Source organism: Scleropages formosus, chromosome 23 (assembly GCF_900964775.1).
Source record: "Scleropages formosus chromosome 23, fSclFor1.1, whole genome shotgun sequence".
Lineage (NCBI taxonomy): Eukaryota > Metazoa > Chordata > Actinopteri > Osteoglossiformes > Osteoglossidae > Scleropages > Scleropages formosus.
The window spans coordinates 1-139563 of NC_041828.1; the positions used below are offsets into that span (position 1 = coordinate 1).

At 48.2% G+C, this 139563-nt stretch overlaps 11 protein-coding genes, 1 long non-coding RNA gene and 1 pseudogene across 23 annotated transcripts; 6 read left to right on the top strand and 7 right to left on the bottom strand.

Annotated features, from left to right (window-relative positions):
* Window positions 1-13016: 13016 nt before the first annotated feature.
* Window positions 13017-14622, bottom strand: LOC108932010 (lens fiber membrane intrinsic protein-like). The gene is made up of 4 exons (XM_018748152.1): window positions 14448-14622; window positions 14040-14189; window positions 13595-13729; window positions 13017-13078 (listed from the first exon to the last, which is right to left on the bottom strand). Exons 1-4 carry the CDS (start codon window positions 14620-14622, stop codon window positions 13017-13019), a joined length of 522 nt encoding a protein of 173 aa, XP_018603668.1.
* Window positions 14623-18423: 3801 nt separating this feature from the next.
* LOC108932009 (free fatty acid receptor 3) lies at window positions 18424-19356 on the bottom strand. Its single transcript, XM_018748151.1, has one exon. It carries the CDS (start codon window positions 19354-19356, stop codon window positions 18424-18426), a length of 933 nt encoding a protein of 310 aa, XP_018603667.1.
* A 1054-nt stretch (window positions 19357-20410) lies between these two features.
* On the bottom strand, window positions 20411-35341 carry tekt2 (tektin 2 (testicular)). The gene is made up of 10 exons (XM_018748153.1): window positions 35033-35341; window positions 29367-29584; window positions 27829-27954; window positions 26597-26802; window positions 24541-24684; window positions 24270-24384; window positions 23979-24086; window positions 23191-23334; window positions 22634-22713; window positions 20411-21345 (listed from the first exon to the last, which is right to left on the bottom strand). Exons 2-10 carry the CDS (start codon window positions 29520-29522, stop codon window positions 21132-21134), a joined length of 1293 nt encoding a protein of 430 aa, XP_018603669.1. The 5' UTR covers window positions 29523-29584; window positions 35033-35341; the 3' UTR covers window positions 20411-21131.
* A 963-nt stretch (window positions 35342-36304) lies between these two features.
* On the top strand, window positions 36305-44964 carry LOC108932011 (sodium/hydrogen exchanger 1-like; annotated as a pseudogene).
* Window positions 44965-45213: 249 nt separating this feature from the next.
* Window positions 45214-53759, top strand: LOC108932006 (thyroid hormone receptor-associated protein 3-like). Of its 8 annotated transcripts, none has more exons than XM_018748144.2 (12): window positions 45214-45306; window positions 46985-47051; window positions 47132-47271; window positions 47715-48437; window positions 49081-49620; window positions 49709-49881; window positions 50125-50233; window positions 50342-50435; window positions 52038-52207; window positions 52376-52526; window positions 52778-52924; window positions 53013-53758. In XM_018748144.2, exons 2-12 carry the CDS (start codon window positions 47028-47030, stop codon window positions 53226-53228), a joined length of 2487 nt encoding a protein of 828 aa, XP_018603660.2. In that variant the 5' UTR covers window positions 45214-45306; window positions 46985-47027; the 3' UTR covers window positions 53229-53758. The 8 variants fall into 8 exon arrangements, with proteins under 8 accessions (XP_018603660.2, XP_018603659.2, XP_018603664.2 ...); XM_018748143.2 differs by having other exon boundaries at window positions 45214-45302; XM_029248535.1 differs by lacking the exon at window positions 45214-45306 and adding exons at window positions 45313-45487; window positions 45620-45644 and having other exon boundaries at window positions 46985-47271; window positions 53013-53759.
* Window positions 53760-55120: 1361 nt separating this feature from the next.
* LOC108932008 (1-phosphatidylinositol phosphodiesterase-like) lies at window positions 55121-57730 on the bottom strand. The gene is made up of 3 exons (XM_018748150.2): window positions 57563-57730; window positions 56830-56883; window positions 55121-56144 (listed from the first exon to the last, which is right to left on the bottom strand). The coding sequence occupies exons 2-3, from the start codon at window positions 56862-56864 to the stop codon at window positions 55121-55123; spliced, it is 1059 nt and encodes a 352-aa protein (XP_018603666.2). The 5' UTR covers window positions 56865-56883; window positions 57563-57730.
* Window positions 57731-69474: 11744 nt separating this feature from the next.
* LOC114909406 (1-phosphatidylinositol phosphodiesterase-like) lies at window positions 69475-71935 on the bottom strand. Its single transcript, XM_029248474.1, has 3 exons — window positions 71827-71935; window positions 71094-71147; window positions 69475-70408 (listed from the first exon to the last, which is right to left on the bottom strand). The coding sequence occupies exons 2-3, from the start codon at window positions 71126-71128 to the stop codon at window positions 69475-69477; spliced, it is 969 nt and encodes a 322-aa protein (XP_029104307.1). The 5' UTR covers window positions 71129-71147; window positions 71827-71935.
* Window positions 71936-94408: 22473 nt separating this feature from the next.
* Window positions 94409-96209, bottom strand: LOC114909420 (uncharacterized). Its single transcript, XR_003797291.1, has 3 exons — window positions 96076-96209; window positions 95343-95396; window positions 94409-94657 (listed from the first exon to the last, which is right to left on the bottom strand). It is a non-coding gene; the product is annotated as an uncharacterized LOC114909420 (long non-coding RNA).
* A 4267-nt stretch (window positions 96210-100476) lies between these two features.
* On the top strand, window positions 100477-105814 carry oscp1a (organic solute carrier partner 1a). Its single transcript, XM_018747800.1, has 11 exons — window positions 100477-100588; window positions 101224-101253; window positions 101431-101585; window positions 102855-103022; window positions 103321-103401; window positions 103513-103616; window positions 103768-103911; window positions 104047-104113; window positions 104251-104390; window positions 104477-104525; window positions 105692-105814. The coding sequence occupies exons 1-11, from the start codon at window positions 100477-100479 to the stop codon at window positions 105812-105814; spliced, it is 1173 nt and encodes a 390-aa protein (XP_018603316.1).
* A 3656-nt stretch (window positions 105815-109470) lies between these two features.
* On the top strand, window positions 109471-111385 carry lsm10 (LSM10, U7 small nuclear RNA associated). The gene is made up of 2 exons (XM_018747844.2): window positions 109471-110085; window positions 110321-111385. Exon 2 carries the CDS (start codon window positions 110326-110328, stop codon window positions 110692-110694), a length of 369 nt encoding a protein of 122 aa, XP_018603360.1. The 5' UTR covers window positions 109471-110085; window positions 110321-110325; the 3' UTR covers window positions 110695-111385.
* A 3731-nt stretch (window positions 111386-115116) lies between these two features.
* Window positions 115117-117217, top strand: smim13 (small integral membrane protein 13). 2 transcript variants are annotated; one of them, XM_018747846.2, is made up of 3 exons: window positions 115117-115212; window positions 115316-115502; window positions 116543-117217. In XM_018747846.2, exons 2-3 carry the CDS (start codon window positions 115427-115429, stop codon window positions 116725-116727), a joined length of 261 nt encoding a protein of 86 aa, XP_018603362.1. In that variant the 5' UTR covers window positions 115117-115212; window positions 115316-115426; the 3' UTR covers window positions 116728-117217. The 2 variants fall into 2 exon arrangements, with proteins under 2 accessions (XP_018603362.1, XP_018603361.1); XM_018747845.2 differs by having other exon boundaries at window positions 115127-115502.
* Window positions 117218-117447: 230 nt separating this feature from the next.
* nedd9 (neural precursor cell expressed, developmentally down-regulated 9) lies at window positions 117448-127001 on the bottom strand. Of its 4 annotated transcripts, none has more exons than XM_029248522.1 (7): window positions 126770-127001; window positions 122325-122663; window positions 121989-122087; window positions 121800-121904; window positions 120195-121151; window positions 119092-119181; window positions 117448-118366 (listed from the first exon to the last, which is right to left on the bottom strand). In XM_029248522.1, exons 1-7 carry the CDS (start codon window positions 126779-126781, stop codon window positions 117854-117856), a joined length of 2115 nt encoding a protein of 704 aa, XP_029104355.1. In that variant the 5' UTR covers window positions 126782-127001; the 3' UTR covers window positions 117448-117853. The 4 variants fall into 4 exon arrangements, with proteins under 4 accessions (XP_029104355.1, XP_018603290.2, XP_029104354.1 ...); XM_018747774.2 differs by lacking the exon at window positions 126770-127001 and adding an exon at window positions 123089-123236; XM_029248521.1 differs by lacking the exon at window positions 126770-127001 and having other exon boundaries at window positions 122325-123237.
* A 5785-nt stretch (window positions 127002-132786) lies between these two features.
* On the top strand, window positions 132787-135685 carry tmem170b (transmembrane protein 170B). The gene is made up of 3 exons (XM_018747849.2): window positions 132787-133163; window positions 133476-133646; window positions 134472-135685. Exons 1-3 carry the CDS (start codon window positions 133079-133081, stop codon window positions 134600-134602), a joined length of 387 nt encoding a protein of 128 aa, XP_018603365.1. The 5' UTR covers window positions 132787-133078; the 3' UTR covers window positions 134603-135685.
* The last annotated feature ends 3878 nt before the right edge of the window (window positions 135686-139563 follow it).

Genomic DNA, 139563 nt, shown 5'->3' on the forward strand with positions numbered 1-139563 from the left:
GCCCCGACCCTATCTCCAGCCCTAACCCTAGCTCCCAGCTGAACTCTGGCTGCTGTGCAAGCCACAGCGCCGGCCCCGCAAAAAGCTGAAACCCTTAGCCGGGCTCCAGCACTTGCCCTAGCCCGAACCCTAACCCTAGCTCCGGCCAAAACCCTACCTCCAGCCATAGGCCAGGCTCGGGCAAAACCCTATCTCCAGCACTAACCCTAGGTCCCAGCTGAACTCTGGCTGCTGTGCAAGCCACAGCGCCGGCCCCGCAAAAAGCCGAAACACTTAGCCGGGCTCCAGCACTTGCCCTAGCCCGAACCCTAACCCTAGCTCCGGCCAAAACCCTACCTCCAGCCATAGGCCAGGCTCAGGACCCGACCCTATCTCCAGCCCTAACCCTAGGTCCCAGCTGAACTCTGGCTGCTGTGCAAGCCACAGCGCCGGCCCCGCAAAAAGCCGAAACCCTTAGCCGGGCTCCAGCACTTTCCCTAGCCCGAACCCTAACCCTAGCTCCGGCCAAAACCCTACCTCCAGCCATAGGCCAGGCTCGGGCCCCGACCCTATCTCCAGCCCTAACCCTAGGTCCCAGCTGAACTCTGGCTGCTGTGCAAGCCACAGCGCCGGCCCCGCAAAAAGCTGAAACCCTTAGCCGGGCTCCAGCACTTGCCCTAGCCCGAACCCTAACCCTAGCTCCGGCCAAAACCCTACCTCCAGCCATAGGCCAGGCTCCGGCCCCGACCCTATCTCCAGCCCTAACCCTAGCTCCCAGCTGAACTCTGGCTGCTGTGCAAGCCACAGCGCCGGCCCCGCAAAAAGCCGAAACCCTTAGCCGGGCTCCAGCACTTTCCCTAGCCCGATCCCTAACCCTAGCTCCGGCCAAAACCGTACCTCCAGCCATAGGCCAGGCTCGGGCAAAAACCCTATCTCCAGCCCTAACCCTAGGTCCCAGCTGAACTCTGGCTGCTGTGCAAGCCACAGCGCCGGCCCCGCAAAAAACTGAAACCCTTAGCCGGGCTCCAGCACTTGCCCTAGCCCGAACCGTAACCCTAGCTCCGGCCAAAACCCTACCTCCAGCCATAGGCCAGGCTCCGGCCCCGACCCTATCTCCAGCCCTAACCCTAGCTCCCAGCTGAACTCTGGCTGCTGTGCAAGCCACAGCGCCGGCCCCGCAAAAAGCTGAAACCCTTAGCCGGGCTCCAGCACTTGCCCTAGCCCGAACCCTAACCCTAGCTCCGGCCAAAACCCTACCTCCAGCCATAGGCCAGGCTCGGGCCCCGACCCTATCTCCAGCCCTAACCCTAGGTCCCATCTGAACTCTGGCTGCTGTGCAAGCCACAGCGCCGGCCCCGCAAAAAGGCGAAACCCTTAGCCGGGCTCCAGCACTTGCCCTAGCCCGAACCCTAACCCTAGCTCCGGCCAAAACCCTACCTCCAGCCATAGGCCAGGCTCGGGCCCCGACCCTATCTCCAGCCCTAACCCTAGGTCCCAGCTGAACTCTGGCTGCTGTGCAAGCCACAGCGCCGGCCCCGCAAAAAACTGAAACCCTTAGCCGGGCTCCAGCACTTGCCCTAGCCCGAACCCTAACCCTAGCTCCGGCCAAAACCCTACCTCCAGCCATAGGCCAGGCTCCGGCCCCGACCCTATCTCCAGCCCTAACCCTAGCTCCCAGCTGAACTCTGGCTGCTGTGCAAGCCACAGCGCCGGCCCCGCAAAAAGCCGAAACCCTTAGCTGGGCTCCAGCACTTGCCCTAGCCCGAACCCTAACCCTAGCTCCGGCCAAAACCCTACCTCCAGCCATAGGCCAGGCTCCGGCCCCGACCCTATCTCCAGCCCTAACCCTAGCTCCCAGCTGAACTCTGGCTGCTGTGCAAGCCACAGCGCCGGCCCCGCAAAAAGCTGAAACCCTTAGCCGGGCTCCAGCACTTGCCCTAGCCCGAACCCTAACCCTAGCTCCGGCCAAAACCCTACCTCCAGCCATAGGCCAGGCTCGGGCCCCGACCCTATCTCCAGCCCTAACCCTAGGTCCCAGCTGAACTCTGGCTGCTGTGCAAGCCACAGCGCTGGCCCCGCAAAAAGCTGAAACCCTTAGCCGGGCTCCAGCACTTGCCCTAGCCCGAACCCTAACCCTAGCTCCGGCCAAAACCCTACCTCCAGCCATAGGCGAGGCTCTGGCTCCGACCCGATCTCCAGCCCTAACCCTAGCCCCCAGCTGAACTCTGGCTGCTGTGCAAGCCACAGCGCCGGCCCCGCAAAAAGCTGAAACCCTTAGCCGGGCTCCAGCACTTGCCCTAGCCCGAACCCTAACCCTAGCTCCGGCCAAAACCCTACCTCCAGCCATAGGCCAGGCTCGGGCCCCGACCCAATCTCCAGCCCTAACCCTAGGTCCCAGCTGAACTCTGGCTGCTGTGCAAGCCACAGCGCCGGCCCCGCAATAAGCTGAAACCCTTAGCCGGGCTCCAGCACTTGCCCTAGCCCGAACCCTAACCCTAGCTCCGGCCAAAACCCTACCTCCAGCCATAGGCCAGGCTCAGGCCCCGGCCCTATCTCCAGCCCTAACCCTAGCTCCCAGCTGAACTCTGGCTGCTGTGCAAGCCACAGCGCTGGCCCCGCAAAAAGCCGAAACCCTTAGCTGGGCTCCAGCACTTGCCCTAGCCCGAACCCTAACCCTAGCTCCGGCCAAAACCCTACCTCCAGCCATAGGCCAGGCTCCGGCCCCGACCCTATCTCCAGCCCTAACCCTAGCTCCCAGCTGAACTCTGGCTGCTGTGCAAGCCACAGCGCCGGCCCCGCAAAAAGCTGAAACCCTTAGCCGGGCTCCAGCACTTGCCCTAGCCCGAACCCTAACCCTAGCTCCGGCCAAAACCCTACCTCCAGCCATAGGCCAGGCTCGGGCCCCGACCCTATCTCCAGCCCTAACCCTAGGTCCCAGCTGAACTCTGGCTGCTGTGCAAGCCACAGCGCCGGCCCCGCAAAAAGCCGAAACCCTTAGCCGGGCTCCAGCACTTTCCCTAGCCCGAACCCTAACCCTAGCTCCGGCCAAAACCCTACCTCCAGCCATAGGCCAGGCTCGGGCAAAAACCCTATCTCCAGCCCTAACCCTAGGTCCCAGCTGAACTCTGGCTGCTGTGCAAGCCACAGCGCCGGCCCCGCAATAAGCTGAAACCCTTAGCCGGGCTCCAGCACTTGCCCTAGCCCGAACCCTAACCCTAGCTCCGGCCAAAACCCTACCTCCAGCCATAGGCCAGGCTCCGGCCCCGACCCTATCTCCAGCCCTAACCCTAGCTCCCAGCTGAACTCTGGCTGCTGTGCAAGCCACAGCGCCGGCCCCGCAATAAGCCGAAACCCTTAGCCGGGCTCCAGCACTTTCCCTAGCCCGAACCCTAACCCTAGCTCCGGCCAAAACCCTACCTCCAGCCATAGGCCAGGCTCTGGCTCCGACCCGATCTCCAGCCCTAACCCTAGGTCCCAGCTGAACTCTGGCTGCTGTGCAAGCCACAGCGCCGGCCCCGCAAAAAACTGAAACCCTTAGCCGGGCTCCAGCACTTGCCCTAGCCCGAACCCTAACCCTAGCTCCGGCCAAAACCCTACCTCCAGCCATAGGCCAGGCTCGGGCCCCGACCCAATCTCCAGCCCTAACCCTAGGTCCCATCTGAACTCTGGCTGCTGTGCAAGCCACAGCGCCGGCCCCGCAAAAAGCCGAAACCCTTAGCTGGGCTCCAGCACTTGCCCTAGCCCGAACCCTAACCCTAGCTCCGGCCAAAACCCTACCTCCAGCCATAGGCCAGGCTCGGGCCCCGACCCTATCTCCAGCCCTAACCCTAGGTCCCAGCTGAACTCTGGCTGCTGTGCAAGCCACAGCGCCGGCCCCGCAAAAAGCTGAAACCCTTAGCCGGGCTCCAGCACTTGCCCTAGCCCGAACCCTAACCCTAGCTCCGGCCAAAACCCTACCTCCAGCCATAGGCCAGGCTCAGGCCCGGACCCTATCTCCAGCCCTAACCCTAGCTCCCAGCTGAACTCTGGCTGCTGTGCAAGCCACAGCGCCGGCCCCGCAAAAAGCCGAAACCCTTAGCTGGGCTCCAGCACTTGCCCTAGCCCAAACCCTAACCCTAGCTCCGGCCAAAACCCTACCTCCAGCAATAGGCCAGGCTCCGGCCCCGACCCTATCTCCAGCCCTAACCCTAGCTCCCAGCTGAACTCTGGCTGCTGTGCAAGCCACAGCGCCGGCCCCGCAAAAAGCCGAAACCCTTAGCCGGGCTCCAGCACTTGCCCTAGCCCGAACCCTAACCCTAGCTCCGGCCAAAACCCTACCTCCAGCCATAGGCCAGGCTCGGGCAAAAACCCTATCTCCAGCCCTAACCCTAGGTCCCAGCTGAACTCTGGCTGCTGTGCAAGCCACAGCGCCGGCCCCGCAAAAAGCCGAAACCCTTAGCCGGGCTCCAGCACTTGCCCTAGCCCGAACCCTAACCCTAGCTCCGGCCAAAACCCTACCTCCAGCCATAGGCCAGGCTCAGGACCCGACCCTATCTCCAGCCCTAACCCTAGGTCCCAGCTGAACTCTGGCTGCTGTGCAAGCCACAGCGCCGGCCCCGCAAAAAGCTGAAACCCTTAGCCGGGCTCCAGCACTTGCCCTAGCCCGAACCCTAACCCTAGCTCTGGCCAAAACCCTACCTCCAGCCATAGGCCAGGCTCCGGCCCCGACCCTATCTCCAGCCCTAACCCGAGCTCCCAGCTGAACTCTGGCTGCTGTGCAAGCCACAGCGCCGACCCCGCAAAAAGCTGAAACCCTTAGCCGGGCTCCAGCACTTGCCCTAGCCCGAACCCTAACCCTAGCTCCGGCCAAAACCCTACCTCCAGCCATAGGCCAGGCTCGGGCAAAAACCCTATCTCCAGCCCTAACCCTAGGTCCCAGCTGAACTCTGGCTGCTGTGCAAGCCACAGCGCCGGCCCCGCAAAAAACTGAAACCCTTAGCCGGGCTCCAGCACTTGCCCTAGCCCGAACCCTAACCCTAGCTCCGGCCAAAACCCTACCTCCAGCCATAGGCCAGGCTCCGGCCCCGACCCTATCTCCAGCCCTAACCCTAGCTCCCAGCTGAACTCTGGCTGCTGTGCAAGCCACAGTGCCGGCCCCGCAAAAAGCTGAAACCCTTAGCCGGGCTCCAGCACTTGCCCTAGCCCGAACCCTAACCCTAGCTCCGGCCAAAACCCTACCTCCAGCCATAGGCCAGGCTCGGGCCCCGACCCTATCTCCAGCCCTAACCCGAGCTCCCAGCTGAACTCTGGCTGCTGTGCAAGCCACAGCGCCGGCCCCGCAAAAAGCTGAAACCCTTAGCCGGGCTCCAGCACTTGCCCTAGCCCGAACCCTAACCCTAGCTCCGGCCAAAACCCTACCTCCAGCCATAGGCCAGGCTCGGGCAAAAACCCTATCTCCAGCCCTAACCCTAGGTCCCATCTGAACTCTAGCTGCTGTGCAAGCCACAGCGCCGGCCCCGCAATAAGCTGAAACCCTTAGCCGGGCTCCAGCACTTGCCCTAGCCCGAACCCTAACCCTAGCTCCGGCCAAAACCCTACCTCCAGCCATAGGCCAGGCTCCGGCCCCGACCCTATATCCAGCCCTAACCCTAGGTCCCAGCTGAACTCTGGCTGCTGTGCAAGCCACAGCGCCGGCCCCGCAAAAAACTGAAACCCTTAGCCGGGCTCCAGCACTTGCCCTAGCCCGAACCCTAACCCTAGCTCCAGCCATAGGCCAGGCTCTGGCCCCGACCCAATCTCCAGCCCTAACCCTAGGTCCCAGCTGAACTCTGGCTGCTGTGCAAGCCACAGCGCCGGCCCCGCAAAAAGCCGAAACCCTTAGCCGGGCTCCAGCACTTTCCCTAGCCCGAACCCTAACCCTAGCTCCGGCCAAAACCCTACCTCCAGCCATAGGCCAGGCTCGGGCAAAAACCCTATCTCCAGCCCTAACCCTAGGTCCCAGCTGAACTCTGGCTGCTGTGCAAGCCACAGCGCCGGCCCCGCAATAAGCTGAAACCCTTAGCCGGGCTCCAGCACTTGCCCTAGCCCGAACCCTAACCCTAGCTCCGGCCAAAACCCTACCTCCAGCCATAGGCCAGGCTCCGGCCCCGACCCTATCTCCAGCCCTAACCCTAGCTCCCAGCTGAACTCTGGCTGCTGTGCAAGCCACAGCGCCGGCCCCGCAATAAGCCGAAACCCTTAGCCGGGCTCCAGCACTTTCCCTAGCCCGAACCCTAACCCTAGCTCCGGCCAAAACCCTACCTCCAGCCATAGGCCAGGCTCTGGCTCCGACCCGATCTCCAGCCCTAACCCTAGGTCCCAGCTGAACTCTGGCTGCTGTGCAAGCCACAGCGCCGGCCCCGCAAAAAGCTGAAACCCTTAGCCGGGCTCCAGCACTTGCCCTAGCCCGAACCCTAACCCTAGCTCCGGCCAAAACCCTACCTCCAGCCATAGGCCAGGCTCGGGCCCCGACCCAATCTCCAGCCCTAACCCTAGGTCCCATCTGAACTCTGGCTGCTGTGCAAGCCACAGCGCCGGCCCCGCAAAAAGCCGAAACCCTTAGCTGGGCTCCAGCACTTGCCCTAGCCCGAACCCTAACCCTAGCTCCGGCCAAAACCCTACCTCCAGCCATAGGCCAGGCTCGGGCCCCGACCCTATCTCCAGCCCTAACCCTAGGTCCCAGCTGAACTCTGGCTGCTGTGCAAGCCACAGCGCCGGCCCCGCAAAAAGCTGAAACCCTTAGCCGGGCTCCAGCACTTGCCCTAGCCCGAACCCTAACCCTAGCTCCGGCCAAAACCCTACCTCCAGCCATAGGCCAGGCTCAGGCCCGGACCCTATCTCCAGCCCTAACCCTAGCTCCCAGCTGAACTCTGGCTGCTGTGCAAGCCACAGCGCCGGCCCCGCAAAAAGCCGAAACCCTTAGCCGGGCTCCAGCACTTGCCCTAGCCCGAACCCTAACCCTAGCTCCGGCCAAAACCCTACCTCCAGCCATAGGCCAGGCTCCGGCCCCGACCCTATCTCCAGCCCTAACCCTAGCTCCCAGCTGAACTCTGGCTGCTGTGCAAGCCACAGCGCCGGCCCCGCAAAAAGCCGAAACCCTTAGCCGGGCTCCAGCACTTGCCCTAGCCCGAACCCTAACCCTAGCTCCGGCCAAAACCCTACCTCCAGCCATAGGCCAGGCTCGGGCAAAAACCCTATCTCCAGCCCTAACCCTAGGTCCCAGCTGAACTCTGGCTGCTGTGCAAGCCACAGCGCCGGCCCCGCAAAAAGCCGAAACCCTTAGCCGGGCTCCAGCACTTGCCCTAGCCCGAACCCTAACCCTAGCTCCGGCCAAAACCCTACCTCCAGCCATAGGCCAGGCTCAGGACCCGACCCTATCTCCAGCCCTAACCCTAGGTCCCAGCTGAACTCTGGCTGCTGTGCAAGCCACAGCGCCGGCCCCGCAAAAAGCTGAAACCCTTAGCCGGGCTCCAGCACTTGCCCTAGCCCGAACCCTAACCCTAGCTCTGGCCAAAACCCTACCTCCAGCCATAGGCCAGGCTCCGGCCCCGACCCTATCTCCAGCCCTAACCCGAGCTCCCAGCTGAACTCTGGCTGCTGTGCAAGCCACAGCGCCGACCCCGCAAAAAGCTGAAACCCTTAGCCGGGCTCCAGCACTTTCCCTAGCCCGAACCCTAACCCTAGCTCCGGCCAAAACCCTACCTCCAGCCATAGGCCAGGCTCGGGCAAAAACCCTATCTCCAGCCCTAACCCTAGGTCCCAGCTGAACTCTGGCTGCTGTGCAAGCCACAGCGCCGGCCCCGCAAAAAACTGAAACCCTTAGCCGGGCTCCAGCACTTGCCCTAGCCCGAACCCTAACCCTAGCTCCGGCCAAAACCCTACCTCCAGCCATAGGCCAGGCTCCGGCCCCGACCCTATCTCCAGCCCTAACCCTAGCTCCCAGCTGAACTCTGGCTGCTGTGCAAGCCACAGCGCCGGCCCCGCAAAAAGCTGAAACCCTTAGCCGGGCTCCAGCACTTGCCCTAGCCCGAACCCTAACCCTAGCTCCGGCCAAAACCCTACCTCCAGCCATAGGCCAGGCTCGGGCCCCGACCCTATCTCCAGCCCTAACCCGAGCTCCCAGCTGAACTCTGGCTGCTGTGCAAGCCACAGCGCCGGCCCCGCAAAAAGCTGAAACCCTTAGCCGGGCTCCAGCACTTGCCCTAGCCCGAACCCTAACCCTAGCTCCGGCCAAAACCCTACCTCCAGCCATAGGCCAGGCTCCGGCCCCGACCCTATCTCCAGCCCTAACCCTAGGTCCCATCTGAACTCTAGCTGCTGTGCAAGCCACAGCGCCGGCCCCGCAATAAGCTGAAACCCTTAGCCGGGCTCCAGCACTTGCCCTAGCCCGAACCCTAACCCTAGCTCCGGCCAAAACCCTACCTCCAGCCATAGGCCAGGCTCCGGCCCCGACCCTATATCCAGCCCTAACCCTAGGTCCCAGCTGAACTCTGGCTGCTGTGCAAGCCACAGCGCCGGCCCCGCAAAAACCTGAAACCCTTAGCCGGGCTCCAGCACTTGCCCTAGCCCGAACCCTAACCCTAGCTCCAGCCAAAACCCTACCTCCAGCCATAGGCCAGGCTCGGGCCCCGACCCAATCTCCAGCCCTAACCCTAGGTCCCATCTGAACTCTGGCTGCTGTGCAAGCCACAGCGCCGGCCCCGCAAAAAGCCGAAACCCTTAGCTGGGCTCCAGCACTTGCCCTAGCCCGAACCCTAACCCTAGCTCCGGCCAAAACCCTACCTCCAGCCATAGGCCAGGCTCAGGACCCGACCCTATCTCCAGCCCTAACCCTAGGTCCCAGCTGAACTCTGGCTGCTGTGCAAGCCACAGCGCCGGCCCCGCAAAAAGCTGAAACCCTTAGCCGGGCTCCAGCACTTGCCCTAGCCCGAACCCTAACCCTAGCTCCAGCCAAAACCCTACCTCCAGCCATAGGCCAGGCTCAGGACCCGACCCTATCTCCAGCCCTAACCCTAGGTCCCAGCTGAACTCTGGCTGCTGTGCAAGCCACAGCGCCGGCCCCGCAAAAAGCTGAAACCCTTAGCCGGGCTCCAGCACTTGCCCTAGCCCGAACCCTAACCCTAGCTCCGGCCAAAACCCTACCTCCAGCCATAGGCCAGGCTCGGGCCCCGACCCTATCTCCAGCCCTAACCCTAGCTCCCAGCTGAACTCTGGCTGCTGTGCAAGCCACAGCGCCGGCCCCGCAAAAAGCTGAAACCCTTAGCCGGGCTCCAGCACTTGCCCTAGCCCGAACCCTAACCCTAGCTCCGGCCAAAACCCTACCTCCAGCCATAGGCCAGGCTCAGGCCCCGACCCTATCTCCAGCCCTAACCCTAGGTCCCAGCTGAACTCTGGCTGCTGTGCAAGCCACAGCGCCGGCCCCGCAAAAAGCTGAAACCCTTAGCCGGGCTCCAGCACTTGCCCTAGCCCGAACCCTAACCCTAGCTCCGGCCAAAACCCTACCTCCAGCCATAGGCCAGGCTCGGGCCCCGACCCTATCTCCAGCCCTGACCCTAGCTCCCAGCTGAACTCTGGCTGCTGTGCAAGCCACAGCGCCGGCCCCGCAAAAAGCTGAAACCCTTAGCCGGGCTCCAGCACTTGCCCTAGCCCGAACCCTAACCCTAGCTCCGGCCAAAACCCTACCTCCAGCCATAGGCCAGGCTCCGGCCCCGACCCTATCTCCAGCCCTAACCCGAGCTCCCAGCTGAACTCTGGCTGCTGTGCAAGCCACAGCGCCGGCCCCGCAAAAAGCTGAAACCCTTAGCCGGGCTCCAGCACTTGCCCTAGCCCGAACCCTAACCCTAGCTCCGGCCAAAACCCTACCTCCAGCCATAGGCCAGGCTCAGGCCCCGACCCTATCTCCAGCCCTAACCCTAGGTCCCAGCTGAACTCTGGCTGCTGTGCAAGCCACAGCGCCGGCCCCGCAAAAAGCTGAAACCCTTAGCCGGGCTCCAGCATTTGCCCTAGCCCGAACCCTATGCCTTGCTCCGGCCGTAACCCTACCTCCAGCCCTACCCCCGGCTCCGGCCTTGACCCTATCTCCAGCCCTAACCCGAGCTCCCAGCTGAACTCTGGCTGCTGCGCAAGCCACAGCGCCGGCCCCCGCAAATTGCCAAAACCCTTAGCCGGGCTCCAGCACTTGCCCTAGCCCGAACCCTAACCCTAGCTCCAGCCTTATCTCTACCTCCAGCCCTAGCCCAGGCTGGAGCATTTACCCCATCTCCTGTCCTTAACCCTAGCTCTCACCTGAACTCTTGCTGCTGCACAAATCTCAGCATCAGCACCACTGAACGCTGAAACCCTTAGCCTAGCTCCAGCCCTTACCCTAACCCTTGCCCTAACTCTATCCCTAAACCTTCACCCTAAACCCTAACCCTACTCTAACCCTACCCTCACCCTAAACCCTAACCCTCACCTTAACCCCAACCCCTAACCTTAAGCCCTAACCCTAACCCCTAACCCTAACCCTTCCCTTAACTCCAACACTATCCCCTCAACCCTAACCCTATGTGTCGTTTCTGGAAAACCAGTGGACCCTCAGCTCTTCGGTGAGCCTTTGTTTGTCATTGTTTTTCCTCACAATGTTCTTCTTTAAGGGGGGTGCGTTGGCGCAGTGGGTTGGACCGCAGTCCTGCTCTCCGGTGGGTCTGGGGTTCGAGTCCCGCTTGGGGTACCTTGTGACGGACTGGCGTCCCATCCTGGGTGTGTCCCCTTCCCCCTCTGGCCTTACGCCCTGTGTTGCCGGGTAGGCTCCGGTTCCCCGTGACCCCGTACGGGACAAGCGGTTCTGAAAATGTGTGTGTGTGTGTGTGTGTGTTCTTCTTTAGGACAGCTTTCTCAGCAAAGGAGATGTAGTATATTACACTGTCAGTATACTCATCCATACTGCTATACCAGCCTTACATGGTCTTCCAGTTTGGCCTCTACATTGCTTAATATTCACTATGATCTTTAGATGCTGGATATGTTTAAGTACCCATGATGAATATGGTTGATAATTTCAACAGGTGCGCATGCCTTTAGTTATCGAGCACCTGCACTTCGGAGTAATCTGCTAAGTAGTGTCAGGAATTTCCCTACAATCTCTGTCTTTAAACAGGGTCAAAACCTAACTCTGCCTGTTGAAAAGTTATTCTTGATCTATTTATTCAGCAGTCTTATTTGCCAGTTACCAGTGTAATACATCTGTATTTTTTATATGTTGGTAGTTGCTACACCCTTTTTCTTTTCTGTTTCATACCAGTACCCTGCAGTAGCACGGAAGCCACCACTCATGCAGAATGCTTGATGTGCTTTACTGCCAGAAGCCAACAACTGTGGAACAGAGCTGGTGGAACCACCAACTGCATATCGTGTATTTTCCTTAGAGTATAGCTGTGCTTTCGCATACATACTGGTCTTTGTGAAATTAAACATATCCACATAGATGTCTTGTCACCACAGCAGAAGGATCAGGAGGGGTAGGCAGCCGCAGGTACCTGGACTCCCAGAGGTTTATTTTTCTACCTTCCTTTGTAGATTGTGAGGTTTTTTGTTGTTGTCTTCTCCTCCATGGCCAGCTGGCTTATTCTATTGTTTATTACATTTGTTAGAACTATAATCTTGTAAGGGGGTGCGGTGGCGCAGTGGCGCAGTGGGTTGGACCACGGTCCTGCTCGCCGGTGGGTCTGGGGTTCGAGTCCCGCTTGGGGTGCCTTGCGACGGACTGGCGTCCCGTCCTGGGTGTGTCCCTTCCCCCTCCGGCCTTACGCCCTGTGTTACCAGGTAGGCTCCGGTTCCCTGCAACCCTGTATTGGACAGGCGGTTCTGAAAATGTGTGTGTGTGTGTGTGTGTGTGTGTGTGTATATAATCTTGTATCATTTACACCAACCTTGTTCAGCACTCTGTGTCACTCTCATGAGGACAGTGCTTTATAAAAATGAGTTGAAATGAATTTTTTTGTCCTGTTTCTTATTGTTTTCTGATTTTAAAGGATACATACATATATACATACATATATACACACACACACACACACACCTTCTGAACCGCTTGTCCCATACAGGGTCGCGGGGAACCGGAGCCTACCTGGCAACATAGGGCGTAAGGCCGGAGGGGGAGGGGACACACCCAGGACAGGACGCTAGTCCATCGCAAGGCACCCCAAGCAGGACTCGAATGCCAGGTCCACCGGAGAGCAGGACCCGGTCCAACCCACTGCACCACCGCACATTTTAAAGGATGTATTAAGTTCTAAATCAAAAACAAAAGTTCTGTAATATTAGTAGTAAAATAAAGATTTGTGGAAACTAAATATTTTGGTCAATCATGACAATTTTCCTTTCAATAATTACTTATAAGACTGTTCTGTTGTCTTTCGCAATTTTTTTCAGCTCATTTTAGCTATTCTGTACTGCACACTTACACCGCACAATAACCCACCGGTATACAGAAAATAACTATACAAACAAAGGTCCCCATCATGAATAAATCCTCTGCGTTTCGTGCAGGTTTCCTCCAACAGTCCAACAACATGTTGCAGGTGAGCTGGTGACTCTGAATGGCCTGTAATGTGTGTGTGTGTTTGTGCACGTGTGTGTATGTGTTTTAATTGCCCTGCTGTTTAAATGTCTGCATGAATGTATGGAGTTTAGTGTTGTGCGTATAACACTCCGAGTCACCTTGGATAACAAGTTACATCAAGCAATGCTGTTGAAACACTGTACAAGAATCTTTATTGAGTTGGATGAATGTCAATATAACTGCATACATCAACTATGTATAAATCTAAAAAGATGCATAGTTTTCATATCAGTTGTCCTGCATGCAATATGATCCATAAGAAACCTCCATATGGGACCAAGATGAAGCCATTCCACTACTTGAAGAAAGTCTCTATCTTTGTCACTGCCCAGTGGTTATTGTGTGGTTTTTGAAAAATGGTTTTCTCCTTTTTTGTCTGGAGCAAAGCCTTGTTCTGTTCTTCAGTTCTTTTATCATGCTAGCGAGGTCCAGCCACTCTTCGGCACTCATGCATTCTGTAGGCACACATGTAGAATATACCTGCAAATGACAGTTTTGCCCATGTCATCTTTCCTTGTGTCACAACCCAAGACAACCGTACCTCAGATGAACACCAGAGGATTTTCACCCGAGTTCTAGAGACATCTCCTGAACACCTTAGTGCAGTTGTATAACCAGGAGTAAGTATTAAAGGAAGCTACTTCAAAATGGTCACTGAGGAAATTTGTTTGCTTGCATGTGCAAAGTAAGATTTTGGGCTCTGCTCTTAACCTACAAAACTGTTCCTATCTTTCTTGTATTTGTCTGAAGATTGCACCTGTTTGTCACTGTAATTTAAATTGTGCCCTTGGATTCACATTTAATTCACCTGTCTGGCACGGTATACCTTGTAACCACAATTTTTTTTGTACAGCCAATTGAGACTAACTGCTAAGGTACAACAAGATTTCAGCACATGCATTGTCCCACATATATTTGCCTCATATATAATGTTTAATGGTTATGAAAAAGTGCATCTCAAAAATAAACTTCTGGTACATAATCTGAGAAATTTACCTGCAAAAAATGTCATGAGTAGAGCCACCCAGCCAAGGATATAGGACCAGGAAAAGCGCCAGTCACCAAAACGCTTCCCCAGAAAGTTGACTGTGACTCCAGTGTAGATAGCCATGGCCAGGAGTACAAACAGAGCTAAGGAGGCAGTATATTAGACCACATGAAAGACAATTCTTTATAACTCATAATAAAACAGACAGGATAGTTCTTCAGTTGAACAGAATAAATATTAATCTGATTTGTTACAGAAAATTCAGCACAAATATCACAAAAAAATATTTTCATGTTATTTTACATGTTTTTTCAAATGAATTTTCATGTTAAGCCACTGTATATTATAGCAACACAGTATTTTCATAATATCATTGTAAATTATACCATAATTAAGGATTACATAGTTGACAGCTTTTAGCCTGTTGTCTGTATGCGTGTTTCTGGAACTCACTGGAAACAAAGAACATGATCCCAGCAGCAAAGGATCGGTTGAACCTCTCAAATGCAGAGAAGTGGGCAAAGGACAAGATTCCAGCAATTATACCAGCAAAGCAAGACATAGCAGACAGGATCATGAAGGCACGCGTGGCATTCCAGTAGGCTGGAAAGGAACACAGAGGCACATTCAACCCATCTTTTTTTTCTTTACTTCTCCATAACAATGTCATTTTGAAACCTCTGCGGGATCAGCTGTTGATAAATCATCTGCTTCAAATAACTTTTATCAGCTCACATTCGGTAAGCACGTATATGCCAATAAACAAAAGTTAATATTTTCTCAAGAAACTACCATAAACCTTGTTACACACTTTCATCCATTACATTTTTGAAGGTGTCTGCAGAGTGGCCCATCACTCACCAATGCTGTCGGTCTGCATGTAGCATTTGCCAGACATGCAGTACCTCCACAGGCCCTGATGGGCAAAGCTGCCAGAGAGGCGGTACTGCATCCAGTAGTCAGTGGCAATGGACACCACCAGCAGGATGTTCCCCACAATGGCGCAGAACAGGCCTCCTCCCATGAAGCTGTACATCCTGAGCAAGATTGTGGCAGCTAGAGGATGCTACACCCTGCACAGCATGGAGCCTTATTAGCATAACTCATATTTTTTGCAATTTGTTCAGTATTACGAGTTCATTGAGGAACTGCTACATGGCGTGAAACTGATTTGTGTCTCGTTAATTTTTTCAAAAGCAAAATAATGTTAAATATTTTAAAACTGCAAGTGCATCACTGTCATACCAGACTGAAATGTACAGGAAAGTCAATCTCATTATTACTGCAAAGGTGCACCAAGTATCCTTACCTTCTTGCTGAAACAATAACTGCATCCTCAATGTCACAATTTTGAACAATGCCAAACACACACCTGAACTGAAAGTAACAGCATTAAGAAGCAAAAGTGTGAGCTCCACTTTAAAAGAAGAGTTGCCTGTATTTCAATGTATCCTGCCACAGAAAAATAGTTTGTTGTTTTCCAATGTTACATCTTAGAGTGAACTTGTTTTGTTTAACTGTGAACATATCAAATTTCAAATTTTACATTCTACCCTTACAAAACATGTTTGATTCTTCCTGACTATCTAAAAATGTATTGCTCCATTGTACTGTCCAAATTTAACCATTATTTTACTAAGACTGAGTGTACTCTCCCAACTTGTCTCTAACTTGTTGCATAATTTGGGCTTCTAGCGCTCAAGCTTGTTATTTATCCATTTTTGACACTGAGGTGAGTACACCTTTTAATTATTCTGACACAGTATTTAACCTGATGGAACATTGTGACAAATATGTATCTTGTATAAAACACTTCAATAAGAGACATTTTCTTATATTTAGAATATTTATATTTAAAATCAAGGTCCAGTTCACTGACATCTTACTCTGAATTTTTACAACAAATTTATTGAGAGCATAGTCACTTGTTAGAAACAGAATTTTATTCTTTCTGTTTCACACCCAGTTTAGTTTTTTCACATCATGCGCAATAGCATTCAGACTTCTGATACTTTAAAAAAATTTTGGATATATTGCGTCTTCGGTTTTAGTACAATCATTACACATTGGTATTCCCCAGATTGCTAACTTGTTATGTTTTCTATGTCTTATTCCCCCGTAATTAACACTAATTTAATCCATGATATCCAGATGTAGCACACTGCTCCCTACCTCAGGTCTCTAGAGAGAAGCTGTGAATTGTCCACCTGTCAGAGAGTCTGTAGAAGGGAGATGGTGTGGGCCGGGAAAGAGAGAAACCTCAAAGAGGACCTCCTGGGGCACAATTCCAAAAAGTTATCCACTCTGCTTTTCTGTCGATGGAGGCAAAATCCTTTACAACAATTTGAACAAATACACTTGAACTTGCCAGTGTGTAGGCCATGTGACCGTCCCACTGAGCATGCCGAGCTCATGGGCTGTGGGTGGGGGTGGTGCAGTGACCAGAGGGGGCAGATGCTGCTTTTTTGTGTTGAGTTCTGGAAGCGTGGTTGTGCAGAGGCTTGCAGTACCACTGGGCTCAATGCAACCTGCTGAAGCTTACACTTTCTTGTTCCCACACAATGAAGAGGAGCTCACAGATGACAGTGACCACAGTGAAAAGAAAACCTGAAAATATTTAGAGGGCTAAACCTGATATCTGTGTAAAGAATGTGTGCTTCAATAACATAAAAGAAAGACAAAGTTACCACATCTTTTCCATTTAAAACATCACCACATCTTTCAGAACAATTCAGTTTATTTGTGACATGTTCATACCCATCTATAGTACTACTATTTGGCTGGTAGTTTAATTTGTATTTAAAGAGCACATCATTTGTAGATTTAGGTCAACGGTTTATATTTGCAAGCTATTGCATCCTGCCATTTTTTAATGAAAGCTGAAGCTACGGTACATCTGAGATTTACAAGAGTCGAGATCCGAAGGTCCATGGGTTCGATGCGAAGGTCATAGTCCGAAGAACTGTGGTCGTGGTTCAAAGAGCGAGGGTCGAGATCTGAAAGGTCATGGATTCAATGCGAAGAATCGTGGTTGTGGGTCGAAGAGCAAGGGTCAAGATCCAAGGGTCAAACAAGAAGCAAGGAGCCGAGCAAAATAAAGTACGAGGGAAAGGCAAAGGTCTCTAAATGAGATTCCACAATCACTGTGGGTATGTCTCCTTCTTTTAAAGGGTGCTTTTATTAGGTGCAGGTGTTTATTATGCCTCGGATTACCTGATTACGATTTTGTGATAAAAATGGCGCCAAAAGCAAATTCCCCAATCATAAACAAACACCGAGGGGGTGCGGTGGCGCAGTGGGTTGGACCACAGTCCTGTTCTCCGGTGGGTCTGGGGTTCGAGTCCCGCTTGGGGTGCCTTGCGATGGACTGGCGTCCCGTCCTGGGTGTGTCCCCTCCCCCTCCGGCCTTACGCCCTGTGTTGCCGGGTAGGCTCCGGTTCCCCGCGACCCCGTATGGGACATGCGGTTCTGAAAATGTGTGTGTGTGTGTGTAAACAAACACCAAACAAATGTCGAACCACTTCTTGCAATACCCAAGAATTACATTAAAACCCATTTAACACCTTTGGTTTAACATGCTGCACCTGAAGTCATAAACCACATCACACTTGCTCACTGTGAATCATTTCTTAACGAAAAAAGCCATATCAAAGCACCCTCTATGGTTTGAACATATCCTCCTCAAATGTTTTACATCTGCTGTGAATTACTGTCATGTTTAACAGCACTTGAACTGGACCTTATGCTGTATTTCTACTCATCGGTCCTCAGGAGGCATGTGGCGTACAGGGAGGAAAAATGCACCAAACAGCCAAATGATATGTGACATGTACTTAAAAGCAGAAACAAACAAAATACAAGATATGTTTCACATCTTTCTCAAAATATCAGGAGATAAAAATAAATAAATAATGTGAAACCAGTTGCATATCCATTACTGGGAGCAGAGTGCAGTTGTCCCAATGGAGACTGAGCCCTCTTCTATACCAGGCACCTGAGAACAGCAGAGCTTCGCAGCTGGACTATTTCCACAATCCCGGCTTCCAACAGAACACACCTCTAGAGATTTCCAGGGTAAACAAGAATACCCAACATGCATTGCTGTTGGACATGTGGAAGCTCCTGGAAAATTTCTTTGTGGTGAAGTCTACCTGCTTAATTTACCGTGTAGCATCCTTACCTTCATTGACACCTATGCCAGAAGATCCCATCTCAACTCCCATGTCTCTTACTTTGGACTTCTTTTTATACCCAGTTGGACCATTTCTTTATGTCCTAAATTTGACTGATGAATAAGCTTGGCTTTTGTAATGGACATATGGTCTTTTTTGGCATAAATACCTGTCTTAGTCAGGCACCCTGAAACACTTAGTGACTTCCTATTGATGGCAATGTTCTGAAACGCTTTTGCCGAAACGTGATTGAATAACTATTCCAGCTAATTGGCTGCAGAGGTTATTTTCTTTCACAGAGATTAAATAAACAATATCCTGAACCTTTTAGGATGATGACATGAAGTTGGGTTGGTCCTGACAAACAGAAGTGGCCTCCAGTATAGCATATTGGTACATATAAAGCTGAGATGTAACACAGCAAAAGCTTAAATATGTTTACATTGTTTTCCTCCCATAAAATGAAGCTCATTTTCACACGGTGATAAAATCTGAACAGTAAGAGCAGCATTGACTGTTAAATCTGTGACAGAAGAGCTCAGAAATAAAGTTAAAACAGTCATTTGTGGTGTGATTTCTTTCGTTGAGATGTTGAAATGGTTCCATGTGGCTTTTTAAAGGAAATTGGGATTTAGGCTTGACGGGGATTTCTGTCTCTGCCTCCATCAATGTCTCAGTGTCAAGGTCTGGGTGGGTATCTGCTGGAAGCGACCCTCTCGGGGCCCACAGCTCCTGCAAAGCCTTTTCACCAGACGGGATGTTGAAGAGAGCAACAACATAACTACGGGCTCCAAGAAAACGTTGCAGGAGCTGGAGAGTATCGCTTCCCTTCTCCAGTGCACATTCGTCTTCTGAATAAATCCCACTATATGGGACAAGTTGTAGGGGGCATAGCATACAACAAAGACAGACAATGTTGACAGGGCCACAGCCAGCACACGCTTCTTACCACCAGCAGACAGACAGGAACGGCGTACCAGCACCAGGTAACGCAGGGTGCAGGCTGCAGTTATCACCAGGGGCAGCAGAAAGAGCAAGAGCGCCATCTCGAGTCGCAAGGGCAACAGCACATCCAGCTGCTCCTTCGTGAAGTTGTCATAACAGGCTGAGCTGTTACTGCCAGGGTGGGTGGAAATGAAATACACGTCCCCCTCCGCAACCAATGCCAGGCCCAAGTGCAACAGCACCAAGCCCCACAGCCCTATGCTGACATAGCAGGACAGCTGAGCCCGGCGGTATAGTTTGTAGCTGATGGGGAAGGCGATGCTGAGGTAGCGACCCACAGCTACAGCCGTCAGCAGGAGGCAGCTGCCGTAGAGGGAGGCAAAGAGGAAGAAGTTGTAGATGGGGCAGAGTGCTGCTGGCAAGGCCCAGTTCTGCAGGACAATCTCAGCAGCTTTAACTGGCAGCCAGGTGACCAGCGCCAGGTTGGCTGCACACAAGTTTAGAGCATATACCACATTGGGTGTGGCACCCCGCTTACATGCCTTACGTATGTACACAGCAAGCACCAGGAGGTTGGATGGCAAGCCCAGTACGAAGGTGAAAGAGTAGACAGCCAGAAAGACACATGTGCGAAGGGCCACCGTTCCATCCATTGCCCCTTCCTGCCACTTAGCACATCGTGTTCATGGCAGCTGCAAGTTGGCTGTCCTCAGTTCCCCACCAAGTAAACTGCAGTTCCTCAAACACTCTCTTCAGGCTGATATACCTCTCACAGAAGATCCAAGTAGTGGTTCATCGCTGCTGTCTCTCCAGCCGCCTGTCAGGGTTCTACGCATCTGTCTCCGGCCGAGTCCCACCTGAGACAGGTCGTCTCACTGTCGCTGTGCAGCCAGACTGAGGCATGGGGAAGGAATGCAGCGCTTGGAGTGGGGGACTTTGTGACGAGCATTCACTCAGGCAGAAATAACCATGGCAGATGGTATTTGGGAGACACCTGAAAGCCTTAATTGCAGCCACATGGAGAGCAAGTGGACTGCAGTACCTGCATCCTTTAGTGTAATGATTCAGAGTAATTGTGCTCTTTACACAAATAATGTAAATAAAAAACATGCATCTTGAGGAAACAATGTCTACTGTATCCTTCCATGCATGTGAAAATTCATCTGAGGGTCAGGCTATAAAGCTATAAAGGCTCCTATTATGGTTTTCTGAGTGAGGCTAGACTAGCTGTGACCAGGTGGGTGGGGATAGACTTGGTGTGACAACAGCTTTTCCAGTATCTACATAGCAGGGTGCTAACATGACTTCCGTTGCCTTTGTACAACGAATATGTCCTGCTTAAATGTGTTCTTTTGCTTTTTTGTTACTCTTTCCTGCAGGAAACTGTCTTCCTACAAATAGACAACTGAGATGGGTTATTGCTGGAGTTACAGTCTGTTTTATTTATTTAGCATATGGCATTAATTGGCAAAATATAACCTTCCAAATATTTTTAGGCTCATAGATGATTCCAAGCTAAAAAACCCTTGGTGACTTTGTCAGTGCTGAAAGGAACCTTGATCCCTGACCCTAGTGACACTGACATAGGTGTGAGAGAATGAAAATAAAAATTTTCCAGTTAACGATTGCTTTGTGCATGTGACAAATCAAAATAATTATACGTTTCTGAGACATAAGTAACAGCAAACACACTTTTATTAAGCCTTTCCAAGATGCCCCCTTCATAAAGGTGAAAATATTGTACAATTTAGTGTCAATTACTACTACTGGTCAGACACATCGAAAGGCATAAAGGCCATCAGCAGAAAAGATAATCTATTAGCAATAAAACCATCGCAAACATGTTTACTGAGCCTTATTTCCTTCTACATCCAAATGAACATTTGCATTTTCATCACAATGTTTTTATGCTCCTAACAAATCCAGTGTGAGTAATTTTAGCAAAGTACATAACAAAATGTAACAGTGGCAATTAAGGGCTTTTCTTTCTACACAATTATTGTGCTCTTTCCACACTGCTCTAGGGCTACTACAAGTGTTTCAATAGTTTTATTATGGAAACCGTGACTTTTTACAATTTCATTACCACTAAATAAATTCAGCAAATTAAGCAGAGTAAATTTCAGCAAATTTTTGTCACTTCATGTTCATCGGTGTTCCTTTCACTGCTATGAAGTGAAAAGGCCCCTGAATGTCAAGATGTGAAAATAGTTAAGATCATTCGTCTGTGCTTTTGGTTCATGTGGATATATGCACCTCGTAACAATGCATATAATGAACTAATAGAAGGTACAGGTGGCTCTGGAGTTTGTACTACCAGGCACCTATATCTGTTATTGCTTCTGTCTCAGTCAGTATTTGGGGTCATTGAAATGAAATCCCATCATAAGAAGATTGCCTATAGTGCTAAAATAAGCAACAAGTTTTATTACAGAGACTGGGGAAAGGGTGCAGAGTGAAGGCCATAGTTCTTTTTGAACTTGACCAGTGGGACAGTGTCAGAGCCTTGTGCAGTTTGGGTCTGCTTCTGTAGGTGCTGTCGAGTTTCTAGGGTTCGCTGCTCGAGGGAGAGTGTGTCTAGCTTACGGGACAAATCTTCGCCCATACAGGTCTGCTGTTGCTGGAGCAGCTGCAGGGAGTGTCTGTGTGATAGTAAATCAAAACATGGTTATCACAAGTTTAAATAAGACACCAGAGTATCTGGAAAAAATTTGGATGATATCATACATCATGTCCGTGAGTATCAAGAGTCTGGAACACCGTCTCGTCACCTTAGCTACACAAGCGGAACTAGTATTATGTTTGAAACTCTGCTTACTGTAAATCCAAAGTCACTTTTACCACTAAGTCACAATACATAAAAGCTCATCTACTTCTGCTCGCTTGGTGGTTCCGTGCACGAAAGGTAAAGTGCGGAGGTTCTCGATTCTGACTCTGTTGTTGTGGAACAACCTTCCCCTCTCACTCAGAACTGCGGAAACTCTGTCTGCATTCAAGAAGGATCTAAAAACTCACCTTTTCTGGACCTGTTTCGCCCAAGATCTCTCCAGCTCATGTACGGTGTAAATGTTCATGCACCATAACTTCATGAGCATCACCAGATAAAGCCTTTATTCAGCCACTACTCCGGCATTGTTTTTGCTTGCTTGTGTATCTTATATTATTTAAAAAAAAAAAAAATTGGTAGGAGGGTATCAGGATTTGTCTATCCTGTGTTTTATGCACCTACTTGAACGATGAACCTCGGTGCAGCAAGTGCTAGGCAACAAACTAGGTTTACTTGAGTCACATGTCTGCAGCTATGTCTCTTTCTCTTATGTAATGCATAAATGGTACTTTTAGTGAGATGTACGTCGCTTTGGACAAAAGTGTCTGCTAAATGAATAAATGTAAATGTAAATGGAAATGTTTTGGAGAGGCTGGGTTGTAAGTGGTCATCAGACATCCAAGCAGAGAAGTCTGATAGGCAGACAGCAATGTGTGAGGAAATGTTTGTTGCTCTGGGTGGAAAGGAGAGGAAACGCTGGGTATCATCAGCATAGCAGTGGTAGTCAAATCCATGAGAGGTGATGACAGGGCAGAGGGAGGAGGTTTAGATTGAGAAGAGTAGGGTGCCCAGTACTGAGCCCTGTGGGACACCAGCTGAGAGAGGCTGAAGAGATGAACAGGAGACCCACCAGACCACTTTGTAGGATCTGTCTGACTCAAACCATTTCACTGCTGTTCCTGTGATGCCAAGCTGACCAACAGTAGAATTTGGTGCTGACAGCATCGAGACTGATATCCGTCAAGGAAATGAAGAATCGTAAATGCAAATTATGTGCAAACAAGTAACATGGAGGGACCCGGATATTAAGGCGTGCTGTTAGAATGTTATCACTGTATGACAGAACTGCATGACTGTAGTGGTTTTACTGTGTCAACACTTACTGGGCTTGGGAGACTTTTTTCTTCAAAGACATAATGGTGGCCTCAAGCTGTTTGCACTCACTCATCAGTCCATGCTGCACCTATTGAACCATAGATACAAAATAAAGAGAAAAATCAAGATAAAAAGCCAGCTAAATGCAAATACACTGGTATATAAGCATCAGTGGGGAAGAAACCAGTCTCAAAATCAGGAACTTGAATGAGTATTTAGTCAACGTGAACCTAAAGATGAACCTCTCTGAATCAAACCTTGTTTTCCTTCAGTCCTCTTTCCTGTTGAACTCCTTACTGTCACTGCAACCATCTCCCCGAGACCCTCACTCATGCAAATATACTGAAATATACCTGCAAGTGGGTCAGTTAGGACAGCACAGTACTTAACATGTGATTAATAATAAACTACACTTTTGAGAAGAATTTTTCAGCACACTTTTGGCAAATATTTTTCACCCTTAATAGACCTTAAGAATCTTTATATACCAAGATATTTAGCTATAATACCACTAACCACTTCAACACTAACATAACTAGCATCACCAGCAACAATGAACTAGCACCTGATCCTGGCAGAGATCCACCCCAGGTCGTGTGGCTCTGTTCTCCAGGCGAGTGTGGACCAGCTTCAGAGGGGCTTCTTTTGCTTGAAGATCCTCCTCCAGTCTGCAGATGTCCAGCTCCAGCTCAGCAACCTCCTCCCTGGTCTGACAAACAGGGCAGATTTGCAGTCACTTTGGATCTCCATGTCTCCAGTCTGTCTGGAAATAAAGTCCTTTCAGGGCAGGTTTTTTAATTTAGCAAATTTAGGCAATTGTTGAGGGGCATAAAAATTTGAGACTGCTATACTGCAATCTTACAAAACAATAATTGACAACCTTCCTCAGTGAAAATAAAATCTTATTAAATTGGAGATGTGCTGTCTTATATACTATGCAAACACTGTATGATGCATCGCTGCCATATGTTTCTGAAACATTCTAATTTTGTAGATATAATTTTCTATTAAAAAAAGTGATGGATTAGTGCATATAGTATAATGTTCACATACATGTTATCTTAAAAAAAAATACATTAAAAAGCTTATCCTTCTGCATAACCTGTGTGCAGCTATATCTAAAATAAATATGTACATATGTGTACCTTTAGAGATAGAAGGTAAAGGGTTGCTAGACTTGAGTCTTGCCTAGGGATGCCAAAAACCATATTGTCGGCCCTGGGTCTGCTGTAGTTTACTCAGAACATAAGGGTGATTGTAGAAAGGGTGAAGTACACAAGCCAGAGTGGGGATGCAGTATAATAGACGGAGACAAGTAGGTGGATCTAGAAATGGATGGGGTGGTGCACTAACTGTCTTCTGCTGCCAGTGCAGTTCACTGCAGGCCTGATCCACCTTGTGGTACCGTTTGCGGAGGGCAAAGTTGGTGGCAGCATGCTGAGCCTGCAGCTCACTCTGGACCTGGAGAACGAGGCGAAGTGAGACACACAAGTCTTACACACAGAGGAGTAAGCAAACACACACACTCTCACAAATCTCCTAAGCAAAATGTAAAGCAGTTGCAAAACACAGAGTTCAAGCGTGACTGAGTCTGTGACACGTCTCTTGTACCTGGGCCACAGTCAGTGTGAGGTGACCCTTTACCTTGGCCAAGGTGAGGGTCACATCCTCCCTCAGCTGCTGTGAAGTCTGCGTCTCCTCTTGAGCCCGGCTTATATTATAGCGGCTGAACTGTTCCCACTCCTGGGGAGAAGTGGACCTGCAGCACATGTTTCTTTTTGCAATGAAAGCATTTTCAGAAGAGCCCAAATACTGGCAAACACAGTGGCATTGAACTGGTTGTTTGGAGCTGGAGATCAGTCTTGCCAATCTCAATATTTACTGTGAAATTACAAAAAATTATGTGTGACTTTACCCCAAGGGCACACACAGTGGACTCAGCTTCAGCGAGATGCCAGGTGATGTCACGGTGAGTGATTGACAACGCATGTCTACATCCAGTGCCTCCATTTTGTTCTGTAGATCGTAGGTGAGCTGCTGCCGAGCTTCCTGTAAAAGGCTTCCAGGATCAATGAGAAAAATGAGTCAAAAATGTATAATGTTATTTCAGTTTAATTCACTTAAATTGAGCGCTCTTCTCACAAAGTGACACAGAGCGCTGAAGAAAGGCACCTAGATAATGACCAACAGTGAAGAAAGTGTAATGTAGATAGCTCAGCAGCTTTAAGCAATAAAATGTGCCAACAATATGGAGCTTCCATAACACAAGTGCAAAGAAAAATTAATGCTGTCTAAACACAAATACATTGCATTTTCACAGCCATGTGCAGAAGCTGATGCTTACATTATTTGTTTTGTGTTAATCAAAACGGCTTACAGGGATTTACCCATTTGCATAGCAAGATAATTTTACTACAGTCCATCCATGGAGCAACAAATAAAACAGGGATCCTTTACCTCCCAGCTCACCACTTCTCCTGTCCAGAAGTCTCAATCAAACCAGTCAACTATCCCATTTCACCCATTTCATTGGCTAAGAACCAAGGAGTCATAATCAACTCAGGTTTAAAGCTATAACTCAGTCCTACAGATACATCCTGCATAACATCCATAAGCTCCCCCGATCTCACAATAAACTTTACGCAACTTCTGGTCCAGGCTATGATATCATCTCATCTGGACTATTTTAGCTCTCATGTCGGCCTCCCCCATCAAATCTCTCCAGTTGATACAGAATGCTGCTGCACGATGTTGTGTTTGACGTACGTATTGGGTTCCTGTGGCCACCCACATAAAGTTTAGGACTCTTGTTATGATTTACAAGATCCTCAATGGATCTGCTCCCTAATATCTGCAAGACCTGATTGCTCGCTACGACGCCAGCAGACTGCCCAACCTTTGCCTCCTTGGTGGTCCCATACATGAGAAGTCCAAAGTCAAAAGCACAAAGGCTTTTGGCTCTGGCTCAAATGTGGTGGAATGACCTCCCCTTCTCAGAACTGCTGAATCTCTGCATTTAAGGAAGGATCTCAAAACATATGCCTTTCAGACTCACTTCTCCAGTGATTTCTTATGTCCTCTATAAACATGTACTGTTACTAGTACTGTTACCTTCAAAAAAGCCATGCATATAGACCTACCAGAGCTTGCAATATATGAGCCAATCAAAGCAAGCCTAGAATGTCACACTCAGTACCTCCCTTTGTGTCAAAGTTTGAAAAGTAGGCTCTTGTTTACATGTTTTTTTTGGTGCTCATTATCCATTGTCTTTTTTCTGTTTTTTCTTTGACTTGCATAGTTGTTCCACGAACATACAACTGTAGCACGCAGGGGCGGGCTAAGGGCCAGCCAGAGGGGGGGGGCGGAGCCACAGCACCAGATTCTAATCAGGTCCTCTATTTCTTCCCTCAGGCGGACCAGTGAAAGGGAGCCTGGACCCCGGAGACAAAGCCGGAGGCCCAGGAAGCACAAGCGAGAGCACGCAGCCCCCGATCCCACCCCAGTTCAAAAAACGGCCAAAACAAAACAGCTTTCTCAAGAAACATGCCATTCTATTGTTGTTTTGCAAAATGGATGTGATTGCATTGTCATCAGATTGCTAAAAAACTCAAGTTTTCATCCAAAGATGTCCATTACTCTCTCTTGAGTTGTACACCTGGTCCTTCTCCTTCTTTTTCTCTCCTGGTCAGATCCAGTTTGCACTCTTCTCTTAAGACGCTAGTTTCAATTCTTTCAAAAATGTGAAAATTTGTGTGATTCCAAACTTTTGAACGCTAGTGCACGTAGGTATATTTTTCAACGCATGTGTACAGGTCACAGGGACTGGAGGTGATCACGACTGCGTTGGGTGTTTTCAGTTCTATGAGCACTGCGACATTACAGCTCAGGTACTGCTGTGTAAAGCTGCATGTAAAGTTTTACATACGGATTCTGGGTTTGCTCAAACCCTCCACCCAGACAAGTGCTCTCACAAGAGCTGCTGGAAGGCCTTGTCCACGTGCTGCTGTAGCTCTCGCTTGGCTCTTTCGCTTGCCTCCACCTCCTTCTTGAGCTCAGCTTCCACAGGGTCGCAGACGAGCTCACCACCACGCCGGCCCTCCCGTAAGGACAGGCACTCCACACTGACCTCCAGGGGCGGCAGCAAGGCAGCCAGGACATGCTCAGCCTCTTCCTTCACCTTAGGGTTAAATATATATATGTATATATATATATTCCAAATTTGAAACTCAAAAGTATATGTACTCAGGTAGCCCTATACTTTTGATGAGTTCAACTTGAGACAACCCATCACATCTAACGACTGCTCCATGTGCTATATTGGAACATCAGGTAGCACCCATATCTGTTATTGTCAGGCGTTCATGCAGTGTTTAGATGTTTGGATGTCTATTTAGTTTTCTTAGTACATGAGATTTGTTTACAAAACATCTCATTTGTGATTCCTTTTAAGTTACTTTTAATTAAAAATGGCTAATAAACAAAAGGTTTACTTTTTGTCACTGCATAATTCTGTGTGTGTATATCAGAATCAGTATAAGAACGAGCTTTATTGCCAAGCATGTTCATACATACAAGGAATTTGTCTTGGTGACAGAAACTTCCACAGCACAGACAGAATGACAGTGACAAGACACAGATGAGAAGATAGAATATGTGAATAAAGGATAAAAAAAAATAGAAAAAATATAAAGTACACAATATACAAAAATAGTCACTAGACATTATATGCATGTACAGGTATGTTCTATACAAATGCAAGGGAATGTGAGTAAGAGATATGATGTGATAAATAGATATAATTAAAAATATAAATAGCGTTATGTATTGCACTGGTTTACTCTCTAGGGGGGATTTAGCTGTTCATGAGGTAGATGGCCTGAGGAAAGAAACTTTTCTTGTGCCTGGCTGTCCTGGTGCTCAGTGCTCTGTAGCGCCGGCCAGATGCCAATGGTTCGAAGAGGAAGTGGCCTGGATGTGAGGGGTTTAGAATGATTTTGCTAGCCCTTTTACTGACTCTGGACGAGTACAGTTCTTGGAGAGCTGGGGGGGTCTGTTATTTCATAGCTCTGCTATCTCCACCATTGTTCTCAAATGTAGAAAACAGTACAAATAAAGAAAAACCTTTCTCTGGGTAGCTGTGTTCAAACTTTTGACTGGTACAGGGCTCATACAGTATATCCAATGTACGTAACGGTATTGGTACCTTTCTGAGTGCATCAATCTCTTTGTTCACTTCCTGAACACACGACTGTAACCTGTCTTTCCAGCGAGACACTTCTTGGATCCTGTCACTCAAATGCTGGAAGCTGTTGCTCTGGTCCAACTCCATCTGTAAATGATTCCGCTTGTCATCACAACTACTGTATGTCACACCACTGATACTCTTCTGCTGCATTACTGATATTAGTGTACAGTATTATTGTGCAGTGGAGGGCGTGGTGGCGCAGTGGGTTGGACTGGGTCCTGCTCTCTGGTGGGTCCGGGGTTTGAGTCCCGCTTGGGGTGCCTTGCGGCGGACTGGCGTCCCATCCTGGGTGTGTCCCCTCCCCCTCTGGCCTTACGCCCTGAGTTGCTGGGTAGGCTCCGGTTCCCCGCGACCCCATATGGGACAAGCGGTTCAGAAATTTGTGTGTTTGTGTGTGTGTGTGTGTGTGTGTGTGTGTGTGTGTGTGTGTGTGTGTGTGTGTATTATTGTGCAGTACGGTGTACAATACTGATGTACAGGACTACAATACTGTACAGTATTAGTGGTGCTCAGCAGGTGCTGATGAAAGTATGGTACTTCACACACACATGTTGTAGCTGGTACTGTAGGGGCTAGTGCTGCTGCTGCCTTTGGAACAAAAGGTTGTAGGTTCAAATCCTTCTGCCAGCTGTAATACCCTTGCACAAGATACTTATCCTGAAATAGTTCCAGTAGAATTCCCACATGGGCAAATCATTGTATGTTACTTTGGAGTAAAGTACACACACACACCATCTGAAGCCACTTGTCCCATATGGGGTCATGGGGAACCGGAGCCTAACCCGGCAACATAGGGCGAAGGGCCAGAGGGGGAGGGGACACACCCAGGACAGGATGCCAGTCCATCGCAAGGTACCTCAAGCAGGACTCGAACCCCAGACCCACTGGAGAGCAGGACCCGGTCCAATCCACCACACCCCTGGAGTAAAGTACCCGTTCAATATTTATTGTAATGGCACTGAGCGGGGCTGATGTGGGCTAATGAAAATAGCTGACGTTACTGTCTGTTCCTGTACATAGTCCTGTGTTCCTTGCCGACTGGCTGTGATGTTGCTGATGCTTAGCTTGCCATGAGGGAATTCTGGGGGGTTCAAGGGGTGACCTCTCTAACTATTGTGTGGAGTGGGGTTAGGGTTAGAGTGACCTGGGGGAACTCGCCAGTGTTCAGGTGCTGCCTTCTACTGTCTATGACATCTTTGTCAAGACTGCTATGGAAAAGACATGTATGCTGTCAATAAAAAGCATTTTATTGTTGTTGTTATTGTTATTGTTATTAATTGTTATTAGTAATAAGTTTATTGTTATTCAACAATAACTCTGAAATCATATTCTAGTGATCAAAGGCATGTCAAACATGGTTCTGCGTTTGTGACTGAATCCACACAGAGTGGTAAGTAAGCTGCCTGCTCCATGTCTCTCATCCCTCATCCCTCATCTCACTCTATCATCGTGCCTTCTGCCCCCCCGCCCCTTTCCCCAACCCTCAACTCTCATACCTTACTGAGGGTGTCATTTCGAAGGTGTCTAGCCTCTTGCCGGATCCTGTGCGCTGTTAGTCTCCGGAGCTCGGCGCTCTCCCACAGCTGTCGATTACTGCTCTCCCAGTCGGCCACGCTGCAGCGCTTCCTCTCCTTCATGGGAGAAGCAGCCATGTCCTCGCATCCAACGTGGAGTTGGGGGACTGGGGAGCAGGACCCAGGAACCAGAGTGACACCTGTACAAGGACATTCGTGAGCTGCTCATCACGGTTAAACACTTTACACCATTCATTCATGTGGCTGATGTTTCAGACCACCTACATTTACATTTACCTGTATTCATTAAGCAGACGCTTTTCTCCAAAGCAATGTACATCTCATAGAAAATACAATTTGTTAATTTAGGAGAGAGACATAGTTCCAGACATGTGACTTTTAAGTTAACCTAGTTTGTTTCTTTCCACTTGATGCACCAATGTTCATCGCTCGAGTAGGTGTATAAAACGCAGGATAGTTGAATCTTGATCACGTTCCTACAATTTTTTTTTAAGGTACACAAACACTGGCATACAATACAGGAGTAGCAGCTGTGTAAAGGCCTTTCTGCGGATGATCATGAAGTTACAGTGCATGAATATTTACACCATACACAAGCTGGAGAGATCTTCTGTGAAGTGAGTCCAGAAATGTGAGTTTTCAGACCTTTCTTGAATGTACTCAAAAAGTACAGTAGAGAATGTGGTGTTTTACACCGAGAGCAAATCATTTTGAGTTTCATAACAGAGAGGTTCCTGCCAGCCTGTAGGGCCTAAGTTGACAAAGGTTGCTTAATCAAGAGCTGGCTGTCTGGTGCAGTCATAACAACATGGAGCTGAACACGCTCAAAACAGTGGAGATGATTGTGGACTTTAGGAGAAACATCCATCCATCTTCTTCCGCTATCCGGGGCTGGGTCGCGGGGGCAGCAGTCCGAGCAGAGTCCTCCAGACTTCCCTCTCCCCGCACACCTCCTCCAGTTCCCCTGGGGAAACCCCAAGGCGTTCCCAGGCCAGCCGGGAGACATAGTCTCTCCAACGTGTCCTGGGTCTGCCCCGAGGCCTTCTCCCAGTGGGACAAGCCCGGAACACCTCCCCAGGGAGGCGTCCAGGAGGCATCCGAAACAGATGCCCGAGCCACCTCAACTGGTTCCTCTCGATGCGGAGGAGCAGCGGCTCTACTCCGAGCTCCTCCCGGGTGACTGAGCTCCTCACCCTATCCCTAAGTGTGCGCCCAGCCACTCTGCAGAGGAAACTCATTTCTGCCGCTTGTATCCGCGATCTCATTCTTTCGGTCATGATCCAGAGTTCATGACCATAGGTGAGGGTAGGAACGTAGATCGACCGGTAAATTGAGAGCTTCGCCTTACGACTCAGCTCCCTCTTCACCACAACAGACTGGTACAATGACCGCATTACTGCGGACGCCGCACCGATCCGTCCGTCAACTGCCGCTCCATTTCTCCCTCACTCGTGAACAAGACCCCGAGATATTTAAACTCCTCCACTTGAGGGAGCAACTCCCCCCTAACCCGGAGGGGGCAATCCACCTTTTTCCGACTGAGAACCATGGCCTCGGATTTGGAGGTGCTGATTCTCATCCCCACCTCTTCGCACTCGGCTGCAAACCTCCCCAGTGCACGCTGCAAGTCTTGACTTGATGAAGCCAACAGGACCACATCGTCCGCAAAAAGCAGAGACGAGATCTCGCGGCCACCAAAACAGACACCCTCTGTTCCCTGGCTGCGCCTAGAAATTCTGTCCATAAAGATAATGAACAGAATCGGTGACGAAGGGCAGCCCTGGCGGAGTCCAACATGCACCGGGAACAGGTCTGACTTACTGCCGGCAATGCGAACCAAGCTCCTGCTCCGGTCATACAGGGAACGAACAGCCCGTAGCAACGAGCCCTGAACCCCATAATCCCGAAGTACCTCCCGCAGGATGCCACGAGGGACACGGTCGAATGCCTTCTCCAGGTCCACAAAACACATATGGACTGGTTGGGCAAACTCTCACGAACCCTCCAGCACCCTAGTGAGGGTATAGAGCTGGTCCAGTGTTCCACGGCCAGGGCGAAAACCGCATTGCTCCTCCTGAATCCGAGGTTCGACTATCGGTCGGATTCTCCTTTCCAGTACCCTGGCATAGACTTTCCCAGGGAGGCTAAAGAGTGTGATCCCCCTGTAGTTGGAACACAATCTCCTGTCCCCCTTCTTAAAAAGAGGGACCACCACCCCGGTCTGCCAGTCCAGAGGCACCGTTCCCGAACTCCACGCGATGCTGCAGAGGCGTGTCAGCCAAGACAGCCCCACGACATCCAGAGACTTGAGAAACTCGGGGCGGATCTCATCCACCCCCAGAGCCTTGCCACCAAGGAGTTTTTTGACTACCTCAGCAACTTCAGCCAGGGTAATGGACGAGTCCCCCTCCAAGTCCCCAGCCTCAGCTTCCTCTACGGAAGGCGTGTCGGAGGGATTGAGGAGATCCTCAAAGTACTCCTTCCACCGCCCGAGGACGTCCTCAGCTGAGGTCAGCAGCGCACCACTTCCACTGTAAACAGTGTTTGTGGAACACCGCTTCCCCCCTCTGAGTCGCCGGACGGTTTGCCAGAATCTCTTTGAGGCTGACCGAAAGTCTTCCTCCATGGCCTCACCGAACTCCTCCCAAGCCCGAGTTTTTGCCGCAGCGACTGCCAGAGCCGCACTCTGTTTGGCCCGTCTGACTTCAGGAGTCCCATGAGCCAGCCAGGCCCGATAGAACCCCTTCTTCAGCTTGACAGCATCCCTTACCTCCGGTGTCCACCACCGTGTTCGGGGATTGCCGCAGCGACAGGCGCCGGAGACCTTATGGCCGCAGCTCCGAACCACCGCCCCGACAATGGAGGCATGGAACATAGTCCATTCAGACTCAATGTCCCCCACCTCCCTCGGGACCTGGTACTAGGCGCATAAGCACAAACGACAGTGAGAGACCGTTCCCTGACCCGAAGGCGCAGGGAGATGACCCTCTCATTCACCGGGGTAGACTCCAACACATGCCGGCTAAACTGGGGGGCTATTAATAAGCCCACACCCGCCCGCCGCCTCTCACCCTGGGCAATGCCAGAATAGTGGAGAGTCCACCCTTGGTCGAGAAGAGTGGTTCCAGAACCCAAGCTGTGAGTGGAAGTGAGCCCGACTATATCTAGACAGTATCTCTCAACTTCCCGCACCAGCTTAGGCTCCTTCCCCGCCAGTGAGGTGACATTCCAAGTCCCAAAAACCAGAGTTGGCGCCCGAGGTTTGGGTCGGCCAGGCACTCGGCCCCGACCACCGCTCAAATCACAATGCACCGGCCCCTTACGGTCTCTCCGGCAGGTGGTGAGCCCACCGAAGAGCGGCTCCACGTCATAGCTTCGGGCTGAGCCCGGCCAGGCCCCGTGGGCATAGACCTGGCCACCAGGCGCTCGCATGCGAGCCCCCCCCCCCACAAGGCCTGGCTCCAGGGTGGGGTCCTGGTGACCCCATACCGGGCGGGGTAAACGGAAGCCTTGCTTTTATTTTCTTCATAAGGGGTTTTTGAACCACACTTTGTCTCGTCTGTCATCCAGGACCTGTTTGCCATGGGAGACCCTACCAGGGGCATATAGTCCCAGGCAACATAGCTCCTGGACTCATTCAGGCACTCAAACTCCTCCACCACGGTAAGGTGGCGGTTCACGGAGGGGTTTAGGAGAAACACCTCAGCATTATCCCCACTCACCATCATGAACAGCACTGTGGCAACAGTGGAGTCATTCAGGTTCCTGGGCACCACCATCTCACAGGACCTGAAGTGGGAGCTCCACATAGACTCCATTGTGAAGAAGGCCCAGCAGAGGTTGTACTTCCTTCGCCAGCAGAGGAAGTTCAACCTGCCACAGGAGCTACTGATGCAATTCTACTCCGCAGTCATTGAGTCTGTCCTCTGCACCTCTATAACTGTCTGGTTTGGCTCAGCTACGAAGTCAGACATCAGAAGACTACAGCAGATAGTTCGGACTGCTGGAAGAATCATCGGCACATCCCCCCCCCCAGCTCTCCAAGAACTGCACTCGTCCAGAGTCAGTAAAAGGGCTAGCAAAATCATTCTAGACCCCTCACATCCAGGCCACTTCCTCTTCGAACCCTTGCCATCTGGCTGGCGCTACAGAGCACCGAGCACCAGGACAGCCAGGCACAAGAAAAGTTTCTTTCCTCAGGCCATCTACCTCATGAACAGCTAAATCCCCCCCTAGAGAGTAAACCAGTGCAATACATAATGCTATTTATATTTATATTTAGAACTTTTTATCACATCATATCTCTTACTCATACTCCCTTGCATTTGTAACTAGTGACTATTTTTGTATATAATATTGGGTACTGTATATTTTTATATATTTTTCATCCCTTATTCACATACTCTATCTTCTCATCTGTCTTGTCACTGTCATTCTGTCTGTGTTGTGGAAGTTCCTGTCACCAAGACAAATTCCTTGTATGTGTGAACATACCTGGCAATACAGCTCGTTCTGATTCTGATTCTGATTCTGATTAATTGTCATTGGTCAATTCTTGACTGAAGTGGGAATTTGTTATAGGCTGCAGTGGGTCTAATGTAGGAGGGTGCGGTGGCGCAGCGGGCTTGGCTGGGTCCTGCTCTGTGGTTGATCTGGGGCTCGGGCTCCACCTGGGGTGCCCTACAATGGGGTGCGCCCCCAGCCCCACGGCCTGCACTGCCGGGCTAGGCCTCGGTTCGCCACCACCCCACATGGAACAAGCGGCTTCAGTCACTGTTTGTGTGTGTCTAACACACAAGCTTTTCACATAGCAGCAAAAAAAGGTTCCACAGAGAAAATGTGAGACGAGCTGCTGTTCTTAATAAGCTCTTTTATTTGTGCATTTACCATATTCCAGTAAAACCAGCAGTACAGGACACCTATACCACACGCTGCCTCAGAAAGACGATGCGCATCGTGGAAGCTCACAGTCACCCCGCATGGGCACGTATCTCTTTTCTGCCATCTGGAAAGCGGCTCAGGTCTATTTGAACTGGCACTACTAGCCTAGGTACAGGAACAGCTTTTACTCCACTGCTGTAAGAGTGTTCAACACTCACCAATGTCACATTGTGTGCCACCTTTTGTAATTAGAGTTGGACTGTTCTCCTCTCTAAGCACATCGGGACATTACTTACACTGTCACTTTAAGCATTCTCACTTTTAAGTACTCTGGCTGTCTACTGTTATGTATTATTATTGTTATTAGCATTATTATTGTTTTGTTTTGTGCAGTATTATCTATTGTTTTGTTCAGTGGATAAGCACTCAGAGAAGAATTTCACGGTACTTGTACTATGAAAGTAAACCTTGAAACCTGAAACCTCCAAAACGGGGTTCGTTCCTTTCGGACACCACACACACACACACACACACACACACACACACACACACACACACACACACACACAGAGTACAGTAACGTCCTTCAACGTGAAAAGAGTTCCGGAAAAGTTTCACAGTCACACTTACTTTTTTTTTTTTCACTTTTACACTTTTCAGATTTTTTTTCTCTTAGTACTCAGAAAACATTGTGTATGTACAGCATATATACTGTATAACAGTATGAAGAAAAGCACTGAACTCACCGACACGGTCACGGTGCCTTGCGCCGCGGGCTCCACGAAGCGACGCAAACGAACTGTTGCCTTGGTTACAGTGTCACCATAGAAACGTCAACAATTCAGTTGGCTGCATCGCCGCATCATTGAAGAAACCCAAACAACAGTCAGTTAAAAACGTAATTCTTGTTGTTGTTCTTCTTGAGGTGTTTAGCGCCACAATGATACGCGAACGTGTCACGCACAGGAAGGTCAAGCGAACGGTGGGCTCAGCGCGTAGCGTTGGTGCCATTCACGTGAGGTGACTCTGCGTGCTCTCCTCGTCGTGTTCGCGTGGACAGGTGCTCCGGTTTTCTCCTGCAGTCCATAGACGTTAAGTCAACTGGTGGCTTTAAATTGCCAGTGGTTTGTTGTGAGTGAGCGTGTTGCATTCAGCATTGCTTTGGTGTGTAACTGGTGTTGGTGTTAGGGTTAGTACAGCTTTTTCAACAGCCTCCCCGACAGGTGTTGCGGTGGTCCGGAGTCTGTCCCGAAATCATTTGGCAGGAGGAGGTGAAAATGGAATGGGGTCCTGCCAACATGGCAGCCTAGCCACACACACGCTATGGGCAATTTAGCGCCGCCAATCCGCATAAACTTTGCACTGTGAGGGGAAATATACGCAGACACTGGGAGAACATGGAAACTTCACACAGGCTAAGCGGGAATCGAACCCGCACCAAACTGCCCAGGTGCTCTGAGGTGGCGCCTACTGTTGTATTGTACCCCAAATACTGTGCACAGTATCATGAGGTTGTGTTTTACATGATACAAAACATCCAGTAGATTGGCTAACGAGCAACATTGTGTTGATGGTGTAACTATGCACTAGTACACACCTGACAGCTGGGCAAACTTGCCCTGCTAAATGCAGCACACACTTGCAACAACCAATGAACGGAATTATAAACCAGGGAGGGCAGAGCACTGTAACGCACAACACTCACAAGCTACCCTTTTGCCTGACCTTTATTTTGTTTGTGCAGTATTTCTATTGTCCCTGTCTTTGTCCATAGTCTGTGGAGAAGCATTCAGGAAGAATTTCATGGTACTTGTACACGGTACTTGTACCTATGACAATAAACTTAAATTTGAACTTGAACTTGAACCTTCACCTGAACCCAGAGCCCAGGAACTGCCCAGATGTTTGTCTTCAAGGTGCTTTATGCCAAACTCAGATGTGAAGCAGCGAAACAGTGAAACGCCCTGAAGTGCAGTGCAGTGCAGTGCAGCACAGTGAAACACACTTCACTGCTGACATCATCCAGTTGCACAGTGTTATCTGGACCTGATGCCTCGAGCAGCTCCTGCTCACAACTCTGGAGTCATGGGGCACGTGCATGGATGGCAGGAGCATCTCTGTGTGGTCACGCTGATGCTGATGGTCATGGTGATGGTGAAGAGGGTGGCTGGAGCAGGAAGTAAAGAGACCCTGATGATGGAGAGCAGCCAGTGACCCCCGGAGCAGCTCAGCAGGAGTGAGAAGATGCTCCCTGTGCTCGGCTTGAGCTACGAGCACGTACACGTCCCCTTGGAGGTCTCCCTGTGGACCCTGCTAGCTTTCCTTCTCAAGCTTGGTGAGTTCTTCACCACCATTATGGTTGTGATCCAGACTGGAGATGAAGAACTGGAGAACTTCAGGAGATGAAGGAATCCAGGAAAATGGAAAATGCTTCTTACATCTTTTTAGCTGCCCAACTCATACAGCAGTTAATGTGCTTTCTTTCTTGTACAAATATGATTATATGTGTGGGCACAAGGGGCAGAAGGTTCCTCCTAGCCTGAAGGGTGCTGGGTCAATGTCAAACAAATGTGTCAAATACTGAATTTTTTGAAAGTGTAAGCTTTAATAGCTTATAATTGCTATGCAATTAATAATAATAATAATAATAATAATAAAAAAATTATTTTCTGCTCTGAAATATCAGTGGCAGGAGACATTTATGAGACAGCAAAATTTCAGACCACATGATAGACAACTCCTTATTGCTAAAGTCAGAGAAATTTGTACACCCTGGGACCTGAACCCCCCCGGGCAGCTCACAGACGCTGCCACTCTGTGATAACTGCTGGGCCTCCTGAGTGTGGGGAAGTGGGGTGAGTCAAGGGATGTCTTCAGCCATGCTGAATACTCTACCCACACTGCTGCTACGAGCTGATATGTAACGCAGCTGATAGTTGGTGCCTTACAGAATGAGAGTAATGAATGGAATTCTGGGGGGGGGGCGGTGCACGCTCCAAGGCCTACAGCCATAAGTGCAGTGGAAGGTGCAGCACCATGAGCCAGCAGAAGGCCAGCAGAGGACACTGTACCCACAAGCACCTCATACTCTTTCCCCTACTTCCTCCTACCATCTTTCTACAGATTGGAAGGGTAGAGAATGAAGAGCATTGAAGTACAGATGTACACTTTAATAAGGATATGCAGCATTGAACAGGCAGAAACACGGAGTCGAAGGTTTTCCTTTCTGTTTGCTCCTGCTCAGGCTTCCAGGTGATCCCACGGCTGTCTCGTGTCCTACCTGAGAGCTGCCTGCTCATCGTGGTGGGGCTGCTCGTGGGCAGGGGCATCCAGGTGTTGGGAAAGGAACCTCTGGTACTGCACTCAGAGCTCTTCTTCCTTTGTCTCCTGCCGCCCATCATTCTGGACCCTGGCTACTTCCTGCCCATGCAGCCTTTCTTGGAGAACATTGGCACTATCCTCATGTTTGCACTAGTTGGAACGCTGTGGAATACATTCTTCATGGGGGCACTTTTGTACATCGTGTGCCAGGCTAAAGGTGCTCACCTGGGCAGCCTGCACTTGCTGGCCTGCCTGCAGTTCAGCTCCATCATTTCGGCCATGGACCCTGTCGCCGTGCTCGCTGTTTTTGAAGAGATCCACATACATGAGCTTCTGCATATCCTGCTGTTTGGAGAGTCGTTGCTAAATTATGCTGTCACTGTGGTGAGCGGCAGAGGGATTCAGTGTTTCTACATATTGCACAGGAAAAGTGCAGAGGTTCACACGGCCTCCATGATACTGGGTGTTTTCCTGCAGCATTAATCCAGTTGATCATTCTTAATTAAGTTCTGCATTACTACTTAAGTGTTGGTCAAAAGATCTTAGATATTGTAAGATTTTTTTGTCTATTTCCATCACAGAGTCAGTGGGCCTAACGTCAGCGTGTTCTTCATTCTGTTCATTTTGTTCTGTATGGACTTGGTATTACTTTCCTCTTAAAAAATAAAGGTGCCTTGTTAATGTTTTTTCTTCCCCATGTGTGATTGCTACCTGGGCAGGCGCTCTACAACCAATTAGAAGAGTATGCCAGTGTGGGCACAGTGACAGCTGACGATGTGTGCCTGGGTGCAGTTAGCTTCCTTGTGGTGTCCCTCAGTGGGGTTCTGGTTGGTGCTGTGTTTGGCATTGTGGCCACCATTACATCCCGCTTCACCTTGCACATCCGCATTGTTGAGCCGCTCTTCGTGTTCCTCTACAGCTACATAGCCTACCTGTCAGCAGAGGTGTTCCACCTGTCTGGTATCATGGCGTATGTACATGTTTGGAGTCCGTGCATCATTGCTCTGTCTGCTCAACGGAGTTCTTTACACTGTGTTGGTTTTTAAAAGCTGAGCTGATACAGGTTAGAGGACATGGAAGTCACGCTTTTGAGTTACACCTTCACTTACCATGTATTTCTCTCCACTCTCCTCATAGGCTGCATGTGGGGTCACCATGCGCCCGTATGCGGAGGTCAACATATCCCACAAGTCCCGCACTACTATCAAGTACTTCCTGAAGATGTGGAGCAGTGTGAGTGAGATGCTTACTTTCATCTTCCTTGGTGCTTCTACTGTAGCTGGACCTCATCAGTGGAACTGGACTTTTGTCACCTCCACCGTTGGCTTCTGTCTTGCAGCACGTGTCCTGGGTCAGTCCACTAGCTCTGGTTAAAAAGTCAGGTTGTTTTGCAGAATGTCTCACTGGTAATGGTACAACGATGGTATTGATCACTATTGTGTTTTGCTTTCTTGATCAGTATAATATACTTCTGTAAGACTCTGCATTGTGAACCCAAGAGAAAATTCATAATTCAGGGTTAAAGCAACTTTGACATTCTTGCGGTTCAGAATAGAAGTAGTGTAAAAATACAAAACTTTGCAGATATTTGATCTCCTTTTAAATCGCTATGTACCTGTTTATATTTATTCCGTTTTCTATAACACCTCCAACCTGCAGCTGAATTGTGCAGTTTGTGTTCTGCTGCTATGGATGTTCTGGTCACTTGTCATAAATTAGTACAATGGTATATTTTTCCCTTTCGTTCCACATTTTTCTATATCTGTGTGATGTAGGAGTTGTCAGCCTCACATACGTCATCAGTAAATTTCGTGTGGTCAAGCTGACCACTAAAGACCAGTTCATTGTGGCCTACGGTGGCCTCACAGGAGCAATTGCTTTCTCCTTGGGGTTCTTGCTGAAGAAAGATCACTTTCCTTTGAGGAACATGTTCCTGATGGTCATTATCACAGTCATCTTCTTTACTGTGTTTGTGCAGGTAAGAGAGATGTGAAACACACGTTACAAATAGGTTTTTTTTCTTTTTTAATAATGAAGAGGAAGGTAACAGGGGCTTGCATGTTGCTCACGTGTCACAAGTGTGTTATACTAATCAGAGCCATCACTTAGTCATTGATACACTCATCCTTCACATAACAGGGTTAATCTGTGTTATTAAGTCACCCTATTAGGCAAATATGGGGGGCATTGGGGCACAGTGGGTTGGACCGAGTCCTGCTCTCCAGTGGGTCTGGGGTTCGAGTCCCGCTTGGGGTGCCTTGCGATGGACTGGCATCCCGTCCTGGGTGTGTCCCCTCCCCCTCCAGCCTCATGCCCTGTGTTGCCGTGTTAGGCTCCGGCTCCCCGCGGCCCCGTATGGGACAAGCGGTTCAAACACTGTATTAGGCAAATTCTTGTTGTAAGGGCATCAAATTATTATTCATTCCATGGTCCATTCCATTCCAGAGTAATGTAGAGGTTAGTACATTATATTTACCAAAAAATATATTGAAAGCAGCGAGGGACAAGAACCTTCTGGTTTTGAAACACCAAATGTGTATATTGGTCTCAAAGTGTCTGATACAAGCAACCATGGAGAGTAAAATACCTACCGTGGAAGTAAAATGACCAGAATGCAGTAGGACTGAATAATATGCCTGTTGCACAAAAAAGTTACATATTTTCATAAGCCATGGTTTTTATTGACTGCTTTTCTTTGAACCTGTTATATATGCAATGACCTTTATTGAAATAATACTAACTTGTATGTTAGTTATTGTATATATTAGGAACTAACTAAACAATACTAACATGTATCTCCAGGAAAAAGGTGAATGTACATTGTAAGTGCAATAATACAGCACTTGTGGTGTTTGTTTCAGGGGATGACAATCCGGCCGCTGGTCGACCTTTTGGCAGTGAAGAGGAAGAAAGAGTCCAAACACTCCATTAACGAGGAGATTCACATGCAGGTCGTTTTCACCACATAAATACAACTAGTACAGACACAGGTCATTTTCACAGTAAAAATACACACACAACAGATGGACACCCAGCTGTTACATTTACATGTATTCATTTGTCAGACACTTTCCTCCAAAGTGACGTATATCTTATAGAAAATACAGTGTGTTCACTGTATATGTTACATACATTGTATACATTAAGAGAAGGAGAGACATAGTTGCAGACACGGGATTCTTAAGCACAGTTTGTTCCTTTCTACCATGTATGAACTGATGTTCATCACATGAGTAGCTGCATAAAACTTTATCTGAACATCGACGATTCTTGATCACCTATATACACACACACACATTGTCTGAAACCACTTATCCCAAGTGAGGTCGCAGTGAGCCGGAGCCTAACCTGGCAACACAGGGCGCATGGCTGGAGGGGGAGGGGACATACCCAGGATGGGATGCCAGTCCATCACAAGGCACCCCAAGCAGGACCCAAACCCCAGACCCACCGGAGAGCAGGACCCAGTCAAACCCACTGCACCACACACACACACACACACACACACACACACACACACGTATTGAGATACCTCTAAACAGTTACAATCATGTTATGCAAAGAGCAGACTCAGCCACAAGTTGCTGTTGTCATGGCAATGCAACACACAGATACTGTATTTGTCCCTGTGCTTTGTTCTTTCTTTTTCTCACAATGTTTAGTGCGAATCAGGAACTGTTCGTGTAAAATTTTAAGGAGAGTTGAATGTCTTTCTGTTTATAAATTTCATATCTGTGTTTTTTCACCTTGATTTTAGTTTCTTGATCATCTCTTACCGGGTGTCGAGAGTATCTGTGGACAGTACGGACATCACCACTGGAAGAACAAGTGCGTATACAGTATATATATAGTGTGTTGCCTTGTTGTAGCTCTCCTGTTTGCACTTAATCTAGCTGTAATATAACTGCATTATAGCTGTGCCCTTTCACCACCACATAGTGTTGGAAAGCAGAGCACCTTAGATTGTGAGGCTTTTCACTGAAATGTTTTATGCACTTAAACAGAAAGGACCTAAAATCAGTTTAAAATGTTTTGTTTTTTGTCTCGTTCGCTTTTTTCTCACCCCCGTTTCTTCATGTTGTTGTCAGACTGTACCATTTCAATGAGCAGTACCTGAAGCAGTGGCTCATAGCAGGTGAGCAATCCAGGGAACCACAGCTCATTGCCTTCTACAGAATGATGGCTCTGAATCAAGCCATAGAGCTGGAGACAGGGATCTGCTCCCTTTGGGCACCACTGGAAGAGTCTCCATACAGTAAGCCCCACACCCACCCCCTTACTTTCCACTAGCACCTGCCTGCGGTCAGAAACATGTTCTCACTAAGGCCCTCCAAAAAGACTATGACTCTTTAAAACACCACGTGAGTTCAGCCATTAGTCAGTTCACCTGGTTGATAGCTGGTTGACTCATTCACTCTTTGTCCATACAGACATTGGCCTGTGATCCCTTGGATGGGTGGGATGGCTGACATTTTGTCCGTTGTCCCAGAACAGATATGGTCAGCCAGGTGTATACAGAGTTTCAAGTAGAATCTAACAATGGCCATTATCAAGCATGTGAAAAAGCAGGTGAACATCCCAGTTGCTTGTACATCTGTGGAAAGAAGAATCTGTGTTCTCTTCATGCTTGTTTTGGGTGTTGTGGCTCAATGGGGCAATGAAATATTTTGGTAATATGCCACTAATTAGATTCATAGAGATACATAACAAAAGTGAAGCAGCACTTTGATCTCAGCTCAGTTTTGATAAAAGAGTTCAAGTGTGAACTGCACATTCTCTGTTCCCAGGAAGTTTAATCCCAAGACCAACGTGAACGGTGAGTCATTAGCAAGCACATCCAAAGACCTCGAGGATATGATTCAAAGAATTCTGTGGAACAATCTGCAGAAGACACAACAGAAGGTAAGGAAAGAAAAGTGGGTCTGAGTAACTCTGGGTTCGAGTAGGGAAAGTTCTGTGGAGTTGGGAATACACACACACACACACACACACATTTTCAGAACCGCTTGTCCCAGACGGGGTCACGGGGAACCAGAGCCTACCCAGCAACACAGAGCGTAAGGCCGGAGGGGGAGGGGACACACCCAGGATGGGACACCAGTCCGCCGCAAGGCACCCCAAGCGGGACTCGAACCCCAGACCCAGTGGAGAGTAGGACCTGGTCCAACCCACTGCGCCACTGTGCCCCGAGTTGGGAATACTTGTCATGAATTTGCAGCGGAAGATGCAAAACAACACAGCACAAAGCAGGGGCTGCTGCACTGTGGTCGGTGGCCCTGAAAAGAAATACTGCACCATTTGTTACGTATTTTTTATATATGATGAAGAACTGTAAAATTATTCATTCCATATCTACATTTACAAGTTCTAGTAATTATGACTGAATACAAAACAAATAGAATGAACAATTAAACTGTGTATTCTGAGTGAAAACTAGTTATGTGTGGGATTTGCTCCAGCTGCACTCCTATAACTGCCACACACTGCTAGGAAACTCGCAGGATGACGACTGGAATCTGCTCCTCCTGCAGAGGCAGCAAGCAGAGCTGGCCCGCAAGGTAAGCGTTGAACATTTCAGGGTCATCCTGTACAAGGGCTGTTAACATTTTCTTTCCCATTTCCATTTATTCATTTAGCAGATGCTTTCCCCAAAGTGTCATACATCTCAGAGAACAGTATAATGAGCGCATGACATCAACAGAAGGAGAGATTTGGAAACAGACCTGCAATTCTAGAGTACAGTCAATTTGTCATATTACATGAGTAACTGCATAATGGATTTTTTTTTTAACGTGGAGAGATTCAGCAGTTCGCAGTGAGAGGAAGCAGTCATTCAAAGACATTGGAGCCAGAACCAAAAACCTTTGCACTTTTTATTTTGCTCCTTTTGTGTGTGGGACCACCAAGCAGGCGAAGGGGGAGGAGTGTAGCAGTCTGGTTGAGGTGTAACAAGGGACCAAGTCCTGCAGACCTTGAGGAGTAGATCCATTGATGGTTTTCTAGGTTGTAACTAGAGTGCTGAATTTGACTGGGTAGCTATAGGAAGCCCATGGAGAGAGACGAGGAGGGAGATACTTGGAAATGCTTTGGCAGGTCAAACACAACTTGTGCCGTGGTATTCGGTCTGTGTCAGCTTGCCTCAATGTCGCTGTGGACATTGAAAGGGAATGATTTGATGAAAGATGGAAGATGCTTATCACTGTTTCCACTCCAGTCATTTGTCATGTTTATTTGCTGTGCCTAGTTTCACTTGGCCTATAACTGGTATTATATAACTGGCCATTCTGTTTCTGCTGTGGTTGTTTGTTTCACTGGAAGTGCCATATGGCCAGTTTTTCACTGAGCTTTTTTAAAACCATTCTTTGTTTTTGTCTCGTCAGATGAGCAGCTACTTGACGGTTGCACGCAAGCAGCAACAGGACACGCCTGCACCACGCCGCACCAGGGTCATGTCAGGTGAACTGGGGAGGGGGCATCTTTTCATTGTAAACCAAACAAATGAGTGTAACATTCTTCCAGTGGTTAACAGGCTTTGCTCTGGAGACACTGTATCTGCAGAGTCACTTTTACTCTGCTTAGCAGCTGATATCACCCATCCTACAAGTGATGGATCGCTAGTAAATGTGGGTGCTGTATTCCTGGCCTTCCCCCTTTCAGTTCCCCAGAGTTACTTCTCTTCAAGACACTGAGGACTGCCCTCTCCATGTGAGCATGACTGCCACCCAGGTCCTTGCTTCGGATGCTATGGCCCAGGTGTTCACTGGATGACCTTTACTGGTTGAAAAGCAGGAAGGATCACGCATCCGTGCACTGCGCAGGCCTGCTGGGGTACCAGGATGAAGAGAATGTCCGTCAGTCTGGGTCTCCTCCAGAGAAGAGAACCCCGCTGCCACCGGCAGGACATTTGGGATGGCCAGTTGAAGGAAACTGGATGAAAGGGAAAATGATCAATAAAAATGAATACTTTCAGAAGTCTTTGCAGTAAAAGTGGGCTGACACAGCAGCACAACCAGTAGTGCTGTTGTCTCACACAGTGCCTGCCTGGGTGGTGTGAGAAGATGTGGGTTTAATCCCCACTTGGACTGTGATGTGTTGATGTGCTTTCATGGCTTTCCTCCAACAGCCCAAAGACGTGCCGTTCGGGTATATTCATATTGGTGGCTCTAGAAATCACCCATAGTGTGTATGCGTGTGAGAGACAGACAGAAAGTGTGTTTCAGTGACGTATGAATGAGTTTGAAAGTAGTTGTTAAGTAGCGTATCCAGCAGCGTAAGTTACCCTGGTGAATAAGGTGTGGGCTGATAGCGCATACTGTTCTTTGGAAGTTGCTTAGGAAAGTTAGGAAAACGTAATGTTTTGGGGATGGAAGTGTGTAAGTTTTTGAGAATAAAAGCCTCTTCTGTATTTACAAGAGCATCAGACACATTTGTTACACCACAATGACTGAGAGCCAAGGGAGAAAAAAGTAGTAAGCAGCAGATCTAAGTCACTTTGGTTGAAGAAGCAGTGCGCAGCCTAAACTACCGCACATACCGCTGCCCCATCTCACAGCTGCGCGCGATGCCTTTAAGAGGCCGGAAGGGAGGGGGCGTGACGTGAGGGGCTTCTCCGGTAGGCCGGAAGGAACGAGAGCTGCGGCCCGCGCGTGCGGCTGTTTGTGCGAGACGCTCCTTCCGGTGGCAGCATCACCTGAAGTAGGTAGGAGTGAGTGGAGCGCTTCTGTTCCACGTGGCTCAGTGAGAAGACACTCTTTCGAACCGCGTCACGAGCTGTTGTTGTCATTAAGTAGCTCACTCGTCTGTCTCGACCCCAAGCACGTGCGCCGCAGTTTTCCCCGTAAGAACGAAGCCTTTTCACGCCGCACGAACCGTGACGACGAGTGAGTTGCTTGAAGTGTTGGCGGAATATTACGTTATTCATTTAGCTGGCGCTTTTCCAAAGCCGCTTAAACTTTAGTTTAAGTCACGATAACGATTATTCCATGCTTACGATCATTATTACCCATTTACAGGTGGATTATTGGAGCAATTTTTAGGGTAAGTACCTTGCTCACGGTATAGACAGGTGGTGGGGCTCGAACCTGCGACCTTCTGAGGCAGTAGCTCTATCACTACTCCAGGCGGATCATAAACGCCGCCACGTGATGTAGCGGCCGGTCGTGGTCCGAAGCACGTTCTGCGTGAACTAGAGCGTTCACCAAACCGCTCGAGAGAAGTAAACAAGTGAAGTGAGTGGGGCTCACGAGCCCGGTACGGCTCTCCATAGTAACCCTTGAGAGCCATGATATTGGGGGGGGGGTCAGAGCCGTAGCCTTTCCTTGGGAGGCCCTGGCTTGATCAGGACACTTGCCCTGAATTTGTTACAGTAAAAGTTACCCTGCTTTTACTCACTACTGCGACTGATTCACTGTGTTTGAAAACCTCATATTTGAGGTCACCTTCGCTTGGAGCTGAGAATCCCATAATGAAAATAATTATAATAAATGTTGTCAGTTGAGGTGAAGACTTGCTACCTCCTGTGAGCAAAGAGCCAAGATCATCGTCCCTAAATCAAATGGCTTAACTATGAACCACCTTTTACTTTGTATCTTACATGATACACACACAGCGCTTTGATGTGCATCGCTGTCATTTCTCGTCGAAATGAATCTCACTTGTGTAATAGCGGTAACAATTATACAGCTTCAGCTTGTCTTTTCACTTTTGTGTGTTAAATGTAGTTGCCCTTTGGATGGCCGTACGCTTCACAGGTAGATCCCTCTTTCCTTCCGGGTGTGTGACGACACACTTTACCATTCGTTGCTAGTTCAAAAAACAAACTTTACGCATTGTTAATCGTAATCGATCTTGTGTCATGAACACTCGTTCAGTGCTTTATTTCCTTTGGCTAAAACAGAAGGAAGGTGAGCTCTGCCTGTGAACAGTAGGGCAGCGTGATTATTATGTTTCAGACAGTATGTGTGTGAATTATTTATATCGTACTCTACATGCAAGAACTCAGTGCCTTTTGCACCACTGCCCCCATTGTTCGCCCAGTCTTTTGGGTGCCGCAGGATGGCAGCACTGCTCTGAGGCACCAGCCCACAGGTTCTGTGTTGTCGAGACCCCGGAGCAGCTTCACCCTGGGTTTTTGCGTTTGGTCTAGAGGATTTCCAGTGCATGGCAAAGAGAGGCACCTGCCACTGGTTTCAAGGTTTTGAGGCCTCGCGGTCAACGGCTGACTTCCGAGCCACCATTTTGCTGCCCCCAGTGAGCTGTTGAGTTCACTTCCTCTTCTGGGTTGTGCCACAAGGATGGTTTGGCCAGCAGAGTCTCTCTTGCTCACTCTCTCTCTCTCTCTCTCTCTCTCGCTCACTCCCTGTCTGCTACTGTTGCAGCTTCCTGTGTCACGCTTTGAAAACGCACCTAATGTGAGCGAACATGCAGCAGCGAGGGAACATCGGAGTGAGGGCCAGCTCCACCGCAGCCTTCTGTCCGGTGAGCTCTTTACCTTCGCTTTACCTTCTCCTCCTCTCTTGTTGCAGTGGGCAAGTCTGAAGACGGACCCGTCTGCTGCAATGTCCAACGCCAAGTCACCCTCGCGGTCTAGATCCAGATCTCGATCCTGCTCCTTCTCGCATTCACACACCAGAAGCCGCTCCCGGTCCAGGAAGCGTCGCTACAGGTGAATATGATGTAGTGTTTGAATGGAGTGGTTCCTGCAGTGCCACCCAGTGGACAGCATATGTCATTACTTCCTGTGACCCAGCTGCAGTCCTGCTGCTCCAGTCCTGCTGCTTCACTGCTGTTAGAAATAAGCGAAAAGATTAGCTGCTCAGCGCATGCGGGGCTCAGTGGTTTGGTTGCAAATGTTTCGGCGCCACACAAGGCACCATCATCAGAGCACAAGTGTTTGCGATCAAACCATTCAGCACCACGTGCCCTTAGTTCTGTCATTGTTGCTATGCACATGTGGACCGTCACCTTCCTGTTTTGCTGGACGTCTCAAAGCACCAGTGTAGTGGTTATGGTTTCTCTTTTTTTTTTTTTTTTTTTTTTTACTTTGACAGATTTATCTCTGACTCTGGAAACAGATAAATTCCTAACTCTCCTCCTTTTTTCTCCTAGCTCTAGGTCTCGATCCCAATCTAGGTCTCGCTCTGCATCCTACGGTTGTGACCGCAACTATGGTAAGGAGTACCAGAACAACCGAGGCTTCCGCGGCTACAGCAGAGGCTACAGAAGGCCTTACTACTACCGCGGTCGTGGCTTCTTCCCCCGCGGTCGATATCAGAGAGGAGTGGGTGGCTATGGCTGTGGCGCCTACAGGCGCAACAGTTGGCAGGACTATCAAGGGCGGCAGCAACCAGCGGGTGAGAAGGAGTTCTGCAGCCCCAGGAGGGCGCACTCTCGTTCTCGCACACCGAAGAAGCGCTCGGGGAGCCAACATTCACGGAGTCAGTCTCACCACTCAAACCACTCTTCCTCGGGTCTCTCACCCCATTCCTTATCATCCTCCTCTCATTATTCCTCCCCTAAATACTGTGGCAAAGGAAAGAAGGAGAGAAAGAGCAAGGGGAAGCGGATGAGCAGGACCAGTTGTGTCCACAGCCCCCAGCTGCGCTCTGCTGTTGTCATTGGCCAGGGGGTGCCTGCGAGCCCTCACGTGGGCCTCTCCCCCTCTGCTGCCATGGGCAGCAGTGCGGCCCCCTGGAAAAGCATTAGCCCCATGGTGCCTGGCAAGAGCCCCCCAGAGGCAGCACCGGCAGGTACCTTCTCTGGCTTTGGCTTTTTCTCGAAAGACAGCCTGAAGGCGAGAGAAAAGAGCACCATCTCGCCGGCCTTTCACAAGTACGTCCCTGTCACTTTGACATGGTTTTTCTTCTCTTTGACCTGTTTGCTCATGTTTGTCCAGTGCTACGTTATAATTATTTGTTTTGATTTGTTTAGTCTGCTCTCAGCCTCAGAGATCCTGGGAAGAGTTTTAAAATGGGAGCCTATGCCGCCCTCCCGCATTTATTAACTAAACTTTTGGCTTTTCTGTCTTCTGCTGTGCATTAAAGGACGTTGTATGCAATCCAAATATTTAAGAGATGTCTGGGTGAAACTAGAAGTAAGTATACCTGTTTTATCTGACTGGTCAAAGCCTTTGCCCGTGTCCTTACCTGTGGCTTCAGTTCACTCTTTAGAGCAGCACTGATGCTTGGTCACACCAGGCTGGAACTCCTTTTGTTTGCTGCTGTTGAAGAAAGGGCTCATGGGAACTGTAATGCTACCCTGTGCAGTTAAACTCAAACACTATGGTTCCAGTTGAGAGAAGGGCCTCTGTGGTAAACCCCTCCTTGATCAAAGCTACATGTTCATGTTTTAGTAAATGTAAAATGTTTGAAATGTGCTGCACAACTAGTACCCACTATGGCCAGTGGGTGATGAGCGAGTGCCGGGACAGGAGGAACGGGAGCCCGAGAAACACTTTCCTGTTCCCCTCATCCAGGTTCCTGGTAGAGCACCAGAAGAAAGAGGGACCCGAATGGGTGAGGAGTCTAAACCCATTTGACGGAGACAGAGAGCAAGGGGCTGCAAAGCCCACTGACCTCACCCGCTCCGGTCGCAAGGCAGAGAAGGAGCCTGGAAGAAAGGAGCACAAGCAGCTTTGTTCCCCGCCACAGGGGATGAAGGAACCAGGGGAACAAAAGGGCAACACACCTCCAATTGTTGGTAGGCTAATGGCTGAGACCCTTGGCAGGTGGGAGCCCTCTAACCCCGCAGCTGTGGACATTCCCAGCCCTGATGATGAGGCAGGAGGCAACCTGGAAAAGGAAGTGCACTACAGCCGCAAGCAGGAGCGCACCACACCTGCTACCAGCAGGGAAAGGGCAGTCGTTGGGAAAGACTCCTTCCCCGAATGGCTCCCAAGAGGCAGCAGGAAGGAGAAGCCTGTAGACAGCCCTCCTCGGGGCAGGCCCCCTGTGTGGAATTGGAAGGAGGAAGCTTTCAGACACGAAGGGAGCCCCTTGTGTTACAAGCTGGCCAGGTAACACCCGGTGCTATCTGCGTGTATGCAGCGGATGACGCAAGCCTTGTGAAAACACTGTGCTCTTGTCCTGTGCTCATATTTGCAGCTGCGCCAACACAGTGGCCAAAGAGCGTCGCCTCTGCCAAGAGCTGGTGCATCACAAACCAAAGGAGCAGGAGTTCCGTTCCATCTTCCAGCACATCAAGGCTGCACAATTCTGGCGCAGCCCCTCGGAGGTGTTCACCCAACACGTGGTGGCCATAGTGCACCATGTCAAAGGTGTCCTCTGCCTGCCAGTGTTTCTTTCTAGTTGTGGCATTCTTTCAGTTCCTCTTTGTGTCTTTTAAGGGTGTTTATCCCACCGGGAATGTTGGAATACTAATAAAAGTGACATCTGAATTGTAATCGCTGTGATATTACAGGTTAGGTTGTTTGAACTGCAGTGGGATCATTACGGAAGCAGTAGGTATGCACTGAGTGACGCCTGTGTGCGTGTAACATAGTATTGTGGTATCTTCACAGCTCGCCACTTCAGTCCTTCAGAGTTGACTTTACATGACAGATTTTCCCTCTACCTGCGCCAGGCTGTTGAGAGTGACATGAAGGTGTGGAAAAGCCCCAAAATCCACAGGTAGACTTGCCCTTGGTGTGGGGTGGGGTGGAGCAGGGTCAAGGTTAGGGTTCTTTCACACATACACGTTGTGACCTGACTGATGGAATTGTCCCTCTTCCTTCCCAGGAGAATCAATGTTTCCCCCAGTATATTTAAGAGGCATTCCCAGGTGTTCGAGGAAACAAGATCCTACAAGGATGTCAACTACAAGGCAACACAGGTGAAACACTTAAAACTGGAAGAAAAATTGAGAGATGTGCTCCAGCAGACATCTAGAACACTGTGTTGGAAACAGAGCTAAAGTCTGAAGCTATCGTGGTGTTTTTTTTTTTTTTTTTTTTTTAAATTTGATTTGAAATATTAAAAATTTGCATCTTGACCTTTTCAGATTTTTCTTCCTATAACTTCCAATTTTTGACATTGAAGAATGTTGTTTTTTTTTTTTTTTTTTTCCCTCTTTGCCAAGTCGATAAATGTCTGTATGAGGTTTGCACATTTAGATGTTGTAATTTTTGCTCTTTCTTCAGTCTCTGCTAAATTAGATGCAGAGTGTTGGTAGATGGCAATTTTCAGTTCCTACCACAGATTTTCAATTCAAGGCTATGCTCTTACTGGGCTGTTCCAGATCAAACCCCCCCCAAGCCATTTTGTAGTACATTTTGCCATGTGTTTTGGTTCTCTGTGCTGCTGGAAATGACCTAAATGTAGATCTCTAGTTAAAACATGTTCTCCTCAAGAATTTGCCTGGATTTGGCTCCATCCATGTTGCCCTTGATGGCAACACGCTTTCCAGTTTCTCCAGGTGAAAAGCAATCCCAGAGCATGATGTTGCCACCACCATCCTTGATGGTAGGGCTGGCGTTACCTGGGTGTTGGACTCTATTTTGGTTTCCGCAGCTTTAGAGCTCAACTTCAGTCTCTAGACTACAAGTCTACATAGTCTTATAGAGTACTACATTTTTTTTTTTTTTCTCAAAACGTTGCAGGTTTTGTCACATGGTTTCTAGCAGTCTCTGTACGGTGTTTGCGTATTATCCCCATGTTTACGTGGGTTTCCTCCCACCGACGTGTTTCAGGGCATTGATGACTGAATTGCCAGTACTATGTGTGTTACATTGCTTTGTGGTAAAGATCAGTGAGTTTAGGATGCTTGGTAAGTTGTCTGCTGTAGTCTCATTGGATTAAATACTGTACTAGTAAATTATTGTAATTTGCTTAGGAAAGAAGTTAACTATAAACATAAATGTTTCATCATGCGCAGCTGTCAGGAAGCATGGGAAATCCAAGCTCAGTTCTCAAAAAAGAAATGCCTTGTAAGCTGATGTTTATTTTATTAATAATCTACTCCTCAATAAGTAAAATTCTCATTCAAATGAGCATATCTCATTGTGTGACTGTGCTTACATAATTGCAACAGGTGGTGTTGGTCTCATTTAAGTAACTGAGGAGATAAGAAAATGTGGGTCTGAAAGAGATGGATTTGAAACCCTTCTTGAATGTTGGAAGGGATTCAGCAGTTCTGAGGGACAGTGGGAGCTCATTTCACCACATCGAGCACAGAACTGAGAACCAGAGGATTTTCGCTTTTCAGGCCAGACATGGATGAGCACAGCACTCTTGCTGGGATGCTTTACCATGAACGACTCTGGTTATGGCACTGATTGTTAGGGACTCTGATCTCTAGCAGTTCTGCTCAAACCCATTTCTTGCTGTTTTTTCACGGCATCAGCATCAAACTTCAAGGTCTTCCTTCTGAACTGTTCATTTTGAGTTTTTTGTGAAGGGTTTGGGCTGGCTCTAACACAGCTCACCTGTCTTCCAGGACCCGGGGGCAAGGCAAACGAGCCTTTCTTCGGACCGTCATGTGGATCAGAAGCAGGCCGCGAGCTACTCTGACCGGGAGTGTGCTGCTGCAAAGACACCTGAAGACTCCTCTCTGTCCAGCAGGGAACGGTTCTCAGAGGAACCTGCCAAGAATCACAAGAAGTTAAAGTATGTGACACTGAAATGTGGAGAAGAGCCGTACTCTGATGTCTCATGTATCAGTTCCAGGCAATCTGCTCGCCTTCTGACCTGGGAAAGGGATGCTTTACTTGACTAAGGCAAGCCCAGGGGTCTGAGCAGAAGGCATGTGGCCCTTCTTCTTTTCTGTTTATCCAGAAAAAGCAAGAAGCAGCGCTCTCAGTCATCCTCCTGCTCAGCAGAACACCATCTGCGGGACAGCACTTCTGGTGTGGAAACCTTCAGCAAGGTCCATGTGGCACTTCATGACCATGATGCTGTAGAGAGCTCTCAGGATCACAGGGGCTTTGTAAGTCTGCTGTGTGTCATGGCTGCTGGATCTTTTACAAAACTTTCAGGGCCATTGTGGTTGAGTTTCTGTGCTTATCAAGATGTTTCTGTGTAATTTAATTGGATTAAAACACCAATATGCAAATAAGTAGTCAGTGACAGCTGAGATTAAAAGTACTGTCTGCATGTGGGAAAACCATGTTTGTGTTGTATTTTTTCTGTGTGCTTGAGACCACTATGTCTTTCTTCATCTGCTTCTCATTGGTGCAGTTTGGAATGAAGAGCAGGGGGTGGAGCATGGGAAGTTACTCCAGAAACCACACTGACAACGAACCCCCAGACACAGTTGTGGGAAAGTGCCCTCCAGCGGTAGAGTGGGACTCAGAATACATACCCAAGAGCAAGAAGTATCACCTGGTAAGTTCTGGCTGGTCCATTCCTGTAGTCCTCAGCCCAGGCTGTGTTGTGTGCAGGCATCACAGAGACTTTCATTTGGTCCTTTTAGTGTGACGATGGAGTCATGGATGAGGAGTGGCTGGAGCATGGGCCCCACGGGCAGGGACAGTTTACCCAGGTGCCAAATTCTTTTTTGTACCACAAAAGCAATGGAAACCCAAAATGGGCCCCTGATAACCTACAGGTCACCATGGAGGAGGGGGAGCTGCAGGAAGATGGAGAGCTAGAGCCCCCTGAAGGGGGGATCGTAGCCCCCAAACACTAGCGTCCTGTGTGGTCAACAAAATAAGCTGTGCACCCTCAGTTTGTCCCAGATCTATTCTTCTGGAGCAGGGGTTTCATAAAAAGACTGTGGACCACAGAGAGGACATCAGCTCTGTCCGCCAGTACATTCAACATCTTCCGTGTCCCTCTTCACCTGCGCTTCACGAAAGCCATGGAACTTGAGGGCTGTTTTTCTGGACATTTGTTACGTCAAGCTTTTAAACATCATGTTTAAAACTTCTACATGTGTTCTTTTCTGAAGTTACTCAATCTCCACGATGGGACTTCGGCCTTGTGCAGAAAGGGCTTCTCTTTCTTCTGTCTCTCTGTCATATGGAACGCATCCCTGTCCTGGTGGTTTGATGGCCTGATGTCCTCCTTGTGGACTCCAGTTTTCTAACGTGCCCAATATGCTGAATTATTTACCTTCCCTTGTGTTTATACCAAGAGCCTGGGTCGTATTTTGTATTTTCTGTATATCTCAATAACTGAGGTGATCTATTAAATCTTTTTCTCTTGGGTGTGATTGACATTTCCTTTACCCAGCATCCTTGCCATTCTACAGTCAGTTTTGTGCAGCTACGCTGTGTGATAGATGGCATATCTTGACAGTACAAACTCAAACTTATAGCAGCATGTGGGTGTGATGGAACATCTCCCGCATCTCCCTAGAACGTTCCAAGATGGCAGCATGATAGTACGCAGTGGCCAGTTCAGGTCCTGAAATATGGTGCGTGTTACATGTAGTCTACACCAGTTCGGGAACTTTTTTTTTTTTTTTTTTTTAAAACCTGTTCTGTGTTTCACCATGGTCTCCGGAGAAGGGACATTTCGTTCCACTGTATACAAGCTCTAGACTGGAATGACAAAAATGACTTGAACGTCAAAGGACCCCAGGGACACAATACCATGGTGCATAGCGCCAGGGGTTTGGATGGGGGTGAAGAGGGATGCAGAGGCAGTGTTGATTTCGAATGTTTTATTAGAACACCGGCACACAGAGAAATAATGCTCTCAGGGCGAGGACCCCGTTTCCTCCAGGACCCGCGCCTCAAGCCAGCTTTCCCAACCTCTTTACCCCCCCCCCCCCCCCAGCCTCTTTCTTCTTTCCCCTACTGGCAAATGCAATCGCATTTACATTTATTCACTTAGCAGATCCTTTTCTCCAAAGCAAATAACAATGGATGCTGTGTAGTGTTACTAGCCCGTATACCTTATTCGCCAAGGTGACTTAAACTGCTAGATGCACTACTTACAATGGGTCATTCATCCATGCATCAGTGGAACACACTCTCTGTCACACTATGAACAGCATGTCTTTGGACTGGCTGGGGGGTGCGGTGGCGCAGTGGGTTGGACCACAGTCCTGCTGTTCGGTGGGTCTGGGGTTCGAGTCCCGCTTGGGGTGCCTTGCAACGGACTGGCGTCCCATCCTGGGTGTGTCCCCTCCCCCTCCGGCCTTATGCCCTGTGTTGCCGGGTAGGCTCCGGTTCCCCATGACCCCGTATGGGACAAGCGGCTCTGAAGATGTGTGTGTGTGTGTGTGTGTGTGTGTGTGTGTCTTTGGACTGTGGGAGGAAACCCACACAGACATGGGAAGAACATGTAAACTCTCCACAGACTGAGCGGGGATCAACCCACGTTATCACGCACCACCCAGGTGCTGCGAGACAGCAGTGCTACTCGCTGTGCCCCTGTGCTATCCCCTTATGTTCCCCCTATCTCACCAAATGCTAACCAATTACAATAAACACATTTCCCCCTCAAACACAGTAACGCAGGTTGTTACAATATTCTCAATGCATTTTACTTCACTCAAGCAAGAGTAGTACAGTTTGAAAGCGCGCACACACGCACACACAATGAACTGTCCTGCCTAGAACAGGGCTATTTTTAAGCCTTAGGTTCCTCAGCACACCCCTGCTTTTCTGCTGCACCTGCTCCCTCTGCTGCTCCTGCCCTTCCTCCCTGTGCTGTTCCTGCCCCTGCTCCCTCTGCTGCTCCTGCCCTTCCTCCCTGTGCTGTTCCTGCCCCTGCTTCCTCTGCTGCCCCTGCTCCCTGTGCTGCTCCTGCCCCTGCTCCCTGTGCTGCTCCTGCCCCTACTGTTGCTCCACTTCCCACTCCATTGAATTTGATGATGGTGTCAATGAGGGTCTCTCCAAGGAAGTCTGTGGCTATCACTCCCAAGCACGACGGCCTGGTTTTGCCCTCCAGCAGGCCTTTGAGGGCCTGGTCAAGATTGGGGTTCACTTGTACTGCCACACTCTTGTAGGTTGTCAGGAAGGCCGAAGAACTGGTGACCGTTACCGTCAAGCTCCCTTGCTTACAGAGTCCCTCTGCGCTCTTCAGGTGTTCCTTGATATGCTTCAGATGTTTCTCAACATCCTTAAATTTGCTGTCCTTCTTACCACTTGTCTGCTGGTTGGCAACTCCTTTTTCATAGGTGGAGCTCCTCAGAATGACAATTTTCCCTTTCACCTGGCCCACAGTTGGTACTGTAGGCTCTAACCACACACCCTGCTCTTTCTGTAAGACCTTAGTGATATCTTTTGCTGTCTCAGTCTTTCTGAGCCCTTCTGGGATCAACTTCAGCAGTACAAATTCACTGGGGTTTTTAGCCAAGAAAGTCTTCAGAACGTTCAGGACCTCATCCAGTGACTTGCTTCCAATCTCAATCTTTTTTCTGTTAAACAGAAGGGGACTACTGGCTTTCATTTCAAAGTATCGCACCCCTGCATCGAGCTGGAAGTGCAGTGACAAAGCTTGGTGTGAGGAGGACATGCTGTCGTGGGTTCCGGGAATAGTCAGTGCTGACAAAGCCTTGCTTTCATCCAAAGTCTTCATCCAGTCTGTCTTCAACAAAGTAACTTTGTTTTTGTCATTGAAAAATGTGCCTTCACAGCGAACTATTAAAAACCTGCAGAAGAAATTAAAGTATATTACTGACATGCCAGTGCAAGAGAAACAAGATCCCTCTGATAAAATATAATCAAAAGCAAAAATTCGACATCCTTTTTGTTTGTGGCTGTCAAACAAATGATCAAATTATTCTGTTTGTTTTGACATTTACATATTTTCATTTATTCATGAGGCAGAGACATTTCTCCAGCACGACGTATAATTCAAAATAAACAAAAGTGCATTTCACAGCTGATGAAGAGGTGTAAGTGCAGACACGCAATTGTCTAAGTGCAGTCGGTTTGACCAGCATTTTTGCCCGCACGCAGAAGTCAAGTAAGTAAATGCGTGTAGAGCTGAGTCCGATAAAGAGGTCATCGTGACAGATGGTGTGAAGTGCGTTTATGTAGCTGTCAGGAGACCAGCAGAGAAGTGGCTCTGAAACACATGGGTTTTGAGACTCTTCTGGCATGCTGGGAAAGATTCAGCAGTTTTGAGGCACACAGGGAACTCAGTCCTCCACACTGGAGCCGAAAGCAAGAACTTAGAGGCTTTTTGTTTGCTAGCTCTCACGAGTAGACAACAGGACAGTTGATGGAAAGAAAAGTTTTTGTTGCCGACTTCTTCTCCAAGAAGGTGCAGGTTATAGACTCAAGAGCTCAGTGAACTGGGGACAAAAGTAGTGGTTAAATGTTACTACTTACACAGCAAGAAGAGAAGGACGAAGCAAGACGGCCATGGTCGTTACGATCCGTAGTCTGTACAGGACAAGATGACAAGTTACTCAGGTGTTTGAACAGTTTCTCCTATCATCAGCAGTCCAGCTCACTATACAGCTCTATATTGGGCCACCAACCGTGAGCCACAAATTCTTGTCGTTCAGCCAGTCAGTCAGTCAGTCAGTCAGTCACACAAATGCAGGAGAAGTTGCTAGTGTAGTGGTTAGAGCCTCACCTCCAGCTGTAGTACCATTGAACAAGGTACTTGCCCTAAGTTGCTCCAGTAAAAATTACCCAGCTTTATAAACGGCTAAATAATTGTAAGTTGCTTTGAAGAAAAACATCAAGTAAGTAAGCAATTGTAATACAAATGGAAGGTCTTCTTAACACACACTGAGAGCTTTTATATTAAATCTTTCAGACACAATAAAAGAACTAATTAGCTTTGCTGCCGTCAAAGATGTTTGTGCACATTTTTATGATATCCTTTATTTTTACTGGAGTTGCCCGACTGTTCCTTAAAGATTGAAAAGGTACACAACTATGATTTATTGTAAATTGTACTCGATCCAGAATGGAACGTGCAGTTAACCCGCAAAAGATATGGCTTATACCCTGAAGTAAATTTCATGCCCTTGTAAGCTTTCAATTGAACATCCATAGGGGATGAATGGATGCATTATTTTCATTTTCATTTTACTCATTGCCACTCACTGACCTTGTCTGTGTTGTGAAAGGTGCTCCCACCCGTGTCTCTGGTGGCACTCGATGGTTGAGCTGACTGAAAATGAGCCAAAATGCAGTGCCCTCCTTGTGCTGGTGCAATGCTTTATACTTTCGTATGGAACACCTACAGGGTTATCACACATGTAGGGCTGGTTGCTGCTACTCTAGAGGCGTGTTCCAGTGCCCACCGAGGCTCATTGAAGGCCACTTTTTTACATCGCTATCTGCAGATTGGAATGAGATACAATGGATGACACAAAGGGTCATGTTATCCATTCTCTTTTCAGCAGGACACATGCACCCGTCCACTGATAACTGTCTCTGCGTGAAATTCACAAAGCAAAATAAGACAGCAGGAGATGCCTAAATGTGACAATGCTGCTGTGAGAAAGAGGGGAAACACATAAAATGTAAGAAAGTTAAATTCCCTCATTCCTGGCATAATGGGCTTAAGCTGTTGCTGGAAATCTCCCTGTCAGGTAAATTCCCATTTTGAGGGGATGGAATTATCACTATTTTTATGGAAGAAAAATGACTTACAACTCATCTTTTTGTGTTATACTTTTCACTGCAGTTATCATTTTCTGCCTTTGCAGTTTGTCCTAATTCCTGTTGCACTTTCAACCTTTTTCGGTAGCTGTTTTGAGTACGTGCATCGAAAAACTTTATAATATTGAGAAATATGGTTCCCAAGATGATTTGCCTCTTTCTTGTGTTTCATTCTGCAAAGCATAGGGACACTATGCTGCGAGAAGCACCGAGTAGCGTTGAAGTGAGTGAAATGAAAAATGAAATTTTTCATAAGCCCTTACAGTCTTTGTTCATTGCAGGGGACCAGTTACATGAGGAATATAGTGCATCTGTCCTGCCACTGCTTTCACTGACTGTGTGTATGATGAAGCCGCAGGTGTGCTGACTGTGACATCATTATACTTTATTAACCAACTGCTAGCTAACGCACTTTTGAAATACATTTGCATAGCGCTCCAACAGATATAAAGTGAATACATGATTCTTCAGTCTTCCATGGAAATGAGGCTGAGCTGGTAGACTTCCTTTCAACAACGAGCATCAATATGAAGTCCTTAGATTCTTCCCAGGCTAACAAAATCCCCTTTTTTTCGCCACAGGCCCTGGAAGATAACTGACATGTAAATGAAACATTTGGTGTTCATTCAGTAAGGTGCATTTTTTCCTGGTTCTTTTACATGTATTCTTGCTGGTACTCTAGTACTGTCTCCTTGAACATGGTACTTATGAATTCATTCAGCTTGACAAGATATTTTTCTACTTTTGGATTTTAATAGTCCCTTGGTTACCAATACATTTCTGTCTATCTTTTTATGAGCTTTATCACACTGAATTGTTCAGGTTAAGCACCTCTTTGGACATGTCTTTGCTAGAAGTTAAATCTAGTTTTGACATTCTGTGTCAAGCAAGGGAAATTGACAAGGGTGATAAAATGGATTTAGGAGCCTCTTTTTCATTGGAGTTGGCAGCCTTAATCTCTACATCTAATAGCTTGTAGACGTCCTCTTATTAAGAAAGAAACTCAATAAATGCTGCTCAGATTTTAGGGCACTTGAAAAAGATGCACTGTCACTCAGAAACATGACTGAGCTCCTCCAACTTTTAATACTGAAATGCGAGCACAATATCAGCTTTGAGCACAATTCAAATGAGCTGCCCTTCCAACCATTTTTGTTTCAAGGTAATTATTCATCCCTCCAGAGTTAAGCACAGTATTTTAATTTTATTGCATTTCACTAAGATTCATCTCACTGATCCATGAGCTGCCAAGGCCATCCAGGATCTGGAAACTTCACACAAAGGGTTAGCAAGGTTCACACTTATATTTACACACACACACACACACACACACACACACACACACACACACGCTGGCTGAAGCTCCTTGTTTCGAGCGGGGTCATGGCGAGCCGGCGCTATGTAGTGTTAGCAGGGGGCGGCACGGTGGCACAGCGAGTAGCCCAGACACAGGGAGAACATGCAAACTCCACACAGACTGAGCTGGGATCTCTCCTCCTCTTGATGTCATCAACTGTCCGATACACACTTTTTGGAGAAAAGCTTCTGCTAAATCAATAAATGTAAATGTTAAGAGTTTAAACATTTTTGTTGAGGTTAAAAATTTGCAATCACTTGCAGTTATCACCACATTTTTGATAAGCACACACAGAGACACAGACAAAAACACACAGAAAAACATACACTGTATAACAGTGAACAGTGTGAATGACTCACACCGCTTTTCTCTGAGCTCTTTTCGTTTTTGCCAGTGACTGTCCATCATGCTAGTCTTTCACCAATACCATCGCTGTTCAGATTGTGTGCTCTTCTCACACACACTGAGCACAGGTGGACAGTCACATTGGCTTTAATTAGGTTTTTGTTAATGTTGCGAAAACTAGTCATTTTACAGCTTCAACATTCAATTCAATATTCAACTGTGTTTTGACACAAAGAAAGTTCGCGTGCTCAAGGTGTCACTGTCACGTCGTGCACTATCGCAGTGATGTCATCTCGGGCTATGCCAGACAGTGACGTCATCAGGAGGCATGTTCTCACGACCCATCTTACATTTATATTTACATTTATTCGTTTAGCAGACACTTTTCTCCAAAGCCGCATATGTGTCACAGGAAATATAATGTGTGCATTACATTAACAGAGACACTTGAGAGAAACGACTGAAACGAGAAGAGCAAGCCATAGGAAAAAGAGTCAGTTAGCAGTTAGTCCTGTGGCCAGGACCAGAAATGTTGACACACTATACCTTTCCCTGAGGCTGAACGAAGCATGACCGTCATTTTTCATATTTTTCATCTTTATCAGTAATGGATTGGATGGTTGTGTAAAACAAAATATATGTGAAAGTCAAAAAACAGTCTCTTTTTCATACCTGCCCTTTGACGGAGTGGGGCATTGGCTTGTTTTTAGAACAGTTTTACCTAACAAAGTGCTATTAATGTTACTACGTTTACATTAACATTTATTCATTTATCTGACACTTTTTTCCAGAGCGACTTCCTATATTAACACTGCAGTAATTACAAGCTTATAATTATTTAAGCTTGTAATTATTTTCTTGTGCCTTGTCCAGTGTGGGCCTCAAAACTTTAAATGAAAGCGTTGAGTGTAGCCAAAACATACATACCATTATAAGGCCACGGCGTTTAACTAAACTTTGTGAGAGGAGCGCTTGCACCAGAAACCTAAAATATATTAAACCCAATATTCTGAAGTTACCACCGGGGCCAAACTGTAATATAAAATGCCTGTCTGTTAAATATTCATTCACTAACAAGTAAAGCTGTCCTAGTAAACGACTTAATGTTAAGTTACAAGTCCAATCTATTCTTCCTTACCGAAACCTGGCTAGGTGAGTCCCATACGATTCCGCTAACGGAAGCCGCTCCAGACGGATATAATTATTTCCATAAATCTCATTCTGTACAACGTGGACTCGGTGTTCTTTTCAATAATAGATTACAAATAACATTGAGAAACTGTGAAAATTCTACCTTGTTTGAAGTTCTACAGCTAGATTTCAAGTCAAAAGCCAATATATATTCCTTATCTACCATTCACCTGGACCATACTCCTCTTTTCCCGAGGAATTTAGTAACTTTATCACCGATTTAGTCATTACTCATGACAAAATAATCTTGATGGGTGATTTCAAGTTCAAGTTTCAAGTTTATTGTCATAGATACAAGTACCATGTACATGTATCATGAAAATCTTCCTGAATGCTTCTCCACAGACTATGGGCAAGGACAAGAGGAATACTGAACAAACAAAACAATGACAAACAAAACAGTGTCAATGAAAGTAAGTAATAGCAGCAGTGACAGCAATAACAATAAATAATGGTAACAGTAGTAACAATAATGTAACAGTCAGAGAACTCAGAACGAGAGAATGAGAATGCTTGAAGTGACTTTACCAATGCGCTTGGGTGGAGCAGCCCAACTCTAGTTACTAAAGGTGGCACATTGGTTAGTGTTGTATACTCTTACAGCAGTGGGGTAAAAGCTGTTCCTGTACCTAACTGTGCGGGTTCGAATAGACCTGAGCCGTTTTGCAGATGGCAGGAAAGAGAAAAGTGCCCGTGTGGGGTGACTATGATCTCTCATGATGCGCATCGTCTTTCTGAGGCAGCGTGTGGTGTAGGTGTCCTCGACTGCTGGTAGCTGTGTGCCGATGATTCCCTGAGCTGTTTTGTCCACCCTCTGTAGGGCTTTCTTTTCCTGTGTGGAGCAGCTGCCACCCCAGCATGTAATACATCCTGTGAAGACGGACTCCACAGCACACCTGTAGAAAGTGGTAAGGACTGTAGTGGACATCCGGGCTTTCTTCGGATGCCTGAGGAAGTGGAAATGTTGATGGGCCTTTTTGATAGTTGATGCTCTATTCTCAGTCCATGTGAGTTAGGCAGTGAGGGTGACCCCTAGGAATTTGAAGCTGTTGACCCCCTCTATAATGTCCCCTCCTATGTAGATGGGTGCCTGAACCGTATCCTGTTTCCTGAAGTCAATCACCAGCTCCTTAGTTTTACTGACATTGAGAGACAGGTTGTTGTCCTGGATTTCAATATTCATATAAACGTGTTGTTGGATACTCTCACTAATAGTTTTACGTCTCTCTTAAACTCGGTCTGTTTTACTCAAGTTGTTACCGGTCCTACTCATCATTCCCGTAGCCATACGCTTAATCTCCTCATAACCTACGGTGTAGATGTTCATCATGTTAATATTATTCCTTTAAACGAGACTATTTCCGATCATTACGTATTAACCTTTGATCTATACCTACCGGTGCCGTCCGACCACAGTAAGACCAAAATCGTGCGGCTTATTGATGAAAATAATACTGCTAAACTTGTTGATTATATCAGAAGCTCTGATTTTGGAATGAGTGTAGATATTGATGAAATGGCTTTTGATTATAATTCAGTGGTAAAATTTGCCCTAGACTCTGTGGTTCCCCCAGAAACTAAACTTATTCGAACTGTAAGAAACTCACTGTGGTTCAACGAATCAACTCATGCAATAAAGTTAGAATGTCGTCAGTTAGAGCATAAATGGCATTCAACTAAACAAAACATTTATTATGTAGCCTAGTCCAATTGTCTAAAAAATATTAAAAAAAAGCACTTTTCCATGCCATGTCTGAATGCTATGCAAAGTTAATAGATGAAAATCAGAAGAACCCTCTCTTCCTGTTTAATATCATCACTTACTTAACTGGTAAACACAAAGATAAACAATGTATTTCTGCTACCATTACTAATGATGAATTTATGTCGTTTTTCAATAATAAATTAGAGAATACCCGCAAATCCATTACCACATACCCACGAGTAAAACGGCCAAAGCTTAGAGACAGTTACTGAAAAAAATACCTCCACTTCTTGATTGTGAGGTAGACCTCCTGATTGGCTATAACTGCCCGAGAACATTAGCTCCTAGACAGGTAATATTAGGCAAAAATAATAAACTCTATGCTGTCTTAACAGACTTAGGGTGGAGGATTGTTGGCAGCACAGCACCTCACATTGATACCCTTCCAGCTTCTTGTATCTACCATAGAGTATCTGTTAAAGAGCTCCCAGTGATAACGCTCAATGAATGTGACTCGCTTCTTAGAGTCTGACTTCAAAGACGCTGCAAGTGATGACAAAACTGTTTTTCAAGATGACCTAAGTTTCTTGGACAAACTCAGGGAAACTATAATAAAAAACAAACAAGGACATTTTGAAATCCCACTGCCTTTCAGACAATGACCATGCCTACCCGAAAATAAGCAGCTGGCAGAAGTCAGGCTGAACCTCCTAAAGAAGAAATTCTCCAAAAATGAGAGATATAAGGTTGATTATATCAACTACATGAGTGATATAATTGAAAAGGGTGATGTCGAAGAAGCACATGGTGACGGTCAACATTGTGAAAGACGGTACTTATAACGTCTACCACCCTAAAAGGCCAGACAAGCTACCTGTCGTGTTTGATTGTTCCGCCAAATACAAGTATACTAACCTCAATGAGCACCTTCTCCTAAGTCCCAGCATGTTCAGTAATCTGACAGGCATGCTCATAAGGTTCAGGCTGCATCCAGTAGCCTTAATGTACGACCTAGAAAGAAAATGTTCCATGAATTTCACATCCAAGAGAACAATCGCGACTACATACGCTTCTTATGGTGGAATAACAGAGATTTGAATGCACAGCCTCAACAGGACAGAATGAAGGTTAATTTGTTTAGTGCAGTGTCTTCCCCTGAATGTGCAAATTGTGGACTGAAACACCCTTTAGGATCTTAGTTCATGGCAAAGAATTTTTATGTAGATGATGGAGTTACCAGTACTGATACTGCAAATAAAGCCATTCAATTGGCAAAGGAAGCATGTGAAGTGTGTGCAAAGGGTGGTCTTCGCCTTCACAATCCAATTTCAAACAACATCACGCTGAAAGATCAACCAGCAACACGTTGTGGCATATTGTCAACCGTCATCTCCATTTATGATCCTTTGGACCTCATTGCCCACATGTTCAGACTGGAAAGAAAATCCTGCAGGAAATGTGCCACCAGAGTACAGGCTGGTATGACCTTCTATCTAAGCAGCTAAGTCTACGCTGGGAGAGTTGGAAAAATGGTCTGGTCGATCTTAAAGGTGTAGACATTTCTCATTGCTGCCTACCTGCGGAATTCGGAAAGGTTGACAAAACAGAACTGCATAATTTCTCAGATGCCAGCACCGGTGCCTATGTGCACTGTTCCTATTTAAGAATGAAAAATGAAAGAAGAAAAACAGCAAAGTAACTTCTTGCTTATAACTGGTTCACGGACCCTGCATTATCATGGGAAAAGAAAATTCAGATCATAACTAATGATGTCCCAGAACTCCCAGTAGGGGATCCAAAGGTCAGAAGAACCCAAACACTGGCAACAGAAACTAGAGAGCAAACACAGTTGGCAGACCTTTAGTCTAAATTTCCTTCATTGTCTCGAGCTACAAATGCCAAAGCACGGCTCCTACGATGATCAAAACGAATCAAATCGAACACAATTTCCACAGTAAGCAAAAGAGAGGATGCTGAACATATAAATATTAAAACCTTCCAAAGGCAGACATACCAGGAAGAAATTAAACTGATAAGCAGAGAAAGTCAGTTGCCTGGTCATAACAAACTGTATCATCTGGATGCTCTCTTAGGCAAAAAGGGCTTACGGTGGGAGGAAGACTTAGTTGTCCATCCTTCTCTGCCTCCCTGAAACATCCAATGATAATACCTAAGGAGCGCCATGTGACAAAACGAATAATTGCACATTGCCATGAAAGAGCAAAACGTCACGGCAAAGGCTTTACCATCAATGAAATTCAGTCAGGTGGATATTGGATTCCCTGCATGAACCAAGCTGCAGCTTCACACATATGTCAGTGTGTAATCTGCAGAAGGCTGAGAGCAGTGGCTGAAAGCCAAAGAATGAGAGATCTTCCTGCAGAATGTGTAGAGCCATCTCCATTTGTTTACTGTAGTATGAACTGTTTTGTCCCCTTTCTGACTCATCAAGCATGGAAATATCATAAAAGTCATGCAGGTGGAGTATGGGAGCATCAAATAAGGACTGCAAAGAACATCCTCGCCTCCACACTGTTAGTCTCTGCGAGCAGGATTGACGATGCTTCTCTATGAATCTTTTCCTATGAAGCTATGTCACTGGTCAATAGTCCTCAACTCATCACTGATAATCTCAATGACCCCAAACGCCTACAACCCGTCACACCCAACCACTTGATCCCTACAAAATCCAGCATAGCACTTCCCCGCCTGGGAACTTGGTGAAGGAAGAGCTGTATGCCAAAAGGAGATGGCGTCAGGTGCAATATCTAACAGAACAATTTTGGAGACCATTTTCAGTCAAAATGGGCTCGCCAGAAAGGTTAAAATCTCTCTAGGAGATAAATGTCGAAATAACAAAGGACAGCGCCTTAATAAACTGCCTGTGGTAGAAAGACCAGTTCAAAGGTTAACTGTATTGTTGAAAACTCAGAAAGCATATAATGTTGAGTAATAATTATAATAATAATAGTAATAATAATGAGTACTGTAGTATGGTATTTACATCTGTATATAATTATTGATTGAGAAATAATTATGTATGTTGTGAAAATTACTCTTGTCTTTATGGCTACACTGTTTTAAGCATTTGTAATTTTGGTGGGAGTGTAAAGGAGCCCAACTGATGTTTAAAACTTGTCTTGCTTTGTGAATAGCTTTGTTAAATTTCTTTTCCTTTTGTATTTGTGCTTTTATTTTGTCATATTACTGTACTGGCATATGGTTATTAAAAGGGGGCTTTTATTTTGACACCGGCTCGTTTTCCCAAGAGCCCCTGAATTTAAAATTGCCAAATTAGTTTAATGCGGTTGGTGCACAGATAACTTAGCCCAGCCTGAAGAGTTTAATATATGGATTAGCAACCCTCCGAAGAGGCACAAGGTTTGCACCTGTGTAATATATTGTTGTGAATGTTTTTTCTTATTTTATTTTATATAATTGTACTTGTTTTCTCTATGGAAATGACATGGTTATGTCACGGCTGTTTATCGCAGAGTGTACTCTGTGGTTGCCGCAGGACGAAACGGAAATTAAATGTTAAATATTTGTGTTTCCTGTTTTTTTTACACCAGCTCTTGTTGGTGGAGGTTGTCAGTTTAAAGTTTCAATAAATCAACTAAACCATCATCAGTCAAGTCTTGGCTATAACTCGGGTGGGTCTGCTACAGCACCCTTGCATTGACTACCGTGGTCTTAATGAAATAACAGTAAAATACCCACATCCCTTGCCTTTGATCATTGCAGCATTAGAGCAAGTCCATGGACCAAGGGTGTTAACCAAGTTGGATCTGCATAGCACTTACAACCTTATCCACATTAGAGACGGGGTGAGTGGAAGACAGCTTTGAGTACCTCCCTGGGTCACGATTACCTGGTGATGCCATTTGGGCTAGCAAATGCCCCTTCCGTTTTCCAGGCTTTTGTGAACCACTTGTTAGAGGAATTGGTGAGCATATGCTTCTTAGTGTACCTGGATGACATATTGGTATTCTCGTGCTCCATAGCAGAGCATGTGGTGCATGTACACCAGGTCTTGTGCTGTGTTTTGGATACTAACCTCCTTTTTAAGGGAGAAAAGTGCCTCTTCCATCATCCTCTGCTTCATCCTCGGCCCAGTCTGGGTAGCAATAGACCCCACCAAAGTACAGGCAGTGCTAGATTGGCCCCGTCTAATGTCCGTAAATGCACTACAGAGGTTCTTGGGGTTCGCAAATTTTTACAGCCAGTTCATTTGTGGACTTAGTACCATCACCATGCCCCTCACTTCCTTGCTCAAGGGAAAGGGGACCTGGCTCACTTGGCATCCAGAGGCTCCGGAAGCCTTCCAGGAGCTCCAAAGTTTGTTTACAACCACCCCGGTGCTTCAGCACCCGGATCCCTTGTTGCTGTTCGTGGTTGAGGTGGATGCTTTAGTTGTTGGAATAGGGGTAATTAAAAAGGAGGTAATAATTTCTCTCAGGGACAAGGGACCCCTGCAAAGCTCCATCCTTGTGCGTACTACTCCCGTAAGCTGTCGCCCACCAAGTGCAACTATGACATCTTGAATCGGGAGCAACAGACCATTAAGTTAGCACTAGAACAATGAAGGCATTGGCTGAAGGGGGCCTCTCACCCATTCTTTGTCCTTATGGACCAAAGAAACTTTGAATACCTATGAACAGCCCACCAATTAACCCCTGACAAGCCAATTGGGTCCTCTTTTTCACCGTTTTTTGGTTCACCAGGAGATAGCACCCAGGTTTGAAGAACACCAAGGCCAATGCCCTGACCAGGCTCTATGAAAAGAACCCGGTCACAACCATCCTGTCAAAGTCATACTTTGTGGCCCCTGTGTGGTGGCAGTTTTCACAGGCTCTCTGGAGGGCCCAGAAAGAGGATCCGGGACCCATGGACACCCCCAAAGGAAAGGAGTACGTCCCAGCAGTGATGCAGCCACAGCTGTTCCACTGGGTGCATGACGCTCTGGCAGCCGGTTACTCGGGGACCCAACTAACATTTTCCCTGATTTAACAGATGTACTGGTGGCCCTCTATCCGTGAGGACATACAAGAGTTTGTGGAGGCATGCAAGGTATGTGTCTAGGCCAAAACCCCAAACCAAAAGCCTGCAGGTGTGCTGGAGCCATTTCCTGTTCTTTCCCCACCCTGGTCCCATATAACGGTATATTTCCTAACAGGCTAACCTGCCTCTGCTGGTAACACCATGATTCTGGTGGTCACAGACCAGTTCTCTAAGGCCTGTAGTCTAATCCCGTTGCCCCAACTCCCAACCGCAGTAGTCACAGCCGAACAATTGTTTCAGCACATGTTTTGCATCTATGGGTTGCCGGGAGACATCATTTACAACATCAGAGGAGGGCAAGAGCTGTCTGTGAGGGAGGGTTTACTGTCACATCATCCATCACACCCCAAACAAGGACACCTGAGGCTAATCAGGACGGGAGAACATAAGGCACCGGAACACTGCCTTCCAGTCACGGAATCTCACTAGAGATAACAAGCCTCTCTGCACATACCAGCATCTCAAATCTTCTCCTAACTCTTTGCTCCTTTCCTCCCTGTTCCCCTACTTAGCTCTACAACTCCCACGGTACCGACCCATTGTTACATTCTTCAAGACCATGTCCCCTGGATTCATGTCCCTGAACAACATCTGCTGATCAGCCTGACCCTTCACCTGTACCCAACAATGATACTTGACTTCTTCCTTTGGCTCACAATAAAGATTCTGCGCTTGGGTCCACCAACCTGCATGTCCACGGCTCTCTGCTTGTGACAGACAGGTGTCAAAAACAGGGGTTTTTTTTTTGCTTTAACATCAATTTTGTGTTTAACAACCATCCAATCCATTAGTAATGAGGATCAAAGATATGAAAAAGTGTGCCTTGTTCTACCGTTGGGGGGGTATCTCAAAATTTAGAGCCCTTTTGAGAATTAGCTGCAGGACTATAAATACTTACATTTATTCATTTAGCTGATCCTTTTCTCCAAAGCAATTTAAAATGTTAGTCTACTTACAATAATTTACCCATTTGGGTAATGTTACTGGAGCAATTTTAGGGTAAGCACCTTGCTCAGAGATACTACAGCCAGTGGAGGGGATCAAACCTGCAACCTTTGGATCCAAACACAACAGCTCTAGCCACTACAGTACCAGCTCTCCTTACAAATGTCTTATTATTAAGGCATAAGTAACTTCTACATTTTGCTGACACTTTTCTCCAAAGCAGCTTACAATGTTGAAATTATTTACCCATTTATACAGCTAGGAAATTTTACCATAACAACTTAGGATAAGTACTTCACTCAAAGGCACTACAGCAAGAGGTGGGGTGCAAACTTACAACCTTTAAATCCACAAGCAACAGCTGTTATCACTACAATACTAGCTGTCCAAGGGTACAGGGTCAAACCTACAGCAGCACGTCAGCTGCAAACCTACAGCAGCCACTTCAGGTCCTCAGATATGGTGCATGTTACAAGTAGTCTAGACGAATTGGGAAACTTTTTTCTTACTGTTCTGTGTTGCTCCATGGTCTCCGGAGAAGGGACATTTCGTTACACTGTATACATGCTCTACAGAGGAATAACAATAAAAACAACTTGAACATCAAAGGACCCCAGGGACACAATATTCTCAATGCATTTTATTGCACTCAAGCGAGAGTAGTACAGATTGAAAGCGTGCACACACATCCACACACATGCAATGACCTGTCTGTGGCCAAGACAGCCTCCTGCCTGGAGCAGAGCAATTTTTAAGCCTCAGGTTCCCCAACGCCACCCTGGTTTTCTCCTGTCCCTGCTCCCTCTGCTGCCCCTGCCCCTGCTCCCTCTGCTGCTCCTGCCCCTCCTCCCTGTGCTGCTTCTGCCCCTGCTGTTGCTCCGCTTCCCGCTCCATTGAATTTGATGATGGTGTCAATGAGGGTCTCTCCAGGGAAGTCTGTGGCTATCACTCCCAAGCACGACGGCCTGGTTTTGCCCTCCAGCAGGCCTTTGAGGGCCTGGTCAAGATTGGGGTTCACTTGTGCTGCCACACTCTTGGCACGTTTCTTGAGGGATGAAGAACTGGTGACCGTTACCGTCAAGCTCCCTTGCTTACAGAGTCCCTCTGCGCTCTTCAGGTGTTCCTTGATATGCTTCAGATGTTTCTCAACATCCTTAAATTTGCTGTCCTTCTTACCACTTGTCTGCTGGTTGGCAACTCCTTTTTCATAGGTGGAGCTCCTCAGAATGACAATTTTCCCTTTCACCTGGCCCACAGTTGGTACTGTAGGCTCTAACCACACACCCTGCTCTTTCTGTAAGACCTTAGTGATATCTTTTGCTGTCTCAGTCTTTCTGAGCCCTTCTGGGATCAACTTCAGCAGTACAAATTCACTGGGGTTTTTAGCCAAGAAAGTCTTCAGAACGTTCAGGACCTCATCCAGTGACTTGCTTCCAATCTCAATCTTTTTTCTGTTAAACAGAAGGGGACTACTGGCTTTCATTTCAAAGTATCGCACCCCTGCATCGAGCTGGAAGTGCAGTGACAAAGCTTGGTGTGAGGAGGACATGCTGTCGTGGGTTCCGGGAATAGTCAGTGCTGACAAAGCCTTGCTTTCATCCAAAGTCTTCATCCAGTCTGTCTTCAACAAAGTAACTTTGTTTTTGTCATTGAAAAATGTGCCTTCACAGCGAACTATTAAAAACCTGCAGAAGAAATTAAAGTATATTACTGACATGCCAGTGCAAGAGAAACAAGATCCCTCTGATAAAATATAATCAAAAGCAAAAATTCGACATCCTTTTTGTTTGTGGCTGTCAAACAAATGATCAAATTATTCTGTTTGTTTTGACATTTACATATTTTCATTTATTCATGAGGCAGAGACATTTCTCCAGCACGACGTATAATTCAAAATAAACAAAAGTGCATTTCACAGCTGATGAAGAGGTGTAAGTGCAGACACGCAATTGTCTAAGTGCAGTCGGTTTGACCAGCATTTTTGCCCGCACGCAGAAGTCAAGTAAGTAAATGCGTGTAGAGCTGAGTCCGATAAAGAGGTCATCGTGACAGATGGTGTGAAGTGCGTTTATGTAGCTGTCAGGAGACCAGCAGAGAAGTGGCTCTGAAACACATGGGTTTTGAGACTCTTCTGGCATGCTGGGAAAGATTCAGCAGTTTTGAGGCACACAGGGAACTCAGTCCTCCACACTGGAGCCGAAAGCAAGAACTTAGAGGCTTTTTGTTTGCTAGCTCTCACGAGTAGACAACAGGACAGTTGATGGAAAGAAAAGTTTTTGTTGCCGACTTCTTCTCCAAGAAGGTGCAGGTTATAGACTCAAGAGCTCAGTGAACTGGGGACAAAAGTAGTGGTTAAATGTTACTACTTACACAGCAAGAAGAGAAGGACGAAGCAAGACGGCCATGGTCGTTACGATCCGTAGTCTGTACAGGACAAGATGACAAGTTACTCAGGTGTTTGAACAGTTTCTCCTATCATCAGCAGTCCAGCTCACTATACAGCTCTATATTGGGCCACCAACCGTGAGCCACAAATTCTTGTCGTTCAGCCAGTCAGTCAGTCAGTCAGTCAGTCACACAAATGCAGGAGAAGTTGCTAGTGTAGTGGTTAGAGCCTCACCTCCAGCTGTAGTACCATTGAACAAGGTACTTGCCCTAAGTTGCTCCAGTAAAAATTACCCAGCTTTATAAACGGCTAAATAATTGTAAGTTGCTTTGAAGAAAAACATCAAGTAAGTAAGCAATTGTAATACAAATGGAAGGTCTTCTTAACACACACTGAGAGCTTTTATATTAAATCTTTCAGACACAATAAAAGAACTAATTAGCTTTGCTGCCGTCAAAGATGTTTGTGCACATTTTTATGATATCCTTTATTTTTACTGGAGTTGCCCGACTGTTCCTTAAAGATTGAAAAGGTACACAACTATGATTTATTGTAAATTGTACTCGATCCAGAATGGAACGTGCAGTTAACCCGCAAAAGATATGGCTTATACCCTGAAGTAAATTTCATGCCCTTGTAAGCTTTCAATTGAACATCCATAGGGGATGAATGGATGCATTATTTTCATTTTCATTTTACTCATTGCCACTCACTGACCTTGTCTGTGTTGTGAAAGGTGCTCCCACCCGTGTCTCTGGTGGCACTCGATGGTTGAGCTGACTGAAAATGAGCCAAAATGCAGTGCCCTCCTTGTGCTGGTGCAATGCTTTATACTTTCGTATGGAACACCTACAGGGTTATCACACATGTAGGGCTGGTTGCTGCTACTCTAGAGGCGTGTTCCAGTGCCCACCGAGGCTCATTGAAGGCCACTTTTTTACATCGCTATCTGCAGATTGGAATGAGATACAATGGATGACACAAAGGGTCATGTTATCCATTCTCTTTTCAGCAGGACACATGCACCCGTCCACTGATAACTGTCTCTGCGTGAAATTCACAAAGCAAAATAAGACAGCAGGAGATGCCTAAATGTGACAATGCTGCTGTGAGAAAGAGGGGAAACACATAAAATGTAAGAAAGTTAAATTCCCTCATTCCTGGCATAATGGGCTTAAGCTGTTGCTGGAAATCTCCCTGTCAGGTAAATTCCCATTTTGAGGGGATGGAATTATCACTATTTTTATGGAAGAAAAATGACTTACAACTCATCTTTTTGTGTTATACTTTTCACTGCAGTTATCATTTTCTGCCTTTGCAGTTTGTCCTAATTCCTGTTGCACTTTCAACCTTTTTCGGTAGCTGTTTTGAGTACGTGCATCGAAAAACTTTATAATATTGAGAAATATGGTTCCCAAGATGATTTGCCTCTTTCTTGTGTTTCATTCTGCAAAGCATAGGGACACTATGCTGCGAGAAGCACCGAGTAGCGTTGAAGTGAGTGAAATGAAAAATGAAATTTTTCATAAGCCCTTACAGTCTTTGTTCATTGCAGGGGACCAGTTACATGAGGAATATAGTGCATCTGTCCTGCCACTGCTTTCACTGACTGTGTGTATGATGAAGCCGCAGGTGTGCTGACTGTGACATCATTATACTTTATTAACCAACTGCTAGCTAACGCACTTTTGAAATACATTTGCATAGCGCTCCAACAGATATAAAGTGAATACATGATTCTTCAGTCTTCCATGGAAATGAGGCTGAGCTGGTAGACTTCCTTTCAACAACGAGCATCAATATGAAGTCCTTAGATTCTTCCCAGGCTAACAAAATCCCCTTTTTTTCGCCACAGGCCCTGGAAGATAACTGACATGTAAATGAAACATTTGGTGTTCATTCAGTAAGGTGCATTTTTTCCTGGTTCTTTTACATGTATTCTTGCTGGTACTCTAGTACTGTCTCCTTGAACATGGTACTTATGAATTCATTCAGCTTGACAAGATATTTTTCTACTTTTGGATTTTAATAGTCCCTTGGTTACCAATACATTTCTGTCTATCTTTTTATGAGCTTTATCACACTGAATTGTTCAGGTTAAGCACCTCTTTGGACATGTCTTTGCTAGAAGTTAAATCTAGTTTTGACATTCTGTGTCAAGCAAGGGAAATTGACAAGGGTGATAAAATGGATTTAGGAGCCTCTTTTTCATTGGAGTTGGCAGCCTTAATCTCTACATCTAATAGCTTGTAGACGTCCTCTTATTAAGAAAGAAACTCAATAAATGCTGCTCAGATTTTAGGGCACTTGAAAAAGATGCACTGTCACTCAGAAACATGACTGAGCTCCTCCAACTTTTAATACTGAAATGCGAGCACAATATCAGCTTTGAGCACAATTCAAATGAGCTGCCCTTCCAACCATTTTTGTTTCAAGGTAATTATTCATCCCTCCAGAGTTAAGCACAGTATTTTAATTTTATTGCATTTCACTAAGATTCATCTCACTGATCCATGAGCTGCCAAGGCCATCCAGGATCTGGAAACTTCACACAAAGGGTTAGCAAGGTTCACACTTATATTTACACACACACACACACACACACACACACACACACACACACACGCTGGCTGAAGCTCCTTGTTTCGAGCGGGGTCATGGCGAGCCGGCGCTATGTAGTGTTAGCAGGGGGCGGCACGGTGGCACAGCGAGTAGCCCAGACACAGGGAGAACATGCAAACTCCACACAGACTGAGCTGGGATCTCTCCTCCTCTTGATGTCATCAACTGTCCGATACACACTTTTTGGAGAAAAGCTTCTGCTAAATCAATAAATGTAAATGTTAAGAGTTTAAACATTTTTGTTGAGGTTAAAAATTTGCAATCACTTGCAGTTATCACCACATTTTTGATAAGCACACACAGAGACACAGACAAAAACACACAGAAAAACATACACTGTATAACAGTGAACAGTGTGAATGACTCACACCGCTTTTCTCTGAGCTCTTTTCGTTTTTGCCAGTGACTGTCCATCATGCTAGTCTTTCACCAATACCATCGCTGTTCAGATTGTGTGCTCTTCTCACACACACTGAGCACAGGTGGACAGTCACATTGGCTTTAATTAGGTTTTTGTTAATGTTGCGAAAACTAGTCATTTTACAGCTTCAACATTCAATTCAATATTCAACTGTGTTTTGACACAAAGAAAGTTCGCGTGCTCAAGGTGTCACTGTCACGTCGTGCACTATCGCAGTGATGTCATCTCGGGCTATGCCAGACAGTGACGTCATCAGGAGGCATGTTCTCACGACCCATCTTACATTTATATTTACATTTATTCGTTTAGCAGACACTTTTCTCCAAAGCCGCATATGTGTCACAGGAAATATAATGTGTGCATTACATTAACAGAGACACTTGAGAGAAACGACTGAAACGAGAAGAGCAAGCCATAGGAAAAAGAGTCAGTTAGCAGTTAGTCCTGTGGCCAGGACCAGAAATGTTGACACACTATACCTTTCCCTGAGGCCGAACAAAGCATGACCATCATTTTTCATATCTCTGATCTTTATCGCTGGTCCTAGGTCTTGATGCAGTCTCTCGACCTGCTCGTTGGCCTGTGGATGATACCCAGATGTTAAACTTACTGCAACTCCCAGCTTTCGCCAGAAAGCCTTCCAGAGCTCTGAGATGAACTGGGCGCCGCGATTGGAGACAATGTCCTCCGGAAGGCTATACGAGCGAAAGACATGGTGGAACAGGGCTGGTGGTCTCTAAAGCGGATGGGAGCTGAGGCAAGGGTATCAAGCGACAGGACTTCAAGAACTGACTAAATAAAACCCCTTCACAGACGGGCACCGCATCTGTTGTCTCCTGCCTCGTCTGTTGCATACGTTTCTCTCTTCTTTTTTTGATTGAATTGTAGCAGTTTTACACTATTAATTCCCTTGTCGTGTAAGTGCAAACCCTTGAAAAAACTCTTGAAGATAGTACAACACTACAAAAAGTCTTTGGCACGGAAATGTTAGAACGGTGCTCTTGGAAATGTTCGATATGCTGGGTGGATATTCACTCATCTGTGTTTTCCTCAGCTATATGCAATACATTTGTACAGTTCAGAAAGTCACATCCACAAAACTGTGTACGAGTCTTACTGACATACATTGACACTTTCTACTTTCCTTGCAATGTTCATCCTGGCAGTATAAGTGTGTTACTGTAACTGTGTCTCTGACTTGTAGGAGTGCTGTATCCTTGCAGTACATCACAGGCTCCAGGCAGTTATCATCATTCAGTTTACAACCTTCTCTAACTAGATTCCACAGGAGAGGGTTTTCAAGATAGCTGTGACACCAAACTACAGTTTGGTTCATGGCTCGCTGAACATGCTGTGCAAATATATCTTCTGTTGGTGGCAGATTGGTTGCAAAAGTGTTTGTTGTTGCTGTAAGGATAGCATTTCAGTACATTTACATTTACATTCATTCATTTAGCAGAGCTTTTCTCCAAATCGATGTACATCTCAGCGAAAATACAATTTGTACATTACATTAAGAGAAAGATACATGGCTGCAGACATGTGATTCTTAAGTAAACCTAGTTTGTTACTTTCCACTTGATGCACCGATGTTCATCTCTTGAGTAGGTGTATAAAACGCAGGATAAATGAATCCTGATCACCTTCCTACAATTTTTTTTTTTAAAAATAATCAAGTACACAAACAAACATACACATACACCCGGACACACCCCGCACAGTACACCAGTCTGTCACAAGGCACCCCCCCAAGCAGGACTCAAACCCCAGATCCACCAGAGAACAGGACCCAGCCAAACCGGCTGCACCGCCATTATATAAGGTAGTACAGTGGCACAGCAAGTAGTGGTGCTGTTTCACAGTGCCTGGGTGGTGTGAGAAAATGGGAGTTTGATTTCTGTTCAGTCCGTGTGGAGTTTGTATGTTCTCCCTGTGTCTGCATGGGTTTCCTCCTACAGTCCAAAGACGTGCTGTTCAGGTTCCCCCATAGTGTGTGAGTGACACAGAGAGAGGGTGTGTATTCCACTGATGTATGAATGAGTGACCCATTGTAAGTAGTGTATCTAGCAGTGGAAGTCACCTTGGTGAACAAGGTGTGTGGGCTGCTAACACTACATAGTATCCATTGTAAGTCACTTAAGAGAGAAGCATCTGGAAAGTGAATAAATGTAGTAGGCATGAGCAAAATTATGAAGTAAAAATCATTACCCCAAGCTATAAGGGCTCTAGTGGTTTTATCCTGATTCACGTACACTCATTTTTATTGTGTAGAACTATTTACAAGAAGGGGGGAGCAGTGGCGCAGCTGGTTTGACCGGGTCTTGCTCTCTGGTGGGGTTCAAGTCCCGCTTGGGGTGCCCTTAAACGGACTGGCGTCCCGTCCTGGGTGTGTCCCCTCCCCCTCCAGCCTTGCGCCCTGTGTTGCTGGGTTACGCTCCAGTTTGCTGCAACCCCACTCAGGACAAGCAGTTTCAGACAGTGTGTGTGTGTGTTTACCATACCATACCATACCATCTTCCTCCGCTATCCGGGGCCGGGTCGCAGTGGCAGCAGTCCGAGCAGAGTCCTCCAGACTTCCCTCTCCCCACACACCTCCTCCAGTTCCCCTGGGGAAACCCCAAGGCGTTCCCAGGCCAGCCGGGAGACATAGTCTCTCTAACGTGTCCTGGGTCTGCCCTGAGGCCTCCTCCCAGTGGGACATGCCCGGAACACCTCCCCAGGGAGGCGTCCAGGAGGCATCCGGAACAGATGCCCGAACCACCTCAACTGGCTCCTCTCGATGCGGAGGAGCAGCGGCTCTACTCCGAGCTCCTCCCGGGTGACTGAGCTCCTCACCCTATCCCTAAGGGTGCGCCTAGCCACTCTGCGGAGGAAACTCATTTCTGCCGCTTGTATCCATGATCTCATTCTTTCGGTCATGATCCAGAGCTCATGACCATAGGTGAGGGTAGGAACATAGATCGACCGGTAAATTGAGAGCTTCGCCTTACGACTCAGCTCCCTCTTCACCACAACAGACCGGTACAATGACCGCATTATTGCGGACGCCGCACCGATCCGTCTGTCGACCTGCCGCTCCATTTTTCCCTCACTCGTGAACAAGACCCCGAGATACTTAAACTCCTCCACTTGAGGGAGCAACTCCCCCCTAACCCGGAGGGGGCAATCCACGTTTTTCCGACTGAGAACCATGGCCTCGGATTTGGAGGTGCTGATTCTCATCCCCACCGCTTCGCACTCGGTTGCAAACCTCCCCAGTGCACGCTGCAAGTCTTGACTTGATGAAGCCAACAGGACCACATCGTCCGCAAAAAGCAGAGACGAGATCTCGCGGCCACCAAAACAGACACCTTCCGTTCCCTGGCTGCGCCTAGAAATTCTGTCCATAAAGATAATGAACAGAATCGGTGACAAAGGGCAGCCCTGGCGGAGTCCAACATGCACCGGGAACAGGTCTGACTTACTGCCAGCAATGCGAACCAAGCTCCTGCTCCGGTCATACAGGGAACGAACAGCCCGTAGCAACGAGCCCCGAACCCCATAATCCCAAAGTACCTCCCACAGGATGCCACGAGGGACACGGTCGAATGCCTTCTCCAGGTCCACACAACACATATGGACTGGTTGGGCAAACTCCCACGAACCCTCCAGCACCCTAGTGAGGGTATAGAGCTGGTCCAGTGTTCCACGGCCAGGGCGAAAACCGCATTGCTCCTCCTGAATCCGAGGTTCGACTATCGGTCGGATTCTCCTTTCCAGTACCCTGGCATAGACTTTCCCAGGGAGGCTAAGGAGTGTGATCCCCCTATAGTTGGAACACAATCTGCCAGTCCAGAGGCACCGTTCCCGAACTCCACGCGATGCTGCAGAGGCGTGTCAGCCAAGACAGCCCCACAACATCCAGAGACTTGAGAAACTCGGGGCGGATCTCATCCACCCCCGGAGCCTTGCCACCAAGGAGTTTTTTGACTACCTCAGCAACTTCAGCCAGGGTAATGGACGAGTCCCCCTCCAAGTCCCCAGCCTCAGCTTCCTCTACGGAAGGCGTGTCAGAGGGATTGAGGAGATCCTCAAAGTACTCTTTCCACCGCCCGAGGACATCCTCAGCTGAGGTCAGCAGCGCACCACTTCCACTGTAAACAGTGTTTGTGGAACACCGCTTCCCCCCTCTGAGTCGCCAGACGGTTTGCCAGAATCTCTTTGAGGCTGACCGAAAGTCTTCCTCCATGGCCTCACCGAACTCCTCCCAAGCCCGAGTTTTTACCGCGGCAACTGCCAGAGCCGCGTTCCGTTTGGCCCGTCAGTACCCGTCAGCTGCTTCAGGAGTCCCATGAGCCAGCCAGGCCCAAAAGAACTCCTTCTTCAGCTTGACGGTATCCCTTACCTTCGGTGTCCACCACCGTGTTCGGGGATTGCCGCAGCGACAGGCGCCGGAGACCTTATGGCCGCAGCTCCGAACCGCCGCCCCGACAATGGAGGTGTGGAGCATAGTCCATTCAGACTCAATGTCCCCCACCTCCCTTTGGACCTGGTTGAAGCTCTGTCGGAGGTGGGAGTTGAAGACCTCTCTGACAGGGGCCTCCGCCAAACGTTCCCAACAGACCCTCACTATGCGTTTGGGCCTGCCAGGTCTGTCCAGCTTTTTCCCCCGCCATCGAATCCAACTCACCACCAGGTGGTGATCCGTTGACAGCTCAGCCCCTCTCTTCACCCGAGTGTCCAAGACATATGGCCAAAGGTCAGAAGAAACGACTACAAAGTCGATCATCGACCTCCGACCTAGGGTGTCCTGGTGCCAAGTGCACTGATGGACACCCTTATGCATGAACATGGTGTTCGTTATGGATAAACCGTGACTAGCACAGAAATCCAATAACAACTCACCGCTCGGGTTCAGATCAGGGAGGCCGTTCCTCCCAATCACGCCCCTCCAAGTGTCACTGTCACTGCCCACGTGGGCGTTAAAGTCCCCCAGTAGAACGACAGAGTCCCCGGTGGGAGCGCTTTCCAGCACGCCCTCCAGGGACTCCAAAAAGGCCGGGTACTCTACACTGCCGCTAGGCACATAAGCACAAATGACAGTGAGAGACTGTTCCCTGACCCGAAGGCGCAGGGAGATGACCCTCTCATTCACCGGGGTAGACTCCAACACATGCCGGCTAAACTGGGGGGCTACTAATAAGCCCACACCCGCCCGCCGCCTCTCACCCTGGGCAACGCCAGAATAGTGGAGAGTCCACCCTTGCTCGAGAAGAGTGGTTCCAGAACCCAAGCTGTGAGTGGAAGTGAGCCTGACTATATCTAGACAGTATCTCTCAACCTCCCGCACCAGCTCAGGCTCCTTCCCCGCCAGTGAGGTGACATTCCAAGTCCCAAAAACCAGAGTTGGCGCCCGAGGTTTGGGTCGGCCAGGCACTCGGCCCCGACCACCGCCCAAATCACAATGCACCGGCCCCTTACGGTCTCTCCGGCAGGTGGTGAGCCCACCGAAGAGCGACTCCACGTCATAGCTTCGGGCTGAGCCCGGCCAGGCCCCGTGGGCATAGACCTGGCCACCAGGCGCTCGCATGCGAGCCCCCCCCCCCAGGCCTGGCTCCAGGGTGGGGTCCCGGTGACCCCATACCGGGCGGGGTAAACGGAAGCCTTGCTTTTATTTTCTTCATAAGGGGTTTTTGAACCACACTTTGTCTCGTCTGTCATCCAGGACCTGTTTGCCATGGGAGACCCTACCAGGGGCATATAGCCCCAGGCAGCATAGCTCCTGGAGTCACTCAGACACTCAAACCCCTCCACCACGGTAAGGTGGCGGTTCACAGAGGGGGTGTGTGTTTACAACATTGTTTAATATTTTGTCAAAAAAAGAGATCTTGTAATATTTTCAATTCATCCATCCATCCATCTTCCATCCTGCTTGTCCAAATAGGGTCGCAGTGGCAGCAGGGAGAGCAGAGAGGCCCAGCCACTCCTGCTCCCCGCAATTTCCTCCAGCTCAGCCTGGGGGATCCCCAGCTGTTCCCAGGCCAACTATGAGATATAATCCCTCTAGCGGGTCCTGGGCCAATTTCAGGGCCTTGTCCCAGTTGGCCGTGCCCGGTATACCTCAAAAGGGGAGGCGCCCGGGGGCATCCTTATCAGATGCCCAAACCACCTCAACTGGCTCCTCTCAATGTGGAGGAGTAGCAGCTCTACTCTGAGTTCCTCCCAGATGTCTGAACTTCTCACCATGTCACGGAGAGTGAGTCCCAACACCCTGAGCTGAAAACTCATTTCAGCCACTTGTATATTTTATTCTTTCGGTCATTACCCAAAGTTTATAACCATAGGTGAGGGTAGGTGTGAGGGTATGGATGACGGATGGAGGCAGCAGTGGAGAATTGAAGTGGTTGGACAAAAAAAGGTTTATTTTTCTTTACTAAAAGGTATTCTTCAAAACACATTAACCCCAGCCAAGTACAAAACAAACATTAAGTTACAAAGAGCATGAGGCCTATGAGCCATGGGCTTAACCCCTTGCATCAACAGCAATGCATAGCTCTCCTCTTTACTGCATGAGAGTCTGTCTGCATAAGTTTGCATCAATTGGCCACTTCCCCTAGTGCCCTAATACAAACTTATATAGCAATAACTCCACCCTTCTGGTTATACCATAACAGCCTCAACTATTCCAAAGTACATTTCCCCAGAAATTACATCCAACATAAATACTAAAACATACAAACAATACAAAACATTTTCTACTAGAATATCCCTACATTACAACTTATAAAAACATTTATCACATTACACAATAAAACACCCCTGTCTAGTTGGTTGTGCCCAAGGACTCCCACCTAGAAATACCCCAAATGGTTCACAACACAAGGTACCAAACACCACAGAATGCCAGATAGCTGTATGGTAAGCAAAAAGTTCACAAAAATGATTTTTTTAAAAAAACAATAAATGCATTTACTTTTCACAACCAATTACATGTACTTGTCATACTTCGATAAAAGAAATGTTATTAGTTAATGACAAACAGACAGATAACGGTAGGCCTTTCCCGGCACCCAATCTAGTCCAAACAAAAAGTGTTAAATGGAATACTAGACCAGAACAAGCAATGTAGCAGTACAAGGTGAAATGCATGTGACAGGCAATAACAGCACCAAGGTTCAGCACTTCATTGATGGTATTTTGCCTGCATCTTACTGATTCCTTGCTACCAACTTGCTTGTCACAGCTCAGTCTGTGACAGTAGGGACGTAGATCAACCAGTAAATGAAGAGCTTCGCCTTATGGCTCAGCTCCCCCTTCACCACTACAGTGCGGTACAGCGACCGCATTACTGCTGCCGCTGCTCCCAGTCTGCAGCTGATCTCACGCTCTCTTCTCCCCTCACTCGTGAACAAGACCCCAAGATACTTGAACTCCTCCAACTGGGACAAATTCTCTCCCCTTACCTGGAGGGGGCCTTTTCCGTGAGAGAACCATGGACTCAGACTTTGAGGTGCTGATCCTCATCCCAAGTGCTTCACACTTGGCTGCAAACCGTTCCAGTGCATGTTGGAGGCAACCATGTGACGGTGCCAAAAGGGCAACATCATCTGAAAATAGCAGGGATGTCACCTTCCAATGCCCACACAGAATGCCCTTCTGGCCTCAACTGTGCCTTGATATCCTGTCCATGAAAACCACAAACAGGACTGGAGACAAGGCACAACCTTGGCGGAGTTCAACACCCACATTGAACAGGCTTGACTTAATGCCAAGTATGCAGACACAGCTTTCACTCCGTATGTACAGAGACGGAGTAGCCCGCAGTAGTGGCCCCGGTACCCCATGCTCCCTAAGCACCTCCCACAGAATTTCCCAGGGAACACAGTCATAGGCCTTCTCTAAGTCCACAAAACACATGTAGACTGGATTGGCGAACTCCCATGCCCCTTCAATTATCTGTGAGAGGGTAAAAAGCTGGTCCACTGTTCCACTCCCAGGGAGGAATCCGCATTGTTCCTCTTCAATCTGAGGTTCAACTATCAGCCGGAGCCTCATCTCCAGCACCCTGGCATAGACTTTCCCAGGGAGGCTGAGAAGTGTGATACCCTGATAGTTGGCACATACTCTCCGGTCCCCTTTCTTAAAAACAGGGACCACCACCCCAGTTTGCCAATCCAAAGGCATTGTCCCCGAGGTCCATGCAACATTGCAAAGGCGTGTCAACCATGACAGCCCTGTAATATCCAGGGCCTTAAGCAGTTTTGGGCGGATCTCATCCACCTCCGGTGCATTGCCACTGTGGAGCTTACCACCTACCTCAGTGACTTCCACCAGGGAAATGGACTCTGACAGCCTGAAAGCCTCAGGCCCTGACTCCTGTAAGGGAGGCATATCACCTGGGTTTAAGAGTTTTTCAGAGTGCTCCTTCCATCTCCTGACACTGTCCTCATCAGAGGTCAGAGTTTCTCTATCCTTGCTGAACACAGCCTGAGTGAAACTCCTCCGACCCATTCTGAGCTGCCGGATAGTTCGCAGGAACCTTTTTGAAGCCGACCGATAGTCATTTTCCATGGCCTCTCCAAACTCCTCCCATGCCCTGGATTTTGCTTCTGCAACCACAGCCGCTGCTGACTTTTTCGCCTGCTGGTATCTGTCTGCTGAGTCAGGAGTGCCCAGAGCCAACCAGGCCCTAACAGCCTCCTTCTTCAGCTTGACAGCTTCCCTCACCACTGGTGTCCACCAGCGGGTTCTCAGGTTACCACCCTGGCTGGCACCAACAAGCTTTTGGCCACAGCTGTGCCTGGCTGCTTCCACAATGGAGGTTTTGAACAGGGTCCATTCAGATTCCGTGTCCCCTACCTCCTCCGGGACATGGGAGAAGCTCTCCCGGAGGTGAGACAAGGTCCTCTGACAGTCGTTCCCAGCACACCCTCATTAAACGCCTGGGCCTACCGGGTCTGTCCATCGGTTTTCCCCACCATATGATCCAACTCACCACCAGATGGTGATCAGTTGACAGCTCAGCACCTCTCTTCACCCAACTGCCCAGAATATGTGGCCTCAAGTCAGAAGAAACAACTACAAAGTAGATCATTAACCTTTGGCCCAAGGAGCTCTAGTACCAAGTACACTTATGAGCATCCTTGTGTTTGAACATGGTGTTTGTTATGGACAAACCATGGCTATCACAGAGGTCCAATAACATTTCACCATTCGGGTTCAGATCAGGCAGGGAGTTCTTCCCAATCACATTCCGCCAGATTTCCCAGTCATTGCCGACATGAGGGGTGGGGGTGCAGTGGCACAGTGGGTTGGACCATGGTCCTGCTCTCCGGTGGGTCTGGGGTTCGAGTCCTGCTTGGGGTGCCTTGCGGCGGACTGGCGTCCCGTCCTGGGTGTGTCCCCTCCCCCTCCGGCCTTCGCCCTGTGTTACCGGGTAGGCTCCAGTTCTCCGCGACCCCGTATGGGACAAGCGGTTCTGAAAATGTGTGCGTGTGCATGTGCGCGTGCGTGTGTGCGTGTGTGTGTGTGCCGACATGAGCGTTGAAGTCCCCCTTCAAGAGTATGGAGTCTGTAGGTGGGGTCCTGTCCAGAACCCCACCCATCCTCTCCAAGAAGGCCGAATACTCTGAACTGCTGTTTGGTGCATAAGCACACACAACAGTCAAAGTTTTCCTCTCTGCGACCCTAAGTCGCACTGAGGCGACCCTCTCGTCCACCAGACAAACTCCACCTGTATGGCAGCCAGCCGGGGGCTTGTCAGTATCCCCGCACCCGCCCAGCGCCTCTCACCCCGTGCAACTCCTGAGTAGGAGAGGGACCACCCCTTATCAAGGAATTTGGTTCCAGAGCCAACACTGTGAGTGGAGGTGAGCCCAAATATCTAGTTGGTATTTCTCAACCTCCGGCACCAGTTCTGGCTCCTTCCCCCCAGTGAGATAACATTCCACGAACCAAGAGCCAGTTTCTGTCGTGAGGGGCCGCGACGCCATGGGCCACCTCGCCCCCTCCCGCTGCCTGGTACACATTGCACCCAACCCCCATGTTAGACCTTGCAGGTGGTGGGCCCACATGGGCCCCCCACAATGCCTTTTCAGGCTGAGCCAGGACTAGTTACGTGGGCTGCCCAGCCACCAGGCGCTCACCTAGGAACATTACCCCGAGGCCTGGCTCCAGGGGTAGGTCCCGGTGACCCTATTCTAGGCAGGGTAAACGTTCTTCTGTTCCCATTTTCCATAGCGGTTTTTTGGATCGTGTTAGTCCGGATCTTCACTCCAGACCTGTTCGCCTTGGGAGACCATACCAGGAGCATACTGCTCCCGACAACATAGCTCTTGAGATCCCTAGATCACACAAGCCCTTCCGCCACGCCAAGGCCCCGAACTAGGAAGGGATTTTCAAATCAGTTCAATGTATTTTTACAGAGCTCTTCTCCCACAGTAACACAGAGCACTGAACAAAGGCATAAGACAAAGAAACAAATAAGACACTTGACTGTATACTAAAATATATGTTTACATGTATACATTATCCATGCAGTTATTAAAGCTATAAGTATGTGTACTGGCCACAGAGGAAAGGAACAAAAAACTCCCAACTGAAGTCAAGCGGAGAAAAAATCTCTGGGGGTCCAAGTGCCAGTGGATACTGGGGTATGCCTGGCTGGCTCAACATAACCCAATATTTTCCTGGAGCACGGGGGAGCTTGTCTCCTGGAGAGTGCAATGTGCCATCTCCTCTTTAGGACTGCCCTGTAGAGCCACCTCTATTGAAAGCTCTGAGTCTGCACAGCCTCTGGCAATGTCAGAGGAGTATAAAGACCTTATGATGGTCTTCGAGAGTAAGATGAGAGTATCCGTTCTGCCCCAACACCGTGGGACTGTGCCATAGACCTCTCCTCCAAGAGGCCATGTTCATCCATTGTGTCAAGTTTATTGTCATAGATACAGTACGATGTACATGTATCATGAAATTCTTCCTGGATGCTTCTCCACAGACTATGGACAAGGACAGAGACAGAGACAATAGAAATACTGCACAAACAAAACAGTGACAATGACAGTGAGTAGTGCAACAGCAATAGCAATAAATAATGGTAACAGTAGTAACAATAATACCAGTTGACAGCCAGAGAACTCAGAACGAGAGAATGAGAATAAGAATGCTTAAAGTCACAGAGTAATTTACCAATGTGCTTGGGTGTAGCAGTCCAACTAGAGTTACTAAGGGTGGCACATTGGTTAGTGTTGTATATTCTTACAGCAGTGGGGTAAAAGCTGTTCCTGTACCTAGCTGTGCAGGTTCAAATAGACCTGAGCCGTTTTTTGCAGATGGCAGGGAAGAGAAAAGTGCCCGTGCAGGGTGACTATGATCTCTCATGCTGCGCATCGTCTTTCTGAGGCAGTGTGTGGTGTAGGTGTCTTGGACTGCTGGTAGCTGCATGCCGATGATTTCCTGAGCTGTTTTGTGAGTCCAAAGTGTCTGGGATGGTGTCCTTGATGTGTCCCAGCACCAGCCTCTCAAAGCATTTCATTGCAATAGGGGTCAGTGCCACCGGGTGATAGTCGTTAAGGCAGCTCACTTTGTTCTTCTTAGGAACAGGGATGATGGTGGTGTTTTTGAAACAAGTGGGTACAGTTGAGCTTTTTAAGGAGGTGTTAAATATGTCCGTGAAAACAGCAGCTAGTTGCTCACTGCAAGTTTTTAAAATTCACCCTGACATTCCGTCTGAACCAGCAGCTTTTTTGGTTGGGGAATGAGTGGACTGTTTTATGGGGTATGCAGACACTAACACAGTAGAAGTCTGTCACAACTGTGGCATACTCGTCCAGATTGGAGGATGAGTTTCTGAACATGTCCCAGTCTACGGACTCAAAGCAGTTCTGGAGCCTTTCCTCTGCTTCTGGTGTCCAACACTGCACAGTGCATGTCACAGGCTCCTCTCACTTGAGTTTCTGCTAGTAGACCAGGAGCAGCAGAATCGAGGCATGATCTGACTGCCCAAGGTGTGAACACAGCAGGGAGCGGTACACGCTTTTGTGTGAAGTGTAGCAGTGGTCGAGGGTGTTTGAGCCTCTGGTGGGGCAGGAGATGTACTGATGATACTTGAGGTACACGTTCCTGAAATCGGCTTGGTTAAAGTCCCCAGAGATAATGAACAGTCCATTTGGGTGCTTGTTCTCGTACTTAGTGACAACATGGTACAGTTCGTTCAGCATGCTGTGTGTGTTCCCTTGGGGTGGGATGTAAACTGCGGCCATGAGAACAGCCGAGAACTCCCTGGGCAGGTAGAACGGTCAGCATTTGATCAGTAGGTATTCAAGGTCCGGAGTGCAGTTCTGTGCAATCACTTCCACATCCGTGCACCATGCGTTGTTGATAAGAAAGCATACGCCCCTTCCTCTCTTTTTTCCTGATGAGTCAGTCCGATCTGCACGGTAAATTGAGAAGCCCTCGGGCTGGACCGCTTGGTCCGGTGTGCTGGTGGTGAGCCATGTCTCCATGAAGCAGAAAACACAGCAGTTCCGTAAATCTCTTCGGAATTTAAGTCGCCCTCTGAGATCGTCCAGTTTGTTGTCCAGAGACTGAACGTTGGACAGGAAAATGCTGGGCATCAGAGGTCGTAGCCGGCAGTGTTTCGCTCTCACCTGTACGCCGGCCCTGTGGCCCCGTTTCCAACATCACGTCTTCGGTGTGGTCTCGGGGGACGCGGTCATGATGTTGTTCGCAGCAAAGCGAAGGTAGCAAGTTCAGCTCTCTAACGCTAAGAATTGCATCTAATCGCACTGTTTCACCTATTTGCAGAAGTGTGTGGTAGTCATAAGTAATAAGAGAGTAAACTGGCTGGAGGAATAGTAACACAAACAAAATAATATACACTAAACTAACAAGTCTGCATGGAGAAGCAATCAACACGTCGCCTCGTGCCGGTGCCATGAGCTAACCCTAACCCTTACCTGAGCAGACGGCCATGGAGGACTAAGTAATTGAGGCACTGGCTTCAGGCGTTATTAGACCATCTACCTCATCAGTTTCACCAGGATTTTTCTGTAGGGAAGAAGAATGGGGGACTGCACACTTGCATTGACTACCATGATCTTAATGAAATAACAGTAAAATACCCACATCCCTTGCCTTTGATCATTGCAGCATTAGAGCAAGTCCATGGACCAGGGGTGTTAACCAAGTTGGCTCTGCATAGCACTTACAACCTTATCCACATTAGAGACAGGGTGAGTGGAAGACAGCTTTGAGTACCTCCCTGGGTCACGATTACCTGGTGATGCCATTTGGGCTAGCAAATGCCCCTTCCGTTTTCCAGGCTTTTGTGAACCACTTGTTAGAGGAATTGGTGAGCATATGCTTCTTAGTGTACCTGGATGACATATTGGTATTCTCGTGCTCCATAGCAGAGCATGTGGTGCATGTACACCAGGTCTTGTGCTGTCTTTTGGATACTAACCTCTTTGTTAAGGGAGAAAAGTGTTTCTTCCACCAAGATCACGTGGCCTTCCTCTGCTTCATCCTCGGCCCAGTCTGGGTAGCAATAGACCCCACCAAAGTACAGGCAGTGCTAGATTGGCCCCGTCTAACCTCCATAAAGGCACTACAGAGGTTCTTGAGGTTCGCAAACTAGTCATAGCCGAACAATTGTTTCAGCACGTATTTTGCATCTGTGGGTTGCCGGAAGACATGATTTGCGACATCGCAGGAGAGCAAGAGCTGTCCGTGAGGGAGAGTTTACTGTCACGTCCTCCGCCACACCCCAAACAAGGACACCTGAGGCTAATCAGGACGGGAGAACATAAGGCACCAGAACACTGCCTTCCAGTTGCAGAATCTCACTAGAGACAATTGGCTTCTCTGCGCACACCAGCATCCCAAATCTTCTCCTCACTCTTCGCTCCTTTCTTCCCTCTTCCCCTAGCTCTAGGACTCCTACGGTATCACATCTTTCAAGACTATGTCCCCTGGATTTGTATCTCTAAACAACGTCCGCTGATCAGCCTGACCCTTCCCCTGTACCCAACCATAATACTTGCCTTGTTCCTTTCGCTCACAATAAAGATTCTGCGCTTGGCTCCACCAGCCTGCATGTCGGCTCTCTGCTTCTGACAGATAGGTGTCAAAAACAGGGGTTTTTTTTGCTTTAACATCAATTTTGTTTTACACAACCATCCAAGATGGCATTATGGCGCCCACTGTGGCTGCCATCTCTGTGTACACCTCCTGCAGCTGTCATTATATGTCATTTATTTTTGTTTGTTTACTTTATTTTTAACTGCTTAAAGGCACACATAGCATCTGCACTGATTATATATGACAGGGAAACATTATTGGAAGTCGGAAAACAGACATTTGAGCTCACTTTCAGTCTGCCTCACCTGGATTGTCTCCTGCACCGGAGCTCACACCAGCGTGGCCTGCCAACACCGGAATCGAGTCATCTGCGCAGCCAGGGGAAAGAGCTATACAAGCAAAAACAAGGCAAGAGAGGTGGGCTAAATGCTAGGCTAAAGGCCCGAGCAAACCGACCACCTCTCCCCAGCCTACTGCTAGCAAATGTCCAATCCCTTGAAAACAAATTGGATGAACTCAGAACCAGGATCACATCACAACGTGAAATGAGAGACTGCTGCATGCTCAAACCTGGCTATCGGGCAACATACCAGACTCAGTGGTTCAGCTACAGACACACTCCATTCACTGCGGGGACTGTACTGCGGCATCCAGAAAGCATAACAATGGAGTAACGTGTGATTACATTAATAACCAGTGGTGCTCGGATGTGCAGACGGTCAGTAAACACTGTTGGAGTGATTTGGAACTTTTAGTAGTGAAATGCAAGCCCTTTTATCTGCCGAGGGAGTTTTCCGTCGTATTTCTCCTGGCTGTTTACATCCTGCCACATGCAAACTCTGCGGCAGCACTCAGGATTCTCCACGACACTATAAACACACAAGAAATCGTACATCCGGACGTTGTGTTTATTGTCGCAGGTGACTTTAACCACTATAATTTACAAAATGTATTCCCTACATATAACCAACATGTTAATTTCCCTACAAGGGAGAAAAACAAATTGGACCAGGTGTACAGTAATGTGAAGAGCGCATACAAGGCTGCACCCCACCCCCACTTCGGATAGTCTTATCACATCTTAGTGATCCTCTACCCTGCATACAGACAGCTCCTCAAGCAGGCTCTCCCAGTGAGTAAAACTGTAAAAGTGTGGTCTGAAGAATCTGATGAGGTGCTTCAGGACTGCTTTGACTGCACTGATTGGGAGGTGTTTAAGAATGCTGCTATGCGCAAGGACTGTACTGTTGACCTTGATGACTACACATCAGCAGTAACCAGTTACATAAGCACCTGTGTCAACAACACTGTCCCCACCAAACAGATCTGAACATACCCCAATCAAAAGCAGTGGTTAAACTGTGAAGTTTGATCCATGTTGTGTGCCAGCTCTACTGCATTTGTCTCAAGCAATGCCAGTGACTACAAGGCAGCCAGGTATGATCTTTGAAGAGCCATTAGGGCTGCCAAGAGGGAATACAGACTGAGACTGAAGTGTCATCACACTACGGCTGACACCCGACACATGTGACAGGGATTACAGACTATCAGGGCAGAAGCAGGTGTGAGATCACTGACAGCCGCATCACACCTGAGAAACTCAACGAATTCTTTGCCTGTTTCAAGGTTCTCAACAACGAACCACTGGGTATTAAACTGACTGGTGGGAAGACACAGAACCCACCATTCACAGTTACAGCTGCAGTTGTGGCAAAGACTTCTGGGAAAACAAAGCCTCGGAAATCAGCCGGCCCAGACAACATCCCTGGACGGGTAGTTAGAACCTGCTCATTGGTGCTAGCTGATGTCTTTACGGATATATTCAATTTGTCCTTTGCACAAGCCTCAATTCCCACCTCCTTAAAGAGGACCACTATCCTGCCGCTGCCAAAAAACAATAAAGCATCCTGCCTCAATGACTACCGACCCGTTGCACTGATTCCAATAGTGATGAAGTGCTTTGAGAAAATCGTCATGAAGCACATCCAGACCATCACCCCGGACACTTTGGACCCTCTCCAGTTCGCATACAGACAGAACAGATCCACAGAGGATGCCATCAGCGCAATAATACACACTGCCCTCACCCACCTGGAAAACAAAGACAGCTATGTTCGAATGCTGTTTATTGATTATAGCTCAGCATTCAACACAGTGATACCTTTGAAGCTCATCAACAAGCTTCACAATCTTGGTGTGTCACCCACCCTCTGCAACTTGGTTCTGGACTTTCTAACAGGCAGACCCCAGTCCATTAGAATTAGGAATCACACATCTAGGTCAATAACCATAAACACAAGAACTCCACAGGGCTGAGTGCTGAGCTCCATGCTCTACGCACTCTTTACCCATGATTGTGTGGCCTCCCAGAACAACACCAGCATCATCAAATTTGCCGATGACAGGACAGTCACTGGACTGATAATGGGAGGCGATGAGTCAGCATACAGGAGGGAAGTGGCTGACCTAGTGAGGTAGTGTCACGACAACAATCTCTCCCTCAATGTCAACAAAACAAAGGAGTTGATAGTCGATCCACAGAGAAGGAGGGAGCAACACTCATCACTGCATATTGGTGAGACAGTCGTGGAGAGAGTGAGCAGCTTCAGCTTCCTGGGTGTTCACATTACTGAAGACTTCACAACACACATCTGGTCAAGAAATCACGTCAGCGCCTGCACTTCTTGAGAAGGCTGAGGAAATTTGGCATGCCAAGCTGAATCCTCAGAAGCTTCTATAGGTGTGCAGTCGAGAGCATCCTCACCAGCTCTATCACAGTGTGGCTTGGAAACTGCACAGTACAGGATTGTAAGGCGCTACAGCGAGTGGAGAAAGCTGTTCGACGTCCTTACCATCACTGGAGAGCCTCTACCAGGCCAGAACCATCAGGAGAGCCACTAACATCATAAAGGACAATAGTCATCCCCAGCACAGCCTTTTCACACCCTTACGATCAGGCAGCTGCTACAGGAGTGTTAAAGCCAGAACTTCAAGGCTGAAAAATTGTTTTTACCCACAGGCCATCAGGCTTGTGAATGACACCCATCCACTGCCTCTCCACCCATCATGGCAGACACAGATTACCCTCTGAGCCTGAGAGGTGTCAAATACCCCATCCTTCCTACACACACATACACATCCACAACACCAATAACATCAGAGACCACAGACTACCTCCACATATCTTGCACACACAAACACACACCCCCTTTCAACTGCGAATAGACCCAATCTACCTCTGCAGGACTTTGCACATGTACGTCTTCCATGTTCACATTGCGCGCTGCACATTTTATATATGTATATAACTTAGTCTTTTTGGATTTTTGCACTAATAGTAATTTTGTAAATTTGTGATTTACGCCTTCTGTTTTCTTTTCTTATGTCCTTATAATTTATGTCATAGACTGCTGAGAGGCTGTGTGGTGACGCAGTGGGTTGGACCGGGTCCTGCTCTCCAGTGGGTCTTGGGTTTGAGTCCGGCTTGGGGTGCCTTGCAATGGACTGGTGTCCCATCCTGGGTATGTCCCCTCCCCCTCCAGCCTTACATCCTGTGTTGCTGGGTTAGGCTCTGGCTCCCTGTGACCCTGTATGGGACAAGTGGTTCAGACAATGTGTGTGTGTGTGATTGCTGAGAGGATTCACAGAGTAAGAATTACATTGTATGGTGTAATGAACTGTTTACGGTACATATGACAATAAACGCTTGAATCCATTAGTGATAAGGATCAAAGAAATGAAAAGAGGTGCTTTGTTCTCTCTTTGGGAGGGGTATCTCAAAATTTAGAGCCCTTTTGAGAATTAGTTGCAGGACTATAAATAAAGTAATTACATTTATTCATTTAACTGATCCTTTTCTCCAAAGCAATTTACAATATTAGTATACTTACAATTATTCACCCATTTATACACTTGGGTAATGCTACTGGAGCAACTTTAGGGTAAGCACCTTGCTCAGAGATACTATAGCCAGTGGGGGGGAATCAAACCTGCAACCTTTGGATCCAAACACAACAGCTCTAGCCACTACACTACCAGCTGTCCTTATGAATGTGTTATTATTAAGGTATAAGTAACTTTTACATTTTGATGACACTTTTCTCCAAAGCAGCTTACAATGTTGAAATTATTTACCCATTTATACAGCTAGGAAATTTCAGAATCAGAATCAGAATGAGCTTTATTGCCAAGTATGTTCACACATAGAAGGAATTTGTCTTGGTGACAGGAACTTCCACAGCACAGACAGAATGACAGTGACAAGACAGATGAGAAGATAGAGTATGTGAATAAGGGATAAAAAAATATATAAAAATACAAAGTACCCAATATATAAGAATAGTCACTAGATACAAATGCAAGGGAGTGTGAGTAAGAGATACACACACACACACACACACACACACACACACACACACACACACACACACACACACACTTTCGGAACCGCTTGTCCCATACGGGGTCGCGGGGAACCGGAGCCTACCCGGTAATACAGGGCGTAAGGCCGGAGGGGGAGGGGACACACCCAGGACAGGAGTAAGAGATATGATGTGATAAATATAAATAGCATTGTGTATTGCACTGGTTTACTCCCTGGGGGGGGGATTTAGCTGTTCATGAGGTAGATGGCCTGAGGAAAAAACTTTTCTTGTGCCTGGCCTGTCCTGGTGCTCAGTGCTCTGTAGCGCCGGCCAGATGGCAAAGGTTCGAAGAGGAAGTGGCCTGGATGTGAGGGGTCTACAATGATTTTGCTAGCCCTTTTACTGACTCTGGATGAGTGCAGTTCTTGGAGAGCTGGGGGGGATGTGCCGATGATTCTTCCAGCAGTCCGAACTATCTGCTGTAGTCTTCTGATGTCTGATTTCATAGATGAGCCGAACCAGACAGTTATAGAGATGCAGAGGACAGACTGAATGACTGCGGAGTAGAATTGCAGCAGTAGCTCCTCAGCTGGCGAAGGAAGTATAACCTCTGCTGGGCCTTCTTCACAATGGAGTCTATGTGGAGCTCCCACTTCAGGTTTCAGGTCTCTGCTCCCACTCCCACTTTACCATAACAACTTAGGATAAGTACTTCACTCAAGGGTACTACAGTAAGAGGTGGGGCACAAACCTACAACCTTTAAATCCACAAACAGCAGCTCTTATCGCTACGATCCTAGCTGTCTAAGGGTACAGGGTCAAACTTACAGCAGCATGTCAGCTGCAAACCTACAACAGCCACTTCGGGTCCTCAGATATGGTGGATGTTACAAGTAGTCTAGACGAATTGGGAAACTTTTTTCTTACTGTTCTGTGTTGCTCCATGGTCTCCGGAGAAGGGACATTTCGTTACACTGTATACATGCTCTATAGAGGAATAACAATAAAAACAACTTGAACATCAAAGGACCCCAGGAACACAATATTCTCAATGCATTTTATTGCACTTAAGCGAGAGTAGTACAGATTGAAAGCGCGCACACACACACACGCGCACACACACACATGCAATGAGCTGTCTGTGGCCCAGACAACCTCCTGCCTGGAGCAGAGCAATTTTTAAGCCTCAGGTTCCCCACCCTGCTCCTCTGCTGCCCCCACTCCCTCCTCTGCTCCTGCTCCTGCTTCCTCTGCTGCTCCTGCCCCTGCTGTTGCTCCACTTCCTGCTTCGTTGAATTTGATGATGGTGTCAATGAGGGTCTCTCCAGGGAAGTCTGTGGCTATCACTCCCAAGCACGACGGCCTGGTTTTGCCCTCCAGCAGGCCTTTGAGGGCCTGGTCAAGATTGGGGTTCACTTGTGCTGCCACACTCTTGGCACGTTTCTTGAGGGATGAAGCACTGGTGACCGTTACCGTCAAGTTCCCTTTCTTACAGAGTCCCTCTGCCCTCTTCAGGTGTTCCTTGATATGCTTCAGATGTTTCTCAACATCCTTAAATTTGCTGTCCTTCTTATCATTTGTGTTCTGGTTGGCAACTCCTTTTTCATAGGTGGAGTTCCTCAGAATGACAATTTTCCCTTTCACCTGACCCACAGTTGGTACTGTAGGCTCTAACCACACACCCTGCTCTTTCTGTAAGACCTTAGTGATATCTTTTGCTGTCTCAGTCTTTCTGAGCCCTTCTGGGATCAACTTCAGCAGTACAAATTCACTGGGGTTTTTAGCCAAGAAAGTCTTCAGAATATTCAGGACCTCATCCAATGACTTGCTTCCAATCTCAATCTTTTTTCTGTTAAACAGAAGGGGACTACTGGCTTTCATTTCAAAGTATCGCACCCCTGCATCGAGCTGGAAGTGCAGTGACAAAGCTTGGTGTGAGGAGGACATGCTGTCGTGGGTTCCGGGAATAGTCAGTGCTGACAAAGCCTTGCTTTCATCCAAAGTCTTCATCCAGTCTGTCTTTAACAAAGTAACTTTGTTTTTGTCATTGAAAAATGTGCCTTCACAGCGAACTATTAAAAACCTGCAGAAGAAATTAAAGTATATTACTGACATGCCAGTGCAAGAGAAACAAGATCCCTCTGATAAAATATAATCAAAAGCAAAAATTCGACATCCTTTTTGTTTGTGGCTGTCAAACAAATGATCAAATTATTCTGTTTGTTTTGACATTTACATATTTTCATTTATTCATGAGGCAGAGACATTTCTCCAGCACGACGTATAATTCAAAATAAACAAAAGTGCATTTCACAGCTGATGAAGAGGTGTAAGTGCAGACACGCAATTGTCTAAGTGCAGTCGGTTTGACCAGCATTTTTGCCCGCACGCAGAAGTCAAGTAAGTAAATGCGTGTAGAGCTGAGTCCGATAAAGAGGTCATCGTGACAGATGGTGTGAAGTGCGTTTATGTAGCTGTCAGGAGACCAGCAGAGAAGTGGCTCTGAAACACATGGGTTTTGAGACTCTTCTGGCATGCTGGGAAAGATTCAGCAGTTTTGAGGCACACAGGGAACTCAGTCCTCCACACTGGAGCCGAAAGCAAGAACTTAGAGGCTTTTTGTTTGCTAGCTCTCACGAGTAGACAACAGGACAGTTGATGGAAAGAAAAGTTTTTGTTGCCGACTTCTTCTCCAAGAAGGTGCAGGTTATAGACTCAAGAGCTCAGTGAACTGGGGACAAAAGTAGTGGTTAAATGTTACTACTTACACAGCAAGAAGAGAAGGACGAAGCAAGACGGCCATGGTCGTTACGATCCGTAGTCTGTACAGGACAAGATGACAAGTTACTCAGGTGTTTGAACAGTTTCTCCTATCATCAGCAGTCCAGCTCACTATACAGCTCTATATTGGGCCACCAACCGTGAGCCACAAATTCTTGTCGTTCAGCCAGTCAGTCAGTCAGTCAGTCAGTCACACAAATGCAGGAGAAGTTGCTAGTGTAGTGGTTAGAGCCTCACCTCCAGCTGTAGTACCATTGAACAAGGTACTTGCCCTAAGTTGCTCCAGTAAAAATTACCCAGCTTTATAAACGGCTAAATAATTGTAAGTTGCTTTGAAGAAAAACATCAAGTAAGTAAGCAATTGTAATACAAATGGAAGGTCTTCTTAACACACACTGAGAGCTTTTATATTAAATCTTTCAGACACAATAAAAGAACTAATTAGCTTTGCTGCCGTCAAAGATGTTTGTGCACATTTTTATGATATCCTTTATTTTTACTGGAGTTGCCCGACTGTTCCTTAAAGATTGAAAAGGTACACAACTATGATTTATTGTAAATTGTACTCGATCCAGAATGGAACGTGCAGTTAACCCGCAAAAGATATGGCTTATACCCTGAAGTAAATTTCATGCCCTTGTAAACTTTCAATTGAACATCCATAGGGGATGAATGGATGCATTATTTTCATTTTCATTTTACTCATTGCCACTCACTGACCTTGTCTGTGTTGTGAAAGGTGCTCCCACCCGTGTCTCTGGTGGCACTCGATGGTTGAGCTGACTGAAAATGAGCCAAAATGCAGTGCCCTCCTTGTGCTGGTGCAATGCTTTATACTTTCGTATGGAACACCTACAGGGTTATCACACATGTAGGGCTGGTTGCTGCTACTCTAGAGGCGTGTTCCAGTGCCCACCGAGGCTCATTGAAGGCCACTTTTTTACATCGCTATCTGCAGATTGGAATGAGATACAATGGATGACACAAAGGGTCATGTTATCCATTCTCTTTTCAGCAGGACACATGCACCCGTCCACTGATAACTGTCTCTGCGTGAAATTCACAAAGCAAAATAAGACAGCAGGAGATGCCTAAATGTGACAATGCTGCTGTGAGAAAGAGGGGAAACACATAAAATGTAAGAAAGTTAAATTCCCTCATTCCTGGCATAATGGGCTTAAGCTGTTGCTGGAAATCTCCCTGTCAGGTAAATTCCCATTTTGAGGGGATGGAATTATCACTATTTTTATGGAAGAAAAATGACTTACAACTCATCTTTTTGTGTTATACTTTTCACTGCAGTTATCATTTTCTGCCTTTGCAGTTTGTCCTAATTCCTGTTGCACTTTCAACCTTTTTCGGTAGCTGTTTTGAGTACGTGCATCGAAAAACTTTATAATATTGAGAAATATGGTTCCCAAGATGATTTGCCTCTTTCTTGTGTTTCATTCTGCAAAGCATAGGGACACTATGCTGCGAGAAGCACCAAGTACTCTTGACAGTACTGACAATGAATGCTTGACACTATATGACCGTTTAATCTCTTCTTACAGGCTTTAATTGTCTTAGTGTTCATTGTTTAGAGGGTAATGTAGAAGTGAATACACAACATTTAGCCAGAAAGTAACTGAGCTGATACCACTGAGGGACAGAAACCATTTGGGTTTGACACACTAAGTGTGCATCACCATCCCAAAATATCTGGTAAATGCAGCACTGCCATTGTACAGAACAAAAAAACCTGTTGTGGGAGTAAAATTACCATGCAACAAGAAAACGTGATGTTGCACTGAATAAAAAAAAACATGCAATGAAAAAAATTAAATGAAATGTAATGAATAATGAAATTAAATGGAAAATGAAATTTTTCATAAGTCCTTACAGTCTTTGTTCATTGCAAGGGACAAGTTACATGAGGAATATAGTGCATTTGTCCTGCTACTTCTTCCACGGACTGCGTGTACGACGGAGCCACAGGTGTGCTGACTGTGACATCGTTATACTTTATTAACCAACTGCTAACTAACGCACTTTCGAAATACGTTTGCATAGCGCTCCAACAGATATAAAGTAAATATATGATTCTTCAGTCTTCCATGGAAATGAGGCTGAGCTGGCATCTCCCCCAACTCGCTTTCAACAATGAACATCAGTATGAAGCCCTCGGATCCTTTCCAGGCTAACAAAACCCCCTTTTTCACCACACGATGAATGACATGTAAATGAGTGACTTTGTATTATTTAAAGCTACTTATAACATCATAGCTAAAAGGTAGTAAATGAAAATGTAATAAATTTAAATTAAATGGGCACATTGCATAGGCATGTCCCATCCATAAAGGCATGCAGTCATCAGCTTTTGTCAACGTGGAGTGCTAGTATCATGGCCAGCTGACCACCTCAAGTCTCTCCATGGGTCTTATCATATGAATATAATACAGAATATTCTGTAATTGGCATGCAATAGGGCACACTCAGCTCAGATGGTCTCATCCATTCTATCAAAATACTTTAATAACATTTTAACATTATCTTTGAGGAAGTAATATTTTCTGTACACACAGTTAAGGCTCTTTGTTTTTTGATTAAACTCGTACATTTCACTTGTAATGTACCATGTTTACATTTACCTAATTCTTTTCTCCAAAGAAGCTTACAATATTAAGATGCTTAAAATGTATAGATTTACACTTGTGGAGCACTTTATTAGGAACACTATGCAAATGCTGAATAGGACCTCCCTTTGCTCTCAAAACAGCCTCAGTTACTTTTAGCATGGATTAAACAAAATGTAGGAACATTCCTTTAACATTCTGGTCCATATTGACATGATTGCATCACAGAGTTTCTGCAGATTTCTGAGCTGTACATTCATGCCACCCAGGCCCGTTCCACTACATCCCAAAGGTGCACTACTGGATTCACATCCGGTGACTGAGAAGGCCACTGAAGAACACTGAACTCACTGTCATGTTCATGAAACCAGTTTGAGACGACTTTTGCTTTGTGACACAATGCATTGTCATGCTGGAAGTAGCCATTAGAAGATGGGTAAATTGTGGCCATAAAGGGATGCACATGGTCAACAACCATTCTCAGACAGGCTGTGGCATTCAAGTGATGATTGATTGGTATTAACAGCACAAAGTATGCCAAGAAAACATTCCCTACAGCATTATACCACCACCACCAGCCGGAACTGCTGACACAAGGCAAGTTGGGTCCACGGATTCATGCTGTTGACATGGAATTTTGACCTTATCATCTGTATGCCTCAGCAGAAATCATGATTCATCAGACTAGGCAACATTTTTCAGGTTTTCAGTTATCCAGTTTTCGTGAGAACTGTGTCCACTGCAGCCTCAGATTTCTCTTCGTGACTCAGTACCCTACAGGGCATTAAGTTATTATTGCTGGTATGATGCCTCTACATTAAATTTTTGCTCAAATGTTTTGTTAGAAATTTGTTACAGTAGCTGGCAATGAAAGTACCTCATTGGACATGTATTTGCTAGAAGTTAAATCTAGTTTTGACATTCTGTGTCAAACAAGGTGCCATGTTCCGTTTCCAGAATGAGAGGACGAACCCAAGTGCAGAGCGAACAGGATGTTTATTAAGAGAGATCCAGTAATTATTGTCACAGACAGGAGCAGTTAGCCGAGGTGCAATCGTCGTACTGAGGGAGATCCAGGAGGCGAAGTCGAGATTCAGGCAAAGGTCAAGGAACACAGGAATCCAAACGGGTTAAGAGGTTTCAGGGAGCGAGGAACAGGGAGCAAGGAGCATGAGACAAGGAGCGAGGCGAACAAAGTTCCGCGTCAGTCTTGGTCCTGCCGCAGCCTTTTATGCTTCCATCCAGACCGGGTCCCAGGTGTAGCTCGTTGTATTGGCAGCGTGAGCGTGGCACAAGGAAAATTGACAAGGGTGATAAAACGGATTTAGGAGGCTCTTTTGAACACTTTACCACAACACCTTCTCATTGGATTTGGCAGCCTTAATCTTTACATCTAATGGCTTGTAGACGTCCTCTTATTAAAAAAGAAACTCAATAAGTGTTGCTCGGATTTTTGTGGTATTACAGTATTAGTCGTAATTGCTATTAGTTGTAACTGCTATGCTACAGGGGGTGTGGTGGTGCAGCGGGGTTTGACCAGGTCCTGCTCTCTGGTGGGTCTGGGGTTCTGCTTGGGGTGCCTTGTGACAGACTGGTGTCCTGTCCTGGTTGTGTCCCCTCCTCCTCCAGTCTTACGCCCTGTACTGCCAAGTTAGGCTCCGGCTCACCGCAACCCCACTTGGGATAAGCGGCTTCAGCAAATGTGTCTGTGTCTGTGTATGGGCTATGCTGCCAGTGATGAAAGGACTGCAGCAGCTGGAGTGAAGGACTCACACTTCTGTAGTAGTATCACCATATTACCATAGTACCATGTTACCATACTTCTTCCAGTGTGGCTCACTCACTTTCACCAGCGGTGGAAATGGTTTAATGGTGGGGCAGCTATACTGCAGTGCCTCATGTGTTTTACTTGTATTTTACTCTAGTAAATATCACTTACCCGAACTCATGTACCTAAACAGTGCTGCCATAAAACAGGCATTTCTCCCAAGCCTGAGTCACTGTTGCCCCTGACTGAAAAAAAAAATGGTTATTTTGTGATGAAAATACGCTTACCGGTGTGTTTTTAGTTCAGTGTTAAAGTCCAGATTGAAAGCATTTTGTTGATCTGAAATGCTGTTTTAAGGCTATAGTGTCTTGCCTTCAGTAACATACACTGGGATTGGTTCATCTAAAGAGATTATTGAGGATTACTGGGGATTACCGTGGTGTATCAGAACAAATTCCCTCAAGAACCAGGGACACTGTGATGGAAATACAGTCTGTTCACTTCACACCAATTTATTTCTACTATTGTCAGTACATTCAGATCCATTCCCTAACCGTTCCCAAATGCTTCCTAAATCATTCCTGTCTGTCTTGTAACCATACCTAATTTATCCCCAACCCTTTCTTGAACCCCCCCCACCGTACACTGTCGCTGGTCTCTCCCCTAACAATCCTTGGTCTGTCTTCTAACCCTAACTCTAGTTTGTCCCACATCTGTCCCTAGTTTGTCCTGGTCAACATGTCCATGCGGACTCTTCCTCTCCTTTTCATTAACCTTGGTGGAGAAATGCTCTACATCCTGGACCAGCGCCTTCAAGCCCAGAATGTCCCAACTGAAAAAACCAGCAAAGGTATGTTAGTATGAACTGTAATGCATAAAGTATTGATCTAGTGTCTCTAAGTTCCAACGTTAACTGTTTGCAGTGGTAACTCACTGAAACACTGTAATGCAAGTGATTGCTTTTGGACTGCTGGCTAAGTCTCCTGCCGTCTCTCAGGAAAGGGTCCACCTGAGAACAGGGACCATCCCTCACAGTCCCCAGTGGGAAATCTGAGTTTTTCTAGTTGACAAAACGGGTCTTTTAAAAAATTAACACACCTTTTTTTATTTATCTATGTCTTTGTTTGTTTGTTTAAGTGCTGTCAATTAAATTTAAGTTAAAATTTTAAGTTATTAGCTCTTTTCTCACATGAAGCGAGATCTTTTCATTGTGGAGACACAGTTTACCGCCAGGATTTAACTAAAGTTTCTTCTGCTCTTAACGACATCTCACTTATTATACCTGATGCTGGTTTTTTGTGCTGCTTTACAAATAATCTCTATAATGAGCTAATTTAGCAGATATGAAAATGTTGAAAATGATTATTTTTAACATATTCCCACCACGTTCAAAGAACTGAATATCGGTTGTGAAATTTATGATGACGTGCACATTTTTCTTGTGTGTTTCATGAACAAACTTTTATTTCAAATGCTCCCATGCAGCTGACTGGACTGGGGAAGAAAGAAGACAAGGTACTCTAACCATGTGGGGAAGAACAACCCCGTTCGATGTGAGATGTCTGCAGTTGTCAGTGTCCGAGCCCTGCAATCCATTGTCACTGTGTCCCACGCCTGGCAATTTGCTCTCCTGCCATCTCATTTTCATTCTCTTTTGCTCTCCACCTCTCCTCACCTTCCTCACTCTTTCAGTCATGAATGATATCATCTGCACTTTGTTCAGCAAACCTTTCATGGAGGAGCTCTTTAAGCCCCAGGATATGTACTCCAAGAGAACGCAGCGGGCAGTGCTCATACGGCTCGCCCATTCCTCCATCATGAGGCTGAACCAGGCCAGCATGGACAAGGTACTGACACACTAACCCAGGCCAGTGGACCACATACTGATACACTAAACCAAGCCAGTGGACCAGGTACTGAAACACTAAATTGAACCAACATGAACCAGGTACTGACACACTAAAGGGAGCCAGTGTAGGAGATTTCCCGATATTCTTGGGAAGGGAATATCACAACATGGAGGCACAACAGACGAAAGCCAGATCTCCCACAGAGGGTAGATGAGCTCGAACTATGACTGCAAGGTGCAACTGGACTGACAGAAAGTCCGAGAGGTACAGAGGCACCAAGCTGGTAAAAGCATTGCAGGTTTCCGTGAAAATTATGAATCGACTCGGTACTTTACAGGGCATTAAGTTATTATTGCTGGTATGACACCTCTACATTTGATTTTTGCTCAAATGTTTTGTTACAGGGGGGCGCAGTGGCGCAGTGGGTTGGACCAGGTCCTGCTCTCCAGTGGGACTGGGGTTCGAGTCCTGCTTGGGGTGCCTTGCGATGGACTGGCGTCCCATCCTGGGTGTGTCCCCTCCCCCTCTGGTCTTACGCCCTGTGTTGCCGGGTAGGCTCCGGTTCCCCACGGCCCCGTATGGGACAAGCGATTCCGAAAATGTGTGTGTGTTTTGTTACAAATTTGTTATAAAACATTTGTTACAAACATTTTGTTTTGTTACAGTAGCTGTAAATGATATTGGGCAGGTAGTCCAAATCAGATACTGAAACGGTTAACTCTAATTACCTCCTTAATTAGGCTAATCAATATTATGGGGCAATTATTTTCCAAACCCGTAACTGCACATTTCATGTTTCACAGCAAAGACATGGCGTGAATGTCATGCGGAACTGAGACGTGGGGAAGGCTGGACCCAGGTGCAGGATGTTTAGTTGGCACTGAGGGGTCAGGCAAGTTCTCATCGTTGGGGACGGTCCAAGAGTCGGTCGATCAGCGGTCAGAGTGGGAGCGAAAAGTCGTAGAGGAAGTCAGGGGGTGAAGCGAATGGTTAGAAGCCAGGGAATGAAGAACGGGAACCAGGAACAAAGGATAACGGGACATAGGTGCAAAGGGAGAGGCTTGTCTCGATGAGATTCCGCAAGTATGAAGGGGCTAAGGAGGGTCTATTAAAGCTGAGTGCTCCAATTGTCATCAGGTGCCTGATCGGCGTCAGATGCAATGTGACTTTGTTGAATGTGTCTGAAAGAGCACAGCACACACTAATAAGGTGTTATCGTGTCTAAAGCGAGAAACTGATCTCTTTACATTTAACTTCCATGTGTAGCTCTATGACCTGATGACCATGGCCTTCAAATACCAGGTTCTGCTCTGCCCTCGACCCAGAGACCTGCTGCTTGTGACCTTCAACCACATGGATGCCATTCGAGCGTTTGTGAGCGACACTCCTGCCATCCTGAACCAGGTTGAGGAGACATATCAGCAGCTCATTAAGGTTGGCCCCCCCCGCGGACTGTCTCCACGAGCTACATCGGTGCTCTGGAGCTCAGAGCACTTTGATGGCAGCATGTGAAGCACTGGAGAACAAAGTGGAAGCAATCATGCACAGAAACACAGTGCAAAGAGCAAAAAAAAACAGCGGAAATGCGGACAACATTCTTGTCTGTCCTGCTGGGAAGGGAGCGCAGTGCCGGGTGCCCTCTGTACTCAGTACTTCGTACTCGGGACTATGTACTCAGTTTGCAACATGTGGAGCTTGAAGAGTCCAATTTCCTTGTGTCTGTGTCCTGCAGGTGTACACACCACTGTCAGATGGAGAGTTCCAGCTCCTGAGACAGACGCTGCTCATGTGTTTTCAGGACTTGCAAATCCGGGTAAGTGTTTGCGTGTGTGTCTGTGCGTGTCTGTGTGAGGGCGTGTATGTGACATATCCATCTGTCTGAAAGATGCAGCACCTCGGAGGAACTTGCCTTTGTCCTTTTCAGGTCTCAGCATTTCTGAAAGACAAAGTGCAGACCTGCAGTGGACGCTTTGTTCTGCCCCTGGGGGGCCCTGTCCCCTGTGGCTCAGAGGTCCCGGGACTCATCAGGTACTGCTGACGGGCACAGCCAAGTGGGGGGCTCACATTAGAAAGAGGGGGAAGCACTGACAGTGCTTGTCCAGCTTTTCCAGTTCCACTGGTATGGAACAGTTGATGGACTGTCCAGCTCCTCCTCATGTACTCGTGTCTCCCCCTGCAGGCTCTTTGTCAGGTGTCCAGGGGAGGCGTGTCGTGGGCAGGAGGTGTGTCACCTCTTCCCCAGTGGAGGCGCCTACTGCGGTGCGCTCCCCGAGGGCTCGTTCCACATGTCTGGGGACAGAGTTATCACCCTGGGCACAAATATGTGAGTTCATCTGTTATGCCGGACCACATTTATCACACACAAGTAATGATGACATTTTCATTTTCATACATCCTACCTTTTCAGTGTTTATCCTGACTGAACACTCAACAAGTTTGTCGTATCACCACAATACAGGTACAGCGAGAGTCGACCAGTGCAGACACAAGTGTCAGAGAGCCAAAACTTTGGCCAGCACACAAAGGTAGAATCTGCATGTCGCACTCACACACACACACACACACACACACACACACACACACACACACACACACACACACACTGAACAGTTCTGTTTACAGTGCAGCTGTACCTCCATCAAAGCCCATTCTGGCCCTACAGATGAGCATCGCTCCAAACCTGCTGGCCAAGGAGGAGCTGACGCTGTTGTCCCACCTGTTAGGAAGCCTGGAAAACCAGGACCCTGACAAGACCAGAACTTTTTATCGGGTCAACTTGTTCACCGTGGACATGGAGGAAGAGTATGGAAACTGTGTTGTGTTTGTTGAGCTGAAAAGTACTGCAATCCAGGGAGCTGTAATAACAGCGATCTTACTGTTGCTTTCAGGCAGTTGGAGGAGCTTTCATTCCAAGTCCTGAACATTCAGGCTGCAAAGGTAGGGCAAAAGTGTGGTACCACTGACTCAGCTCAGAGTAAACAGAACTGCATCAACAGATGAAGAGATTTAGATACAGGATTATCAAAGGACAGCTTGTTTGTCTCATACCATCATGTTGCCGGTTCACATCCCTCAAGTAGCTGCCTACAGAAATGACACTGGCTGTCTGCAGCTGGGTGTATCAAGTTTAAGACTCTGGTAACGGTCAACGCAACCTTCAATGGATCTGCTCCACCAACACCTACAGGGCCTGATCATTCGCTAAATGGGTGGACTGCTACGCTCCTCCACTGCTGGCTGCTCGGTGGTCCCACTTATAAGAGGGTTCAAAATCAAAAGGACAAAGGTTTTCGGTTCTAGCTCCAAGGTGGTGGCACAACCCCCCCCACTCAGAACTGCTGAACCTCTCTCAGTGCTCAAGAAGGGTCTCAAAACTACTTCCTTTCAGACTAACTTCTCTCCTGATCTCCTATTGACTGCCTAAACTTGCACTTCATTATCAGTAAATAAAACAATTATACACTCAATCAATCCTATATGCAACTTCTCTAGTAATATATGATGATTTAAACAGTGGCAACAAACTGACTGCATGCACTTCAGAAACTGCACGCCTGTATCTATATCCCTCCATGTGTTGGCAAAATGCACTTTTATTTTCTCTGACTTCTTCTTTGATTTGTAAAGAAATCAAAAAAGTCCGCAAAATCTGCTAAATGACTAAGTGTAGTAAATTAGTAAAAGCACATTCAAACAGCAAATATAATCAAGTGTGTTTCGGATTCACTTGTGTTGCTGTCAGGCTATCAAGAGAAAAATGGCTCTGAAAGAGACAGACTTCAGACCCCTCTTGAATGCCAGGAAGGATTCAGCAGTTGTGAGAGAAAGATAAGATTCGAACCAGGACCCTTCCCATTAAGGGGCAACAGCCCAAAGCACTGCTCGACTGGCTGTATTATTGAAGGTGCTCTTGCGAGGTACACTTGGCTCTGCGTTTTCAGCTTGTTTTCGAGGGTCTGGAGCAATCAGGAGTTGAATGCCAGTCATAAGTGAGGAAGGAAATCATCTCACCAGGGAATCCTCTGCTCTGTCACTGGACGAATTTCTGTTCAAGGCTGAGAGACTTGCGTTATCACTGAGACCAGTGAGTTGTGCTCTTTCAGGATCAACAGGCTGAAGAAGAGTTAGCACGAATCGTGGGGGAGTTCACAGAAAAAGGAGAGCCATCGTCGAGTCCCCGGAGCAAGGGGGATGACCTGCTGACCTTGATGGATGAGCTCCAGTGAGTCTCTGTGTGGAACCAGTGAATACAGGCAGTCCCCGAATTAGAAATGAGTTCCATGTCCTCAGCCTGTCTGTAAATCAGATTTTGATGTAAGTCAGAAGAGTTAGGTACAGTGGGTATCCAACATCAGTTTTCAACTGTTTGTCTTTCAATCTGTTTGTCTGTTTGTCTTAGTATATCGTGTACCTTTCTATGGATAAAAAACATTAAAGAAACACTTCTGGATACACGAAAACGTCTTTAATATAGCAATACAGTAATAATAATTATAATATAATGTAATAATAATAATCAATGTAACTACAGTATTTATAACAGAGAGACATACATCTGCAGATACAACCATTATTCAGCCACTACTCTGGCATTGTACTTGCTTATTTCTGTATCTTATATTTTTTAAAAAATTGGTGGGAGGGTATTGGGATTTGTCTATCCTGTGTTTTATGCACCTACTCGAACGATGAACGTCGGTGCAGCAAGTGGTAGGTAACGAACTAGGTTTGCTTGAGACTTTCATGTCTGCAGCTGTCTCCTTCTCTCAATGTAATGCATAAATTGTACTTTTGCTGAGATGTACGTTGCTCTGGACAAAAGCGTCTGTTAAATGAAAAAATGTAAATGTAAATGTACATACAAAGAGATGATAATAAATGTTAGTACTGTGATGATGAACAGAGAACACGGAGGAGGCTGGACCCAAGTGCAGGATCGTTTATTCAGAATCAGGACTAGAAATGTTCTCGTGGTCGGGCGAATGGTCAGTCGGTCAATTGGCAGATAAACAGAGGCGAGGATCCAAAAATTGTAGTTGACGGACAAGGTGGGCGGTCATTATCAAAGAGACGCAGACGGGACTGGAGAACGATGAGGGACAGGACTTGGAAGAGCAGAGCGAGGTAGGTTTGAGAACGCAGAGGGGCAGTTTGCCTGGAGTAAGATTCCGCACCTGGGAAGAAGTGTCTTTTGTAGCCAAGTGTTCTCTCAGAGAAGGAGACAAAGTGTGTGCGCGCGCACAAAACATTAAATAAACTTTAATGTCCGCTTTTCCAATGTTCGTTGGCGTTTCACCCTTTTCACTTATTTCCTCTTTAGTTTCAAACATGATCGTTTCCCTTTTCTTTGATGCATCACCATCACTTGCATCACATTTACACTTTGGTGCCATGGTTAGGAGGGTAAAAACAAAAAATTAAAGGCAAATACAGTAACAAATGACAGTAACAGGAAAAGAAGGAAGTCTTTGTCCTGCCTTGGGCTCATGCACCCCACCTCCAAGCTGACGAACCGCTGTAGACATGCAGTGTTTTGATGCGCGTTGCAAAGTAGCGCCCGTTTGTTATGAACTACTGTATAACCAGTAGCTCAAATTTTCATAGGCTTAATATGAAGTTTTTATTTCATTGTTATTTAAGGGTAAGAAAAAAATTTACTTCCGCTCAATAACGGAGCGGTTCATAACTACAGGTTGTACGTAAGTCGGACATTTCAAACCCAGGGACTGCCTGTACTTCTCCGGGGGCGGCACTCACAGGTTCTCAATATGCTTTCCATCTGAAGAGAATGAGCTCGATAGGGTAATACTTGCTGCTGCCACTATCTTCCCATCATGTGTTCATAAGTGTCCGGTGTCAGTGCAACTCATTTCCTCGCTTGTGTCCTACTGAAGGATGATGGGCAAGCAGGAATTTGGGTCAAATAGTTCATTCTTACAGAATTCATCCACTATTACCTACCTATTACCCACTTTTTGTGATACTGGAATGAAAAATACATAGATGTGTATTTTTGAAGCACTCAGTTCAGATGCTTGTGGAAACAGACATTAGACATTGTGTCCATGTATTCTGCTCTGTATCTGGAGATTCAACAGGAGAAAATCAGACCATCTGTCCTCAAGCTCATTCATCTTCCTCTGCTATCCGGGGCCGGGTCGCGGGGGCAGCAGTCCGAGCAGAGTCCTCCAGACTTCCCTCTCCCCGCACACCTCCTCCAGTTCCCCTGGGGGAACCCCAAGGCGTTCCCAGGCCAGCCGGGAGACATAGTCTCTCCAATCCATTCTGGGTCTCCCCCGAGGCCCCCTCCCAGTGGGACAAGCCCGGAACACCTCCCCAGGGAGGCGTCCAGGAGGCATCCGGAACAGATGCCCGAACCACCTCAACTGGCTCCTCTCGATGCGGAGGAGCAGCGGCTCTACTCCGAGCTCCTCCCGGGTGACTGAGCTCTTCACCCTATCCCTAAGGGTGCGCCTAGCCACTCTGCGGAGGAAACTCATTTCTGCCGCTTGTATCCGCGGTCTCATTCTTTCGGTCATGATCCAGAGTTCATGACCATAGGTGAGGGTAGGAACGTAGATCGACCGGTAAATTGAGAGCTTCGCCTTACGACTCAGCTCCCTCTTCACCACAACAGACCGGTACAATGACCGCATTATTGCGGACGCCGCACCGATCCGTCTGTCAACCTGCCGCTCCATTTTTCCCTCACTCGTGAACAAGACCCCGAGATACTTAAACTCCTCCACTTGAGGGAGCAACTCCCCCCTAACCTGGAGGGGGCAATCCACGTTTTTCCGACTGAGAACCATGGCCTCGGATTTGGAGGTGCTGATTCTCATCCCCGCCGCTTCGCAATCGGTTGCAAACCTTCCCAGTGCACGCTGCAAATCTTGACTTCATGAAGCCAGTGTCCTCAAGCTGAAGAATATTATTAAATATTATTCCTTTTGTATTGGTTCACTCAAAGTCCATTTTATCTAATACTATATTTTGTTTAAAGATCTGAATAAATGTAGTGCAAAAATGCAGTACTGTGGAAAATAAGCAATTTTTCAGAAAGAATCAAAAACAATAAATTAATGAAACACACTTGTGACTCTGTGTGTGTGTGAGAGAGAGAGAGAATGTGTGCCAAAGAACTGATTATTCTACTGCACATCTTGAGAAATAACATTGATTAACATTTACTCATTTAGCAGCTTTTCTCCAAAAAGCAATATACATCTCAGAGAAAAATACAATGAGGCCAATACATCAACAACACTTTTAAAACTCACCTCTTTGGGACTCACTTCTCTCCTGATCTCATAACTGCTCAATAAACCTGTACATGTTTGTTATGTTAAATAATGTTTAATACCAAGGGGGACGTGGTGGGTCTGGAGTTTTGAGTCCCGCTTGGGGTGCCTTGTGAGGGACTGGCATCACCTCCTGGGTGTGTCCCCTCCCCCTCCAGCCTTGCGCCCTGTGTTGCCGGGTTAGGCTCCAGTTCAGCATGACCCCGCTTGGAACAAAGGGTTATCGACGATGGATGTATCCTTAATAACAATGTGATTCATAATGGAAAAGCCTTTATGCAGTTACTCATGTGATGTACACTGGTTTATACCATGGTACATTTACTCACTTAGAAGATGCTTTTCTCCAAAGTCACTCACACTGGATACTATGTAGTGTCACTAGCCCACACACCTTATTCACCAGGGTAACTTACACAGCTAGAGACACTACTTACAATGGGTCACTCATCCACACATCAGCGGAACACACACACTCGCACGAACCTGAACAGCATGTCTTTGGACTGTGGGAGAAAACCCACACAGACACGGGGAGATCATGCAAACTCCACACAGACTGAGTGGGGATAGAACCCATGTCCTCTCGCACCACCCAGGTGCTGAGAGAGAGCAGCGCTACTCGCTGTGCTGCCATGCCCCATGATACATGAACTGTACTCCAGAATCTTGTGTTTGGATCCAAATCTCTCCTCCTCTTGATGTCATCAACTCTGCAATATACACACTTTTTGGAGAAAAGCTTCTGCTAAATCAATAAATGTAAATGTTAAGAGTTTAAACATTTCTGTTGAGGTTAAGAAGCTGCAGTCATTTGCCAGTTATCGCCACATTTTCGATAAGCTCACACACAGAGACACAGACAAAAACATACACTGTATAACAGTGAACAGTGTGAATGACTCACACCGCTTTTCTCTGAGCTCTTTTCGTTTTTGCCAGTGACTGTCCATCATGCTAGTCTTTCACCAATACCATCGCTGTTCAGATTGTGTGCTCTTCTCACACACACCGAGCACAGGTGGACAGTCACATTGGCTTTAATTAGGTTTTTGTTAATGTTGCGAAAACTAGTCATTTTACAGGTTCCGCGCATCTTCTGTGACGTCATCACAGCGCGCGTCCTCACGGAACCACACGTGGTGCGCGCTCCCGCGATACACTTTTCCATTGGAAGCAGAAGAGCGAGGCCCAAGGTAAAAAAAAAAAAAAAAAAAAAAACGGTTAAATTAAGTGCTTAAAGTGGAAGGCGTGCAGCGAAGTTTAGCGAGCGTCGCCGTAGATCAACGTTCTGCTTAAGAATGGCACAATGCTGTAACTGGAACAGTAATGAATTAATAATAATAATGTCTGATGACGATGATAGAATAATGACTGCGCCTTTTAAGCCTTGGCGAATGGCTGCCTCTGTCGCTCTGTGTGTCCCTTCAGGCCTCATGGAGGTGACGCACTCGATCCGCGAGCGCACCATCGCCGAGAACAGCCTGCTCGTGCTACTGCAGGGCCTGCAGGGCCACGTCACCACGGTGGAGCTGCGCGAGGAGAGCACGGCGCGCGGCCGTTTGCTCAACGTGGACGCCTTCATGAACATCCGCTTGGCTGACGTGGACTTCCGGGACCGGCGGGGACGCCTCCACCGCTTGACCGACCTCTTCGTCACGGGCAGGAACGTTCGCTACGTGCAGATCCCGGAGCAGGTGGACATCATTGACACCATAGAGAGGCAGCTGCGGAAGATCCACCGCGTGCGCAGTTTCGCCAGTGAGCACGGGGGCAGGAGGGAGTTCGCCAAGAAGAAGAGCTGAGGCACTCTCTCTCTCTCTCTCTCTCACGGGAAAGAGAGAGAGAGAGAGACGTTCCGCATGTATAAATTACATTGATTTCTCGTCGCGTGCTCTGCACGCGCTTCTCCTCCAGAAACGCGGGAACTAAAAGAAGTCAGTTGTGGCCGGAGACTCGTCGCTCACCCCGTTTTTGCTTCCTTTTGTAAAAAGACAGCTTGAATGAAATCACGAATAAACTTACGTTCTGTAAATTAAAAAAAATGCGCATAATAAAACAATCGCTGAAAGACAGACTGAAGCTGTAAGAACATTTTTTTCGTGCTTCTCCTCTCTTGATGAAACAAGTTTGACCTTTTCTATTCTTTCTTCACTAAGGTTCCTTTTCATCTAATGGAAGGTTTTGTTTGAAGTGCCGAATAAGCGGTGAAAGTGCAGTAACGTGGGAAAAGAAGGGCAGCTGACGTGTTACATTGTATCGCTGTTGTTACGGTAGAAATCGCTCAGAGTTCATTCATGTTCCTTTGTGTGAATTTTCGCCTAACTGTAATAAAATGTACTCTTTCGGTTAGATTGCATTACACTGTAATAAAATATTGTTTCAGTTAAATGTAGCGCTCCACGTCGTGCGATGCATCCTAAACGCTAACTGCGGTTTTGCCGCACTCGACTCGTGGAAAATATATATATTGTAGCAACACTCATTCTTTTTGTGCCCTGCCTGTTTTCCTTAATATTAATGAAGTACAAGACAAAAAGCTGAGTTTGCTGGGTGTGATTATTAACCGATATTTATCCCACACTTTGTCCAAGAAAACAGTGTCGCATTTTCTTTAAGCTGCTTAGACTTAGAATGACTTAACCTCGGATACAGAGCAGTTCAGGGTGCTAGTACAGTAGAATGTGGGATTCATACTCAAGTCCTTTACTTCTGCTACACTGTCTGCTATCCCAAATGAACTGTCACATCATTTATTTGCCATATATCTGACACTTTTATTCAAAGCAATTTACAGCTGAAATCTCCACAAAGAGGTTGCAGGTTAAGATCAAGGTTATAATATAAATCACTTGAATGAATTCAGGGAGCAGTGAGATGTGCAGAAAGAGCCCACCAACCTCACATTACTGATGTAACAGCAATGGCATGAAAAAAACTTTGATTATTTATGGATTATTTATGATTCCATTGATGTGTTGCATGCCTTTTATCAATCACATGCATCCTGCTCTCGATCACATTTCTGTCTCACATCCCAGGATCTTCTAAAACTTTGGTCATCTTTCCTTAATTTAATCATTTGGCAGATGATTGACCTCTTATTGTAAAGCCATGTGGCACAGTTTAATGGACAATATTTCTGTTCTCACATCATAATGTCCACTAGCAGGTGATATCAAACTGGAACATCAAAATAGAAGTAAATAGTACAGTACAAATGTCACAGGGTAAAATTTCTGCTGTTAATTTCACAAGAAAATCACTTCAGCAATGGAGCCCAAGCTGTTTCCAAATCATTGGCTCAACCTGATCCAGGGCATATTTGAGGAGAAACAGCTGGACACATTGGAAACATTTGACATCTGTGAGGATGATGGTTTTGCCACTGGGTACCCAAAGTCATGGTGGACATGATCTTCATGCAAAGGCTTTGCGCTGATCCTTAGAGCGCTTAGTGTGACCCCTCCTTCATGTGTGCACCACAGAGGGGGCATTCATAATATCAAACATTTGTGTGGTGTGCTTCATATTCACAACTGCATCATGTACACAGTACATTGGACTGGATGACAAGCCTTCAGCTGTATTTCAGTGAAGCAGGGACCGCATGGATGCAGAACATTTTGGTACAGACATTCCACAGTGATAAACTGACAGATAAAGTTCACCTTGTACTTGTGCCATGGATTGAGGTTAAGATGAAGATCTCCTATCCCAGCTTGCCATCTGCCCTGCTGCCCTTTCTGTTTACCAAGGGATTGTGTCAACAAGAGAAGGCAACGATGGGGCTGCATGTTCACTCACACACACTGGTTCTGTATGATAACATCTGCGATATCCATCCATCCATCCATCCGTTTTCAATAACCGTGCAGTGCTGGACACCAAAAGCAGAGGAAAGGCTCCAGGACTGCTTTGACTCCGTAGACTGGGACATGTTCAGAAACTCATCCTCCAATCTGGACGAGTATGCCACAGTTGTGACAGACTTCATCCGCTACTGTGGAAATGTCTGCATACCACATAAAACAGTCCACTCATTCCCCAACCAAAAACCGTGGATAACCGCCGAAATCCGAAATAAGATCCGCATGCGAACTTGCACGTTTCAGTCCAGAGACACGGACGCGTACAAGAAGAGCAAGTACGAGCTTCTCAAAGCCATTGCCAGCGCGAAACGGGAATATAGCAGGAAGGTGGAATCAGAGTTTAACTGCACTCAAGATGCACATAGGCTGTGGCAGGGAATCCAAATATTAACAGATTATAAACCACAAAGGTGGTCATTGACAGGTGCTGCTGCGTCTCTCCCAGAAGAACTGAATGCACTTTATGGCCGCTTGGAGTTTGAGAATGAAGACCTCCCGCTGTGAATCCCCACAGTACAGGATAATGCCAGTCTCACCGTCTCTGGCACAGGTGAGAAAAATTTTTAGCCAACTCAACATCTGCAAAGCTGCTGGACTGGACGGAATTTCAGGGCGAGTTTTAAAAACATGTTGTGACCAACTGGCTACTGTCTTCATGGACATATTTAACACCTCCTTAAAAAGCTCAACTATACCCACTTGTTTCAAAAACACCACCATTTCAAACACCAATCATCCCCATTCCTAAGAAGAACAAAGTGATCTGCCTTAATGACTATCGCCCAGTGGCACTGACCCCCATTGCAATGAAATGCTTTGAGAGGCTGGTGCTGGGACACATCAAGGACACCATCCCAGACACTCTGGACCCACTGCAGTTTGCCTAACGCCACAACAGATCCACTGAAGACATGATATCACACACACTTCACACCATTCTGTCTCACCTGGATAATAAAAACTGCTATGCAAGGCTACTGTTTATAGACTATAGCTCAGTATTTAACACTATCATCCCAACCAAGCTGATCCAGAAACTACTAGGGCTGGGACCGAGTGCCGCATTGTGTAACTGGATCCTGGATTTCCTCACCAACAGACCCCAGCGTGTGCAGATTGGCATTAATACCTCCACCCCACTGATCCTCAACACTGGCACTCCACAGGGAAGCGTCCTGAGCCCAGTGCTATACTCCCTGTTCACACATGACTGTGTGGCCAGTCACAGCTCCAACACCATCATGAAGTTTGCTGAGGATACCACCATTGTGGGTCCGATCACCAACAGCGATGAGACGACCTACAGAGAGGAGGTGAGGCTCCTGGCAGAATGGTGCCAGGACAACAACCTGTCTCTCAATATCAGTAAAACTAAGGAGCTGGTGACTGACTTCAGGAAACAGGATATAGCTCATGCACCCATCTACATAGGAGGGGACATTGTAGAGAGGGTGAACAGCTTCAGATTCCTAGGGGTCACCCTCACTGCCAAACTCACATGGACTGAGCACAGAGCATCAACCATCAAAAAGGCCCATCAATTTCTTCACTTCCTCAGGCGTCTGAAGAAAGCCCGGATGTCCACTACAGTCCTCACCACTTTCTACAGGTGTGCTGTGGAGTCTGTCCTCACAGAGTGTATTACATCCTGGGGTGGCAACTGCTCCACACAGGACAAGAAAGCCCTACAGAGGGTGGGCAAAACAGCTCAGGGAATCATCGGCACGCAGCTACCAGCAGTCCAGGACACTTACACCACATGCTGCCTCAAAGACAATGCGCATCATGAAAGATCATAGTTACCCCACATGGGCACTTTTCTCTTCTCTGCCATCTGCAAAGCAGCTCAGGTCTATTCGAACCCGCACTGCTAGGTACAGGAACAGCTTTTACCCAACTGCTGTAAGAGTATACAACACTAACCAATGTGCTACCTTTAGTGACTAGAGTTGGACTGCTCCACTCAAGCACATTGGTGAATTACACTGTCACTTTAAGCATTCTCATTCTCTGTTCTGAGTTCCCTGACTGTCAACTGGTATTATTGTTGCTGCTGTTGCACTACTCACTGTCATTGTCATTGTTTTGTTTGTGCAGTATTTCTACTGTCTTTGTCCATAGTCTGTGGAGAAGCATTCAAGAAGAATTTCATGATACATGTACATGGTACTTGTATCTATAACAATAAAACTTGAAACTTGAGAACTGGTACACGGCACTTACGCTGTAACTACAATACCCATAAGTCAGCGCAACAGGATGCCTGCGCTCTTTGAATACTGGACGGTGATTTAGCGTTCCATGTACAGCGTAATGCCTTATACTCTAACTACAATACCCAGAAGTCAGCGCAACAGGATGCCTGCGTCCTTTTAACCGTGGACGGTGGATTCATACGATCTTGTGATGTCTGCAAAGTTGTTCTGCAGAACACTTTTATATCTCAAAGATGTAGGTGGATCGTGTGCTTTATTTTAGTCTTCTCATGACAAGTGTGTCTGTAGTCCGTCCGTAGGAACCGCGGCTCTAGCCGTTTGCTTCTAATCTTTTTCAGCCGCGCGCGGCGCGGCGCGGTCCACCACGGAGACAGAGTTACCGAGAAAAGAAAGCGAGGGACCACCAGGCTCGCTCACACACACTGTCGGTGTGTTAAAGGAGCAGGAGGATGTGGCAAAGCCTCGGCCTCACCGTCGTGGTCATCGTGGCCACCCTGCTCTGCGTGCTGCTCTTCATGCTCTTCGGTGAGTGCGCAGCTTTCGGCAGCCTGGGAGGGAGGCTTCAGTCTTACTGTGGTGACGACTAATACTTATACTAGAAAGTAACAAATAGCGCGTGCGACACGACGACGTACCGGCGTCGTACGCGGAAAGGCTGGAGAGAGAGAGAGAGAGAGAAAGATGGGCAGGTAGGAGACAGACAGGTATGGAGGGAGAAAGACATGGAGAGCGACACAGGCAGGTAAGAGGTGTCACACTTAGACAATCATCATATCCTTAACTTTCAAACACATTTTGGAAGGGGAAGCCTGTTGGTAACGGTATTTGTTCATAAATCTAACCATTGAATCATAATCAATATAAGACCACTGCAGGCTGTTGCCCAAGTGCCCAACCAGGTACTTTGCATCATGACCCCCTTCACTTCCTCTCCCTCGCTGAGGGCTGGACACAGTGCTCCCCTGGACCTCCTAACTAGATCACCCTCTCTTAGTTTAAGCAGTATTGACCTGCCGTTTGCACCCAGCTGTCAAGCTGATTACCATTATTTATCTATTGATACAGCTCGACAATTTTACTTGAGCGCTTTAGGGTAAGTACCTTCCTCAAGCCAAGGGTACTACAGCTGGAGGTGGGATTCAACCCTACAGCCTTTGGGTCCAAAGGTAGCAGTGCTGACCACTGTGCTACTAGCTGCCCCAGCAGTGTACTTAAAGTCTGTGGTAAACAGGAAGGGTGCTAAGATGGCCCTTAGAGGGGCCCCCCGGTGCTGCACCGTACTGGGACTGAGACGCAGCCCTTCCGCCCTGCATGTTGGGCCTGCTGCTTTGCAGACGCAAGACCCGGATTTGACTGTCACTTCTGCTGTAATACGCTTGAGCTGGGTACTTAAAAAAAAAGATAGTGGCCGCATCTGTAAAGGCTTTCAGCATCTTCATGTTCTTTGGTGAGTATAAAGTACGAGTAATGCTCAGCTAAAGGGACTTGATCTCACCGCGGTACTCATTGAGTCCATCCTCATTGAGTTTTACCCATGGACCTGTCCTCCTGTCGTTGTTCCGCAGGCTGGTATGTGGTCTGGCAGCTCTTCCTGTCCAAGTTCAAGTTCCTGCGCGAGCTGGTGGGTGACACCAGCCCCCAGCAGGCTGATGCCGAGCTGCCACGCTCTGGGGCCGAGAGACCCCCCACCCCTCGGCATCGGGCCAAGGCACCCCGGCAGAGAATCGTCTCACCACAAGATGCCAGCTAGAGCTGTCTGCTTCCTCAGCAAGGGCTGTCTACACACGTCCCTCCGATGAGCACCAGAGACGGCATCGAAGCCGGGCCCTTTGCTTCCCTGTGCTTTACGTGTGTTGTGCGTTTGACACAGCCACTTGCACGTCCCGTCACCCCCACTGGGTCTCTCGTGTCATGTCACGTGTAAAAGCGTAGCTCACCATAGTCTCGAACCAGGCACCTGACTGTAAGAAGCAACGAAGACCTAAATGAGCAACTGAGAGCTTCCATGATTTCAGATTCATTTTCATTGCTCTCCCTAGTTTTTGGCACATCGGCCGGCCACCAGAGGGCACTACTCAGAGGGGCGCTGCCATCAGGGACCACGTGTGGATGTAGGACCCTACGTTGTAAGGGGCCCTCGTGTTGCCAAGCTCTTCAGTATAGAACAAATCGGTTGACATGTGGCTGCTTTTTAAGTTTTTCATTTACTCCATGTGGCTGTCTTAATAAAAGTGTTTTGTAAACAAGAATATTTATTTTGTGAAGTGAACGTTGACTTGTCAGTGTGTGCAGCACCGTGAAGGTGTGCGCGCGCAACTGCGCTTGATGCGTAGCGTTGCGTTCTGTGCGGGACATGACCGTGGCTGAGCTCCTTGCTCCTCCAGTGTCCTGCCGTCCTCTGCGTGCACAAACTGCTTAGAGTTCTGAAAATCCCCAATCACTTGTCACTCAAGCTCCACTACCAGCAGAAGCATATTTTATACAACACATTTGAAAACTTTGCATATACAGATAAAGCTAAGGGTCACAAACATATGTGAATACATTCAAAGTGCAGGGCAAACTTTTGGATTAAGTTTGAGAGAAACTGCTGAGGATAAGCGTCACTCTCAGCAAAGGTTTTTCTTGCGCCGGACCCTTCTCAAAACACTTAGTAGAAACTTTATTCCTTCATCTGCGCTTTGAAGGCGGGCCTGCAGAAGGTGCAGGATTCAACTAACTCCTGTTCACCCCAAACAACTAAATAGCAGAGAAACATACACAGGCAGGCATTTTATCGTGGGGAGATTTATCAAAATCCACAACACTTGTCACTTTCTCCTCCATGACATACACACAATAGGCTGACGCTGACACCGACACGTGGGGCACCGCGTTCACGGTCCGGACGCCTGCTGCAGCTGTGCTTTGAACTGCGCTGCCTGGTGGGACAGCAGTGTCACGCGGTCCACCATCTCCTGCAGCGCAGCCGTGTTGGGGTAGCGCAGCGCAGCCATCTTGGTGGCCCCCACCACTGTCTTGAGGATCTGGCACAGCGCGTTGCTGCCGTCCATGACACGGTGGGCCACCTGGGGGGCGGCCACCTGCCGCGAGAGCGTGTCGCCGATGAAGACCAGCTTGTGGGCGCTGAGGATGACCAGCTTGCTGTGCGCCACGAACACGCGGGGCGGCTGTCCAGCGCCAACGCAGGCAAAGAAGGCGTCCACGGCGTTCAGAAACGTGGCAAAGTGCGCGCTGCACTGCTCCGAGTAGAAGCGCAGCAACTGCTGGTCCCGCCCGCACAGTGCAGCCCCGCCTCCCGTGGAGGCAGGCTGCTGGGAAATCCACTCGGGGGCATCGTTCTCCACGGGCCGGATCACCTCCTGTTCCAGCTGCTTGTACTGCTTGAGCTGCGAGAGGAGGAGGAAAGAGACGCTGCGTTAAAGCACTGCGGACGTGAGCTGCCAGCAGCCCTGACGAGGTCTGCAGGTGCACTTTAGCGCTATTTTCACAGTTAGCATAGCGACTGGCATACGTGGACGCAGCTCGTGGTGGTGGATGTGTTCGCAACGTCAACGTTACTCCTTTAAACAAGACCGTTTCCGATCATAAGTCGCCTGCCTTCCATGCGCACCTGCCCGTGTCGCTTGGCACAAATTAAATCACAGCTGTGGGACATCTGAGGTGCACATGGAAGGCGGGCAGTCCCTGAGGCAGACTACTCAACACCCAGCTGCCTCCCAACACTCACCTGGCTCCATCAAACAATTAACTCGGCACTACACTACTCCGCAACTGCCTACAGCTCGCAGCCATACCCGCGTCCTGTCCCGTGCATTTATTTACTGTCTTGTGCTCTGTTCTGTGTTGCACCACCATGGTCTCCAAAGAAATGACATTTCGTCCCACTGTACACAAGTTGTATAGAGGAATGACAATAAAAACTACTTGAACTGGATGAAAACAGCCCTGTACTCTGAAGATGCTTTTACAGTGCAGGAAATGTGTTTGCAGCTGAAGAGACGAAAGCAGGGCTCCCACAGCGAGCTCCTCAGGAATTTCACTGTGCTTTCACGTTCAGCAACGGTGGGGTCAGGGGCCAGGAAGGACGGCCTTGGGAGGCTCTCAGCATTACCTGCTCCTCTTCCAGCTGGATCTTGTTCTGCTTCAAAATGTTCTCCTTCTCCAGCAACTCCTGCTGCTGCCGTTCAAACTCCTCTTTGCCCTGTGAAGCAAAGGAGCACTGGGGGTTGGGAAGGGGGTTTACCCTGGACTTACCGGAGACTGCGGGAGGAAACCCACATGAAGACAATGAGAACATGCAAACTCCACTCCACGTAAAATGATCGAGGACTGTAGGCCAGATCCAAACCCATAGCCCAGGAGCTGTGAGGCACCAGCACCATCTGCTGTGCCACTGTCCTACTACAGCGTGGAGCCAGTTTCACATCGTGAAGCTATACGGTCACGGACTGGATGCAGACAAGACCTGCTGAACACACGGTCAACTGATACACTTCAATCCACGTCATTAAAGCAGAGCGAAGGCCGCATTCCCTAGTATATAGCTCTGCTGTCTCACAGCGCCTGGGTGGTGTGAGAGGAAGTGGGTTCGATCCCCGCTCAGTCTGTGTGGAGTTTGCATGATCTCTCCATCTCCGCGTGGGTTTCCTCTTACAGTCCAATGACATGCTGTTCAGGTTCCCCCATAGTGTGTAAGTGACAGAGAGAGAGTGTTCCACGGATGTACGGATGAGTGACCCAGTGTAAGTAGTGTATCTAGCAGTGTAAGTCACCGTGGTGAAAAAGGTGTGTGGGGTAAGAACACTACATAGTATCCATCAGAAGTCGCTTTGGAGAAAAGCATCTGCCAAGTGAATAAATGTAAATGTATACAGTACAGAACTGAGGGGACAACAGGTGCCATACTGGTTAGTCCTTGAATCTGCACCCGCCCTGCAGTAACCTTGATCCAAATAATTACCCTCAACGGATAGAGTACAAATTATACTTGGCCGAAGTAGCTGTAAGTTGCTCTGGAGAAGAGCATCAGGTACATGAATAAGTGCACACAGCAGACAACGCAAGTCACTTTGCACACAGGTGTCACGGTCAGTGATGGCAAATAAAAACAGCTCAAATGCCCAATATCTTAGACGGTGCAAACGCTGACAGTCGCCAAAGTACAGACACTTAGGTAAACGCAGCAGTCGGTCCCAGCCCAGCCCGAGAACCCACCTGCAGATGCACGTAGTCGTAGTCTTCCATCCAGCTCTTGACACAGCGCTCTGGGCTTGCACCACTCAGCGTCTCCTGCTGCGTGTCCCAGGGCAGGGGAAACGGCCGTGTTGGCCCCCACTCCTGCTTGGCTTCCGGAAGCACGACGCTCCCGAAGAGCAGGTCCCCTCCGGCGGCGAAGGTGGCGGCGAGCTGCCTGATGTCATCCGACACGCCGCGACACACCACGAGCAGGCGGTCCAGGTCGTCGCGGCTGCCCGGCGGCACAGGCGGAGCCCAGCTGGCCGAGTCCAAGGTGCGGCTGCTCTGCTGCGTGATCCGTAGGGAGTCGTCCAGTCTCTGCAGCTGCTGCCGCAGTCTGTCCCGTAGGCTGGGCTCCAACAGAGCAGCAGCACCTCCCAGCGCCCCTCGGCCCAGGAGCAGGAGATCGGCCAGCGCCGCGCACAGCGAGTCTGCGGCGCCCCTCAGCTCGGCATCGTGCTGCTCCATGAACGGCCCTGTCCTCCAGCAGGGCGACGCTGCCAGGCCCAGCAGCACTTGCACAGCGGCGTTCGCGGACTGCAGCGGCCCGGCTACCTGCTGCACGACAGGGTCAAAGGCCTGCTCCCGCGCAGGCTCCACCTCCCCAGCGAGAGACAAGTGGCGTACGCCGTCCAACACGTCACCCAGCGGCTGGGGGCCCCGTGGTTGAGAGAAACGTGCCCCGCGCGGCATGTCGTACACGTCCCTGTGGCCACCAGCAGACTGCTGTGTGGGGGGCACGTCGTATACACAACTCCCGCTGCTGCTGCTGCTGCCAGAGGAGCCTTTCTTCAGGCTGACGTCAGGGTGCACGTGGGCGAGCACGGTGGAGGGAACGTCGTAGATGCCGCCTGGCTGTGGTTGGAAGGGCTGCGGGAAATCATAGCACCTCTCAGGCGGAGCGGGGCTGCTGTGGCTTGGCGGGACGGAGTAAACCTGCAGGAAGCAGAGCAGGTTACCTGAACAGTGCAGGGTGCAACCAAGCAACGCCTAGACCTCTTGTTCTGGAAAGAATTGCTATTTGCTGTTTTCATGCATGCGACCATCTGCAGCGTCCCACTCAACCACACCTTGGGTGGTGCTCACAGTTACCACAGTAACCCCTTGAAGCAGCACCGGCTTTGAAATCTGTGACATGGTTAATGACATCTTTGCCATGAGCCGTATACACAAGAAAGCGATGAAAACAGACGCAAATAGCAGCTTCACACTTTTCCTCTTTACAAAACAATCAGAGTCAGCGTCAGTGGTCAGAGCAATGCGCTTGAAGCTCCACTGCAGTGCTGTTGCCCCTCCTGCCTCCCGCTCCAAACCGTATGATGACGTTCTCAGGGAAAATCTGACTTCTCAACGTGAAACTCTTCTGGCTTCTTTGTCCCCCCGTGTGCGACAGGGTGGCCGTCTCGATGTGGCAAACTGGAGACCGCACACCGTCAACACAACTGCAGAGCGACTTCTTGGCATTGAAATGTGTAATAGAGCAAGCCAGAGTCTGGTACGGCGAGGTACGGACTGCTACACTCAGGGAAAGTCAGGCAAACGTGGAGGGCGGCGGGCCGTTCGGTGGGTTTTCTGACCACATACCCCACGCACAGCAGGCGGGATGTCATACACCCCTTGTGAGCGCAGTGTGCCGAGCTGCCTTGGGAGCACAGACCCCACCTGCTGGCTCGGGGGAATGTCATACACCTGGAATGACAAGCGGTCATCCTGTGACACCATTCTGTGTACTCCCCACCGGGTCAGTGCATTAACACACTCGCGCACGCTCACCTCCTGCGTCCGGACCGGTGGCACATCGTAAAGGTCCTGCTGGACACCCGGGGACTGGTCAAAGGCGTAAGACTGGCCCACACGCACTGGGGTCAGCACCTGCTCAGACCACGACAAGGAAGCGAGTGAGTGCCTTCATGTGTGACAAGGAGCAGAACAGAGCACATGCCCACTGATTTCCAGAGCGACACACCCTCACCTGGGTGACTCACGATAGTGCCCAGGCACCCACGCATACCTGCTCAGCATGTTAGTCACTCAAAAGGGTAAAACGGTAAAAAGGTAACGGTATTACTGTAACATAAAGTACCGAATGGTGTATTTTGAGGTAAATACCTTGTCTGGAGTGGCATCAGTGGCCCCAGTGGCCCGTCCGGTTGGCTGCGGCACCTGGTAAACCTCCTTCCCCAGAGGCACCTGGTACAGCCCATCCTGCTTCCCCGGACCCTGGAGGTGATTAGCGGGGTGCGGGGATGGGGCCTCGCACCCTGGTCCGACAAGCAGCTTGAGGCGGTTTCCAGGGGCGATGCCCTGCCTCCCGTGCAGCGAGCAGAGCCACCAGCCTTCAAGGCCACCTGTGTTCTGCTCAATGACCGTGAGGATGTCCCCCTTGCGGAAGGCCAGCTCCTCTGGGGACTCGGGCACGTTGTCGTACAGCGCCCGGGCCATCGCACCCTGTGGGGAGTTGGGGGGGGGGTTACAGGGACACACAGTTTCGCCTTTACTGTGTGCTAAGCGCCCCATATACATTTTATTATATATTACGTTTCATTATGACAGCGGTCACCAAGGCCGACCGCGGTCGCTGCTCACGGTCAACACACTTTGTAAGGAACTGTTACATCAGCATGTGCAGCGAGGACCTCCAGCAATTCTGCTCAAAAAATCCCCACGTGCAATAACCAGTGAGCAGTTCGCTCAAAGTGTGTGTCAGAAGCAGTACAGATGTAAATATGAAGTCATTCTACTTGCTATCAGAGCTGTGTTTCCTATTGTTGTCCACAATGAGATCTGTGGGAACGAGAAATGTGTGTGTTGTGCATATTAGAAGGTTTATTGGAACAGCAGTAAGTTCCTGTGTCAGGCTGCTATCTGTGTACCTTTGAACCGCTGCCATGAGTCACCGTGATCATTCGTAACTCGTCATCTCTCTCAGCTCAGACACTGCAAGGGCTGAGGGATCCACGCAGCAGCTATATTTATTATGAATATTAACAACAACAACAACAACAACAACAACGATGACACAGAGAGAGAGACACAGCAGCTTCTCAGAAGAGCCCCAACACACACGTCTGAACCTCACGGAGCCACAGCAGCAGCCCGTCGACCTCTGTGCGACACGACGCCACGGCAAAAGGCCCGGATGCGTCGACACCGCTGCGCTCAGGCAGCTGCAGCTTCCCCTCAAAGAGCGGATACCGACTGTCGCTCAACATGAGCAGGAACACACGCAGCCTTTCCACTCGACACTCTTTCAAAGGGCCTGTTGCACTACAGCAGAGCAAAAGAAGGTGGAGTCAATCTACGCATCACACATTAACATGTGACGACAGCAGGAGTTGCACTTACAGGACCCAGGGGCTCTCTCCTGAGTGCGAGCGCACGCACGCGCACACGCGCACACACACACACACACACACACGACGTCCGGCTTTGCAATGTGAATACCAAGGTTTCACTTCTGAATGAGGAAAAGCATCTGCTAAATGAATTAATGTAAATACATGTTAAAAAGTATTTAGATTAGTAACAAAGGCACACAAGGACCAGCAGAGACTTTTCACACGGGCAACGGCCTTTGGTGCACACAGACACACACACACTGCAGGCCTGCATAGACAGAGAGGAAAACTGCCCCCCTCCCCCCACACTACTGCACAGATGAGCAATTGTGTGTCTGGGGTCACGCCACACACCTCTGGCTGACACACCTTGAGGTGAGTTGCCATGGCAACTGGCCCTGCCCACAGCAAGGGATTTTCCATTCAACACAAGACAGCCACTGGCCACAGTTCTGTGCGGCCCTACGCGTGAAGCAGCATACCGAGGGGGAGAACTGCCGGTTCCTGGAAGCGAGCTGCGAAACCTGGGAGCAAGAGTAAATCACAGTAACCAGGAGACAATTTACAGTCAAACAGAGCGAGACACAAACAGTCCATGTGGACTTGATAAGAAAGAGCAAACAGGCGCGGTCATGATCCCCACACACACACACACACACACACACGCACGCACGCGCGCGCGGAGTTATTAACGTTCACCGAGTGGCTTGGAGCTTCTTTCTGCCACTTCACACACTTTCCACGCTGCGAGCAGACGTACGTCACACAGAGGTGCAAACGCTCAGTGCACAGCTTGAGGCTGCAGTTCTCCCAGCCGCAGCTCTTCCTCTTTCTCACCCTTTCCGCCGTCTACAAATGCAAAGCAATCTTATGAAAGTGCTGTCAAACCAAAGGTCCGCTTTTTGAGACCAACAGCATGCGGAAAAAGCGAGAAGCCCTCGCGTGACCGCATAAGAATGCTGGACCAGGGACCCCAAGCAAAGACAGGAGCAGCCTTCCGCGGATGGGTCCTCGCTGTCCGCACGAAGGTTACGGCGGGTATGGATGACTTCGCTCAGGAAACACTCTTTCCCCTCCAAAAGGGTGCCGGAGAGTCGGGGAGCTGGGCAAGCTCCACCGAAGAGTGTGGCCTCCGTGTGGCACCTTCCCACCTCCTCCCACTTCCTCAGGCAGTCCTTTACAGCTGGCTGGATTTAGCCGTAAACCTGTCCACTACATCGCAATCAGTAAAGCCGTACTAATGGAGACATACCTCAATTTATTCACGGGGCAGATCCTGTGCTAGTCTTGAATATATACTGCACATTGCTGTCAAAAACGCACTACAGAACTCTGGGCAACACGAAAATTTAAACTATTTTACAGCGACTGGAAATGGAAACGCGTTGTGTCTACAAACTCTGCATCGATAATAATTGTTGACTGATTCATCCCATAAACATGTGCAACACTCATCATCTTGTTATTGATGGCTAACAGTCAGCAACACCTGACACACACTGTAAACACTGCAGAAGCGAGCTGAATCGACCCGGTGCCCTGTCTGGCTCTTCTTTATCACTGGACACAGAAATGCAGATGATATTTGCCCCACAAAAAGAACAAAGTCTTGAAAACAGAAAACTGAATAAAATATTGATAAAAGTAAAATTTTAGAAAAAAAGACTGTAGCTCGACCCCAGTAACATGATGAAATGTCCTCTTCAGGCAAAGTGCATCTATGTACACATTACTAACATAAATACACAGTTTTCTTCAAAGTCAAGTCACAGTTTCAATTACTATTATTTCATCTGAGAAATATCAGCAGACTATTGCTACACAATTGAAAGCATAAATGAGATTAAAAACAAATAAGATATAATTCCTCAAGCAAAAACAAAGCTACATTGCTCTTGCATGGTGACTTACTGTGTAATTCACTCACTCACTCACTCACACACACACACACACACACAGCCTGAACCCCAAGCCTAACCCCGAAACACAGGGTGCAAGGCTTGGGGGACACACACCCAGGACGAGACAACAGTCCACTGCAAGGCACCACAGTCAGGACTCGAACCCCAGACTCACCAGAGAGCGGGATCCGGCCAAACCCGCTGCACCACCGCGCCCCCTAATGTGTAACTCTGCTGTGTAATTATAGCATGTATGGGCATTACACCAGGCCAGTGGTGGGGAATGGGGCTCAAGGCAGCACCTTTCCAGTTACAAGTCCACATCTTTGATCACTGCACCCTCCGTTGGCCCCATTTGAGGGTGCCGTGTCTGATAAAACAGGATGTATCGCTAAGTGTCTTCCAGAGAAACTCTGCACTGATTCCTTGGTCCTTTGCATCCTCCGTGTGTGTGTGTGTGTGTGTGTGTGTGTGTTTCATAACCAGTCAATTACAATTTGGTGTCAACTTAGGTTGTCATTTACACTTATTCATTCATCACACTCTTCTCTGCAATGACATACAGCTCCGAGGAAATACACGCACATTGCTGGTTCACATCCATCCAGCAGCTCTTATAGAAGTGACATTCAAATAACAAATACGTAGACAATCGTAGCAGATGGTGTTGGACTCATTGATGGAGCTCCCAGGAGATCAGGAGAAAAGTGGCTCTCAAAGAGATGGGTTCGAGGCCCTCCTTCAGTGTGGGAGGGATTCAGCAGCTCTGAGGGACGCAGGGAGCTCATTCCAACCAGTCATCAGGGACAAAAATTAAGAGCATGAGGACTTTTGATTTTGGAGCCATGGCAAACGGAACCACCATGTGAGCCAGAGATAAAGGACCACATCAGTACAGGAGTCAACAGAGGTGCCCACATCATGACACTGGCTCACTGTGGTAAATCACTGCGGAAGGTTCTCTGTAGACAACGGGGCTCAGTTCCCTCACTGAATGCAACGTGCTTTACATAGTCAGAAATGCGCGTTAAAACTGTGACGGTTTCTCTCTCTCTCTCTCTCTCTCTCTCTCTCTCTCTCTCTCACACACACACTCACTCACTCACACACACACTTGTGCCACAAGTTGTGGCGCGAGGAGGCCAGCTCCAGACCATCCCTGCTTGCTTCACTTTGCGAACATTGATTGATTGAGCAGTACAGTGAGCTACAGTACACAAACAAAGATACCTGGCCTGTTTATACACTAACAGCCCGTCTGAGAGCTACACAAACATTCACACAAAATCCAGTAGCGCTGAGGTAACTAACTTACCCACAACTTCATCTTTCTCTGCTGCTCGCTCGCTCGCGCTATCCGTCTGTCTCTCTGTGTGACTCAGAGCCGGAGCGCCATTCAAGGTGCCTTGTCTTGTGCCGCCGCCGTTGCCCGTGCTGGTAACAAAGTGACAAGACGACGACGAATCGTCACAGTGTGACCGCGAAAGAGCGACAAAGTGACCAAAGTGACCGCCGCACGAGTCGACGTTCGAGCGCCGCTCGCTTCTTCGCTGCGTAGGAATGCGTGTGCTCATTTGCATAGCGGAGCCACGATTGGCTGGCCAGCCTGTTGCCCCTCCCCCACGCACGACGCTATGATGACGTTACGCTGAGCTGCTCGACGTCGGTATTTCCTTTAATGTAGCAACGCTGTACAGTAGAGGGTGGAGTGAAGTGAAAGTCCAGTAGAGTACTAAAATTAAATCGGTTTATTCTACGGGTTTTTACTCGGCAAAAGCGCTGTATGCAGTTCGGGGCCTTGTTTCCGTTTAAAAAGTCTGCTTCCGTGCCTGTGAAATAACTTGTTTACCTTTTTTTTATTTTTAAACAAAAATCAGTTTCAAAAACAAGTCCAAGTACTTCGGTCTTATTATAAATAATCATTGTGTGGTTTCCGAGGGAAGAACGAGAGTTCAGCCCATGCCATGGCATGGCAGGCATGTGCGTGCACGCGCGCGTGTGTGTGTTGGGGGTGCAAATCAATTATTTACTGGTTAATAATAATTGCTGTCAGTTTTTCGAAAGATTGCGGTGATAAAACCTCACGAACCACAATGATATTTGAACCACCGCTACTTGACACTTGACAGTGCGGTTGGCATGGCAACAGAGGGTGAGTCCGGACGCGCCCAGCCGTTAGTGCTGAGGTCTCCCTCACTTCACACTACTGAACTGTACATCCTTCGTACATTTACTGTTAATGTACAGTACTGGCTCAAAGCTAGAACAGGGCACGATGGAGCACAGTTTCACACCGATCTTACTGTGCTCTCACGAGCTCACATTTCACAGTTGAAAAGAGAGAGAAACCCCCCCCACCCACCGACACCGACAAAGAGGAAGTACAGTAGTCAGTACAGTACTCTGAGTTACTCTGTGTGGATATTGGACATTCGGCAGTCCGGCACTGTGTGGATTTTTAACTTGTTTTTGGCAGCCATATGAGAGGATTTTACCGTGCGTGTTCGGAATAATAACCAATCTGCAGTGTAAAGACAAAAGACAGTGTTCCACATGTCCTGATGCAGAGGAAGGCAGGAGTTTACCATGTTTGTTGCCCACCAGTCCCATGGGCCCAAGTCTGTGCTACTGGAAAGAGCACTTTGCCATCCAGTAGTTGAGATTTGGAGACGACTGTGAGGTGGTTTTTCTGCTCAGACACAACAAGCGTCACCTCCATCGCTGGTCGTTCTCATGACACTTGGTGAAAGGCTAAGAGGCGTGTGGTGGGAGTGATGTGGAAAAGCGAGGGAGAGCCCAGCGCAGTTCACTACTGTGTCTTTATTCACTTCACTTTTCAAAACATACACTACCTCTGGTCGGCATTACTTCACTAGGATTTGGGCGGTGTCATCAAACTTTCTGTCACCAATTATGGAGAAAACACATGAAAAAGCAAAACACGTGAAAAGTGCCCAGAGACATTTCTTTTCCATCTAATGGGGTAAAAATGCATAAATATTCAAAGAAGTAGAAGCTAATGACAGTGCATGAGGGCTCACAAATAAAGAAAGAAGTGCTGCCAGGACCTGCACTGAGAAGTTCTGTTTTAAAGTATTGTGTGTAAAGGAGCTCATGTTTCCTATCCCAGTGTGTAACTGCGTGTGATCCATTTGGATAAAGATGCCGATGAAATAAATAACAATGTGTGTAACTGAGGATATGTGTGTAGCTCTCCATGCTTTCCGGAGCAAGGCTTTCTGGCACGGGAGTGTGTTGGTGCTGAGGGGCAGGCAGGCCGAGGTGGGCAAAACAGGAGCATTTGGGAAAGACATGGTTCTACACAGAGCGCCGCCGATAAATAGCCATGTGAAAAAAGAGGATTAATGGCACCATTCAACTCTGCAGCCTGAATGACAACCGCCTCCAGACACAAAACCTTCCTGGCCCTGCTGCTACTTCTTTGAACTCAAAGCAAAGTAGTGGAGGAAACTTTTCTGAAGCCAGTGTGGCTGAGCCCCGCAGGCAGCAAGTTCTCGCGGCCTCCTCTGCATCTCTTCTGGGTTCAGGGAGCGAACACAGCAGTTTGCCACAAGTACGGTCATATTCATATGAACAACATTAGTAAGAACAATGACGCACGGTTAGAAACAAGTGCTGGAAACATGTCAGCAGCAAGAGGAGAGGAACATAAGGCGGCACAGCTGGCTCTACAGGGATAACCTTCAAGGGGCTGAAAGCCAACTGGTTGCCTGTCATGGCGAACAGAGGTCACAGAGGAGGTTGGACCCAAGTGCACAGTTGTTTATTCAGAACCAAGGGTTAGAATCGTTCATGTGGTTGGGAGCGGGCGCATGGTTGGTCAGTCGCTCAGGGAACCGGACAGAGGCAAGGATCCGAAGCCGTGGTTGGGGGACAAGGCGGGCGGTTGTTACGTAAGAGACATGGAGCAGGACGGGGAATGAGGAGGAACAGGACGTGGGAAAAGCAAGGCGAGGCGAGGCGAGGGAGGTTGTAGAAGGCAGACGGGCCGGTTGTCTCAAATGAGATTCCGCGACTGGGGAGAGGCTGACTTGTGTCTTTTATAGCTGAGTGCTCTGACTGGAGCCAGGTGCTGCCGGTTGAGGTGCGGGCGCAGTTGTGACACTGCCCATGCCTCCTGGCCTGGATAGCATTATAGCATTCGGGAAAAAACATTAAAATGACTATATGCTGAAGGACCTCTGGAGACATGCATTCCTGTGTGGTCAGCAGGTAATATTCAGTGAGTCCAGATATACAGAAGGTGAGGGTTTACAGCTCCAGACCTGGAAAAGTTCACTGAGCTGGACAACAAGACAGGTGGACAGATGGCAGCATGGACAGGGTACCAGCATGGCCATTATGTAGCGTCCGGACGGGAGTCCGACATGGACACGCGTTGCTATTACGTCCGAACACGGACGAAACGTAGAATGACCTCACGTGCAGAGTGATGTTAAAAGTGCACTGTGCAGACTGTAAGACACTCGGTGGAAGTGAAACAGGAAACACGAAACCAGGAAACACACACGGTGTTTGAACTAAGGTAAACAGTGAAATGCTACTCTGTGAGTATGACCGGAACCCTGAGACGTGACAAAATACCGGACTGGAACACTGTACCAGGACTGAGGAACAAGAGGCAGGAACTGACAGGACGGGCACTCGGAACTGGGACATGAACACCTAGGGAACAAGAGACTACTAATCTCCAAGAGAGCACAATAGAACCGCTGATTAAGAATCCGCAATCGGTTCTGCTCCGCTTGCTCCTTCTATACCCCTGTGTCCCATGAGACTGTGAGCTGATACGTGGGTGTTCCCTAGTGGCACTGAGTGGCGCTGCCTCTGACCAGGAGGAGCAGTAACCCCGTGGGACGTGACACATTAGTTGCTGCCAGAGTTTGAAACCTGTCTCCTTCTGTGAGCCCCCATCACTGTGAGGGCTGAGGACCATTTGCTTTCCTTCCAAAAAGACCCCACCGAAATTATGAGGTCATTAAGGATCATGGAGGGGGAGGGCTTCGGTGACCCTACAGGTTTCGCACTCTCAGCTGCGCACACTTCTGGAAATGTGACATGGCAAAGTAACACACTGACTACAACATCACGTGAATCACACACACACACACACACACACACACACACACACACACACACACACAGTAGCTGAAGCCGCTTGTCCCGAGCGGGGCTGCGGCAAACCGGAGCCTAACCTGGCAGCACAGGGCACGGGGCTGGAGGGGGAGGGGACACACCCAGGACGGGACACCAGTCCATCGCAGGGCACCCCAGGCAGAACTCGAAACCCACACCCACCAGAGGGGAGGACCTGGCCAAACCCGTTGCACTACTGCACCCTCCCCAACATGAACGAATGTAACTTAAAATGACTTGCAGGCTGAGTGACAGTACTAGAGTATTCCTTCTAAATGTGTGACATCATTTCCTGCAGTGAACAACGTTCTTCCCAGGATAAACACTGTCAGCATCATGTGTGGTAGGATGAACAAGCACACATCATGTGTTCTCCTCATGGAGATGCATCAAAGTCAAGGTCTCCGTCGCTCCTGTGATCCAGGTCCCTTACTGCACACACAGAGGCCTGCTTTGTTTGTTCATTCGTTCATTCCTTAGTTTTGACAGTATGTTCATTATGAGTTTTATTTTGGTTTACACTGAGACATTTCAATTTGTTCCTGTTGCTCGTGCCTTGAGAAATATCGGTTTACGGTTTACAGCTCACTCATTTTGCCGACCTCCTTCGCTAAGAGTCTGGGAGTGACGATTGGCTCAAGTCTGTTTTTCTCTCAGGACATCGAACCCGCAACCTGGTCCTGCAGATACATCCGCAGAATCTGTCCTTACCTCACAACTGACTCTGCCCAACTCCTTGTCCAGGACATGGTGACGTCCCGTCTGGATACTGCAACGCTCTCCTGTGTGGCCTTCCTGTTACTGCCATCGAAGCTCTGTAGCTGATACAGAATACCGCGGTACAAGTCGTGTTCGACTTGCCGAAGCGCTCCCACGTATCTCCTCATTTCTCTGCAGTGGCTTCCTATAGCTGCCCGCATCAAATTCAAGACCCTTGTTGTCGTCGTCTACAAAGACATCGCTAGAACTGCTCCCAGATATTTACAGGACTCGATCAACCAACCGCTACACCCCAACCGGACCCCTTCGCTCGTCTACTTCTGCTCGCTCGGTGGGCCCGCGCACGAAAAGTAAAGCACGGAGGTTGTCGGTTCCGGCTCCGTCGTGGTGGAACGACCTCCCCCTCTCACTCAGAACTGCTGACACTCTGTTCACATTTAAGGGTCTGAAAACCAACCTCTTCTAGACTCACTTTGCCCATGATCTCTTGAGGTCAGGTAAGGTGTAAATGTTCACGCACCGTAACTTTAAGATCATGCCTGGATAAACCCTACTGCTACTACGGTAATGTAACGTAAATGTTTATATGTATCTCAAAAAAAATTAGTAGGAAGGTGATCAGGAATCGTTGATATTCTGAGTTTTATGCAGCTACTTGTGTGATGAACATTGATTTATATGGTGGAAAGAAACAAATTAACTTGAGAATCACACGTCTGCAACTGTCTCTTTCTCTTAACGTAATGAACACATTGTATTTTCTGTGAGCTGTATGTCGCTTTGGAGAAAAGTGTCTGCTAAATGAATACACGGTGTATGTAAATATAACGTCAGCAGTTGGGGTAAATATTTCTTTTCACTCCTCATTAACACCTCCAGAGAAGTCATCAGAGATGGATCATGTGGGGCTGATGTTCCTCCTCGTGTATCTGAAAGGTTTCGTTCCATGTGGCTTTTCTTTATTTTGTTTACTCGTCGCACCACGAAAGAGAGGGTTTAGGGACACTGGTGCAAGTTACAGTAGCCGTACTGTACGGGTACAGCGGTAGCGGTACAGTAGCACAGTGCTGTACCGCTCTGCTCTCGTGCGCGGCCCGAGGAGGTGTGAGTGTCAAAATAAAACAAAAAAAAAAAAAAAATACAAACAGGTGGAGGAGGGAGGAGCACTGAAACACGTGGACAGGGTCACGAATCATGTGAACATGAATATGAATATGAACATGATGAAGCAGACAGTGCTGCCGGAGGTCCGAAAAGCAGCGCGGCCTCGACACGTACGGTGTGCGACTCGGATCATCCATCACTCACCACCATCTGTTCAGCACCGACAGTTAAGCGTCACAACTGTCCTCTCCTCTCCTCCCCGCGGACCCGGAGCCCCCCCCTCTCCCCCCCCCCCCACCGCACGGCCCGTGCCAGGTGCTCGTGCTCGTCCCCTTTAAGAGAGCACCGCCTTTCAGCGGTCCGTTCTCATCAGAGCCGCGCGACTCCATTATGCCATTATGGCCCCCCAGCCTGCAGCGGGCGCGTTCGGGACTGGCGCGAGGACGGAACGAGCGGCTGGAGATGAGATGAAGATGAAGATGAGATGAACTAAAGAGCGCATAGAGAAATAGTCCGGATGGAGAAAGTCGGCGGCTCTCCTCGACGTCCGCGTCCACGCGCGGCGCTGTCACCATCCTGACTGGTAGCTCCGAGAGCGTCACCGCGAGCACGAGCACGAGCAGGGGCGAGAGCAACCGGCACGATGAGCACGAGCCGCGATCACTCCGTCCAGCACGTGCTGAGCCTTGGGGTGCAGGGGGCGGTGCCCGCACTGCAGCACTTCACCGGTACGAAGCGCGCGGCCCGAGCCCCGGGGTCGAGAGTGGGGGGGAGTGGGGGGACGGGGTCGGCGAGTCGGACTCCTGCACTGACGTAGGACGGGGGTGTCCGATCATGTGAGTTGTGTGTGTCACTGACACCCTTCCATTGTGGTACTGGGTGGGTCGGTATTCACGCTGCACTCTTGTAAAATGGGTTTGTTTGTGTTTCGACTCCACTGTCCTCCTATTCAGATTGTACCGAGTTGATATTCAGACCACACTGCACCACTGGGTCAGTATTCAAACTGGACTCTAATGGGCTGGAATGTATACTTGCAGAAATGTGGTACTGGGTCTTCCTGTGGTGCTTGTTCTCCTCCCTGGTCGTTCATGGCGCCGTGGGCCTCCTGATGTTCGTCGCTCTGCAGCGGCACCGACGCGGGCGCCTCATCACCCTGGTGCTGCTCAGCGTGGGCCTGCTGTCATCCCTCAGCGGCGCCGTCATCACCAGTGAGTACTACTGGCACGGCCTCGCCAGCGAGGATCGCTCGTACGTTCGGCACAGTCGTCGTGGGCGAATCGCTCTTCCCCGTGACGCGCAAACCAACGTCCTCTGTCTCCGGAGCGCACGAAGACATGCGCGAAAGTCCCTCCTGTGAGTGGGTTCGGGTGGACGCACGTGTCCAGTAACGCTGGACATGTGTCCTTTCACTTGTCTATTGAACAAAATGTCACAGAAAGGCCATTTCCTGGCGGGTGCAGCATGATTTGGAAGCAAAGAGGGCAGCTTTAAGGGCCCAAGTGAAACCGGTGGGGGGTGGGGGGGCACGTTATGCCGAGGACGTCTGTGCAGAAAGGATAGGAATCCAGCTGAAAATGGTGCAAATCACTGCTTTGCAGTTTACAAAGAGCAGGCTGTCCTTCCCAATGAAGTACAACGCTAATCGAGAGGTGTGTGTCGCACAAGTCCAGGGTACCGTCACAGCGCTCGCAGGCAGGTGTTCCCACAGTCAGCGTCCGTAGTTGACCGCCGGCAGAGAGTGTAAAACAAGCGCCAAGTTTGCTGGAGGTCACCTGGAACATGATCACCAGGTAGTAGAAATGGTATGGGGGTTAGAATATGCACACGCACACCGCAGACTTGCCTTTAGTTCTCATATGATTACATGTGTCACGGGTGCGAGTGCAGCTATAAAGTTCAACAGCAGAATCCTTGTAGTAGATGTCCCCCCAAATCTGAGCCAAGTGGTCAGTTATCTCTATTAATTTTCAGTTCTTCTTGTTTTTTTTGTGTGTGTGTGTGTGTGTGTGTGTGTGTGTGTGTGTGTGTTGCAGGTGCTGCTGTGGCTGGTGTTTACAGGGTAGCTGGGAAGGACATGGCCCCCCTGGAAGCACTCGTGTTTGGTATGGGGCAGACTGCTCTCACCGTGCTCATCTCCCTTTCACGCATCTTGGCAACGCTCTAGGGATGGACAAGCACATGGACAGTGGACGCAGGCACTGGACTGCCAGAGGACGTGCAGTGAAGGAGCATTGTCCTCAGACAGGATGCCACTGGCCAGCAGTACACAGGAGCAGCAGGGCTTTTCAAGTGACCGTGAGCGTGCGGACACTGACCGGGCTCATCTGATGCCGACGGGACCGTTGTCCTCAGTCTCCCTGGGTGCTTTGCGGCCAGAAGAACGGTCGCGCCGATCCTTGCCACCTACGGGTTATCAAGACAGTTGGATTAGCGGCAGCGGTGGAACCGGACAGTTGTACCGCCTGCACAAAAACGTGACGTTTTTGTTTGAAGAAGAAAAGTAGTGGCGGCAAAGACCTCCGTGAGTCTGGGACAAGGATGTCGTCCTGGACGCAGCCGTGTTCCAAGCCTCTCGTGCCCCCCCCCCAATGGCTTTGGTCACAGCTGCAACACTCGTGCGGGTGTGAACGGGCAAACTGCTCAGGACACTCGGTCAGCGCCATCCCCACACCCAGCCCCAGCCCGTGGGAGATTAGTTTTGTGAACGTATCTGTGGTGTTGTGCTTGTCCCCGAAGAGCTGCCCGCTACCATCTGTCCACCTGGTTTCCTCCCTCATGAAGAACATGTACACAGGCTGTGTGACGGCACCTCCCCAGCAAGACGAGGACATGCCGCCCTTTTTTCAAGGTCACATCACAGAGGTTTCTGAAGCCAAAGTTCCTCCGTACAAATTCTTGCCATTGTATGTGTTGTGATTAAGTTCATTAAAAAAAATGAGTATTCCTAACGGTTCTGCATGACTTGCAGGTGGTTGCCATAGCAACATGACGCCAAACTGATGGTCAGTGTCCAGCAGCCGTTTTGCAGGAAGCTCTGCTTTTGGCCCAGAGTGTAGTGAATCAGTGCAGCTCTTTAGTGTCCTTTGTTGTTCTTTGGAGCCACGAGACCACAAAAGGGAGCCTGGGGGTCTGGGGTGGGGTGGGAAAAGGAGTGGAGATCATTACAGGACTTATGATGATGTTCATATTCAGTGCTGTGTGCAGGATCACTGTTCAATGCTTTGGTGATTCAGGGTTGGGGCGGAGATGGTGGGGGTGGCCATGGAACAAAACAAGAAGGTGCTGGACAAGACTGCATGAGGAATTGCAATAAGTTGCAGTAACATCCCAGTAAGATGTAAATAAAATAAACCTTAATTAAATTAATGTGCTCATTGATGTTTACATGTGGAAAGTGGTGCAGCGAGTAGCGAAAGGATGTGGATTCAATCCCTGTTCGCTTCATGTGGTTTCCACGATTCTCCCTAGGTTCTCCTGTGTGGCTCTCCTCTGGGTGCTCCAGGTTCCTCCCACAGTCCAAAAACGTGTGTGTGTGTGTGTGTGTGTGTGTGTGTGTGTGTGTGTGTGTGTGTGTGTGTGTGTGTGTGTGTGTGTGTGTGTGTCCGTCCCTCCGTCCTCCCCCAGCCCTGTGTTGCTGGGTTAGGCTCCAGTTCGCTGCGACCCTGCTCAGGACAAGCGGCTTCAGGCTGTGTGTGTGCGTTCTTTGAAAGCTGCTCTTGATCCGGCCACGAGGTGGCAGTAGAATCGTACTTTCCTTTCTGCGGCGATTATTATTATTATTATTTTATTTTTTTATAGAGCGCTCTTCTCACGCAGTGACACAGAGCGCTTTAACACAGACATAAGGCAAGAAAAACAGATAGAAACAAAGAAGACGATCAACTAATGGCTACCATAACGAAGAACTTATTATAGAGCTATAAGTATACCTACTGGCCACCGGGGAAAGGAACAAAACTCCCAACTGAAAGTTGAGGGAGAAAAAAACCTCTGTGGGTCCACGGGCCAGTGGTAGCCCACCCCTCCTGGGCATTCTAGAACATAACAATTTGTAAGCCAGTGTTAAATAACTAATTATAATGTTGGTGAATGGCATCTTGGATCCCCGACTCGGCATGGAACGTCGAGATCGAACTCGAGTGTCCGGAGGCGATGACTGTTGTGACCGTGGAGAGCTCCTTCTGCCTCTCCCGCACCCTCGCCGCTGGTACTCCAGGTGCTCGGGTCAGGTGTCGAGATGTCATCTTGCACCCGTTCCCGTCCCACAAAGGTCTGGGACGTTCTACAGTCGGCCAGCTGTCATTTCAGCCCCTGCTGGTGAGGAAGCAGTGATTTTGTTGGGCTGGACTCGGCCGTTACCGCCAGCTGGACCCTCCAAGCGCAGCATGTTATGTGAACTACGGGACTCGTCTGGACACCTGCAGGACCCCCTACTGCTTTCGTGTCCATCATGGAAAATGATTCAAATAAATAGAGGAGGGGGGGGGGGGGGGCGCAGCGGGTTTGGCCAGGTCCTGCTTTTTGGGGGGCCTGGAGTTCGATTCCCGCTTGGGATGCCTTGTCACGGACCGGCATCCCGTCTTGGGCGTGTCCCCTCCCCCTCCAGCCCTGTGTTGCCCGGTAAGGCTTCGGTTCGCAGCGACCCTGCTCAGGACCAGCGATTTCAGCCAGCCTGTGTGTTTGTGTGTGTAAAGAGAGGAGGACCTTTGCTGGTCCCGAAGAACTGGCCCTAGGAGCCACCTGCTGTCACCGTGGTACTGACCTCCCGCTGTTATTGTGGTCTGTTGCAGCTTGTATTAAGCTGCTAACAGTGATTTACCCTTTTATACAGTGTGATGACACTTATCTTTGTGTGTCTGCTGCAGTGTCACCGCACTGTCCTCTGCAGTGTTTCCTGGAATCCAGCTCCTCCTCTCTCTTCTCCACACGTGGTGCTCAGCATTAATAAGTTCACAGCTCAGATCATAACTGGATGTCTGGTACAATCTTATGTAAGAGGTTGTGTTGTCCTGGTGCTTGTCTGCCGCTAGGGGGCTCAGCCGCATCCACCATCTCCCAGCCTGCCTTGCACTTGCCTTCATGCACCATTTACACTGGGATTTTTTTAACAAGAAACTTAGCAGAGACAGGGAGCACTAACCGGAGTTCCGCTAACATGTATAATAAGTGCGTTTTCCGTACTGATCAATTAAGTGTCGCATGGACCGTCTTCGCCTTCCTGCTCTCTGCTGCCGCTTTTTATGAATGGAGCCGTTTGGCAGTATGGGGGCTCCGCTCCTCCACCGCCGCAGGGCCGCGATGCTCTCGTACCACCGATCCACACGCGTAGAGCGATGGCGGGAGCAGTCGGCACGCTGCGCCTCCTCTCCACCAAGACAATGAGTCGCTCACCGTGGGGGGCCTCGCGGGGCACTCCAACAGATCGTTTCCATGGTGATGCTGGGTTCTTGCTGCTTCTAGCAGGGTGACATACGCTCAGCAAAGACGAGGGCCTCGGCGGTCCTGCCTGTGCGCTGCTCTCCGTGTTCCTCCGCTCACTGCTGAGGTGCGAGGACAGAACCACTGGCTGGAGTCACCTGTCACATGACATGGAGGTGCTCTGTCCCAGGTCAAAGGTGGGATACTGGTTTGTCTTTCACGGTAGCAGGAAATGTCGTTTTTAAAATACAGCAAAGCAGAATGATCTGTTACTATGGTATCCTCGGGTCCAGCTCCAATCCACAGATTACGTAGGCACTTCTAGAATAATTTGGTTCAGTTCAATGTATTTTACATTTACATTTATTCATTTAGCAGACACTTTTGTCCAAAGCGACGTACATCTCGGCAAAAGTACAGTTTATGCATTACATTAAGAGAAGGAGACAGAGCTGCAGACATGTGACTCAAGTGAACCTAGTTTGTCACCTACCACTTGTTGCACCGATGTTCATCGTGCAGGTAGGTGCATAAAACACAGGATAGACAAATCCTGATACTCTCCTACCAATTCTTTTTTTTTTTTATTATTATTAAAAAAATAATAAGATAAATAAGAAAATGCAATGCCCGAGTAGCAGCTGAAAAAAGGCTTATCTGGGGATGCTCGTGAAGTTACGGTGCATGAACATTTACACCGTACATGAGCTGGAGAGATCTTGGGCAAAATGGGTACGGAAAAGGTGAGTTTTCAGACCCTTCTTGAACGTAGACAGAGTTTCCGCAGTTCTGAGTGAGAGGGGAAGGTCGTTTCACCACAACGGAGTCAGAACCGAGAACCTCCGGACTTTACCTTTCGTGCGCGGGACCACCGAGCGAGCAGAAGTAGACAAGTGAAGGGGTCTAGCTGGAGTGTAGCAATTTATAGAGCACTGAACAAAGAAAAGCGTAACACAAAGAAACAAATAAGACAGTTGACTATAGTACACTAGAGTATTACAGTATCCATGCAGGTATTAAAGCTATGTCTACTGGCCACGGAGGAAAGGAACCAAAAAAAAAAAAAAAAAAAAAACTCCCAACTGAAAGTGAAAGGATGGAAAAAAAACCTCTGGGGTCCTAGTGCCAGTGGCTGCCCCCCAAGCCCCCACGATCATCATCATGGCAGGCGCTCATCAGCTTCATGATCAGCAATCAGCCAGCGTGGGCTCTTCCCCAACGTGTGACTGTTTACAGTTACCTGGAAGTGAAACCAAAGTCTCACTAATGTCTTTTCCCATTTCTTCTTTTCCCAGGACAGGCCCCCCCGTAGCCTGCAGGCAACCCACACCACAAGGCACAGTGGAGGGACCCTGTCCACTGCGGCCAGCCCCACTGTCCACTAGGAGTTACAGCTGTCTCCGTTGAGGAGCTACTATTTATGGAAAAGAGCTGCTCCTGTCCAGAGCGATTGGCGTCAGTTTTGTTATCAAAAAGTGTCCCTGAGCAATTGGCCGCCGTGTTTTTTCCCCATCCTTTTCCTCATGGTGCCGTTTCTAGTCACTGGAATTCATTTCCTTTGATGTTGCATCAGCATGAGCCCCTGGAGCCACTGCATCATCTTCACAGTGCCTACACACTGTACCAGAGCGTGACGGGGGGCCACATCCCTCTCAGCCTGCACACATGAATCTAGGCACAGGTAGAGACAGGTAGAGGCAGGTAGGC

Excerpts from the sequence above, each read along its gene's own strand:
- smim13 (XM_018747846.2), top strand. The coding sequence starts at position 115,427 with ATGTGGCAAAGCCTCGGCCTCACCGTCGTGGTCATCGTGGCCACCCTG. Across the intron at positions 115,503-116,542 it reads GCTGCTCTTCATGCTCTTCG|GCTGGTATGTGGTCTGGCAG; the intron begins GTGAGTGCGCAG and ends GTTGTTCCGCAG.
- LOC108932008 (XM_018748150.2), bottom strand. The coding sequence starts at position 56,864 with ATGGCCGTCTTGCTTCGTCCTTCTCTTCTTGCTGT. Across the intron at positions 56,145-56,829 it reads CGTCCTTCTCTTCTTGCTGT|GTTTTTAATAGTTCGCTGTG; the intron begins GTAAGTAGTAAC and ends TTTCTTCTGCAG.
- LOC108932010 (XM_018748152.1), bottom strand. The coding sequence starts at position 14,622 with ATGTACAGCTTCATGGGAGGAGGCCTGTTCTGCGCCATTGTGGGGAAC. Across the intron at positions 14,190-14,447 it reads CATGCAGACCGACAGCATTG|CCTACTGGAATGCCACGCGT; the intron begins GTGAGTGATGGG and ends GTTCCTTTCCAG. Across the intron at positions 13,730-14,039 it reads GATCATGTTCTTTGTTTCCA|CTCTGTTTGTACTCCTGGCC; the intron begins GTGAGTTCCAGA and ends CTGCCTCCTTAG.
- LOC108932009 (XM_018748151.1), bottom strand. The coding sequence starts at position 19,356 with ATGGATGGAACGGTGGCCCTTCGCACATGTGTCTTTCTGGCTGTCTAC.
- lsm10 (XM_018747844.2), top strand. The coding sequence starts at position 110,326 with ATGGAGGTGACGCACTCGATCCGCGAGCGCACCATCGCCGAGAACAGC.
- nedd9 (XM_029248521.1), bottom strand. The coding sequence starts at position 122,738 with ATGTATATGGGGCGCTTAGCACACAGTAAAGGCGAAACTGTGTGTCCC. Across the intron at positions 121,152-121,799 it reads TCCCGCCTGCTGTGCGTGGG|GTTTACTCCGTCCCGCCAAG; the intron begins GTATGTGGTCAG and ends TGCTTCCTGCAG. Across the intron at positions 118,367-119,091 it reads TCCAGCTGGAAGAGGAGCAG|CTCAAGCAGTACAAGCAGCT; the intron begins GTAATGCTGAGA and ends CTCCTCTCGCAG.
- oscp1a (XM_018747800.1), top strand. The coding sequence starts at position 100,477 with ATGTCCATGCGGACTCTTCCTCTCCTTTTCATTAACCTTGGTGGAGAA. Across the intron at positions 101,254-101,430 it reads TGGGGAAGAAAGAAGACAAG|TCATGAATGATATCATCTGC; the intron begins GTACTCTAACCA and ends TCACTCTTTCAG. Across the intron at positions 103,912-104,046 it reads ATCACCCTGGGCACAAATAT|GTACAGCGAGAGTCGACCAG; the intron begins GTGAGTTCATCT and ends ACCACAATACAG.
- tmem170b (XM_018747849.2), top strand. The coding sequence starts at position 133,079 with ATGAGCACGAGCCGCGATCACTCCGTCCAGCACGTGCTGAGCCTTGGG. Across the intron at positions 133,164-133,475 it reads CGCACTGCAGCACTTCACCG|AAATGTGGTACTGGGTCTTC; the intron begins GTACGAAGCGCG and ends GTATACTTGCAG. Across the intron at positions 133,647-134,471 it reads CAGCGGCGCCGTCATCACCA|GTGCTGCTGTGGCTGGTGTT; the intron begins GTGAGTACTACT and ends TGTGTGTTGCAG.
- LOC108932006 (XM_018748144.2), top strand. The coding sequence starts at position 47,028 with ATGCAGCAGCGAGGGAACATCGGA. Across the intron at positions 49,882-50,124 it reads CATAGTGCACCATGTCAAAG|CTCGCCACTTCAGTCCTTCA; the intron begins GTGTCCTCTGCC and ends GTATCTTCACAG. Across the intron at positions 50,234-50,341 it reads AAAAGCCCCAAAATCCACAG|GAGAATCAATGTTTCCCCCA; the intron begins GTAGACTTGCCC and ends CTTCCTTCCCAG.
- LOC114909406 (XM_029248474.1), bottom strand. The coding sequence starts at position 71,128 with ATGGCCGTCTTGCTTCGTCCTTCTCTTCTTGCTGT. Across the intron at positions 70,409-71,093 it reads CGTCCTTCTCTTCTTGCTGT|GTTTTTAATAGTTCGCTGTG; the intron begins GTAAGTAGTAAC and ends TTTCTTCTGCAG.
- tekt2 (XM_018748153.1), bottom strand. The coding sequence starts at position 29,522 with ATGGCTGCTTCTCCCATGAAGGAGAGGAAGCGCTGCAGCGTGGCCGAC. Across the intron at positions 26,803-27,828 it reads AGATTGATGCACTCAGAAAG|GTGAAGGAAGAGGCTGAGCA; the intron begins GTACCAATACCG and ends TTTAACCCTAAG. Across the intron at positions 24,385-24,540 it reads CCACTGTGTGTGCCCTTGGG|GTCCACTTCTCCCCAGGAGT; the intron begins GTAAAGTCACAC and ends CATGTGCTGCAG.